The sequence below is a fragment of the Phodopus roborovskii genome, unplaced genomic scaffold, assembly GCF_943737965.1.
Source record: "Phodopus roborovskii unplaced genomic scaffold, PHOROB, whole genome shotgun sequence".
Classification (NCBI taxonomy): Eukaryota; Metazoa; Chordata; class Mammalia; order Rodentia; family Cricetidae; genus Phodopus; species Phodopus roborovskii.
In genome coordinates this window covers 23,066,840-23,188,868 of record NW_026126469.1, presented here as the reverse complement: position 1 = coordinate 23,188,868, position 122,029 = coordinate 23,066,840, and the positions used below count along the sequence as shown (strand labels likewise).

General features: G+C 44.4%; 1 protein-coding gene across 1 annotated transcript; it reads left to right on the top strand.

Moving 5' to 3' along the window:
* The first annotated feature begins 13,052 nt into the window (after positions 1-13,052).
* Positions 13,053-121,755, top strand: Arhgap31 (Rho GTPase activating protein 31). Its single transcript, XM_051191483.1, has 12 exons — positions 13,053-13,617; positions 82,914-83,016; positions 86,116-86,260; positions 96,892-96,974; positions 97,789-97,896; positions 98,498-98,640; positions 101,027-101,225; positions 103,722-103,843; positions 109,669-109,731; positions 110,986-111,534; positions 112,971-113,251; positions 115,613-121,755. The coding sequence occupies exons 1-12, from the start codon at positions 13,518-13,520 to the stop codon at positions 117,992-117,994; spliced, it is 4,278 nt and encodes a 1,425-aa protein (XP_051047440.1). The 5' UTR covers positions 13,053-13,517; the 3' UTR covers positions 117,995-121,755.
* The last annotated feature ends 274 nt before the right edge of the window (positions 121,756-122,029 follow it).

Genomic DNA, 122,029 nt, shown 5'->3' with positions numbered 1-122,029 from the left:
AAAGGGACCACCTGTGAGTGATAGCAAAGCAATGCCCCATAGAATTAGCCTCCCAAAGAGATGTTAAAAGAAAAGCTTTTAACAAATTGGCTTTAATGGACTTTGAACAGCTGGCGATCCATGAATTGGGCTTTCATCACACCAAAGGAGTATAGGGCCCTGCAGATTTTTGTTAACTTGACAAAAGCCAGATTCATCTGAAGACAGAACCTCAACTGACAGAATGCCTGTGTCAGGTTAGCCTGTGATGCCTTTCCTTCCTTAATTAATGTGGGATGGTCCAATCACTGAGGAGGATGCCAACCATAGGCAGGTGGCCCTGAACTATATGAAAAAGCAGGTGGAGCAAGCCAGTAAACAGCATTCCTCCACAGTCTTCCTTCTGCCCCTGCCTTGGGCTCCTGCCTTGACTTCCCTTTATGATGGATTGCAACTGTAAGATGAAAATAAACCCTTCCTTTCACAAGTTGCTTTGGGTCAGTGTTTTGTTACAGCAATAGGAAGCAGACTAAGGCAGAGGTTGGTGCCCATGGTGGGATTTTTGCTGTGACAGAATGTTGTTTTGGGGAGGGTCAGCAAGAATGGGAGGAAAAAAGAAAACAATAGACCAGAGGATTAGAGAAAACAGTTCTGGTCCTTTGCATTGGGCTGGAAATAGTTTGGGTTTTCATTACCAGAGTAGAAAAATGCATCGTCTACAAGACATGGGGCAGAGCACACAAAGAAGTCTTGCTTGCCTTTGCACTGGTCTGGAAATAGTGTGAGTTTCCATTACCAGAGAAGAAAAACAAAGAAGTCATGCCTGCCTTGGTAGAAAATTAACTTACCCTGAGCACTGTTCCAAACTTGCCTAACAAGACCCAAAGGAGCAAATTGTAACCAATGAATCAAGAACATTCTTAGAAATGTAAATATACTCAACATCCAACCAACAGGATAAAATTCATAATGCCTGACATCCAAAATGGTCAGATCTACAGAGAGGCAGCAAACAACCACTGTCCAGAATGATCAACTGAAGGTGATCTAGAACTGGAATTGATATTAGAATGAGCAGAGATGGGCGTTAAGACAGCTAGGTATATTCCCAACATTGGGAGCAGCAAGATGGATGTGATTTTGAAGCAAGCCTTGACTTTATAGATTATGTCTCAGGAAACAACAAGCCATGTATGGTGTCGCATGCTTAGAATATTAGAAGTTGAGAGCTAGAGACACGAGGATGTGGAGTTCAAAATAATCTAAAACTACATGGGAAAGTAGAGGTCACCCTGGTATATAAGTCCTTATCTCAAAGGGGGGAAGGATTTTTTTTTAAAGACTAACTGGACTTATAGAAAAGAAAGATAATCTGTATGACAATAACAGGTCAGAGGGGAGAATTAGAAGTATACTCTTATAAGGTTCTTTTTAAATTGTACTTTATGTGTATGAAAGTCTTGTCTGCATGTGTGTATGTGCACCACAGGCATTCGTGGTGCCTACAGAGGTCAGGAGAGGGCATTTGATTTGGAAATGAACTTACAAATGATTTTGAGCCATCTCCTGAGTGATGGGAACAGAAGCTGAGTCTTCTCAAGAGCATCAAATTCTTTTATCAACTAAACCACCCTATTGTAAGGCTACATAATATGTAGCAAAATTCCTACACTATCTGTGTATAATATTTTCAGATAGAATGTGATGGATAATAATAAAAGCTTTTGGGCAGCCACTAAAGTGACAAAATGACTACTGGTGGTTGGGTCAGGATCAAGAGTTTCCAAGTTCTTGGCCTTTTATTCAAAGAGTTGAAATCAAAGCCCACATAGATTTGCAAAAGTAGCAAAGAACACTTATTTAAAGCAAAATAATAGAAAAGATCGGAAGACACTGCATGGTTGCAGTAGCCACACAAATCAAGATACTAAAGGGCCTGTTATTGTTCGGGACTTCCTTTTCTGGAGTTCAGTAAAAGGGTGACTTTAGTTACTAAGGATATAGTGAAAGTGGTTATCTCTACTAATTGATAGATTACATTATATAATCATTTTTCTGTAGTATGTGCCCATTCCCATGATGCATCTGATTTTAATCATATGCATGCCCAAGTATGCATAGGTATAGGATGGCAAGTAGGGGAGTCTCCCCAAAAGTTCGCTTGAGGATAGGGTTTTATTTAATTGTGAATGAACCCAAAACCAGTTCCAGCCAGATCTTTCTTTACATCCTTTGTACACAGATACATTGGAAATGTATGAATAGAAACTATCTTTCAGGATCCAAGTGCAGAGAATAATGGGACTCTGGATCATGAATTCACTCTCAAGGCTTGGGACCATTGATGAAGAGGGAGCAGAAAGACTATAAGAGCCAGAAGATTGGGGGAACAAGAGCAAAACTATCTTCTAGACATGACAGGACCTCTGCATTCGTGAACCTCCAACAGTTGTAGTTATCTACACAAAGCCTACACAAGATCAAGACAGTCGACATTATAACATGGACAGGTTTCTTCATGAGCTCCCACCACTTACCAAGAAACCATTAACACTTGATGACCTCTAGGGGATGGAGAGACATTTTTACTTAAGAATGTGGCCTTGTGCACAGTTGGCCATGCCTTCATGGATAGACCCTGGAGTGTGTGGACTTCGATTGAGAGAGAGACAGAAAGAGAAGAGCAGCTAGGTGTGGTAATGCATGCCCTTAATCCCAGCACTGGGGAGGCAGAGGCAGGCAGATTTCTGTGAGTTCAAGGCCAGCTTGGTCTATATAGTGAGTTTCAGGAAAGCCAGGGCTAACATATCGAGACCCCATTTCAAAAAAAAAGGAAGAAAAAAGAGAGAGAAGGATGAAGACATTAAGTTGACAGTGAGTAGGAAGCTCAGGAGATAGATAGATAGATCCAGGGGGGCAGATCTACTATACACTGTAGAGACATATACCTACTATACAAGGTGAGACAGAAACTCTGCCTGAAAGTATACTCTAAATGTAACTATAAAGCTGGTATGGCAACAAATTAAATGGTTTTTATGGGAAAAGATAAACCACTAATATAAACCAAAATGAACACAAAGAAATGGCAAGATTGCACAGCTTGCTGTCAAGACTGAACATCTGAGTTCAATTCCTGGAACCCACATGGAAGAAGAAAAGAACTGACTTCTGCAAGTTGCCCTCTGGCTTCAACAGACATTCTGTGCCCCTTCCCTCAACACCCCACCACCCCACCCAATACAAACATATAAATGTAATTTAAAGTTTTAAAAATGAAACAGGGACTGTGGTTCAACAGCAGATTATGTGCTTAGCATGCACAAGTCCCTGGGTTCAACTGCCAGAGCAGAGGATAGGGAGATAAAGCAGGGAGAGAGGGAAGGGGAGAGGGAGAGAGGGAGGGAGGGAGGGAGGGAGGGAGGGAGGGAGGGAGGGAGGAAGAAGAGGGGGGGAGAGACCTACATACCCAGAGACACACACAAAGAAAAGAAGAAGGAAAACGAGAGGCCAGTTTTGTTTTGTTTTCAAAATCAAGCATAAAACAAAATACCTCAAAGCAAACACTATTAATAGGATAAAGGAGGTCATTTTATACCAGTAAAGGATGGGTCAGTTTTTAAGGGGAAAAAACAATCCGAAATATTAATAAACCAAATAACAGATCCTTGATGCATATGCAGAAAAAAACACAAAAGAAAAAGACCTGCAAGTTATGTGCTGAGAAATGGGCACATCCACAATTGTAGCCCGATATTAAATATTCTACTCTCAATAACTCCAAACTCTAGATCTTGGATTCCCCTCCATAAACTAAAGTAAACCTCTTCCCTTTATATGTAGGTATTCTGCATAGCAACAGAGCATTGACGTGGCCTCTGCTAATGCTAATGTGCACCTTTAATCCCAGCACTTGAGAAACAGGTGGATCTCTGTGAGTTTGAGGCCAACAAATTCCAGGTCAGTCAGAGATACATTGTGAGACCCTGTCAAAAAAGATAAAGAAGTAAACATACAATCACAACCAAAATTGAAGAGGAAAACAAAATAAGTAAGAAAATTACAGGAGGGGAACAGGAAATGGAAAGGCATCAGAAATGACTGTATTTCTCATCATTCAGAGCAGGGAGTTAGTAGACACTGAGTCAGGTTGTCCCATTAGGAAACTGTGACGTCACCATAGACATCGCAGTCACCAAGGACTGAAAACAGGCTCTCAGTGAGAAAACTTGCCCCTTCTTTAGCCAAAAAAAATATGTATTACTTTTAAAATAAACATCCTGTGTTCCACTTTATCATCTTGCGGTTGTTTAATTTTAGATTTAAGACACATGAGGAAAGTATAATGTGCCTATTTTAAAAGTTTTATGGTCTGTACATTTACGTTTTCCAGACAAAGCTCAGCCACTTCACAGCCTGTCTCCACATGATGTTGCTTTCCAAAGAAACACTAACCTACATCCAAAAATAACAGAAGTGGAATTTAAATCTCCACCTCCATGCCACAAGAACATCAAAGGGGGCTTCCCTTCATAAAGCAGGACAAAACCTCTTAAAATACCGCCTCTGACCTTCACTCAATATCTCACATGGGAACTGACTGATCACTGTCCTCCTTGTGTCCATTTCTTCCCTTACCTAAGCACACCCCATGCTGGGGAAAACAAGCAAGGGTGTGACAGTCCTTCCAAGGAAAATCTAGCTTGAAATTCCAGAAAATCTACCCCAAATGTCTGAGACCTAATCTGCTGGAATCTCGTGCAAAACTTTTCAGCTCCATAAGTGTATCCATCTCTGCGTTCACAAAAGCAAGTCCCTCCTACCACAGCAATGCTTAAGACATAAGCAATGTCTCACACACCAATGAACATTGGAACTGTCGTTTGGAATACAGCTTTTATGAAAGTGGGTGTGAGTGGAAAGGAAGGAAATGAATGTTTACTGAGTATCTGCTGTGGGACAGGCACTGCCTGTGGCGTGTCCCTCAGTGTTCTGTTCTGGCTCAGTAATTCTCAAGTGGAGCATGAAAGGTAGACATGGAGAAGTACCGAAAGTTCAAATGAACCCCCATGGAACCTAATACTCTCTACTGTATGTGCAAACACACACAGTGTAAAGCCTTCTTCTAACCTGACGGATGCACATAAACTGAGACATGAGACGCTTTTGCCAATATGATTGTGTCCAAAATTCTGCTTGAAGTTTAAGCATTAGGGATGGGAGAGAAAGTTTCATTGAAACTCTGCAGGGGAGGGTTCACACGTGTCTGTGTACACATGTGCATGTTACACTTGTATTTATAACACATACATATTCAAAGATGCCCACTAGATGGCAAACCCACATCTCAAATGCTAATGTTGCCTGGGATCCTCCTTCTGGAAGTCTGAGGAATTTTAATAACCCAAGCCCAATTCCTGAAAGACCAAAATATTGTATATAGTTTAAGACTATGGAAATAAACGTTGTGATGGTAATCTTATGGATAACTTCTAGGAATACAGGATAAACTGAAAACGTCGCCACTTCTTGAGTCTACTGTTACTCATCATCCATGTAAACTGACAGACTTAATACAGATAAATTCCCTTGGCAAAACCAAGAGAATTGGCCAAGTAAGGGTTGTGGATAGTGTTGCCATATCTAGGCTTAACTAATTGCTAAACTAAAGTAAGTTACAAGGCAAAGATAGAACTCTAAGTAGCCTCACTCCTGGGCTGAGACACTGAGCCAGGGTGCACGCCCCCTCTCACTAAGGCATGAGGGAAGGAGCTCTAAGGAAACTGTGCTACCTCCCCTGTAGCTTCCTGCCTTCTCCCCACCACCCAGGGTTAGCTGACCCTGTAGGATCTGATCTGAACTCTGATCTATAACACGCTACCCCATCCTATCTAGCTGCTCCCTCAGCACAAGTCAGATTTCCAGCCCCTTCCCCAAATCCTATATTGTCATGAACAAATCCCGGTCTCCTGCACCTGAGTGTGTTTTTAGAAAACTACCTTGCTGTCCTGAAAACAGTATCTACAAAACACTCTTACTTCTGTGCATCCACCATGCTCCTTATCTCACAGTATGACACTAGAATGAGTATTCCACAAGAGTAAAGATGTCTTCCCACCTTTGTGTCCCCCCCCCCCATCAATCCCAATGTGAGATAGACAGAAAACATTCTCCTGTGTTTGTCAGTGTTTCGTGGCTGTGACAAAATACCTGAGGAAGTCATCTTAAAGCAAGGCTTGCCCCCACCCCAATTATAAAGGCTTAAGTTAATGCTGAGCTTTCTCCATTGATTTTATGCTGTGGTGAGGCAGAAACAGCGTGGTTGAAGGGAAGGGCATGGTTAAAGTAAAGCTGCACACTTCACTGCACCCAAGTTGTTGCAGGAGAGGGGTTAAACCCTAGCAATAGGATGATTTTCAACGGCATGCCTTTATTAATCTTCAGTAGTTCTCACCACCTAATCACTCATTTAACAATGAATTTCATGGATTAATTTATTGATGAAATTAGAAACCTCTTGATCCAATAGCCTCTCAATAGTGTCACCAGCTGGGGAGAAATCTTCAACCTGTAAGCCTTTGGGAACATTTTATATATAAACCATCAGTCTGTAAATGTATTGACAGGCCAGCCCAATCAATGAATAAATGCTGAATATAAATAGATTTCATAGACTCTCAGAAATGTCAGTGTTTGGGCCCTGGGATAGAATCACCAAATTTCTAGCCTGTCATTGATGGCACATGCCTTTAATCCCAGTACTCAGGAGGCAGATTTCCGTGAGAGTTCGAGGCCAGCCTGGTCTGCAGAGGTATTTCCAGGACAGGCTCAAAAAAAAAAAAAAATCACCAAATTTCTCATGGAAGAAAGAGTAGAAGTCTATTGTAACTCCTCCAGGAGTGGGGAGGCACTGGGGAGGCACTGGGGAGGCACTGGGGAGGCACTGGGGAGGCACTGGGGAGGCACTGGGCTCTTGGGGCAACTCCACAGAGCTTCCCTTTCTCTGGTTCCCAAGCAAAAAAACTTCAGTGTCCTTGAAAATGTGATAGTTCCCTCCACTGCCATTACCTGGAGTCACTGACATCTAAAAATACTAGATGGGGATGTGTAATGTTATTATTACAAAAATGTTCCATTCTAGTATGTTTCTGTTGTTATTATCATACTGTTCCTAAAGTATAAATTGAATTTGAGAATAGGTATACATGTACAAAAAAATACACTGTGTATGAAGTTTGACACTGTAGTTTTAGGTCTTCACTGGGGTCTTGAAACATCGTTCTGTGGATAAAGAGGGACCACAGTATGTGGGGCTTCCTGCATCCCACCATCCTCTAAACCACAGGGCTCTCGCTCTACTTTTACAGCAGTCACCCCACTGCTCCTTACTGGTGTGGGTTTGTGTTCAGTTGTTTAGCTTCCCTCCAAGATGCAGCTATAGATACTGTCTGAGGGTTCCACCAGGAGAGATTCCGAAGATAACCTAGACTGTTTCCAGTTTCGTCACGAGGTTAACTTCCGGTGCAGGGCGGGGGTTAGTTCTCTTCCTTAATTATTAGATTGGTTGGGCTTCCATAATGTTTGTGTACTAGCTGTTGAAAATACAGAACACTGTAGAATTATTTTTCGAGTGTGATTTTGGTTAAACTACCCCTATACCCTACGTGTGTGTGTGTGTGTGTGTGTGTGTGTGTGTGTGTGTGTGTGTGTGTAAAATCTCCAAGAGGCATAAACAGAAACATCAGGAATATATCATCCCAACTGAAAATCTTCACAGTGGGGGGCATGGCTATACAAAAAAGGTAATGTGCATCTGTGACTATTTTACCTCTTATTTTCATACTAACTTCTGTATGCTATGTGCCCAAGGTAGGAATGAAAGCAGATCCTGGGATCTATGAGATAGTAGACATGAGCAAAGCCACTCCCAAGGTACCTACAAAAAGCACTGTCCCCTTCATGTCAGGAACTGCTCCAGAAAGGGGCTACCTTCCCCTTTTGAAAATTCCACTAGGTTCTAGCCACTTACATATAAAGTAAATTATCTGAACTTGTGTTAGAACCAAGGAAGGTATAAATAATAAATAAATAAATGAAGATTAAATAAGCTTAAGGCTTATACACCGGTTTATATGGGATGGGAAACCAGGATGTCAAGTGGGGGTGGGGGACGGACACACCAAAAACACTGGATGAGCTGCACGAAAAGTAGATTCCCTCTGTGTAAAGGAAACAAACAAACAAAGCACTCATTGTTGTACGCAGGACCCATGTAGGTACACATTAATCGTCAGGCCTTTCCAATATCTTTCTAAATTGTCATAGCAACTCTACAAGGTGTTACCACCACCCTCGTTAAGATCAGGGCCCTGAGGATCAGCAAGGTTAGAAAATTTGCCCAGCGGAGGTCCTAGGGCAAAAACTCAGCAGTGCCTGACCTAGGACCCAAGGTCCACCTCCCGCTGGCATCCTCTACCTGCAGCTGGGAGCAGCAACCTGGGCTGGAGAATTGCAGCCTCCATCAAGCAGCCCCCCTCCCCCGTTACACCTGTATTTCTCAGCAGGTCTGGGGAGGAAAGCAAGCTTGGAGAGGAAGGCTGGAATGGAAGGGGAGGAGAGTGCGGAGGAAGACTAGGGGGCGTCAAGGCCTAACAACAACTGTGTATGAGGAAAACAATTTCGTTCAAGAGGCTATTTATAGGGATGTTTTTCCTCAGCGGTCCCTGCCTCCTCGCCTTTCTTTTGTGTTAAAAGGCGCCTGGCAGATTGGTAAAGGGTTACAGGCAGTGTACAGGAAACTGTGGAACACAATGAACGGGGCGGGGACAGCTCCCCACCCACCTAAGAAAATCGCTTGCTCCAGTGTAGAAGGACCCTGGAGGGAGACAGATGGGGCTCAGAGCCCAGCTCTGATCCTTCTATAGTTCTCTTTTTCCAAGTCAGAAAAAAAAAAAAAAAAAAGGCACCGTGCCCAAAGAGTGCAGAATCCAGTGAGGGAGGAAGTAGAGGCTGAAGGAGGCAACAGAACCAAACCAGGATTACAGAAACAAGTCAAAGAGGCAAGATGGTTTTTATCCCGAGAACGCCCCCTAGTCAAAAAGTCCCGTTTGAGACGTGGAAGACACAGCAAAAGAAATTATCTCAAGCTGTAGCTACTGGGAGGGATCAGAAAACACCTCCAGACGCTCAGGACAGAGCCAGCAAGCTTCTAGGGGCCACTCTTAAAGAACAGCCCAGTCATTTTTCTCTCTGGGCCGCTGATCAAAGGCCTCAAGACAAATGGATCCAAACTCAGACTCAGAGCCTGAGGCTGGGCCCTTTGCAACTTCAGATGTGGGCTATGTAGGTTCAGATGTGGGCATAATAGCAATTCAGCAGGGACATTCTGCTTTCCTTGTGGCCTTGAAGTCTCTTCTCAGTCCTGGATTAGGAAGGAAGTGTCCTGCTGCTCTTTGGCAGCCTCAGGGGCCCATGTCGAATGGGACAAGTGAGTTTTGTGCTCACTCATGGCGTCGTCTAAAATGCTAAAGACTCATTTAATGGCAAACTGTGGATATGGGTCAAATGTCACAATGGCTTTTTGTTTTTTAACTTTCAGGGAGACAGAAAATCTCCAGATCTCTTAGATTTTTTCCTTTTTATTTTCTTTTTTTATACAAATTGATTATTTTTCCTTATTTTACATATAGATCCCAGTTCCCTCTCCCTCCCTCCCGGATTTTTTTTTTTTTAAGTGACAGTATTCAATGTAAAGATATTAGAGAGTGACTAAAATGCTGGTGAGGAAATTTTAATTTATAAACTCATCCTCCATCCTGTCAGTTTCTACCCTATCTTATCTTTTATACAGTCAAAGAATATTTCTTCCTGAAAGTTCCAGTGTGGCCCTTGATGTGCAAAGAAGTAGGTTGAGTTACTCTTACCAGTGCCCAGCTCTTAAGAACTTGGTTTGGCCTTTGACTCTACCTTCTTAAATCTAGACTTTGTGTGTAGCATATGTAACCCAATTTTTTTTTTCAACCATTTCTCTTCCCTTGCACCCTTCCTACCTAACCTCAAATTTCTTTTTCAGGTAAGAGAGCAAAGTGATGTGTGTAACTCTCATTCTGAGTGATGCAGCTTTCCAAAAGAACAAGGCAGGCAGGAGTGCAGGCAGGCAGGCAGGCAGGCAGACAGACGGACAGACATTCCATACCATATTTGAGATGGGGAGACCCTTTGAAATCCCTTCTCACTCAGCCTTAACACTGCTTATGCTTACTCTTGAAAGCCTGTTAGAAGCAGCACTGGCTTTCGTAGTTGTGGAGATGGTAGAGATGGGGGATGGACTGGTCAGGATGGAAAATTCATTCCGGTTTCCTGTTCCTTTCCTCTCAAGAAGTGGAGATCTTCACTTGTGCTTTGTTAGTGACTGGCAGTGTGGCTCTGTCAGTTTTCCTCTAACAAAGCTTGGTCCACCTCATCTGGACCTTCAGAGGCAGCCACTTGCAATGTAACATAAACGAAATACCACGCACAAGAAGTACAATGAAGGAGCCTGGGGTGCCAGCTTGCTGAAGTCTGTTTATCCTGGTCATCCTCTCCCCTTTGTTGACCTGGAATACAGAGGACTGGGTAAGACACAAACCATTGTCACAAACAGCTTCCCAGGCAGTTGATCTCACCCCACCCCCCAGACACAGTCTGAGCACCTTTAAAACAGGGACAGCTGGAGGCAGGAAGAGGAAGTAAGGAAGAAATGCATCTGGCTAGAGAACAAGTTAACATGCCAGCATCTGAGAACATGAAATTCAGATCGTGGACCAGGAGTCTTATGAGCTACCTGGGAGAGGGAGATAAATGATAAAGTTGCTGATATTAAATCTACTTTTATGGGAAAAGTGGCAAAGAAAAGGTTATAACCACAGATGATGTTAAAACCTATTGATACTGGTTGTCCAGCTTCTATTTATTAATGGTGGGCAAGATTTGGTAGCCATTAGTTCTTAGCAGGTACAGATAAGGGAGTCATAAGCAACCACAGGTCTTGTCAGTGCTGGGTCTCAGTAAGCAAAAGTGCTTTTCCAGTAAATTCATAACTTATCGCCAGATAGTTTACTTAGTCCTTCAGTGAACATTCCTACCCTATCACTGTATAACCTCGAATCCTAGGAAATCCGCAGTACAACGGAAGAACCCTTTGGGATCCAAATCTGATTACACACACACACACACACACACACACACACACACACACACCATAGTCCTATAAAAGAATCTACTTAAAGTAAGGAAGAAGAGAGGGGGGAAAATAAGACTCTGAAAGCCCTTGCTGAAGTGCCAAGCAAAGGTTACCAGTTCCACAAAGAGATGCTTCCCTAGAAATAAAAGGAGAAATAAGCCATTATATTAAGTAATCCAAACAGCTTACAGGATGCTTGGGAGTTGCTGCTGTGACTATTGGAAACAGAGTCATTGATAGATTTTGAGCAAACAGGTGTGTGAACAACAGCAGCATCTAACATGTAGGATGGGTAGGGTGGGAGGAGCTTGGACACAGCAAATGGTGGGGTGGGGATTCTAACCACTGAGGTGTATGTGATTGCTACCAAGGAGGCCTGACCCCAACTGGGAGGCACTGTGAAGGACTTGTGCTTTGGGGGGCTGGACTAGCTTGGAAGGAGAAGGGGGGGATAGCAATGAGTCAGTGGTTACTTGAAGATGTCTTATCAGGAGGACTGAGCCAGTGCTGGTGTCATTGAGAGAGATGGGAATATGGAGGTAAAGAGAGCTTGGGGACCGGGCACACACTCAAGAAGCTCCAGAGGCAGACAGGTGTAAAGGCTGGAAGATAGGTAGAGGGAGTCCAAACTACAAGATCCATCTCTAGTGGGGGCTGTCATGTCTTAGAATCCACAGTCCTTGCTAAGTGAGAACACATTTGTGGTATAACCAGAGCTTCCGTTTCATCAGAGACGACAGAAATCCACATTTCTTATGGAAAAATACCTTAATTCTTTAATGTTGGCTATTAATATTATAAAACAATAACACGTTTCCAACACACACACACACACACATCTGTAGGCCAGATTTGATAGGCTGGCTATCAAGTTATGTCCCAACATAGGAAAAGGTCCGAGTTCAAAGTTCATAAACTGTCATGATGAAACATAACTGACTTTAAAGGGAATATGTAACTAAAATATTACACATAATGCTTTTGCCAGCTTTATGAATATCTCTGCCCTTCAAGCCCATATATGGATTTGAATGTATACAGGAAGTTTAATCTAATCTTCAAATTATTAAAGCACAAGACTTTGAGTGCTCAGTGTGCGCTGAGTACACAGAAGTCAAGGGATTCCAACTAAGGGAAGGAAAAACATGCCCTCCCGAAAGCACACGCCTCAAGTTTTAAACCCACCTGGAAGACTGTTCTCTGCATGATGGCAAGATGACAGAACCCCCTTAAATCCTGGAGTCTCCCCTAAAATATCTTGCATTTAGCAAGGTTGGAGTGTGTGTGTGTGTGTGTGTGTGTGTGTGTGTGTGTGTGTGTGTGTGAACTTGAATTTGTAACTACAAATAAAACTTCCTGGGCAGCGGTACAAAGCTGCACCTCTCTAGCCCAAGGGTATCCTAACCTCAGCGTGGGAGAAGAGATGTCTGGGCTTCAGGGACCTCTCAGACCCTGGCTAGGAGAGATGGGAGTGGCCAACGAAAAGACTCTGCTGGTCAGGTTTCTGGACTCCCAGTCTTTGTTAATGTCATTTGTGTTTGCGGAGGAGAAAGGCAGGCACTGAAATAGAAAGTCTTGAGACTGGAATGACAAGGAGGACAACTTCGTGAGCATCCATCCCGTGCCCTCCCTGCAGAGCCGGGCTGGTGGCAGGAAGCGGGCGGGTGGCCACCGGTCCTCGCGAGGCCGATTTCCTCCGGGGCGGCCCTGGGCGATTTCTGAACTCGCAGACTCGCTTCGGTCGAGTACGATTTTTCCCCCAACCCGCGTGGCTCAACCCACCCACTCACTTCCTTCGACTGCACACACACACACACACACACACACACACACACACACACACACACACACACACACACTCAAGAGCTGCCAAAAATTTCCAACCTCCGCCCCCCTCCCGAGCTGACTTCCTTCCAGCGTTTCCTGAGCAGGACGATCCTGGGATTTGTAAGACAGGAAAAAAGGGACGGCGCGAGGGCGGGCGAGGGGACGGGATGCTCGCTGTTCGCGGTCCCCCAGCGGTCTGAAGGCAGAACGAGCGCGGGCCTAGGGCGGAGCACACTCACAGCTCCGGGGCGGTCCCCTCGCCGCCGCGTCCCGGCCCCAGCTCCTCGCAAGGCTCAGCGGAGAAGAGCGGGGAGACACCGAGGGAGCCCGAGTAGGGAGGTGACACCCGCCCGGGGCGGTGCACGGCCCGATCTGCGCGCCCATGCCGACCCACGGCGCCGCTCTGCTCCGGTGATCCGACCCTGAAACCCTCGTCAGCCGAGCGGAGCAGAGAGCAGAGACGGAGGGGCAGCCTCTGTGGGACTAACTCATGAAGAACAAGGGTGCCAAGCAGAAGCTGAAACGAAAGGGAGGCGCCAGTGCGTTTGGATGTGACCTGACAGAGTATCTGGAAAGTTCGGGACAGGATGGTAATGTACCCCCTCCCCCTTTTTGTTTAAGGGTTATGGATTCTCTTGGGGTGTGTTGGATGCAGTTCACGACTTAATGTCTTCCAGGCTCGTATGCTCGCTGTACTTGAAAAAAAAAAAAAAAAAAAAAAAAGTACACTATTCTTAAACACAACCCGGCCACCCGGACGTTCAGGAGCTGTGTCTGTCCGACGTGTCATAGGAGTGGTTGATGAGTGGTGGTGTGGCTGTGGCGGTAACCGGCCATCCCCAAGGCTGAACCCTGGGAGGCTCTGATCTTAAACTTTGGGTGTTGAAACGGAAAGATTGGGGTCGCGAGGGGGGGACTTGTGGAGCTGTCATCAGTAGGTTTCTCTAGAAGTGTCGGGTAGCAGGCAGTGTACTGTGGGGGCGAGGAAGGGGACCCTGGCTGGGAGAGTGGTTGCACAAATATATTTTCTGATTTCTGAGTTGATGCCAAATATATAGTACCTCTCCCGACTCTGCCCACCCCCCCCCCAGACCCTTTGCCTGCTCTTGGCTTTCAGATTAGCATTTGGCGTGTCACCAGCAAGAAGTTTGTTGTGAAAAGGTCAGAGGGCCTCAGCTTTAAAATAGTTTAGGCTGTAAAGAAAAGTCAAAGTCAGCTTGGGAAAAGAAAAGGAGGAGCCAGCAGCAGAGGCGATTTAAACATTTGTTGGGTGAGGGAGTATCAAAGCAACCTAGACTACAAGCTACAATAACGCCGCTGGACGGCAAAAGTTTTTAACACAGGAAAACCGGGGGAAATGAGCACCAAATGACTCCTTTTGTAAAGTTGACCGATTATGCACTTAGCCATGGCATAAAAATAAATAAATAATAAATAACTTCTTTGAAAGCTTCAGAGGAAGAGAAATGAGCACATTAACATGGGCCATGTATTTATTCAGAGATAGGTACAACAACAGAAAACTTGGGGCCATGTAACTGGGCACAATCATTCTGCCTCCAGGAAAACTCCGGGGCTCCCAAGCAACTTGGTTTGTCCATATCAAGCCTGCATCCCAGAAACAGTACAGTGCTTTTGTTTGACTCCCCTTTTTTGAAGACTCAGCACCCCTAGTAATTTGCAGTGGTGTGATATTCCTGTGGTGCTCGGGAGTCCAAAGTCTGCTGTGTCATTAGGACAAATGGCTCAGTATTTTAGAGCTGGGAGGAACCACTGGTTTCAAAACCACCTCTGAAATTGAGGCAAACTGAAGTCAATTCATTGAATTCTCAACGACTCTCTGGAGAGGTCGTTTTCAAATAAAAATCACTTGGACTGAGCCTTTCTGAACTTGACAGAAGCCCAAGCACACATCTTAACCACTGTGGTCTGAAATTAAGAATGAAATGTTTGTCTCCACTTGTTTTTGCTGGGGTCCTAGTGTTAACCTGTTGGTACACTGAGCATGCTCCAGGGATGCCACCTCCTGTCATGTAGGTGTTGTTCACACAAACATACACACACACAGAGGCATGCACGCAGGTACACACAGACACTCACATGCATGTGTGTGCACACGCACGCGCACGTGCACACACACACACTCACACACACACACACACACACACACACACACTGTGAGAATTGTATAAGGGGCCTGCTAGATACGCCCCATTCTTATAAAGTCATAGGTTAAGGAAGAGCCTGAAAACCCTAGGGCTCTGGGAGAGAACTTCAGAGGCGCCCTTAGGCAGCTCCTCTTTCAAACCTGTTTTTGTATTTTGGACTTCTATGTGCTTCATTTAGTAAAGGAGGAAGGAAACTGATGTTCAAAAGAAAAGATAACAGAGTGCTGGTACTCCGTGCTTTCCGTCCTGCGAAGGAGAGGGGAAGCTGGCCCAAGAGGAGTAGAGACACAAGGCTCATCTATCACAAAGGATGGAGATGATCCAGACCTCTTTCTGGCTCCTATGTGTAAATCAACATTCTCTTTTAATGATCCCCACCCCCGGATTGAAGCAAACAGCCATGGCACAGATGAGCAACCTTTCAAGACTGGACATACCTGAATAGAGCTTGGCTTTGAAAGGAAAGACAGCTGGCACTCTGGATCCCCACACTGTCACTGTATGCCGTGGAAGTCAGCCCAGCCATAAATAAGAAGCAGTTTATATAGATGATGCTAAATAGAATTTCTGCCCCAACACAGCCAAAATTCACTGCTCTCTCTCTCTCTCTCTCTCTCTCTCTCTCTCTGTGTGTGTGTGTGTGTGTGTGTGTGTGTGTACACGCGCGCGCACGTGCGCATGCATGAGAGAGAGAGAGAGCACGCACGTTATGGTAGAATTGGTAATTTTTTTTCTAAAACAATGTAGAGACATGTATTAGTTAATTGACAAGGCCTGGATTTTGACTCCGTCGAGAAAAGGCAGAGCAGGGCACTACCCTTTTGCCCATGACCTTTTAAGAGCATCTCAGAATGTTGAAGGTGGTAAATCAGAGTGACAACCAGGAACCAGGAAGCTAGGAAGGACCTTTCAAGAACCATGTTCATTGGACTTTGGGGTTAAAGGGCAGGACACTGGGTCTAGGAAGGGGAATGGGCTTCAGTTTGGGAGCAAAACGATATACAGGAAGAATGGAGACCTAAAAACAACCAAGATCCTGGGTTGCCACAGGGAGCAAAGGTACAGGCTGGAGTGGAGGACAAAGCTGGTGATGCTAGCTGAGCTTGGGCCCTCTGGATATGGGGAAGCTACAGCTGTGAAGAGAGCTCTAGGGGAGAGAGAGGTGGAGCACAAAGGATGGCTGGTTAGCTTCTTCTCTAATTCACCAAGCCTGGCCTTGATACCTCCGCTCGGACATATCACACAGGCCAGGGTGAAAAGGTGACAATTTTTTTATTCAGCCTGAAGTAAATATTACTCATGGCCAGATATCATGCTTAATCTTTGGGAAGCTGAGCTACCTTTTCTTAGAAACTCACTTGTACACATTGAATATGCAGTTCCTGCAGGCAGTCACATAGATGACACGTTCACACCCTGCTGTGACCATCCCCAGCAGCACAGAAGCCTGGCCTGGTGTGACAACTTGCAACTTCTCCCTTCAACCTCCTCTGTTGTGGATCAAAGGGGGATTTCCCAAAGGTAGCCAAGAGTTCTAACCCTGAGCTACACCCCCAGCCTTTGGCTGCTTTTCTGTCACCTGATAAGAGCACCACAGCAGGCCATAAGGTGGCTATTAAGGACCTTTTTCACTTAACCCACCAGCAAAATGACCCTGCCTCAACCTGAAGTTCTTCCCCTGGGAACTGGCTAATTCTCTCTTCCTACCTGGGCTTGCTTCCCTACTTCTGCTAACAATGTACGGAGTCTACTTTTCCCTAACACATCAGGTTATTGTTACCCACGGTACTGATGTGATTGAAGCCAAGAGACCTGGAATGTGCTCATGGTCATTTCTTATTTATCCCCAAGTATTCTGGGTCTTCTAGCAGAGCTTAGGGATGGTGGGACCAGGAGCCAGGGGACAAGTAAGAGGTGCTAGGGGGAAAACTGTTTTGTCCTCTGGGCCACACTTTAAGAGCTAAGACTTGTTTGCCTTTCTGATCTGTCATTACTCTTTTTACCTACTCCTTGGGGAAAAATGAGATCGATCTCACCTAGCACCTTAATGGCACTCAAATGATGATGACAGATTTTTTTTTAAGCACCTGGAAAGCTTTTTAAACTAGCGATGCCACTGCACATGATAGCACACACCTGTAGTTCCAGCACTTGGGAAGTTGATGCAGGTGGATCAAGAGTTTGAAGCTAGCCTGGGATATATGGTCAGATCCTCTCTTCATCTCTCAAAGGAAAAAAAAAAAAAAAAAAAAAAAAAAAGGTAATGCAAGGGCCCATCTCAGTCCAACTAAATCAAAATCTCTCCTATATGGTTTTGGTACGTGGATAGGGTAAAGAGCCTGTATACAGTGCATTGTCTGTAGGCCACATAAGTAGAATCCCCTCTGAATGTTCCATAAAAAGTGTGAAGCTTTTAGTTGCTCACGATATTTTTTTCTCATCCTTAGCAGGCTGAAAACGTAGATTTGATTTGGGAGGTGACAGATGGTTCCTAACAAATCACTGGCCAATGCAAATATAATACTGAGCTTGCTGGGAGCTTACTAGTGTTTCAAAAGATGAGGGTGAGCAGTGGGAACATCAGTTGTCGCTTCTTTTCATTTCATTTCTGAAGCTAAATAGTTCCCTCACATTGTTTATTCATTTCCTTTATTTATTAATCCAATAAACAAATCTCTATGCCAGCCATGTTTTAGATGCAGTGGGAAAGAAAGATGGGCATAGTCTCAGGGATGTGAACCAACCAACCAACCTTTTGACACCAGTTGACTTTGAGGAGGCAGTTGTAGGAGAAAATTTGAAAACTTTGGTCTCCTATTAAATAGACAAGATACTGTACAGACATAAACAGAGCAAGGTCACAGCAAAGAAGGCAAATAGTTTTCTGCTGAATGGGGGACAGGGACAGTATCCTCTGCAGCATAATCGTTGTCTGGCAAATCATTTGCACGCCTTCTCCAGCTAATTCCTCACCAAGTGGGTCGCAGCTATGCAAAGTTCTAGAGGCCTTCCCTAATCCAAGTCAGGGAACTTTGCTGGGGGCTTCCACTAAGACTGCTGGAATGTTCCTGCCTAGACTCTCAGTTTTGGTTATTCCCAGATGACTGGCCCTGAAGAGACTTGCTTCCTTCCTCTGGGCCCAGTTTCTCCTCTTGTGAGACAGAGGTAATAGATGTGAAAACACATGGGTTAATATAGGTAATGGGTAAGTCCCACATGGTAACCTGTTACTGTCAAAATAGCTTGGATTTGCCCTACCACATCCACCAAGACTGAATGAGGCTTTCATGAATTGAGGACATTCATCAACCATGCAGAGAGAATGAAAAAAGACTGCTTGCCACACTGGTGGGGAGTCCATTTGATGCAGGGCTTTCCCAGAGCTGCTGAGGAGACTGTCACTGCGCAGGCGTGGAAGAGACAAGTGTGCTTCAGTAGATCTGAAAGCAGGGTTAGGCACAAGGATCTCAAGCTAGAGGTCAGCCCGTGCTACACAGCAAGTTTTTTAAAGACCAGAGAGCCAATTACTTCTAGGCCTCTGACAACTGAAAGAGAAGCCGGGCCTAGTTGGCTAGATTGTAAAAAAGGAATAGGGACCTGAGGGGCTTGAGCAGAGAGAGGCATCCCTACCTGGGACCACCAAGAGTGAAACAGGAGAGGCAAGAGAAGGGATAAAGGCATTAAGCCCAGAGCAAACTGCCTGGCCAACCCTCAGGCCAGCTGGGACTGCTTTGTTTCTGGGTATAACAAACAACCCACACAGAGAATGGAAACAGCTACTTCCACCTACCACATGGTTCCCTTCTGCAGGCTCTTCGGATCTCTGCCAAGAGCTCCTTGACCACAGGAACACCCTTACCCTCACTTCTCCCAAGTCAACCCCTCTGGCAGCCTCCCAGATGCCTCCCAACTTCAGGAAGTCTCAGTGTCATTACCTCTAAGGAAGCCTACTCCCTCCCCATGCCAACCCCCAACCAGAGCCAGAGACCAATCTGCTAGATAGGGGAGAGCTTGTGGGTCACCCCTACAACTGGATCAGGAGACAGACAAAGAGCACATATTGGATGTGATTGTCTATTCTTTGTGGGTTTGAGGCCAGTCAGCACTGTACACCATCTGCCAGCTAGCCTGAACGTTTTCTTGTTAGGGAGGGAAACACTAAGAATTCCAGAGTTTAGTTGACCAAGACAATTCTCAAGCTGTTCCTGGGATGATTTGTTCCCAAGGATGGCCTCTCTGCAAAAAAAGCCTCCCTAGGATTCGATGCTGTGAGTGTGAGTCTGAGCAGTGGGTGGAGGAAGTGGGTGGGGCTGAAAGTTCCAAGACTCAGGCCGGGCATGGGAACCTTTAACCACCACCCACTCTGCCACTGGATATCGTGGCTAATGTTTCTGGAAGAAAGTAGTGATAAAAACCACCTAGTCAGGGCTTCCTATTGCTCATTCCCTCCAGAGTAGACTGCCCGCACTGAGCTATCCAACTCTGGCCCAAGGGTCTCAGGACCCCACTTCCTTCTTGTGGTTCCTACAGGTCAGCCTTCAAGCCAGGAACACGAAATGAGTTCTTTTCCCATATACTGTGTGCCGCACGTTTAAATCAAATGCAGCATCCCTCCTGCTTCCCCCCACTTCTCCCACTCTTCAAATTAATATTAGGAGTGCATGTGCCAACCAGTCCTCTTAAGTATTTCTCCCAAGGCTCCAACACAAAGGCCATGCTTGAGTTGAACTGATCTTGGCGCCTCTCTCTCAAAAGGCTGGCCTCAAGTTCTATGTAAGGCGGGGCCGCAGCCTGCTAGTCTCTAGGAGCCTGGCCAGCCTCCCCTGTTGAACTGCTCTTCCCTGGATGAAACCTTAGATAAAGGTTTAAATAAGGAACTCTCCTCCACTGGAAAAAGCAGACTGGCTACAGTTTGCTAGGTGGTTGGAGGGGGAGGGGAAGAGAAAGAAGGGACTAAAGGAAGGCTTATTGGAAAGAGAGAAGGAAACCAGTGTGAAGGCTGCATTCTAAACCAGACCATATCATTGCTTTTATAGTTAGCAGGAGTGACCATCAATATTGGTTTTCTTATTTTTGTGTAAGTCACTTTGTTCCCAGAAGGGAGTATTCCCAACCTCTTTAAAAATTGTTTTCACACTCACCTGTTTTACAGAGGAGAACTGAGTTCTGAGAGGTTAAATCGTTCACCAAGATTATCCAGATGGTGAAATGCAAGATTTAAACTCAGCTCTATAAGACAGCCAAGGCTTAGGCTGGAATCCTATCTCCCAGAGGAGGAGAATTCATAATTTTGTAGTTTTGTCCCTCACAAAACCTAAATAAATAAATGTCTTGTCTTTTGCTTTGCTTCCTCCCAGCCCAAATCAGAAATATTCATAACAATTGGGTACTGAGAATCACTTTGTCCTCTCTCTGCAAGCTGCTTTGTAAGCATCTTGTTGCATGTATTTGAGAACACACACACACACACACACACCTATCCAAACCCACCAGCTTTCAAGTTCCCTCAGGTCCTCTCTTGCCCATTGCAGCCACAAGCCTCTTCCTTCTGGAAATACCCATGGCCTTAGAGTCAGAGCCCCCCCCCCAGTTCCTTCTCTATTTTGCTCACTATTCTGTGATGTTCCTGGCTGTGTGTAGGCAGGTGGCAAGCTCAGCTTAGGTAGCTCATACAGATGGAGTGGGTCATGCCCATCTCTGTGAGCCTTTGGTGGGCACATGATCATTATTGGTGTCTATGTTGGATCTAGCTTCCTATCTAGGAAGTGGGTGTGGTAGCCCTTTCAGATATCTGATGATGAGAACTCTGCTCATATGCTGTATTATCAGGAATCCAAGACTCTTTTATATGGTGGGGGGAGGGGGAGAGCTTGCAGCTAGTCCCAGATAGAAAATAACCTAGGCTCTGCATGGAACATGGCAAAAAACTGTCTTTTGCCACCTCACTCCTTGGTGTGAACCAATGAAGTTTCTGAGATCAAGTCTCTGGCACTTTTTGTTCTAGTTCAAGCTTGGCTGGTACATCATGCTCTGGTACCACACCCATGTCTTGATGCTGGCCCAGAATGCCTTTGGAGGGGAGAGGGTTGAACGTTACTCATACCCCTGAAAAAAGGACGCATACCAGCTCATACTGTTACAGATGTTGGTACCCAGCTGGAAACAGCCAGCAGATAAATAAGTCAGCAACACTTGAAAAGGGCCACTTCAGAGATACATATGAATAGCTCTTTCTCTGGAGCTTTATGATTAGACTTTTTGTTTTGGTCTGCTTTCAAAAAACAGCTTTTAATGTGTGTGTACTGAGTATGGAACCCATGACTTTGCACATGCCAAGGAAGCACTGTAGCACTAACCTACACCTCCAACCTCATCCTTATGTTTTTATCAGAAACTACCTTGGTGGGACTTTGAAATTAAAGCAATAACAGCAGCAAAATTTAAAGCAACAAAGATCTAATGGAATGATAATGAACTAGACTGCACTGCAGTGATTCTCAACAAGGGTCACCTCAGACCATTGGAAAGCACAGATGTTTACAGTATGATTCATAACAGTAGCAAAATTACAGTTATGAAATAGCAACGAAAGCTATCCTATGGTTGGGGGTCACCACAACAAGAGGAAAGGCATTAAACAACCTTGGCATTAGGAAGGTTGAGAACCACTGCCCTACTGAGTTTACAAAGGTGTTCTCAGATTGGCCCTGGCCTAGAGGTGATCAAAAGACAAGAAAAGAACTTTCTACAAAGTATAAAGAAGAGTGAGGGCTACAGAGGATGTATAACTAAGGGATATGCAGCGCTGACTGACAGCCACTAGACAAAGGATTATCTGTTGCTGGGAAAGGCAGTAAAACAAAGATCATCTGACTGTAAGGGACCACAGAGAAACAGGGAGAGGGGTTGTTGGAGTCTAGAGGTGGGAAACTATGTGGCTTTGCCTGATCCTTGTGATTGGTCACAGCCTCTGCAGCCTGAGGAGATCCAAACTCTGGAAAGGCAGCTAAGAGATGTCTCCAGGGCAGGAGAGGGAATCCATTATTAGGTGAGCACACAGCAGCTGCAAGGATAAGAATGGCCCCTGGTCTGGCTGGCTGTCCCTGTGCCTGTTTCTTTCCTGGACACAGAAAAATAGGAGATTTTACAGAAAGATAAGGTTAACTGTGCAGGTCTTGGTGGTACCCATCTATAATCCTAGAACTCAGGATGCTGAACTCTATAGTGAATTTGAAAGCAGCTAGGAAGCCAGCCAGGGCTACATAGCAAGACCTCCCAAAAGAAAGAAGAAGGAGGAAAAGAAAATGATGACAACAAACAACTAAGACCCAAGAAAAATGAAGGGAGAAAGGAAAGAAAGAACACGATAGCGGAAATAAAGAAAAGAGCCCTGGGACGATAGATCTGTCAGTAAAGTGCTCGCTACACAAACCTGAGGACCCAGGTTTGATCCTCAGAACCCATCTTTAACAAAAAATAAAAGGAGGTGTGGCTACATGTGGATCCCTATGGTTTGTTGGCCAGCCAGCCTAGCCTACTTGGTGAGTTCCAGACAAGGGACAGGCCATCTCCAGACACAAGATGGACCACACCTGAAGAGTAGTAACCCCTGATGTTCTCCTCTGGCTTCTACGCAGTACTCATACACGCCCCAGCACCAACACCAGCAAGCACACACATGCTCAGAGAAAGAGGAGAAACTGCCCACCCTGATTTCGTTCCTCTTTTTTTAACTATTATAGTGTCTGTGCATGGAGTGGTCAGAGGACAACTTGTGGAAGTTGGTTCTCCCCTTCTACCATGGAATCTGCTGATCCAGTTCAGGTGGTCAGGCAACCCTTTCTCCCCATTTAAAAAATAATAATTTAAAAACTATTTTTTTGAGACATGGTCTTACTAACCCTGGCTGGCCTGAATATAAACCATGCCGGCCTCTGTCCAAGTGCCAGAATTAAAGGCATTCACCAACACACTTGGCTAATTTGGTTTCTTGAGTTTATAGCTATATGGCATAAAAGTGTTCAGCCTCAACCTCATCTGTCTCTGTTTGACAAGTGAGGACCAGCTCACACAGTTACTTGCTACTCTCACCTAACCAGGAAGTGGAAGACTCAGGACTCCAACCGTATTTGATGGAGACTCAGTTTCTCTCTATGGCTTCGTCTGCTCTGGTTCCAAATAGCCGTGGCTGGCAGTGGGCTGTGAGAGTTCCATTTTCCCGTGTGTTGCTGGACTAACCTCCAAGATAACTTATTAAAGTGGCAACAGAGTTTCCATTCCTGCTTTTTCAAAGTAGGTTCCTAATGGCAACATTGGAAGCATTGCGAGCCCCCATTACCCTAAGAAGCCCCTTCCAGCTCTTCTTAGCCATCTGTTTCCTGCATGCTGAGCATTACTGGGAAACAATGATGTCAGTTCTTCCATATAAATCGACACCTCCCTGTTGGCCCCTCCCCTTCAATGCATATTTTTGTTCCTCTTTCTGGCTTTTGTCTTTCTGTTCACTTAGAGACTCAGCCGTTTGGCATCAATTGTTGGCTTTCTTAATAAGCTTTAGCTATTTAAGTGTCAGTGTGGTCTTCAAAGTGCACATGTCTCTTTGGGTCCATATTTGGAAAATCCTTTGTTGTTTGGTTATTGGCTAGAAAGTGGGCTTGGTGTTAACGGAGAGAGGCCATTTTCCTTTCTAGAGAAAGCAGTGTTAAATGCAAGGCTCTGAAGTATGCTCAGAACCAACAATGGAGCAGCCTGAAAAGGTAGTGACCTGGGCACAGGGCCTTCAGCTTAAGGTCGGGAAAATACATCTATGACGTCGTCTGTGAACATCCTGTATTCCCCCATCTGAAGCTGGACTTCTAAATGGAGCACAGATCCCACCTCCCTTTCCTTTATGCCCTTGGAGACAATTTGGCTCCAGGATGAAAGGGATAGAGTCCCTAGGGAGAGTGTGAGTTTTGAAATATGAGTTTAAAAAATTTTCAGCCACAATGAGAAAAATATAGTTCTTTCAAGATGTAATTCAAAGATGGGGTGTGGGAGTGCATGCCTTCCATAGCAACACTTGGAAGGCAAAGGCAGGAGGATCTATCTCTGTGAGTTCAAGCTCAGTGTGGTCTACACAGTGAGTTCCAGGACAGCCAGGACTGCATAGAGTGACTCTGCCTCAAAAATAAATATTAATTAAATTCAATATTAATGTTAGCTAAAGATTGGTTAGCTACTCCTTAAATTCCCCATGTGTTTGGATCCCTTGAAAACAAAATGAACATGGAATAGATGTTTAAGGGGCTGTTTGCCCAAGTGCTAAAGCTGCAGTGGCTGCATGGGAAACACAGGGTTGCACCAGTGGGCTCAGCAAGTTGGTAGAACCCATGCTGGCTGCTCCTGCCAGGGTCTTCCTCACACGCCTGCTTTCCAGGGCTTGCTTAGATAAGCCATATCCTGATGATGCCAGTGGCTGTGGTCTGCAGTTCTTCAGATGAACTCCATCCCGGTGATGCTGGTGGCTGTGGCCTGTAGATCCAAGGTGCAGCCGCACTGAGTTGGCTGCTGGGAAAAGCAGTTAAATGAAGTCATGTGACTTGATTAGCCTCAGAATTCTTTTACTATTGCACCCAATGTCAACAGGGGGACATAAATTATTGCTTTTTCAGCCAGAAGAGGGGGAAAAAAACTTTTAAAATGTTTTATGGGAACAGAGTGTCTGGAGATGTTGAGTTTTGTTTCCAACTTTATTTTGGAGGAAATCTGTCGGTTTGCTTTCCTATGACGTCAGACTTTCTTCTGTGTCATTTTTGAGTGTGAAGGAACCAGGGCTGCCTTAGTGGATTCCCGGAGATGTGGTCAGCATGGTGTTGGGAAGTCATGCCTAGGTTCAGCCCCATCACTCAGAATGTGGCTCCAGAGCTGTGGAAGTTGAGAGCTCTGAGAACAAACGCTGCACGGTCCCACAAGTCCCTCGTGGCTGCTTCTTTTATTCTCTTAGTTACACAAAATTATTCACTTCCTATGGTTGGCTGCATTGAAAAGCCAGCTTTAGGAATCTTATCTGTTGGTATACATAGCCAGGGCTGGACCATGGCAAACTTTTCAAGTTTCACATTTCTTTAGTAATCTTCACATTTCTTCAGTAGTCTCCTAAGGAAACAAAACCCAAAATAAGGGTGTGTGTGTGTGTGTTATGGAAGTTTGTAATTACAGTGATAGCCATGCTGCTTTCATCTGGACTTCAGGAGAAGGGACAATTTCAACAGAAAGCTTGCATCCATCTTTGATGGGACAGGGGAATGCCTGGGCAGAAGGCCCTTCACGTGTGCCTGTTTCTGAAGCACCTGCATCTCTGCTGGGCTGTAGGAACAGACCCACATAGCACCGGCCAAGGAGTATGTCCTCCGCTCTTTGGAAGTTAGCAGAGTTTCACAGCAAGTGGTGTGTGTATCCCCTGTGCTTTTAAAGGGGGACTCTCATTCAAGGTGATCTAGGCAGTGACGGTTGTAAATGTTGCAGATGACAAGTGAAATTGCCAAGGGTGCTCATTGTTGTCAGCAAGTAAAACCAGCTTTAAGCATTGAGGTGGCCTTCCGGTCTGTAGGCCCTCCTGTTCATTTCCTGTTGCTGCCACAACCACTCACCACAGACTTAGCAACATAACATAAAGCTAGAGCACTACCCCCAGTACTAGAAGGCCAACACATGTCTCACCACATGCCAGGAGTGTTTTCCTTTCTAGGGAGCTGGGAAAGAATCCATGTCCTTACCTTTGCATCTTCTAGATGCTCACATTCCTTGGCTTCTGTGCCCTTCTTTAAAGCCAGTGATACTTAGCTTCCAGACCATTCTTCCAGTCACAGCTGGGAAGACCCGTGAGATTCAACCTGGCCTGTCTCTAGGACACTACCTCCACCTCCAGGTCTCAACAAAGATTCCAGAGATTAGAGGAAAAGGCATAGTACCGGCTGGACTCTTACCCAACAAGGTCTGAGATATTCACCAACCCCAACACCTGATAATCGTGTGATATTAATCCAAGTTCTCAGTTGTTAAAAAAAAAAAATACCCTTCCATGGTGAATTCCTGAAAACAAAAATCCTTGTTATAGTCTGGATCTGTGAAGAGCCAGACAGCCTACTGGATGTCATGTGTCTACCCTGTGTGCTGTACCTGTTGCCTGATAGGACTCTGATCAGTCAGAGGTGTGCGATTATGGCTTCTGTTTATGGACACTCTGCCACTTACAAGACCTTGCAGTGTTGACTCATGTGTCTCTGAAAACAACTCTGGAAGGCAGGTATTATGTTGTCATTGGCATACAATGATTGCATGCATTTATGGTGTACAATGTGACATTTGAGTACAATGAGTAACAAACGATCAGATCAGGGTAAGTGTCATGTCTGTCACCTCAAAGATCAATCAGTTCTTTGTTTTGGAAGCATTTAAAATCATTCTAGTAACTGTTTGAAATATGTAATTTATTGTCAATGATAATCACCCAACTGTACTTCATCCTAACCATCTTCACCACTGTACCCACTAACCATCCCCTCTCAAACTCACATCCTTCCCAGCCTCTGGTAAGCACAATACTTTCTACTTTTATGAAACCAACTTTTTTAGCTTTCCTCATATGAGAATAAATATTGTTTGCCTTTCTCTGCCTAACATATTTTACATTGTTCCCCAGGCATATCCCTGGTGCCCAAATGACAGGATTTGCTTCTTTTTAGTAGTGTGTGTGTGTGTGTGTGTGTGTGTGTGTGTGTGTGTGTGTGTTGAATAACACACATACATATATACACAAACATCTTATATACATGATGTTCATCTATTGATGATGCCTATCTTGACAATCTATCTTGATTATTATGAACAGTGTTTCAATAAATGTAGAACTGTAGAAATCTCTCCTGCATACCGATTTCCCTTTTCTTTGATATAAATACTGAAGTGTAACTGCTGGATCCCATGGTGATTCTATTCCCCAGTCCTCTGAGAAACTTCCACATTTTTTTCCACAATGGCTACATTAATTTTCATTCCCACCAACATTCAGAGACTTCCCCTTTCCCTATATACCCACTAGCTAGTGCTCTTTTTTTTTTTTTTTTTTTTTTTTTTGATAGTTGTCATTCTAAGTAGAGTGAGATGAGAGCTTCTGTAGCTTTGATTCACATTTCACTGATTCATGATGTTGAAAACTGTTCCATACACTTTTAGCTACTTGGATATCTTCTTTTGAGATACATGTATTCAGATTCTTTGCACTTATTTTGTTGTTGTTTGAGACGGAGTCCCATGAGGCCGTGAACTTACCGTGTGACCAAGGAGGACCTTGGACTTGGGATCCCCTTGCCTCCACCATCTGAATGCTAGCACTACAGGTGTGCATCTTCATGTGCAGTTTATTCATCGTGGGGAACTGAAGCCAAGGCCTCTCAAATGCTAGGCAAGTACTCTACCAGCTGAGCTACGTCCCCAGCCCTGGCATACATTCTAATAGGATGGTTTTACTGTTGAGTTTTTGGAGTGCCTTGTATGTTCTGGTCATTAATCCCTTTTCAAATGAGAGAGTTGCAAATATTTTCTCCTCTTGTGCAAATTGCCTGTCCCCATGTTGAAACTTCCTTTGCTAAGATGAGATTGATTTCTTTTTCCTCTTGCCTTTGGAGTCTGTGCTTTTGGGGTCCTGTCTGAGAAGTCCTTGCCCAGACTAATGTCCTGAGACATTTCCTTTGTGGTTTTCTTCTAGATGTTTCATAATTTGGAGTCTTACATTTGTCTCAATCCCTCTTGAGATGATTTATTTGTGAGGTGATTCATTTGTTATGGATGTGGTTTCATTGTTACACATTTATGTATCTACTTTTTCCAGCACAACTGATGGAAGAGACCAGCTGTATAGTCTTGGTCCCTTTGTAAAAACTTAGCTGGCTGTGAATCTCTTGGCTTGTTTCTGGAATCTTCATTCTGTCCTATTAGTTTGAGTATCTGTTTTTTTTTTTTTTTTTTTTTTTTTTTTTTTTTTTTAATGTCAAACATGCTGTTTTGGTCACTATAGCTTGGTAATATGGTTGTATATAATAATGAAAAGTAGGTATTATTAATAGCTTTACTCTTTAGGCTTTAATTATTTACTTATTTTGCAGAGATAGGGATATAACCCAAGGCCCTGAGCATGATAGGTGAGTTCCCTATCACTGAGCTATGCCAGCAGTTGTTTTTAATTATGGCAAAGTACGCATAACATAAAATGTAGCATTTTTACCATTTTAAGTATACAATTCAGCAATACTGAGCACATTCACATTCTTGCACAACTGTCACCTTGTCCATCTTCTGAATTACTTCTCCTTCCCTAACAGCGTCCTGTCCCCATTAAATGCTAACTCCCTGGTCTCCCCTCCCACAGGGCCAGAATCCCCAGTCTAGTTTCTGTCTCCAGGATATGACTCTAAGGACCACACAGGCATGGGAGGGAAGTATTTCTCCCTTTGTGGCTGGATTATTTCACTTATAATGCCACTATTTTTCGATGAGAAAAGAAAGGTTCAGATAAGCAATGTTGCTGAGACCACATAAGTGGTACTTGGCAAATCCAAGTTCTAAATGAAGCATGTCTCACTCTGTCTGACTGTATAATCCCTTCTTAACTTTGCCTTAATCAGGCAGAGGTGAGTTTCACCTGACAGATATCTAGAGGAGAGCCAACAACAGTGGAGAACTCAATGTCCTACCATTTAGGCAGCCCAGGCTCATTTCAAATGACCACTAGAACAAACTGGTACTATGAACGGTATATGAATAGTCCCAGGATTCATGTAGCTGAGGCAGGAAAACCTCAAGTTCTAAGCTATCATGAGCTATATAGTATAGCAGATTCCAGGTCAACCTGTCTGTACCATGAGACCCTGTCCAGAGGAAAGTGGTTAGACTAGACTTGGAAGGACCAGGTAGTATACTGAAAAGGAGATTCTCGAATGCCCTTAACCAGATGACTTGCCGGGTCAAGTGGCCTTGCCTAGGCCACAGGGTTCACAGAGCTTCTCTTAGAGTGACTCCGGTTCTATAATGCCTCCTAAGGGCTCCAAAGCTCTAAGGCTGTGGGTGATTTATGTCATTATCAACTGTTTTCATCTCAGCAGGAAGGGGGTCTGATCAGCTTCATTCTTCCCAACACAAACTTAGAATTAAAGAGAAGAGCTTTCTAGAGCAGAAAAGATGCCTCTGGAGGCACTTGGGTGAGAGGGGGTGAGATGTCTTAAAATCCAGCCAGGCAGAAAGCAATAGATGAAAGGACCTGGTGTGGAGAATCCAGACTCCCCACCTCTGCCTCTAGGTCCCAACATCCCTGTCCATTATAATACCAGTACAGCTCCAGCTGGCCACTTATTCCCACTCCCAAGGTTCCTGCCCTTGTATAGACCTCAACTACCTCTCACCTCCATCAGCTGTCAGAATTCCTTACGTTATTTCCTTCCTTGAGTCAAAACAAATGAGCTCCTTTGCAGACTGTGACCATTGGCTCCTCCTCTGCATTAGGCCTGTAGGCTTAGCTTCTTCCCTAGGGCTCTAAGACAGAAGAGTCTATGTCTAGCTTCTAGAAGCCATCCCTATGCATTGACTTGTGGTCCCCATCTTATCATTGGTGTTCATCCCCCACCTCTCCTCTCAAATCTGCATCTCCCACCTCTATTATAAAGACCCTATGGTCGCAATAAAACCACTTAGGTGATCCAAGCGAATTTCATCATCTCGAGATCTTTAACTTGGTCACATGTGCAAAGTCCCTTTTGCCATATAAGGTAGCAGTCACAGATTCCAGGAATAAGGATGTAGACCTCCTTGGGGGAGGGGGAGAATTACTCAACCAACCACAATCTTTTTTTTTTTTTCTCCTAGCACATATGGTCAGCTCAACGATAACAGTAACTTGGTGTTATAGGTGCAGGATGAGAAGGACATCAAATGCCACCAACATTTATGACACTCTGACCATGCATCAGCCTCTGAGTCAGAAGGAACTAAGGAATGAACAAGCATTTTCTGTCCCTAAGGGAGAATCACTATCTCATTCAAAAGACAGACTTGTCCCAAGCTGATCTTCATACACATCCCAGTAGGAAGTGGATAACATCAACGCTGACTCAGAGGAGTGGAATCCTGTAGGATGGGTGGGCTCTCTCCCTGAAGGGGAGTCTAGATTAGAGGCACGGGATCCACACCAGCATACAGGTATAGCACAATCAAGCCAGATCCACATTCTCAGGAGAGCACTAGGGAGACTTTCCTTGTGTGGGCTGTGTTTTCAGGGACAGGGACAGTACTAACTGCATGGACAACTCTTCCAGGGAGAGGAATACGATCTGGACAAACCTGTCTCCTTAGACTCAAGCGAAAAAGGACCAATCTCAAAAGACCCACCTTCAAAAGCTACCACGTCCTTCCTGTGGTTTCTGTCATTGCTGTTGAGAAAACACTGTCCCCAGTCAAGGAATGAACTTCCTTCAGTTAGAGGGAAATTGAAGTCTGGCCTGAGTGACTATAAACCAGAGTTTAAAGTTTGTCCCATTTATTTATTATAGGTTATTAGGAAATGTTTCACTCTGTCTTGTGGATGATAACCAGAAGGTTTTTTAACATTTCAAATCCAAGTTCCCTCGGAGGTGGAAAGCTATGTGACAGTTCCCTCCATCTGCTTCCTGGTCACACTTCTATTCCATTCCACCTCTTAGCCTTCCAGCAATTTTTGTCAACTCTTCACAAGCAGATGTCATGCCTACTGTCCTTTCTGATTCTGCCCCCATTTAAACGTGCCCTTCTGTGCTCCTGTTCCACTCAGATAGCTGTCCCCTCCTCAAAGCAGTGTCCTTTTCCCTTCCCTGTCTTTGACTCTTGGGAGACTTCAGAAGTGGACCTCTCAGTCCAGTGCCCCACCTCCTCCTCTAGACCCACAAGAATTAAAAGTATTTAAGCTTCGGTTTGCCAGAGGGCAGGTACTAGAAGTGTTTTTATCCTGTGTTTCTAGAAGACAGCCCAGGAGGGCCTGAAATGGGGCACCATGGTCACCCTGGCCTGCTAAGTGCCTCCCAATCTGTGTTTGCTCTAGAATCTCATTACATCTTTCCCAGAATGGCTTCCTGTGCTTCGGTCCCATCCCAGATTCCTTGTGTCTTGGTCCACAGAGTATTCAAGATTAGATGGTAGGACCTTTAAGATGTGGGCCCAGTGGCAGACCCTGAAATCAGCTGAAGGTGTTTCCCCTCAAGGTATCATGGGGTATCAAGCTCTTTGGCTTCCTGCCTCCTGGTGTGATTTGAACTCTTCCTCTCACACAAAATCCTATTATCGCATTGTAAGGACCTTGACCAAGGCCGAGTCATTGCCAGCATCATATACCCATGAAACTCCAAAACCACTTCAGATGTTTCATTGTAGCAAAAGAAAAATTAATACAGCTCCTCTGGCAACTCCTTCTGTAACTCTCTTGACTTCTGGGTGGAATGTTCTACTCTTGGTGTCTTAAGAGTTTCTATTGCTGTGATAAACACCGTCATGACCAAAAGCAACCTGGGAGGCATTGTTTCAGCTTGCATGCCCTAACCACAAGTCATCATGAAGGGAAGTTGGGGCAGGAACTCCAGGAGAACCTTGAAGCAGGAACTGGAGCAGAGACCATGGAGAAGCGCCACTCACTAGCTCTTTCAATCCCCATGTCTTTCACTTCCTGCTTTCTTATGGCACCCAGTACCACCTGCCCAGATGTGGAGCTGGGTCCTCGCACATCAATCACCAAAGTGGCTATTTTAAAAAAAACTATCAAACAATATGAGAAGAATTGGAAAATATATAAAGTTTCATCTCATAAGGCTGTCACTCTGTTAGTCAGTTACCAGTCTGGGCTGGTTTATCTACACTGGTGTTATCAAGCAGAACTTTCTGCATTATGGAAAAGTCCATATATTCTGTCTAATGTAGCAGTTACTAGCCATGTGTGACTGGTGAGCCCTGAATGGTGCAGTCCTACTGAGGGAATGAAGATTTTGTTTCTGCTCATTTAAATGCACACAGGGCAGGTGGCTCCTTGCTCTTGTGTTGTGCTGTGGCACTGATACTGTCCTTTGAGTGTATCTAAAAATACACAGAAAACCATTTTTATCGTTTCTTCACACACAAAAAAATTATAGGATGCTGTCTGGGTCAGGGTTTCTCTTGCTGCGATGAAACACCATGAGCAAAAGGCAAGCTGGAGAGGAAAGAGTTTATTTGGCTTACACTTCCATATTGCTATTCATCATCAAAAGAAGTCAGGACAGGAAGTCAAATAGGGCAGGAACCTGGAGACAGGAGTTGATGCAGAGGCTGTGGAGGGATGCTGTTTACAGGCTTGCTTCCCCTGGCTTGCTCAGCCTGCTTTCTTGGAGAACCCAAGACCAGCAGCCCAGAGATGAAACCACCCCCAATGACCTGGGCACCTCACCATCAATAACTAATTAAGAAAATACTCTATAACTGAATATTATGGAGGCATTTTCTTAATTGAGGTTCTCTCCCATCAGATGACTTTACCTTATGTCAACTTAACATAAAACTATTCAGCACAAATGCATATGTTTTGAAAGATGCTGATTTCAAATAATAGTAAATCTTGGAGAACTATTCATGTTTACAATTGAACATTCATATTATTCATTTTTACTACATGAAATTCTGCTGCACAGTTTTTTAAAATAAATCAAGTACCATCACTCCTGTTGTTGAAAACATAAAGGATTCTGAAATGTATGACAAAAAACTCTCCCTCCCCCTTAATCCCAGCATTTGAGTTGCAGAGGCAGGGGAATTTCTGAGTTAGAGGCTAACCTGCTTTACAGAATGAGTTCTAGGACACCCAGGCCTACAAATAGAAACCCTGTCTCCAAAAAACACAACAAAAAAAAAACTCTCCCTTCCATCCCTTACCATAGCCATCCTATTCCTTTCCCTCAAAGCAATGGCTGTTGGTTTATTTTTTGAAAATATTTCCATGGCTACCCTGCATATATATGCAAGCAAATATAAGTATTTTAATAATGTACTTATCTAGTTCTTTATGTATGGATCACTGTATAAGTGCCCTTAGGATACCTCTAATTGGTTAAATATAAATAAATTGATCATTTATTGAACATGTTGTATAATCCATGTGTCATTCATGTTAGTAATTAGTAATTTCTTTTAGCTTTAGCTAATCGGATATTAGTAGTTTCATTTTGCTTAGGATGAGAGTAAAATTTGCTAGCCATGTGTTTCGAATCATACTTCGAACTTGCTTTTCAGGATTTGTGAGGGATGTTATCTGATCAGTCAATGTTCTATCAGTTAGAGTCTAAGGCAAGAGGTCAAGACAGAGGCTGAGGAACAGTTAGAAGCTGTTTGACTCCCATTCCCACATAGCCATGGTATCTTGATCATACTAGCTATCTGAACTAACCTGGCACCAACCACAGGAACCCAGAGACAAAAACAGGTGGGAAGTACACTAAAGTTGAACAACTCTATCTTTGCAGAAACCACAACCAGGATATTTTAATAAAGCATCACAAAATGGTTATACACATAGATTGTTACATGGACAAAAGGAAAATGTCTAAACAGACTGTACTACCAAGCCCTTCAATGTCTTTCAATGGCTCCCTGACATGCTCAGCCCAGACACTGACTCCATCTGCACCAGACATATTAGCCCTTCTTCACTCTCAGATACCTACCTCCTCGGCAGCCTCAGTGGACACTGCCTCCTACCTGAGCACTAGTGTGAGCCACACTGGAGTCCCCATAGGTGTGCCAAGAGCTGTGTTCCTCCACCTCCAGCCTCTGTACATGCTCTTTCCTCTATGTAACACTCTCTACACCATCCTTTGCCATAACTTGGGCTTCACCAAGCCCTCTAGACACCAGCTTGGATGTCCATGATGCCTTCCTTCACTGCTCTGAGGAAGAAGCAGTGTCCTGACCATGTTTTCCCCTTCACCCCCACACTTCCCCACCGTGGCTCTCAGCACTTCCTAACACTGACTGAATATAACATGCTCCTCTCCAACCTGCCTCTACCTCATCTTACACCCTAGAGAGGACCTTGGGTCAACTCCATGATTCCAGAAACCATGTATCCTGTGTCATCATCTGATCCCCACAGAGCTTAGAGAATCGCTTAGAAATACTGTTGGACGAGTGGCTGGGGCCAGGGGAAGGCCATGCTGTGTTGGTCCTGGGTGTTGATGAGGTGAGGATGGTGGAGGTGTCTGTGTGAACAGTCTGCCCGTGTACATGGGTCTGTATGTGTCTGTGTATATCCCTGTGGAAACTGGCGGGTGTGGGGAGGGATCCACTGGTGGGACACAGGCTGAGTCTTTCTCTGCATCTGTCATCTGGTCTTAGGCTAGTGAATGATGCTTCTGAATCTCAATTTCTTTCTGGTGGCTCAGCCTGAAAACAGTACTTGGGAGGTGGAGTCAGAAAGACTGAGACTTCAAGGCCATCATGGGATATATAGTGAGACTCTATGCCCCCACCCCTGCACCATAAATAAGTAAAGTAACCGAAAAGAGGGTTGAAAGCTAGATACTAGATGCAAGACCTGGGCTTCCAAAACAAGATTCACAGCTATCCTTTTGCTCAGGTTGTACTTCCTTCTGTGCAATGAATATGATGCTCCTGAAAACATGGCCATTGCCACTGTGGAAGTTAGCAGAGTCGCTTTCCCTAATTTAACCCTGCACAGGCCTAAACTTCCCCAAGCCTTGCCAGCTGCCGCTGCCTACTGCCAGCGGCACATCTTCGAGGCCATGAAGTATAACGTCAGGTGTGTAGCCAGCGCTCCAGTGGGACCCCTTCTTACACCATGCTGGGGTTACCCTGTGCCAAGACAAACACAGACACAAGTGAATGAGAAGCTAATGTGGCATTTTTAGAGCTGAAGGGATCACAGCAAATCGCCAGCCAAGCTTCTCATTTAACTTGAGGCCAACCTGAGGCCCTGGAGGGTGAAGTCATTTGCTAGAAAAGAAGCAGCTGCTTTTTGGCTGCCTTTTGGCCAGAAATAAGAGGTCAGTGAGTTTCTCGCAAGCCCCAGGGATCTCCGGGAAACATGGCGTCAGATGGTGGTGCCTTTCAACGACAGGAAGGGATAGTTCTCAGCCTACCTCACAACTTGAGAAAAAAGTTCCTTTTTAATATAGCTAATTACAAGTATAACATATAGTTAATGGACCAGAAATATATCCAAAACCACTTTATGTGTTTTTAAAGAAAAAAAAAGAAAAAAAAATGCTTATAGACGATCTATATAGTGTAATTGGTTTTTGTTTTTACATAATACTTAAGGATAACTACATTCATATTACCAATACCTTCCTTTGGATGGATATTGCTGTCTTCTGTGTACACTGATGTGTTTGTGTGTTCTCTGAATTTTCTGTTGCTGCTGCTATACCCAGGGACATGCATAATGTTTAGAGTTTGAAAATCCAAGAAAAGTTGTTTTCATTTTATCAAAGCATACCTATTTCCTAAATTAACTCAACATAAAGATAGATGTGTAGTGTGTGTGTGTGTGTGTGTGTGTGTGTGTGTGTGTGTGTGCGCGCGCGCGCGCGTGAGCGCGCGTGCGTGCGTGTGTGTGCTTAGGGGCATACATGTTTGTATTTGTGGAGAGCAGAGAAGGACATCAGGAGTCCTCTGGTATCTCTCTCCACCTTAGTCCCTCATATGAGATGAGGCCTCATAGAGGAGCTGGAGCTGGCCATCTTTCAGCTAGGCAGGTGGCCAGCAAGCCCAGTGTCTTCCTGTCTTCACTCCCATCCCCCACTGCTGCTAATCTTGGCTGTTTGGTTGGATGCTAGATATCCAAACTCTTGCATAGCACTCTTACTCAGTGAGGCATCATCTCCCAACCCAAAATTAGTTCAGCTTTCTTTACTCTGAAATGAGTTTTGCTATTTGAAGCAATACTCCTCAGGGAAGCCCTCATCTATAAAAAGCCAAAGCCTAATTTTGAACTCCTATTTTTAAAAAAACAATTAAATTTCCATTTGACTCTACAAAGTCATGTCCCTCTGAACTTAGCTGCATTGAAAAGATCCTCTCAAGTTCTAAAGACAAGACCCTGGCCTGTGATGACTCCACAGAGGCCCAGCACCCCTTCTGCCTGTACTGAGGCCCTTCCTAAGACATCAGCCTGACCCATGGTCCCTAGAGCCATTGCCTGGGACTCCGGGTAGGGCAGCCTCAGAACTTTTGGCCTAGCATCCTCACATCCCTGATGAGAGGAGAAAAAGAGCTTTGGTTTGAGTTTGTACAGAAGCCTGACTAGCTGGCTGGTCTGGCCAGTAGCCAACTGCTGACATTAATAAGAGGCTTGCACAATACCTACAGAATGTAGGACAGATTGGATTGGATTGGATTTGTAAAAGTGAGGTCCAAGTTAATAGAAGGCTAGAGAGCCTGCCAACGTGTTGGGGTAGGAGGGACAGAAGAGTAACCCTTTGCATGTGACAAAGTACTTGCTCTGAACCTCATTTGTCCTGCAAAGTTCTGTGATATAGGTGAAGAAGATAATTATTAGACTTAGTATTCAAAGAGGACACCCATTCCCCAAGGACACGGAGCTGCCAATAACAAATCCATGTCCTTGATTCACTCTAGGATGTGAGGTCTATCTATGCAGTGTGAGCATTTAAAGCCCTTGTGGGAATCAGAAACCCTGAATTCTAGTTCCTGTGACTTTGAAGGACTCTTTCCCCAAATCTCAGCCCCTGCTTCCTTATTTGCAAAATGAGGTAATGATAGCTTGCCTCAGGAGGTCCAGGATCTGGCATGATAAAGGCACAAAAAATAAATACCCCATCTTAAAAATCTTGAGTTACTAAAAGAATATGAAACTTGAACAGTATCTTCAGTTGCTGTATGGAGGGAAATGTTTGGGGGAATAATTTTCTCCATGCAGAAATGTTATTTTAAGACTGGATAAACTTAATGCAGCTCACAGCAATCCAATACCCCCTAGCCATTTCACTAGGAAGCCAAACCTTCTATTTTCACACCCATTGCTCTGGTTACTGTAGACTCAGCTCTGAAGAGAAGTAATCAGGTTTCCAAGAAAGCGTGGAATTCTTGGCCTCCTGCCTTTAGGCTTGGCAACCCCTGACTTGCAGTGGGCTTGAGTTAGGGGCTTGGAGGGAATAGTTGCTGTGGGGCCCTATTCTAATCTTGAGAAATTGGTTTTGCCTGTTTATGTTGAGGGATATTAAGGGCAAGTAATTTTATTTCTGAGCTAAGCTGGGGCCACTAGAGGGGTCTAGAGGGAGGGCCTGGGGATCCTCATCCCACTTTGGCCAGAGAGCTCTGCTTGTCAGTGCTCTTTGTTTTAGACTTTGGAAACATATCTGAACAAGGTACGAGATGCTTTTCATCAGCCTTGGAGATCACATCATGGCTCTTTAATCACGCAAATCAGAAGCAAAACTTTTTGTGTGATGATCACGCAGCCAGCCAGCCAACTCATCTTCCAGGCCTTCCTGTTTTGCTTCGCTCACCTCTTCAGTAATTCCTTCTGGCGGGGTCTGTCAGCCTGAGGCTTATACTCTAGAACCTTTCTTCCAGACACAGAATTAATGATTTGGCAAAAAAGAAATAAGCAGAACGTAGAGCCAGTCTGTAATGTGCTAACTTGTGCTTTGTATAATCAGGAACATTTTATTTTCAATGGAAACAATAAAGAAATAAGGCAGAGTTATAGAGCTGGTGTTAAATGGCACTCTATTTTTATCATTTTAAAAATGTGTATGTGTCTGTGTGTGTGTAGGGGGGTGCTCCTAAGTGCAGGTACCCCTGGAGGTCAGAGGTGACAGATCCTCTGGAGCTGGAGCTACAGGACATTGTGAGCCACTCAACATGGGGTGCTGGGAACTGAACTCGTGTCTTCTGCAAAAGCAGTTATTGCTTAGCTACTGAGCCACTTCTGCAATCCCATACTTATACAAGTAGTTATTATTCCTTTCCTTTCCCCTTCTTGCATTTCCCCTGGCACTGAGGATATAACTGCTTTGCAATACTAGGCATATACTCTACCCACTAAGCTACACCCCGAACCCTCTCTTAATGTTCAATTTTATTTTTAGACAGATTCTAAGTTTCCCAGGCTTTCCCTGCACTCCCTCTGTAGCCTATGGTGGCTTTGAACATGTGATTCTTTGGCATCAGTCTCTGGGGTATCTGGGATTAGAAGGCTGTACCATCAGGCCCTAAGAAGATATGTGTCTTTTACGTGAACATTAGTAACACAGAATAACCTCTGTCACCAGAGCTATATGAGAGGAATGGGACGACCTAAAGAAGAACAGAGGGAAAGGAAAGGGAACAGAAAAAAAAATGGAAACTGCAAACAGGGAAGTCAAAAGTGGCTTTATAACACTAGAAATGGCCTGCAGCATGGGAGGGAATCCTGCCCCTGGTAATGAAGATTGCTGTGACACTAAGCAAGATTCTTCGCTAAACATCACTTACATTTTTTCTTTTTCATTTTATTCCTCTGTGTGGGTGTGCGCGTGTGAGCACGTGTTAGGTATTTGGGGACAGTAGTCACTGGTGTTGTCTTTGGTCTTGTTTTCATTTTTGGTTTGTTCTTTGGCAGAGTCTATGTATTCCAAGATGACTTTTAATATCTGATGGTCTTCCTGCCTTGGCCTCCAGAGTTCTGGGATTGTAGATGGCCACCACAATGTCTGGCTAGACTTCAGTCCCTTTATGTATAATATGAGGATTATGTTTGCTTGGGGAACTGGGGAAATAATTCAGATGGTAAAGTGCTTGCTGTTCAGGAATCCAAGTTCCATCCCCAACACCCCCTCACACACACACACAGGTGTGGTGCACACACTTGTAATCCCAGCACTAGGGAGGCAGAGATGAGAATCCGTGGGGCTCCTAGGCAGCTGAGCTTTCTTGGTGAATCCTCAGTGCCAGTGATAAACCCTGTCTCAAAACAAAACAAAACAAAAACAAAAACACACACACACAAAAAAAAAAACCAAGGTATATAGCTCCATAGTTGTCTTTTGGCCTCCACCTACACACTTGAACACACATGCATGTGCAGCCACCTGGTAGACCTCATAAGGATGTTTTGAGGACATCTTAAATAGTGCATAGAATGGAGTTTATAGAGTTCCCCGAGGAAGCATTGCTTCCCCATATGAAGGCCTTGCCTGCATGTTCATCACTGGTCTTTGAACAGATGGTTGGAGGGGTTAGGGTCTCTGTCTGTCTGTCTCTGTGTGTGTGTGTGTGTGTGTGTGTTTCTGCTCTGAAATGAAATCCAGCTGTTTCTACAGATTTAAATACTAAGTCTAAATGGTTTTGCAATGGATAAAAATTCAAAATCATAATATAATATCTCCATTATAACTCTAGGCATATAAAAGAATATTTCTAGAGATGATATTATTGATCAAAGGGTTGAACTCTAATATTTATTGAAAATGTCATCCAATAATTTGAATTTTTAGTTAAATGAAACTTTACTCTGAAATTGTGGATCAGCTCAATTTGCCTTGAACATGGTTATAGGCATCTAAGGAGATTTTTTTTTTTTTAACCAAATAATTCAGCTCAGCTTCTGGGAGTTGAAGAGATGGCAGTTCCTGATTTTCTTGGCTAAGAGAAATTTACAAATTGTCAGAGATTTTAACATTTAACCAAAGCTGTGATACTGATTTCTCTGGTTCAAGAAGCTCTTAATTCTTGTACACTACTGAAGAGGATATTGAAAAACACATCTCAAATTTTTGAGTTAGACATTCAAATTTCCAAACATTCAAATAAGTAGGCTCACTGGTAGATGATACAGCAATATTTCGATGAAGAATTTCTGAGGGAAAAAAAATTGAGAAATGGGGAAAACAAGTTAAACTACATTCCAGCAACAGATGGACACCCATCCCTTGCTCTCTCTAGTGACTTGATCTCCCCCCCCCCCCCCACTTTCAGGTCAGATGGTACCAAAAAAAAAAAAAAAAAAAAAAAAAGCCTTTTCAAAATAAGCACTACTGCTGGTCTGATCTGTCTTGGGGCTCATTGTTAAAAATTCTTCCCTTGTGCTGCCGCCTTTGGGCCAATACCAAACAAACTTAAACAACTGGGAAGCAGATGTTTGGCTGGAGAGAATTCCACAGCTGAACTCAAAACGTATTCCCAAACAGAATAAGACACCAACCACAGGGATTGCTCTCTGCTATGCTGTTATAAGATAAAAGCCACCCCTCCCTTTTCATCCCATATTTTCAAACAAGTGATCTTTTTAGAGATCAGAAAACTCCTTAGTCTGAAAACTCCTTAGTCTGGCTGAGTCCAAGTGTCATCATGCAAATGCTTAGGCTGGTATTCTGAGTTTTAAGCAAACCAAACAGAAATCTTTTTTGTTGTGACTGTTAAGACTATTCCTGTGACACCTTTTAAATGTTTTGATGGCAGTTGTTAAGAAAATAGCACCTCTCAGAATTTTGTTAGTTGCTGGCTATCAGGCAAGACAGTCTCCATCTTCCATCTCGGACCAGTATAGTCATATCTTACACAAAAGCAGGATTAGTATAAAGTATAGGATTTTCCTAGTTCAAACATTTCCTGGCTCCTATACCAGCACCCTTTCCTTTCAAAGGTGTGAAAACTATGGGTGGTTCCTGCTGCCCCTTGTCATCTCTTCCAGTGATTGGAAAACACTTTGAGCAAACAACTAATAAGAGAATCCAGGTTTTAGCTGCAAATTAGTGAGTCCTCCAGGTTTATCCCTAGTGAAAACAGTACAGCTTTCAGTAGAAGGAAGACAGAAAAATGATAAAGAAAAGAAGGAAGGACCTTTAGTCCCTACTCATGTGGGCACACACACACATTGCACCCGCGCGTGTGCGCACCTACACACACACACACACACACACACACACACAGAGAGAGAGAGAGAGAGAGAGAGAGAGAGAACATATTGTAAAGATAGAGAGGGGAAGGAGAGAGGTAAGGGGGGAGGAAAGGAAGACAGACTGGCTCACTCTTGGTGAGGTCACTGTGAGATGGGGAAGTCAGTAAAGGGATTTCCCTCTTAAATTACATAAAATTGTTTAAGAAATGGGGGAATCCCTCAAGCTCCTCCTCTTTCACCTAAAGAAGTATTGGAACCACCACGGGGAGTTCCTGAGAACTAAAGGAGAGCTCTATATATGGCCTGGTAAATTCTACATGCACCACCCAGAGACTCTGAGACCTCAGTCCATTCCTGCAGAAACACAAGACTTCAGCACGGTATATGCTTCATAAATCACTCACAGTATTATAGTTAGTGTTAGATTACTTGAAGGGCATTCTCTGTACTCCACGAGATCTTCACAAAAGATAAAATAGTTCTTAAATGAGGAAAATGTATTAAGTTGTGTATACTCCTGCTGCTACTCTATGAAGACATTGAGCCCTTCCTGATTCATTCTTTCCCTCCCAATAGAATAGGACTAAGTCCTAATATGGTGACCACTTGATTGGTCGGCCTTTTCTAACCTCAAATGGGCACGACCAATCATCTCATGTGAGTTGAGATAAAAATACTGGAATCATGGGCTGGGGAGCAGTTGGAAGGACAAGTATCTGATTCAGATCCCCAGCACTTCCTTAAAAAGCCAGTTGCCAGATCTTTAATCCCAACACTGGGGTGTCAGGGGTAGAAAGATCCTTGGAAACTTCTAACCAGCCAGTCTAGCCATATCATTGAGCTCCAGCTTTAGTAAGATTGCCTGTCTCCAAAATTAAGGTGGAGGGCCAGGGAGATTGTTCTGCTAGGAAGGCCAATTGCTGACAAGTCGAAAGACCTGAGTTTCAGGAGAGACCTGAGTCCTGCAAATTGACCTCTAACCTCCACCTGCAGGGCATGGAAGGAGTATGCATGTGCTCTCACACACCAGTAAATAAATGTGAAAGAAAAAAAGATAACAATGAAAGTTAGAGAGCAACTTGACATGCACCTATACCCAAGAACACATGCATACAGATGCAAATAACAGCAGCAATTCAGGTTAAGGGTGAACTCACTAAATAAAGTTAATTCATTTTGAGGTTAGAAAGTATTGATTGTTTTTGTTTTAAAAAATCTTCTTCCAATACCATCTCCTTGTTCAGCATACCCTTCCTTTCTTTATTAAGTCACTGTTGTGGTGTAGACTTTGTGATTAATGGCTCCCACCCCAGTCTCTTCTGCTCATGAATCAGCATGTTCTTGCCAATAATGAGTCAGCTGGAATCTCATCTTTCCTTTTTATGTGTTTAAATCTCAAAGATTACCCCATGCTTGGTACACTGTGACATGCCCTTCCTTTTCATATTTATACCTCAGACATATAGAAATTAACATATCCTTAATGTCCATGTACTCTTTAGAGATATTTTAAAAAATTGCTCAAAAACAAGTTCATTTTTGCCCAAGGATTAGTGAGGTCCTTTTCAGCAGTGATTTCAATTATATATAAATTTTTAAATCGTGCTTTCCTATTTTGATTAGTAATACACACTTATCCTGAATGTAGAAAGCCTGAAAAACATGTCATAGAAAGGGAAAAAGTGGTATAATTATATCATTATAGATGTAATGTGGGACAATTCTTTTTATCAGTGTTTATATGTATATGTTCTATATATTGTGTGTTATATAATAACATGTAATTTATTATTTTGAATCTGTGTTTTTTTTCTATTGTGGCCTGTCTTTTTTTTTATCAGATCATACATATAACATTAAGACCTTGTTTTTAATATATATGCCTGTTTTTTTCTCCCTGTTATTAGATATTTCACTTATAATCATCTTAATATCATAAATAAGGCCATAGTAAATAATTTGTAAGTACATGGCTCTTTTGTTATAATAGTCCTTTAAAATATATTGTCCCAAGCAAAATTACTGGATTTAAAGTTATATTACTAGTCTGGATTTTCTTGGTTATGGATGGAAGAATTCTAACAGGAGAAAAAAAGGAGGTGGTGGTCACTAACAGAGACAATCCCTTGGCATCACTGAGTCTGTGGTTAAGAAGGTGGGACCAGATACCAGAATTTTGATTTTTCCTGTCTCTACAATGTGATAATAGCATTTATTCCAGAGATAGGCAAAAATAAGAGATAAGCAGATTTAGAGTATACAAAGAACAAACGCCCCTGGCCTGGTTTTATAGTCAAGGCTTCATTAGTGGACTCGCTTTGCCTGGTAGATGAGCTTCAGGAGCAATCACACTTCCAGGCCTAGTTCCCACACTGCCCTGCTTGCGCTCAAGGGTTAGTTTTGAAAGTCTCCCTGTGCCAGGGGGCATCCAGCTTTGTCCCTACTACTGCTCAGCCAGGTCACCACACACACACACACACACACACACACACACACACACACACACACCACGACAAAGACAAAACAGTGTCTGGTGGAGAGGCAGCTGTGATAGGAGGGTCGGTCCTGGGCTGAGAGTCCCTTCCCCTACTTCTGGGTCATCAGCCACATGAGGCCCCTCAACCTGCCATGGCCCCTGCCTCCGTCATGATATCCAGGCCATGCTTCTCCCACCTGTGATGCATCTGTTCTGAGCCAGAGTGGGACTGTGTACCCCAGAGGTCCTACCCATTGCTTCACCACAATGCAGGCCTGGCAAGGCTGCACTGCAAAAATGTAGTTTTGACATAGTTGGGGGTCTTTTTGGGGGGATTTTTGTTTTGTTTTGCTTTGTTTTTCTGTTTTTACCATATCCAAGGAGAGGCAAAACCTGCCTGGTCACAGAAAGAGAGAGGATGCATCATGATTTAAGGAACTTGTTTAATGGCCTCATGGGACATTTGATGAGCTGCTGGAGGGAGGGCCAAAGGGAACCATAGGTGTAGCCTTGGGAGCTGAAGTTGGGGCCCAGGCAGTGAGCCCACCAGGTGCTTGGCCTAGAGAGGGTCCTAATAACTTCAGCATCCCCACCACATGGAGATCATCTATACCACAGAAGGTTTTCTGGCCCTCTGGGCAGGGATTCTTTTCATTGTGAAAGCGTTCATGTTCAGAGTCTGTCTCCTCCACCCTTCCTCGAATGGAAATAGCATTTCTAGTTTATGTTTGGGCTGTACACTGTTTCCACTTCTCCTTCCCTCCTGGGTCCTGGAAGAAAGTGAGACATGAGCTCATGAATCAACGAGAAGTTAGCATGAGGACTCTGCCACTGAAATTTCTCTTTTTTGGGCACCAGTAGGTGGGGTTCCTGTCATCTCCACTCAATAACCAAGGACTGAGAGCCCCTTTTGCCCACACCCTTGCATTCTGTCCTCTGTACCTGTGGGTGATCCTAGGTAAAACTACTGTTGTAGCTTGCTTTTCTGTCCTTTCAGTTTCCCCTTTTTAGAATATGCCTTCTACTTCAGCCCTGGTGCTGTCTATAAGATGCCAGACATTTTCAACTCTATTCAACCAGACATTTTAACCCGATTCAACCTCTCCTGGACTTTTGAATTATGGCTATCGAATACAGACCTACAGGCAGTCTAGGGCCATATTGTGTATTCACCTGACTATATCCTCACAATTGTAGGTTTGGGTTGCCTTCCATAAAAAGAGCAGCTCTTCATGCTAAGAATGAGTCTTCATAGCTTTTTTTTTTATCTTGAACTGTCCATTCTATTATGAAATGGTGGCCATTGCCATTATTGTTAGTTAATGTTCTTTATCAAAAAAGAAGGAGGAGGAGAAGAAAAAGAAGAAGAAGACAAAATCTAGCAATCCAATGTGGGTCCCACACATCTTTTAAACTTTTAAACACAATTTGTGGTCCCATTCACCAAGTGGTTCATATGTAGCAGAAGAACCTTTTTGTTCCTTCTCAATTCCTTGGTCTAAATCATAGATTCTTTGTTGTCTGTTTCTTTTTCTAGATAGGGTTTCTCTGTGTAGTTTTTTGTTTGTTTGTTTGTTTGTTTGTTTGTTTGTTCCTGTCCTGGAACTCACTCTGTAGACCAGGTTGGCCTGGAACTCATTCTGCAGACCAGGCTGGCCTGGAACTCAGAGACCCACCTGCTGCATTCCCTGCTGGAATCAAAGGTATGTGCCACCATTGTCCAGCTAGATCATAGATTCTCTCTCTCTCTCTCTCTCTCTCTCTCTCTCTCTCTCTCTCTCTCTCTCTCTCTCTCAGCTAATCTTTTTTGACATATTTTCTTATTTTTGATATATTTATTTTTTATTTTACATGTCGATCCCAGTTCCCTCTCCCTCCCTCCCTCCCTCCCTCCCTCCCTCTTACCCTCTCTTCCCCCTCACATGCACCCTGACCACCCTCCCCTCCCTAGATCATAGATTCGTAAAGTCAGGTTGCATAACTGAATGTGGGGGAGTGTCACAGAAACTTTGACAACAGTGAAATGTTTCTGAACACACAGCCCTCAAAAGTTAATTCAAAATCAAACATGTAATGGACCCAAGGTGTTTCTGGTAGCACTCACCAGTGTCCCACCAAGGGACTTTATTTCAACCTTGCTTCTGAATACCACATCAAACAGAACCAATGACGGCTGCCTGAAACACTCCACCTCAGAGTAAAGACTATGTTCGTTGAAGATTATAGTGCTTTTACTGTACACGGAACAGTCTTCTGCTGTTCATTACGGGAAACAAAGATCTTTAAAATATTTTGCTACTATCATCCCTCAGCATGGAAATATCGATGTATCTTTGGATACATTGTCAAAATGCTTTATTTTAAAAAAGAAAAAAATTGCTGAATTACTATTTTGGGTTTTACACAAAAATTATGAAGGAATATTTTGCTTGGATCAGGACAGAATTTTCAATAACTTCTAAAATGACCCTAAAAGATAGCTCTGCTACTCTAAACCAAGTATTTACAAGTCAGCATTCTCAACATTGACAATTATAAAATCAAATATCAGTAAAATCAGAAAAACCATTGGAGAGGCTCCGCATCAGGCAGCATCAATATTCAGCCAAGATTTGATCTTTCATGTAAAACTAAGCACACTATCTCATTAGTTTGAAATGTGCTTCCACCTTTAGTAAATGGTGAAATTACTTGTATGCCAAATAATTGTTTTTAAACGATTAAATTACCAGTCAATAGTTGATTTGTATGCCTACTTTATATACTTAGATATACCTGGAGTCAAGTAAAAATTTCTCAGGCAAAAAGGAATCTTGGGTGAAAGAAAAAACTCATGATGCCCGGGTCTAGGTTATAATAGTACAATTGTAGCTCCCCTAACTTCTGGTATAACAGCACTGCATGGTGACTATTTTATCCTGTGCCAAGGATTGAATCCAGATCCTCAAGCTTGCCAGGCAAGGGCTCTATCACTAAATTATATCCCCAGCTTTGAGAGGTAACTTTTAATAGACTACTGCTTGTAGCAAAGCAGGAATCCTGCTCTGGATAAACCAGGGTCCTTTGGTCTTTCAGTTAGCAGATCAACAGAATGGCTCACTGAAAGTGTTGTTTTCCTTAAAAGGAAAACCCGGGTGATGTGGTTAAACAGCCAGTGCTACTCCTGTTTCAGTAGAGTGAGAAATGGCATGGTGACATTTTAAATTGGGCCTCATTGGTTAATATTGAACACTCTCCTAGTGTTTGGCACTAATTTAAATCTCTTTCAGCTCATACAGTTACTTCCAATTAATAATAAGCCTGTATGGAAATCACACATATATACTTCCTCTTTGGATGCTACAATAAAATTTTGCCTAAAATTCTTGCTTCTACCTCTAGAGTTGAAGCTAGGGTGGTTTTAAAACTTGAAACAAGAGCCTTAGGACTACTGCACAAAAGTTTACCCAAATTTACATGTCTATTAATGCCCTCCTAATAAAAATAAATAACACATTCATCTATGTTCGATACTGCTCTTCCTAAGATTCTGCGTTCATAAGATGGACTGGAAAGACGGCGCCATCCCTCCTTTACGGAAAAGATATTTAAGTGACTTGCCAGAGGTCTTACCATAGGCAATGAGTCTACCTCCTGCCTCTGACCACTGCTGCTGTCCTTCATTCCATGGAGGCTTCTGAGTCCAGTCTCAGAACCTTGAGCCGGAGGAGGAAGGGTGGAGAGGAAACCAGCCTCCACTACCATATACCTTAGACGCTAACTCAGGGGAAGAATAGATGACTTGGTGGCTTTGAGTCAGGCTGTTTGACAGCCTTTGGCAAACACAGGTGGGGAGAATTAGAGGGAAATTAAAGAGGAACTACTGGACTTTCTCAGACTTTGCTTGCAAATTGGAATCACTTAGAAAGTTTTGGGGGAAAAACAACCTCGGTGCCTAGTTTCATGGAGACTGAGTAATTGGAATCTCAGAACGTAGGAGAAGGCACAGGAATTTTGAAGATTTCCCTGGGCTTTACAGGGGGCCCGTGACATTTGATGATGTGTGCAGAGCGTCTCAGACTTCAGGGTGCATGTGTGATCCCTTGCGGGCGTGTTGCAGCTGGAGTTCTGGTTCTGTAGATTGTGTGAGACCTGCTACCTCCTCCTGTCACAGAAAAAGAAACACTGGGTGTTGTGTGGTCAGGAAATGCATAACACAGAAGGACCAGTTTGGGTGGGTTTCAAAGGGTCCCTGAGATCGAATGCAGAAGTGTGGGGAGAGCACTCTAGATTAGGAGGTGTACAGGGACAATGGCTGGTCCAGCATAAACTGAGTGATCTGATCTACCCGATTTAGCACTTGGCAGTGAAGTGCCTATTGTTTGGGGTGCAGATGTGTTCTTTCCTCTTCGGGATCCTGGTGTTCAGGGGCCGGTGTTTCAGTTCTGTTTCTGATACATGGTGCACTTGGCAGGGCTTCAGAACATGGCTGCAGGTTTGCTTTGGCTACCCTCCCCCTTTTATGTTGGGGCTCGTTAAGCCTATCACCTCCTAGAGAGGCTTCTACTGTTTAAATAAGATCTCAAGGGATTTCCCCACCCCAATTAAATGGCAACATCCTCTTTCTCTTCCTTCCCTCCTCCCACACACTTCTCCCTGCTCGAGCTTTCCTTGTGAGCAAGTCACCGTCAGCTCTTTGCTTTATCTTGTGTATATTTACCTTGTCATTTTGTCATTTTCTTACTTACTGCCTGTCTCGTCCATTAAATGTAGCTCCATTCTATTGGTGCAATAGAATTTTGTAGGTGATTTTTCCTGCTTTCCCCAGTGTGTGGAACAATCTGGATGCTCTGTTCCTGTTAGTCGAATAAAAGAGAGAGAGAGAGAGAGAGAGAGAGAGAGAGAGAGAGAGAGAGAGAGGATATATATATATATATATATATATATATACATACATACACACACACACACACATATTATGGTTGGTGTCAGCACAAGCAAATTCAACATTCATGGACAAGAGAAGCCAAGAGAATCCATTTTGCAACTGTTCTGCCAAAGAGGAAATTAAGACAGGAGTTGGTCATTAGGGAGGAACATTTGAAATAGCAAGTGCATAAAAATAAATTGCTCTCCCCATGGGCTGAAGATTTGCTTTCAAATGATCTGTGTTAGAAGGCTGGTGTGTGACCAAAGTGCTTTGCTATTAAAAGTAAATTACTTCAAGAAAGTCTCATAAACCCAACAGTGATTTGTATTAGCATGTTTTAAAATATGTCTCAAATGAAGAGAAAAGGTAAAGGCCTCCAAATGCAGCAGGTTATAGTCAAATGAGACCTTAGGGAAGAGAAAGTAGAAAGGGAGAGGGCATTTCTCGTGGGGAATTAACTGATGGACTGAGGAAGGCGGGTGTTGGAAGTCCAGATGCTTGACTCTAGCTAATCAAACAACACCCATCCCTGCCTCTACTTGGACATCTCAACCCACTCCCTCACTCACATAGCTGACTGCTCACTGGTGAACAGCTCCAAATACTCACAAGACCTTTCCCTTGAACAGTTAGCAGTACCTTAGGTGGGCCCAGGGCTATTCAACCTACCTAACTGGAGGACCTCACTCTTAGGACAGCATTTCAAATTTTGAGGATCCCCTTTTCCTCTCTGCCAGTCCACCTGAGCCATAGCATGGCCTCAGGCATCCAGACTCTTCTTGAAGCCAAGTAACCTCAGTTCCCAGGTGTTTTCAGCATAGGAAAGGGTTCCACTTCCGTTTTCTGCATGGGTTTACTATCAAAGTCAGATGCCCTTTTAACATTGCAGACTGCTCTGAAATGCCAGGTTATCTGTACCTGTCTTTAACTGTGTCACCAAGAAAAGCAACCTGAATAGTGCAGGGTCTTCCACTCCCTCTTTTTAGACCCTGTATTTCTGTGGTAATGCAGCCTAAGATGTAGCAATACCTTTGTCAGCCACATCTTGTTTTAAGTATAGTGTTCTGTAACTGCTGTCACATTTCAGACAATAGTTTGTACCCTCAGAGTTGAAGAGGTGATGACAAAAATTGAATGCACATTATGTGACAATAAAAGGTACATAAAGAGTTTCAAATTGAATGCAGTATTTACTTGCGACTTTTGTACCAACGTGTAATGATGATACAAGCTTTGGAAACAGACAGCCCCAAGTGGAAAGCAATTGCTGCAGTTCTTATTTAATAAAGGAAATAATAATACCCATTCTAGGATTTCCATTAGAGGGATATGAAGCCATGTAAGCAATAACTAATATATAATAGATGGGTGATTTAAACAGGTGCTCGGAAGATAATAACCATCATTACCATCCCAAGTACATACTATTGGGCAATCACATTGTCCATGTTGGGACCTCAGGACATGATCGTATTCTTTGGGAAGGACCTAAAAACCCTACAGAAAAGCAAGTGTTAAGATGTTGGTGAGCCTAGAGTGCACAGTCCTCAGAAAATCCCAGGAACTAGACACTGGGGGCTCTGTCACACTGTTGCCATTTAGGTCATGGTGTCAGTTTCCAAGCTTGTCTTTCTGTCTTCCCCACCCCCATGAACCACATGTCAACCCAGCCTGCATAATGCCACCAGGGCTTGCCTATGTGCTGTTGCATAACCAGAATCACACACACTTGCCACACAACAGCAATGGTGTTGGCGGGGAGTTGGAAAGCCTGGATGGCTGCTGTAGTGGATCCACACCTGGTCTAGTCTCTTACCATCCCTCTCCTCTCCTTGGCCGGCCCAGAAGCCAGCTGCCCGTGGCCTCCTTCCACAAAGTCTCAGGGGGCACAAAGGCCTCTCACAGGCCTCCCACCCCCATGCAGCCGTATCCAAGGCTACCATGGGGAACTTGGGAACAGGCCTTGGCTCTCAGACAGAGGGTGCCCTGCATGCCCGTGCACAGAGCTGGCGCTCATTCCACCGTGCCATGAAAGGACAGACTGTTCTGGGACTGAACATGAGCGGATTGAGAGGCGTCCATCCACAGCGCCCTCACTGGAGCGCCATCCCAGCTTCATTGTGCAAGGCCTCCCTAGTGCTGAAGAACGGAGCAAATGAAGACCCTGTCTGGGTAAACAGGCAGACACTGACCAGTCAGGCAGGAGAAGAGAATGGGGCTGTGTCTTTGCAGGACGGCTTTTCCGCCATCATCTGTGACTCAATGAACCAGTTGGTTCATATTATCAGCTGGGGGAGGGGCGCGGGGTAGATACTTCAATTAACTGATTATTCCAACTGATCCCATAGCTCCAGCCAGTGTTGTGATGAGTGAAAAGAGCAAGCAATTTCTCAAAGGGAAGGGTTCACTCAAGGGAAGCATAGGAGATAGGATTGTTTGTTTCCCTGTGAGCTGTTTCCTATCTTTAGAGGGTCCAGAAAGCCCCAGGGTGATGAAAGATAGTATAGTCATTTTTATTCCTCATGAGTTGCTCAGCCTGCTGGCTTCAAAGGAAAGACCAAGGTCGTTACCCCATCAACTGTGAGCACCCTATGGTCTGTGTTGCAGCAGCTGGAAAATGGGTTGCAGTGAGACACCACATGCTGCCTTCTGAGAGAAGGACCAGTATGCCCGATCACCACTGACTTTGGCTGTCTTTGGGTTTGTTTTGTTGTTACTTAATGCAGATATTTACTTCCTACAATCACACAATAAACTGTCGTCAGAATCAGGGGTTCTGAGCCTAAATGTCTGCTGATGCTAAGGCACCTCACCCTCTCTCAGAACCCTAGCTTCCTTATCTGTAGAAAGATAAAGATGGAGACAGACTCCAAATACCTACACTTGTACCAAATATCTGTGCCCGGGAAGAAGAGCTTTGGGTTCTGGATGTCTTTATCTTTCACACACTTAGAAGAAGCCGTAACTAAATGGGTGTGCTGTGTGCACGTTATGGATGGCAGCTCTGTGGCCTGTGTTCCAATGTGTCTGTGGAGTGTGTGCCTTTGAAAGCATTAAAAATAATCTCAGCTGTCAAACTCTCGCCTGGTTGGGGCCCTGAAAGCTGCCATCCTTATCAATGGCTCCTTCACATCCACCCCACTGTGCATTCCGCGGGAGGTGGCGTGGTCAGTGGGAGGGTGCAGTTGTTTATAATTTTTCAGATTAAAATGTCATTGGGTGCGCCTCTGAAACTGCTGACATGTTTCAAATGTCCACTTCTGATAGTCTGCTCTTAACCAAACAAGCTAGACCACGGGGTCCTCGAACTGCCCCAGGGTCCCGGTGTTGAATAATGGAACATTGTGTCTGCCCTCTGTCACATTTCTGCAGGACTTCATGCTTGACAAGAGATAGCCGATTTACATCCATAGTTGAGTTTGTAAGAAAAAGGCAGTCAAAATTAGCCCTTGACTCTGCTCCCTTCTGTGGTATCCACCTATGTCCATGGACGGTATTCACGTCTGCCCAATTGTGCTTTGACCCTCATAAAGATGAAAGGACAAAAAATGGAAGGAGTTAATCAAATCGATACTAACTACTTAGAGGCTTTACATGAAAAAAAAAAAAAAAAACACTCCATTTTAAGCTACTTTCTTTTCACATGAAACAGTAAATAAATAGGATTGTGACTCCATGATGGGCTGGGGTAATTTGGGAGGGTATTGTGGACAACCCCTGGGAACTCATAAATATTAATTCTATACCAATGACAATTATCTGAGATTTCCGAATCTCCCAGCAATGTTCAGGGATATTCATTTGCCTTAAACAATCATTTTGAAAACTTGACATTTATAAAATATGATTTAACAGGGACCGATTTTCACATGATTGTAGAAACCAGGTTTTTATTAAGGGTTAATAGATGACAAAGACACCTCCTAGGGCAACTGACCCTGTGAAAAAATTTGGAGTCAGGAGGCTGACAGCTTCCCCCAATCACACATTGTGACAGGATGCTGGCCACCTCAGAGCAGCCTTTGCCCTTAGGGGGAGTGCCACTTGACTGAGCTAAATAGTAGTGTTACTAACACTGCTTTTCAATTTACAGAATCACAGAGAATATAACTTCACCTACTTGAAGCCCTCAAGTATTTGAAAATAGCATTTTGTAGTTAGAGTTCTCTTTTTCCAGGCTAAATTTCCCAGAGTCCTTAATCCTTCTCCACATGGGACAGTCTCTTCTTAGTAAGTTATTCTCAACCTGGGGACTGTGACCCCTTTGGGGGTTGAATGAGCCTTTCACAGGGGTCGAATATCAGATATCCTGCATATGCCATATTTATATCATGATTTGTAACAGTAGCAAAATTACAGTTATGAAGTAGCAATGGAAATAGTTTAAGATTGGGAGTCACCACCACTGCTCTGAGCAATCTGGTCTCTTCTTGATCCTTCAGTATTATATAAATCTTCAAGCAGTGGAAGGGATTTTACAAGCATTTCACACATAGCACATACATGCACACACATGCATGTTACAGACCCTGTGTTTCTATTAGTGTGGATTGGCAGTGTTAGCTGTTTTAGCCCAGCTGCTCACTCACACTGACGAGTAGCAGATGATTGCCCTGGTCTTTGTCTCTGGCTTCCTAGCAATTCTAGAAAAGAGGTCAAGGCTCTTCCATTAGGATGATGAAGACCTGCATTTACTGGTGTCCTCTTCTGTGTCACAGAAAGCAGGCACATGTTGCTTCGTTTAACCTAATGGGTCAACACAGCTGTCTCCATTTTCCACATGAGGACACAGGGGATGAGTGAGGAGGCACTTGCCTAAGGTTTTAGAGAATCAGCCAGGGCCAACTTGGAGAAAAGCCAGGCTCATCAGATTGCAGAGCTCAGGCTTATTTTTGTGCAACACTACAATGCCCTGATCAAAAGTGCTGTTTAGTCAACATATTGGAAATTCGTGACCCAAAACAACATATCCTAGTGTTCTGGTTCCAACAAGATTTTCCTTTCTTCTTCAGAAGGGGGTTCTGAATTTCCACTAATATTAAACTCCTATCGACTGGAGAGATGGTTCACTGGTAAACAGTTTGGTGTGCAAGCATGAAGACTTAAGGTCAGATCTCCAGCACCCACATATAATCTGGGTGCAGTGGCTTGAATCTGTAATGCAGTGCTGGGGAAACAGAGAATGTGGGACCCGGGCTGGAGAGATGATGTCTCAGTAGTTACACTTGTTGCTCTTGCAGAGGGCACCCACATGGTGGTTCACAACCATCCTCAACTCTAGTTCCAGGGGGGAATCTAATACTCTCTTGTGGCCTCCATGGGCACTAATGAATGCATGTGGTGCACATACATACATGTGTGCAAAGCACTCATACACATAAAATAAGTACATATGTATAGAAGGTAGGTAGCAATAGAGGAAGACATCCAGTGTTGACCTCTGACCTTCACACACATATGCATGGGTGAGACATCTGCATATATGAATACAACTGCATACACCTCCACACCCCTACACAAAATATTAACATTATTCCATGAACCTATCATCCACATGTCTACCCACCCTTTGGGTTGCTATTTGTCTTTTCTGTCTTGTATTTCCAGAAGCTGACAGGATGAGCAGCTCCCATAAACACACTACCCACAAATTAAAGAGATAATTTCTTGATGTTTGGAGTCATCCTTCTTTTCAGAAATATTAGAATTTGTTTATCATATTTACCTAGACTACATTCTTTTTAAAAGATAACGTTATTTTTCTGGGCCTCTGTCTTACAATGAATGATAACTTTAGCTTAGAAAGGACTGACACTTTGTTTGCTGCCAGTGTGGGGGCGCTGTGTAGCACCCTGTCTTTGGGATGTTTGCATATTATCCTGCACATTCTCCCTGTCTTCAGCAGAATGGGCATCTGCATTAGCAGACGAGGAAACAGGCATAGGGGAGTGAAGTGAGTTGACTGAGGATGCTCTGCCTGCTGGCCCCCTGGTCCTTGCCCTCCCATGTCATGATTCTTTAATGGAGCTTGTGAGCATTGCACTTCATGTGTGAGAAGCGATTCACTGCAGTTACTTAGTGAGAATTCTGATACTTGGATAAAACCGAAACAGCCCTCCCATTCTGTTTACAGAGTGTAGCACTGGTGTGGATAGAAGAAGCCATGCTGTGGGAGGTTCAAATGGCTCCGCCACTTGGTCTTTGCTCCTTATTAGCTCCGATAGTCTCTCCTCAGAATCACTGTTCAACCCTGGCACATGGGCACAGCATCATAGAGGGTGTACCCGGATATGTGCTAGACAATGCCTCAATCCTTTTAAAGATGAGGAAGGATGGAGCCAGGCCCCAGAGGAGTGACTGATGCCCCGAGCTAGTGAAACCGTTGCCCTCCGGGCACCTTGCAGGCCTCCCTTACTAGTGTCCCTGACAACACCTTGTCTCCTGGCTTCCCTTCACCTCCTGTTTGGCTTGCTGTCTTGGTCTCCGCTCCAGCCCCCACCCTACCATTATGGCCTGGCCTCTTGACAAGGCTTCTGCCTGACCAGAAACTGTGTGACCGCTGGTTCCTGTGGCTGCACTCCCTAGACCCTGGCTTCAGACTCTCAACAGGAACCTGGGCACTGCTTCTGGAAACATCCAAACAGTAGAAGCAGCTCTCAGCTCACTGGTGATACTCTTGTCAAAGCCTAGATTTCCCGTGATTAAGGAGCGCTGTTCTCAGATCTGTGTTGTCCCTTTGAAGTCTCAACTCTTGGGAGCTGCCAGTCACCATCTCCAGGTAGGGTGACCACATAACTTACCATCCATATTGGGGAACACTAAGAGTGGAAGGGAGTGCTCATAACAACCTCCCACAACGCTGCACATAAACAAGGACTGCCCACTGTGGGAGTGTTCCAGGTGATTCTTAGGCTCATATTTTCCAGTCAGTCAGGTTGACTTCCCACTTTAAACAACAGCAGTATCCTACAGTCAATGCAAGCTGATCTTAGACAATGGTAGGTGCTTAGTACAAGTATGCATTATTTATGTAATTCTTACAGTAATCTTTTTCTATAATGTTGCCTATATTCTACAGCAGAATCAGGGGCTCCAAGAAATTAAGTAACCTACTTGATGATTTTGATTGTTTCTAACATTAAAAAATGCAAATATTTAGAGTATTAGATGTGCCTGTTACCTGAATCTGATCACTGCCTATTACATACATGTATGGAAATGCCTCATAAATATGCAAAAACCATTGAAATGAAATAATTTCATTACATTTTAGTGTGTGTGTGTGTGTGCGCTTGTGCGCGCGCGCACACATACAGGCCATGGTGTCACAGTTAGAGGACATCTTGAAGGAGTTGGTTCTCTCCTTCCATCCTATGAGTCCCTAGCTGTTCCTCCTTTCCCACCATGTGGGTCCCAGAGATCAAACTCAAGTGTTCAGGCTTAGTGGCTAGCACCCTTACCTGCTGAGTCTTCTCAACTATCCTACAAGTATTTTTAAATAGATTTGATAAATACCCATCAAGGATCTATTACTTCCCCAACATTGAGATAACCCAAACAAGAGAAACCATATGATATAAATAAATCTTTCATTTAAAAAAAATAAAAGGTAACTTGAAGAAACATCTAATGAGTAATGGGCCTTTATTTTCCAGTCCTCCCTTTGGGCCCTGACCAGCGTGATAATCGAATCAGTAAAATTCAACCGGCCAGTGAGTGACAACAGTGACTCACACCCCCCCCCCCAAATTTAAGGCTGCTCTGCTTTAGGAGAACATTTGTATGTTGATTGTTTGGGATTTGAAATGAATTTTCCCATGGTTTAAAATAAAAAACAAAGTCTAAAGTGGTGGTTAGGCTCCAAGCCCAACTCACAGAAGTTTGTGCAGACTGTAATTTCACTGAGGTCTGCCCCCTGTGCATATTGAACTGGAACAGGAAACAGAAAGTACAGGTTTCTATCACAGTTCCTGTATTGAGAGGCTATGTGCCTTGAGACAAGTTATTTAACCTCTCTGAGCCATAGACTGTTCAATGTCAAGATCAAGTCTAGCTTCCAAAATTTTCACGACTCATAGATAATAATGTACGTTTAGGGCGGGGGGAGTTCAATTGGTAGAGTATTTACCCAGCATGCCATGGAGCCCTGAGAGTGACCCCAAGCACCACATAAAACCTGGTGTGCTGATGCATGCTTGTAAACCTAGCATTCAAGGGTTAGGGAGAGGAGAATAAGAAATTTAAAGTCATCTTCAGCCAGTCAGGGATAAACAAGGCATTGTCTCAAGAGAAAGAATAATGTGCTCATGATGGTATAGGAACTGGCCACCATTTACGATATTGCCAAAGAGAAAGTAAGGTTTCCAAGAGTGGAGACGTAGACTTCCTTAGCCCAGTGGGGTTGGGGGCAAGGGTGGATGACCAGAATAAAGCAGAGTTGGGGAACTCTAAATGTGACCTTCCTGGGTAGGGGAAGTGAGTTTGGGGAAAGAGGAACCAAGGAGGAAAAATACTTATGGAGGGATATTCATGGGCTCCAGATTCTGCAGAAGTAAGGTCTGTGGTCCAAGGCTGAGATAACTTCGGCTCATGATCTCCTTTTTGAACATGGGAGCTCTGACTGCTTTAGAACTGGTAAGAACAGCAAGGATTCCTTCCAGTGCACTGTTCCCAGGTCCTGAGCACAGAGCTCACAGGTCTAAGGCATCTAGACCCTGGGTTAAGTGCTTGCAAACAATGGTTTCCAGATCAAACAATGACAGAGACTCAATGACTCTCAACCCTCCCCCCCTTTCCAGGCAGAGGGATCACTTTTTTTTTTTTCATTCAAAAATGTCTTATAGGTCTCAAATTGGACTTTGCATGCAAGTAACTTCTTCTATCATACCATCACTAGATGAGCTGTGAAAATGATGATAGTTCAAGATGTAACAGATAGGGAGAGCCTCCCCACACACCTGAAGTAAATAATATACTCTTCACTGTAAGGAAGTTAAATATGACAGTGCAACCACCTAGGAAAAGCTCCACTTTCCATAATCGCCATGCACTCCTAATCCAACAATAACCATGCTAAAATATTCTTTATCTCCACAGTATTTTATTTGTCTCAATTCCAAGCAGCTGCACTGTTAACTATTGTTGCTTTTAAGAGAAGCCTTGTTGAGTATAATTTACACACAATATAACTCACCCACTGGGAGTGTTCAGGGCAGTGGTCTGTGGCTATACAGCCCCCAAGTGCAGGCTATTTCCGAATATTTCTACTACCCTCACAGTGACTTCATTCCTGCCTCTGTACCCACTCTCTCCATCCCTGAGTGATTAGCAATATGCTGTTTATCTCTGTAGATTTCCCTGCTCTGGGCATGTCACATGAGTGGGATTATATGGTATGTACTATTTTAGATGTGACTTCTTGCACATAGCATACTATTCTCAAAGTCCATTTGTTCTAAAGCATGTATCGGTACTTAAGTCCTTTTATAGCAAAGTTGAATTCTACTGTGTGGATATGTCAGAGGTTATTTATTCATCATCTGATAGACCATTTGATGTTTTTCTACCTTTGTGATAGATAATATTTTATATGAACATTTGGTTGGATTTTGTTTGAGTTCCGTTTTTATGGGGTTCTAGAAATCGAATCCATGGCCTTATGTGCACTAGGCAAACACTCTACCCTCTACCCTGTATGTATGTTTTTATTTCTCTTGGATGGGCATACCTAGAAATGTAGTTGCTAGCCACATGTAAAACTAGGTTAGCATATTTAGAACCCATGCATTTTAATAACATGCAGATAAAATTAGCATATTGGTATATTTTAACTAGTCCTGTAGTGAACAGGACTCTTACCATTTATTCCTTAATAAGCTTCTTATTCTCTTCAGCTGGGATTTGGAGACCCAGTTACAGTAGTCCCTGATACATATGCTCTCATTTTAACTATGCGTTCATTCATCCTGTCATGAATAGTTTGACTCCACTGCAGGTATGTGTGGTGCCTCCAATCCCTGCTTCTATATAGTATTCCCTCAAATAACAATCATGAAATTAGTCAAAATAGCACAATGATTACAAACAGAGAGGAAAAACGGGACATGAACTGGTGTGGGGCTGCTTAAAGTTTTCTTACCGAAGCCAAAACTTAGAATGATGTAACAATGCCAACTTAAACATACCATATCTTTACTCCACAAGTGCAAATTTTACTTCACACAATGAATTATTTTGCTGAATTTACATAACTTTAAAATAGAATTGGGGGCTGGTGGGATGGTTCAGCAGGTAAAGGCACTTGTCACAAAAGCCCCACAACCTGGAGTCAATCCCTGGGACCCATATAAAGGTAGATGGAGTGATACAACTCCACAAAATTGTCCTTTGGCCTCCACAGGTGAACTGTGAGAACAACACCCACCCATGCACTTCAAACACATGCACACAACAATAATGTGTTAATTTGTTAAAGTAAATTTATATTGTTAGCCAATTAGAAGTAAAAAATGAGAAAGGAATGTCAGCTATTACTGCTACTGTGAGCATGATTGCATTCCACAGAGAGAGCAGCATTACAAACAACCTGCTCTAGCTGAGCATGGTTGCACGCACACACTTGTAATCCCAGCACTTGGGAAGTAGAAGCATGGGATCAAGAGTTCAAAGCCAACCTTAGCTATGTAACAAATTCAAGAGCTGTAATGAGACCTTGTGTAAAACACAGAAGTAAACAAATGACCTGCTCTGGGTGTCAGATGTTCTGGGCTCACCACATGTATACAAACACATACAAGCCAAGCAAGTTATTTCTGAACTATTTATTTATTTATGTATTTTGCACTGAGTAAGCTTGAGTTGGAAGGCAAGAAACACACTGAAATTCCTGGCCAAGAAAGATGTAGAGTCAGAAAGAACCCAAGTTGTCAAGACTCAGAAGTAGAAGTTCTATGAACTTGAATAAGAGAGTAAAACCAGGCCCAAATCTGGAGTAGAAAGCAGCTGGGGATTCCTGAATAAGAAAGCACCCTAGTATAGAAGAGCTTGAGGTCCATAATCACTTAGCATGAGTGAAGACAATAAAAGACCACAACCCAAAGTGTGGTTGTAAGACTGGCTGAAAAGTACAGGCGTTAATTAGCCGCTATGCTGTCTTTCAGGGTGGTAGCTATAAAGGTGGAGAAGGAACAGGTTGAAAATAACTTATAAATTGAACATAAGGAGAACATCAATTTTCTCTGAAATTGACTACTTTGTTTAATAGAGGCAGGGCTCCCCTCCCCCCTTTTCATAAATAAACACAGTCTTATTCTACAATTCATGTGGAAAAAACACACAGGAAGTGAAATGGATAGAACAACCTTACACAAGAATAAAATATGAAGGCTCACTCTTCTCAGTATTAAGGCCTAGTATGTAGCTACAGTCTAAAGACAGTGCTGTATTAGCAAAGGGTAGGTAATGTGGATCAGAAAGAGCTTCCACACCAGTTCCAGCAAGCAGTTTTTACAGGCATGTGTAAGCAGTGCAATGGGGGAAGGAGACCCTCGCCAAGAAATGGCGCTAGAGAAATTGAAGACTGTGGATTAAAATGAAGTCTGATCTGGGCATGGAAGGACAAATCTATAATTTAGAACTTGGGCTGTAGAAACAGGAAGATCAGGAGTTCAAGACCTTTCTTAGATACAGAGAAAGTTTGAGGCTACACCTGGCTATATGAGACCCTGTCAGAAAACAAAACAAAAAAGAATGTATAGTCTATGCTTTATATAAAAAAAATTAGCATTAAAATGTGTGGGAAAGTGCACCTGGGTACAGGGACTTCGTGTCTGTGTGTGGATGTGCACCTGCATGCAGGTGTGTGTGTGTGTGTGTGTGTGTGTGTGTGTGTGTGTGTGTGTGTGTGCAGGTGCTGTGTGTCTGTGTGTGGCAATGTGCATCTGCAGGCAGGTGCAGGAGGAGGTCAGAAGGGGGTGTCAGATTTCCTGGAGTTGTAGTTGCAAGAGGTTGTGAGCTGAAATTGTGGGTGATGGGAAGCAACTCAGGTTCTGTGCAAGAGCAGTTTGAGTGCATGGCCTGAACTACTGAGCCGTCTCTCCAGCTTAAATATAAAGTGCTAAAGCATAAAAGCTTTACAAAAGTATGAAAGAAAATATTTGGAATCCGTGGCTAGGAAAAGAAATTCTTAGAGTTGACTCCAAAAGCGTCATCTACCAAGAGAAACACAGATAAATCGGCTTCCCTGAATATAAAATATTTTTGTTCAACAAAGGACTCTGCTAAGGGACAAAAAGATCATCTACAAAAAAAAATAAATGCAAACCATGAACCTGACAAAGGACTAGTAAATACATAGAATGTGGAAAGAAATTTTCAACCTCGGCAGAAAAGAGAGAGAGAGAGAGAGAGAGAGAGAGAGCAATCCAATTAAAGAATGGACAAGGATATGAGCAGACATTTCATTGATGAGGGTGTCCAGATGAGAAACCCAGGGACAGACATCTGCATCATCAGCCACTACAAAATAAAAATTACATCCACAATAAGACACATGTCTTATAGTATTTTTACTTTGCTTGAGCCATACACTTGTAGCACATATGTGGTGTGTCTGGTATGTAGAGATTAGTAGTTTTTCCAGTAAAAGAGCTGAAGTGATTTAAAAAAGAAAGAAAAAGCAAGGCGGGTAGTGAAAGCGAGGGGTGCTCAGCTTTTAAGAGTGTCTCTGACTCTGGTGGCCAAGCTAAAGGTAACTTATTTTCTTTTCATTTTTCCTTATACATTAAGTGCTCTAGTAGCACCCTACAACTGGAGATTCATGAGGGTCTCCTGGTGCATCTCTTCCAAAACATCCAATTCCAGAAAGGCTTAGTGACTAATTAGATATGAGTATATTTAGTGTTTGTAAAAGTTGGCACTATTTGACTCAATGAGCAGTCATGGCAGTCATATAGAATGGACAGAGCCTGGGCCACTTCTCAGCTGTGTAGGACAAGGAACCCATTTTGTTGACAGTTTTCACCTCTAAAAATGAGAATAATTATTCTTAGTGTATAGAGTGCTGTGAAGATTGCACCAAGCACCATGGTATATGATAGCCCTCCAGATGTTCATTGCTCATCATATACAGTTTCTACACAAAAGCCAAGGGTTGTGATCTCCAGAAAGAACTTAAATGAGTCATTTTGGAGAAGTTTAATTTTGTTGACCGTCTGGCCAATAATATCTAGGGTGTTCTCAAATGTATTATTCCCCCTTGCTGTTTTCACAAGACAGCTGATGTATGTCTGGGTATATATCTTGATTATAAGATCTATATAGATCTCTCCTATACTCCATTTCTTCCCTTGTTCATTTAGCTGGTAGATGGAGCTTTCCAAGTGTTTACAGGATCTTTCCTCCAATGTGTGATAAGGGAACATCAAAAGATTCCTTATAAGTACCTGGCACTTATAAGGTACCTGTAAATATTTGTCAAATGAAAAGGGAAAGTTTTGATTTATAAAAGACTATGAAATTGAGAATGAGAAAATAGATATTATATTAGTCGGGAAGCTATTTGGGATCAAAGGCAGCCAAGGAACAGGAAGGCAGGGCATATCCAAACAGTATTTGGAGAGACTGGAATCAAATAAAAATTACCTACCAAGCAACTACTATATGCTAGGCACCAAAAACAGAACAGCAGTGTTGTTGATAATTGTTAGGGGAAAGGGAAATAAGTAGCAAGGGTGTCAGAGAGTTTATCTTTGGATGGAATGAGAAATAAGGCTCTATCAGGAGAGAGAGAAACAGGTCATCTGTGGAACACGGGAAGGATGCACAGAGGACACAGCAGTCATAGTCACTTTAAGCTGCTGCTGCCGCCACCAACAATGATGATGGGGGAGGTGACAATGATGATGGTGGTGGTGACATTGATGATAAAGACAATGGTAGTGGTGATGATAATGATGATGGTAGTTGTGACGGCACTGATGTTGATGATAGCATACCTGTACATAGTGCTATGACATGCCGGGCACTCTGTTTACTCATTTAATCTGCTCGGCAGCTGTATGAGATGGTCATGTTTCCTCATTTGGCAGATGAGGACACTTAAGGCACTAAGATGTCAAGAATTTACTCAAGGTCACACAGATAGCAAGAAGAAACTATTCCCTTTCAAATGTGGTTCTAACAATGAACAAGGAGTTCCGTCTGCAGAAAACAGCATGACTCTTAACCCTTCAAGTATAGTCCTACAAACATGAGCAATGTCTTCTAATTCTTTTAATTGATAAACATTATTATTTTGAAAAACTTGCAAATAAATTTAAAAAAAATCACACACCAAAATTAACCATATCCAAAGTCTATATAGCTTAATGAACTTCTAAACAGTTAGATTAAGCAAAAAGAATAGAAAGTGCAGAGCTTCCCATTAAATTTTATACTTTTAGTGCTGAACATACTTTATGCATGTTTTCACCACCAAACTCAAAACAATCTATGACAGAATTAGAATTAGAGAAACAATTAGCTTTATGCCCTCTTTCATAACTTGTGACCATCACCTGCCTTCAGTCCTCCCTTGTCTGCTGATAGTTAGCCTTTCTCACAGTGCCTTTTGTGGGATCTCTCCACTGTGGCTGTGTACTTGCCCTGGTGGGGTGGTAGGGACACACCCATCACTGGTGTCATGAGACAACCAGAAACCTGAGTGTGATCCATCCCTGCAACTCTCCCAAGAGTACTCTCACTTTCTGTCAAGAACACTCTTGGAATGATGATCAAAACCATCCCAGACCTGATGTCACAGCTTGTAACCAACCTGGCCCTACTGCTCTTTCTCAAGATGGTGGACTTTTGCTTTTCATATTCATTGTCACACTTCTTCTAATTAGACCCTCTGTTTCACGCCCCACCAACTTGAGACTCCTCTCTCTCTCTCTGTGTCTCTGTCTCTCTCTCTCTCTCTCTCGTGTGCGTGTGCGTGTGTGTGTGTGTGTGTGTGTGTGTGTGTGTGTGTGTGTGTGTAAATCAGAATGTGCACGAACTGTTGGAGCTTTGAAAGAAGCTGTAACCAAGGCCACAGCTTCAGGGCTTTCGATTAGGAAGCTCTGCATCTTCATCCAGTCCTAGCTAAAACCAGACTGAGGTCATTCATGTGTAAATGGAAACACACCAAGAAAAAATGAATACCAAATGTACAGCAAGATCAAAGGAAGAAATAAGTTTCTCAATGGGATACTCGGGAACTGTGCAGAGACCATGGTTACTGCTGTTTCACATAAAATTGAAGGTCAGAATGTGTCTCAATAGAATCCTTAAAAAACTGAAGGACCAGCAAGAGGCTCTTGAGTTAAGAATCCCAAAAGGATGACAAAACAAAACTAAACTAGTGAGTCCTGAGTTATACAGAAAAGTGTTCCTCGTGAACATGGTAGTCAGCGAAGTAGAAGGTTAAGAGCATCACTTACGGTGCAGGAGATGCAAGCAAAACACAGTACACAAATATTGCCACAAAAGTAGCAGACATGAAGCCTCTCATCACAAACTATTCTAATAGCTATGTATGGTGGTAATACCTGCAACCCCACACTTGAGAGGCTGAGGCAGGAGGATTGATTCAAGTTCAAGGATACTCTACACACCAAAAGTATGAGCTGGCAATATGGCTCAGACGGTAAAGGTACTTGTTGTCAATCCTCATGACCTGAATTTAATCCTCAGGACCCACACAGTGGGAGGGAACAGCCAACTCCCAAAAGTTATCCTCTGACCTCTACATGCCCAACGTGCATGCGTACACATGCATACACACCCACACGCATTAATTAATTAATAATGACTTTTTAAATCAAAATATGTAGATACAATCTAGCTAATCATTCTTTTGGTAATTACTGTCAGATGAGCCTACAGAGCAAACATGCCTCCCAGGGTCTGTTTACATTCATCTGTACACTCAATCGTGCATTCATTCAAAGAATATTTACTGAATATTTAATCAGTAGCAGGGTGGATACTGGGAAAGGGTGGAATAGCAGGCTGGTTTGGAGTGGCATTGGGAGTCAGAGAGACAGCCTTGAAGACCTGCTGTACTGCTCACATATGTGTGCTATTCAGCAAGGGAGTAAAACTCACTCAGGCTTTGATATCTCATCTGTAGAATGAAGATAGTTACAGTTGACATACAGTTTACACTGTAGGCCCATCTGACAGTAATTATCAACGGAATTATTGATTAGACTGTGTGGTGTGTGTGTGTGATGTGATATGTGTGTGTGTGTGTTTGTGTGTGTGTGATGTGGTATGTGTGTGTGGTTTTGTGTGTGTGTGGTGTGTTGTGTGATGTGGTATATGTATGTGTGGTGTGTGTGTTGTTTGTATATGTGAGATGTGGTGTGTGTGTCTGTGTGTATGTCTGAGATGTACATATATGTGTGGGTATGGTATGTGTGTGTGTGATGTGATGTGATGTATGTGGTGTGTGTGTGCATGTATGAAGTATTATTTATCAGACACTTAGCCCAAGTTTAGCACATCATTAATATTTTGAAGGGGGAAAGGGGAAAGAAAGAGCTTCAAAATACTAACTCCTTCAACTTAAAGATAGCTCAGTAAATTCCTCTTCAACCTTTTTTCTAAGATAGAGGTGTCAGTCTACATATGCCTATGATCAAATACATGACTAGTAGCTAAGAAGAAACAGAAGCAAGGAGCATGCTGGGACAGGTGGAAGGCAGGGCTCCCATGGGAAGGGAAAGCCTACATGGGATGTCAAGGATGTCTTCATCCTTGCTTTCTCTTCTCCTGGAGACCAAATTGAGGATAGTTTCCCCAGTTTCACCTTCTCTGGTCAGGAGGGAGCTCATCCTAGCACCCTGAAGGCCTGCTCACTAAGCACACACATAGACAAACACACCACACACATGCACACACACACACACACACACACACACACACACACCAGTCCTTGTACCTGCCACTCTCTCATTTCTTCAGTTCTTTGGGGAAGGAGCTAAATCATTCAAGTGTCCAGTACACAGGCTTGGGGCTGGCCTGTAGGGCAAGTAAGAGCCTGTTGTAGGGCATGTAAGATGAGGCTCCCTGGGAACACTGCTTCTAGCCTGTGGGAAGCAAAGTAGAAAAGGGACATAGTTAGGAACCAGCTACCCAAACAAAATTGAACATCAGGCAAACATCAAATCATGTTTTAACAGAGGGTCCATGAAATACTGGGGCATTACTAAAACCAATGGTTACATGTTGCTTATGTGAAACTCAAACTGTGTTTTATATGGAAGCCATACTCAGAAATGGAGTGAGGAACCTCTGTGGTCTTGTGATTCTGGGACTATATGAGACACATCATCTCTTGCCAGCCCACTGGCCTGGTGTCTTATAGGCTCTCCCCATTATGACAGAATCTTCCCTGAAGCCCTTTGTGTAGCCATGAAGACCTTCCTAGTGGCAAGGAAGTTGTTCATATCATTGGGATTCTAAGACACTGTTTGGGTTTATTCTTATTATTTTTATTGAAAATAGATTCTTTTCTCATACAATATATGCTGTTTGCAGTTTCTCCTCCCTTTACTCCACTTAGTTCTTCTCCACTTCCCCTCCCTTCCAGATCCCCTTCCTTTCTGTCTCTCATTAGGAAAAAAAAAAAAAAAAGTAGGCTTCTAAGAGATGACAAATGACAACCACATGATAAAATGTAATAAGATAAAAACAAAATCCACCACATCTAGGCTGGACCAGGCAAGCCAACAGATGGACACAAGTGCCGAGAGCAGGCACAAGAATCAGAAACCCACTCAGTCCCACACTTGGGAATCCCTTAAAAACACTAAGCTGAAATCTATAATATATACACTGCCTGTGTGCTCATATGTGCCTTGCTTAGTTGACTGGGATTCTTGTCTCCTGGTGTCCTTCATCCCTCTTTGGCTCTTATACCCTTCCCACCTTCTCGTCTGGATTCCCTGAGATCTGAAGGGAGAGATTTGATGGAGACATTTTTTTAGAGTAGTGTGTTCCAAAGTCTCTGTGTGTGTGTGTGTATGTCTCTCTCTCTCTCTCTCTCTCTCTCTTTATCTCTCTCTCTCTCTCTCTCTCTCTCTCTGCATAACATCTGACTGTGGGCTAACTTACTGTTTCCCTCACAACTAACCCTTAGGTAGATTTTTATCATTAACTCCAATTTGCAAAGCAAACCAGATCTTCATAGTAAGGTGATCATACAATGTCTTTAATCCAAATGAGGGATTGGATTTTTTTTTGGGTGGGGGGAGCTATCAGAAACTGGACCTGCCCCTGCACGGTAGGAGGATGGTGCTTTACCTACAGAATACATGCCCTGGTCTCAAGTGTAGAAGGGTTAAAACCCAGACATATTGGCTCCAGGACTCATCTGCTTAACTAGAAACCAGAGAAAGATCTATGTACGTGAACTTCTTCCCACAAGACAAAGGCTCCCTGAAGGTGAGGATTGCACCCTTGCTTCTGGCTATGTGTGAGTACTCAGTCCCTACACACAGAGGAGGTCCCAAGAAGTTCTTGATGGGTGAATGAGCCTGGGAAGCCTTTGGGAAAGGGTAGGATATGATCACCACTTGTCTCATGCAGAGGACCTTGAGCAGTGACCTCTTCGCCTTGTTCTGTCCCCTTCCCAGATGCTTCAATAGCATTCACTAAGGGAGATCAGTGTGTGGTTGCAAATCACAGGACAGAACCAGTGGCTTCTTTCCTCGGGCCAGGTCATAAAAGCTGTCAGTCTTTGGACATCTCTCCCATGTGGTCACTCACCACCTACTCTCCCCAGTCCAGATCCTGTAGGTGGGAAATGGGTCACATCTCCTGGGGCCTGACCAGTCAGTCAGTCAGTCTCCTTGAGCCTCCTTTGGGCCCTGGGCCTGGGAATGCTCCATGTTTGCCACGGAGCTGATCCCCACGAATGTCCTGCAGATCTCTGCCTTCAGTCCTCAGGTTGTTTCACAGTACCTAACCTGAGGGTACTCCCTCCCAGCTGTGACCACACCCTACTACTCCCTCTCTCTGCAGGAAATTTAAGCCTGGGACAATCCATTGCAAGCCTACACCCTCTTCAAACAGGAATCACCAGATCCTTACAAAAATAAACGAACCTTCCTCTCTGCACGGCATCAGGGGCTGTTCTTTTTAGAATAGTGCATGTCTACAGAGGAGAGGCACTCTCTGGCAGAGGGTTCCCTTTCCTCTACAGAAAGACGTCATTAAATCCAGTGACTCTGGCCCACAGCTATAGAATGAACCAGGGCTTTGCCGGACATTTTTGTTCTACCCCCTTCCCCCATTTAGCTGCATACAACTGAACTAACTTGCAAGCCAGTATCTTCTAAGGTATATCTTTGAATCACAGTGTTTTCCGTGTGGAGATCAGATAAACGTGATTAATTTGATTTGACCACGAAAGGGCGTGTCTAAACTTAATCCCCCTGAATTCCATCTGCCATCAAAGTGTGTGCTAGTTTGGTCACAGAGAAGCCTACCGGGTAGTTAAGCCTTAATTCTGGAAAATTAGAGAGAAGGCAAGTCTGAAGCACTTGGCCAACTGTGCTTGTCCTTTTCAGTCTCTCTCCAGCTCCAGGCTTTGCCACTGTTGAGCTGGGTGGCCTCGGATAGGGCCCTGGACTTCCTGGGGCCTCAGCTGTATGGCTCAAAGTGCCTTCCAAGTCATAGTCTTTCAGCCTTAATACTAAATATATCTGGCAAAATTCACATCTGACAACAGCCCTGTTATCAGAAGAGTAAGAGAGCCAATGAGGAAGGGGTGGTCAGGGACCTCTCAGGGTGGGTCTCTGGATAGGTGCTAGTCTTCAGAAAAGACATTTCAAAGAGTAGGTACAATGGATGTTTTGGCTGCAAAATTTCAGGACAGAAGCCTGAAAGTCACCATCCCTCATGGTTCTAACGAACCACGGATTGCTACAAGTGTTTGCCTGGTTTTCCACGAGAGATAATGCACACACTGTCTGCTAAAGCGCAGGGGTGGTCCTTGTGCAGAAGCACACCGAGAACTAGTTAGTGATCTGGAGAGGGGAAGGGCACCGCCGTCTGCAGCGTTCACTCTTAGCCCTCAGCTCTGTCCCCTCGGGCCTCAAATCCAAGACTCAGAAGACTCAGGTTCTCGTGACTTGTACCATAAGCGAATGCTCAGAAACCTCAGCAGTGACTGGGATTGGAGTCACTTCGAAAACGGTTTCCTATGAAGTGGCAAGACTAGCCTTGGGGATGGCTCTATCAATCTGGGAAAGGTGTGAGGGGCGGTTTCCAGGGTCCTGCAAAAAGTTGAGTGTAAGTAGAGAGAGTGCAGGCAGATCTGTGTCTTAAAAAACGTGGAGTAGCAACTGGTCCACTTCTCCTTTCATGTCACATGGATGTACATACATACATATGTACATACATACATTCATACATATATACATATACATGTACATATATACATTATTCAAAGAAGACATTCATACATATATACATATACATGCACATTTATACATTATTCAAAGAAGACATTCATACATATATACATATACACGCACACTTATACATTATTCAAAGAAGATCTTTCTTCAAGGCTGTTCTGAGACTTTTCAAAGGTCTCTTCCTGAGTTTGCATTTTCTGTCAGCTCTGAGAAGACTCTTTTGTATACTGATAAGGAGACTGTCCAGGAGGCTGTCATTCCAGGATTCTGGTTCTGGACAGATTTCCCTGCCTCATTTAGACTCTTGGGAACAGTCCCTGTGGCAAGGCCCGAGTCCCGTGATAAATTGTGTGACTGTAGACACATCTCTTAAGTCACAGACACCGAAGAGGTTTTGTTACTGATGCAGAGGATGAGATTTGGTGACTCTTTTCTGATATTCATCTGTAGTCTTTTTCTAGTAATCGCTTGTAGTACTCGTACAATGATAATTTAAAGTTTGTAAATACATTTTTATTTAGTTACTTGGGGCTTGGAGGGTATGGAGGTCAGAGGACAACTTGTGGTAGTCGGTTCTCTCCTCCAGTGGTTTGGGGACTGGACATGGAACTTAGGTCATAGGGGTTGGCAGCAGGTACCTTTACCCATTAATTAAGTCAACTGGCTGACCTCCGACAATAATTTTGAAAACCTGTTAAATAAAATAAGTGTACTAAGCATCCAGTGTTTCCAATCACTGGACAAGCTTGCACACGACATAAATTGCCTGAAAAGGGTTACATGCTGCAGGAAGGTGCCCTTGTTTTCAGCAGGAAAAAGAAGTCTTGTAACAACAGGAAGCGCTGGGAGGCCTCAGTAGCAAGGCTTCCAAGCATAGCTGTTCTGGAAACAATGGCTGCCTGTGGCTCGGGAATATTGGGCAGGAAATGAAACGATGCTGGGTGGGGGTGGGAGCACTGAGGAGCTGACAGGCTGCTACCTGGCAGTTCTTCACAGGGCCTTAGTCTACTCACAAAGATGAAGTCACATTCTCTGAATGCTCCCCATCTCCCGTCGGCGAAACTGATGTTAGCAAAGCTACTGACTTGACAGGAACCCGCAGTGCCATGGATCTGGAAACCATTAAGAAGCTGCACCGCCCAGGAAACCAGAGGGCACAATAAGCAGGAGAAGGGTATGGTGACATCAGTAGAGGGCAGGACCTTAGATGAACTAAGAACCATGTACAGTTAAGTCCCTGGAGGACGCCGACTTTGGCAGAGTAAATATAGCGTTGGGGCTAATGGGAGGGCAGCCATACCAAAGCAGATACATTTAAACCTTCTGAGGCCCAAGCTCATGTTTTATTTAACAGAAAGTTCCGTTCATATGGGTGGGGTGAGTTGGAGAGTCATGAAGAATACAAAGGAGAAATAAAAACAAAACAGACAAGCAAGAATAGCTGTCCTCCTTTGTCCAGGAGGACCTGGATGTCAACCTTGATGAGCGAGGACCACACTTCAGCAGGTGGGCTGGACTCTTGGATTCTTAGCCAGCCTCTCGGCCTCTCGGCCTCTCTTCCTAGCGTCATCCAGAAAGCTGACAGATCTTGGGACATTGGAAGGGAACATGGCCCTCATTCCATCCAGAACTGGCTCCCTGCACAGATACACGTCTGAGGCTGGGAGCAACTGATGACCCAGGACCTCTGCGGGCTCATGCTGTTGTGCTGAGAGTTTCTTGTCACAGTTCAAAAAAGGGGTGAACTGCTCTCCTCAGAGATCTAAATCTGATTCCTGTGGAGCAGGAAGAGCCTGAACCTAATTCTTCATCTAAACCCTTGCTCTTATGACTACAGAAATGCCCTCCCTCCCGCCACCAATTTGTTCTTTTTTCTTATCTTCTCATCCTTGGCCTGTGTCTAGGTTTCCCGAGGATGGGGTTTTGCTTATTAAAACCTATTGAAAAGTCCAAGAACTTAGAGGCAGGCAGACTTGTCATGACATCCCAATGCTACTACTAGCTCTTTGGTCTACCATAGTCTTTGTTCCCACCTAGAAAATAAGAATCAGGGCCTGGAGAGATGACTTGATGGGTGAGTGCTTCCTAGCAAGCGTTGCTCTCCATGTAAAAATCAGGCACAGTGGCAAACACCTGTAACCCCAATACTGAGGGGCAGAACCTGTGGATCCTGGGAGATTGCTGGCATGCCAATATGGTCAGAATAGCAAACTTCAGGTTCAGTAAGAGATCCTGTCTCAGAAAATTAAGTAGAGAAATTAGAGAGACGATGAGAACACCTGGAAACCAACCTCTGTCCTCTAGATATGACCACACATGCAAATGCACCCTTGTTCTGTACTGCAGAGTAAGTCTTCCCAGAGAGCCATCAGGATAACATTCTTCTTTGTCAACAAGCTCCATGGCTTCCCCAGATCAGGTCCAATCCAAGCAGCTCTGGCTTTAAACCCACTGCCACCACCTCCTAGGATGGACACACACACACACACACACACACACACACACACACACACACACACACACAATTTTCTTTTTTTAACGAAAATGAGAATAGCAATGCCTCCTCCTCAGAGTTATGAGAATTAAATAAAACAATAACAAAGCTTGTGGTTCCAAGAGCATTTGGTCATCTCCCCAGGCCCTGACTGCCCTGGGGACATGCAAATGACAGTGGCCTGGACACATAATCAAGGGAGAACCAGGCTTCATTGACCTCCTATTTAAGGTAACTTTTTGTCTCTACATATGTGTAACCACCTTCTTTGTTCACTGCCAGGGAAGGGGTTCCATCCACAGGCTTCTAAAGAAGCTAGTAGCAGTCCAGCAAACCACACACACACACACACACACACACACACACACACACACACTGGGGGGGTGCAGAAGGAGGGAAGGAGGGGAGAACAAGAGAGGGTCTCCCAGGCTAGCTTTGAACTTGCCATGTAGACAAGGATAACCTCTTGACTCTACTTCCCAAGTGCTGGGATTTCAGGCATGAACCATCAGGCCTTGCTTAGGAAGTGTTCTACCAGATAGCTACATCCTCGGCCCCTGCAAACACAGTCTCTGGCTGGTGGCTCAGAGTGACTGTGCCCTTTCAATCAGTGAAGCTGGGGTTTTATGCATTTTAAATGATCTGTTCTTGCTCACAAATTGGGCTTGGGAATGTGCTGGGGTTTGGCAGCGCTCTATCCTTTGAACCACCCCTGGCCTGGTAGAAAGGCAGCCTGCGGTACACACTCCTTAAGAGCAAAGCCTTATTCCCAGACAGATGGTGGGACGGGTGTTTAAAAAAAAAAAAAAAAAAAAAAAAAAAAAATCTCAAATTAAACACAGCTTAGCAGCCTCCATTGTCAGCAAACAGACAGGAATCCTGGGTTTCTATGTGCAAGGTGAACTAGGCCAGCCCATGGCCCCAAGCTCATCATACTGCACACTTCTGCTCAGCACCATGCTCACACCCACCCCCTACCCCAGTGCATACACCCAGAGGCGCCCTGTGTCAGTCCTGTCCTCTCCGAGTCTGCCCCTAAAGGCAGCTGCAGATATAGCCTGGGAGCTGCCTGGATGGAAACTGATGAGAAGCCATGGGGCAAGTTCCCAAAATGGAATACTGTTATCGAGGTGGTGGTTTAGAAAGACTTACCTGGTTGTAGAGATCAAGATAGAACGCAATCTTCCCTGGCCATCGTTTAAACCCACCCCCCTATTAACCCGCACCCTTCCACCAGACTGGTCTAGGCAGCATTCCTGGGATTCGCCGCATTATTTCTCTGGTTCTCCCTCGTTTATACCATTCTCTGTTCATCATGCACCAAGTGCTTATTATGTGCCAGACAGTGGAGCAAGCGCTCTTCAGACCCACGGCGCAAATCCTGCCTCCAGTCACTCCTGTTCCAGGGTTAGAGCGCCAATGCATGGCTTCACCGCCCCACTAACCCCACCACCTTTATCCCATTTGTGTCAACACAGTCAGCACTCAGTGTGAAGATCCAGGTTCGGCGCTCTAACGTGGTCCCTCTCATACAGCTGGGGTGCTGCAGTACTGCAATTGCACTTCCTGCCCTTGACGGAAAACCGAAACCCCTGCCTGTACCCCACCACTATATGCAGTCTTGAGGGGGGGAACCCATCAGTTACAATTTTTGTGCCTGTCTAAATCCCTTAATGTGTTTTGCTGGATCTTTGCCTACTGGCCATGTTGCTCAATACCTCTAAGTTGCGCCCTTGTTTGCGTAACAGAGTGAATACCTCCCTCATAAGGTGGCTGTCCAGACTGCACAGCACACAGCTAGCTATGGATGAGAAAGAGTCACAGTATCAAGGCTAATGTGGCTAGGCTTGACTTCTGAGGGCTGGGAGATAATGAGGGGAAGACACAGTGGTCCCTGAGCTCTAGGAGCAGGCTCACGACTGGAGTCTTTCCCCAGGAGCCTGGGCAAAGCAGAGCCGGTCTTGGAGGCCTTGCCAGCAGGTTAGGCAAACACTTCTGCTTAAATGAGAGCAATCGCCTCATGGGATCACTGGAAAGCACTTCCACAAACATTACGTTGCCTCACTGATCTCGGGAACCCCTCCAGCTTCTTTTAATTCATCTTGCTCTTCAAATCCACAGTTTTAGAAATCACTGCTCCTTCAGAAAACTCAGAAAAGCAAGTCATTTATTCTCCACCATCTAGACTTTAAATTCTAGAGGCAATCACTGTTAACATTCCAGTGGTATCCCCACCCCCACCCCTTACCCTGCCATTTATATATAAAACAAGGTAGATTTTTCCCCCCTTTGGTTGGTTGGTTGGTTGGTTGGTTGGTTGGTTGGTTGGTTGGTTGGTTTGGGGTTTTGTTATTGTTGTTAATTGGTGACCTCTTGCCTCCAGCTGAATTACAGGGGTGTACCACCACACCCACTTCTGGAAGTATTTTTCATTTTTTAAAAGCCACTTGTATTCTTTTGTAACCTTTTCAAAGACGCTTTAAGCAGTTATTCAAAGACGCTTTAAGCAGTTATTGAGTAGAGATGTTTAACACCTGGATCAATCTGTGGCAGTGGAATTTTTGTCACTTTGGCAGCCAAGGATAAGGGACCGCTCTTCTGTCCTCCCCAGGCAGTACGGCTAACAGGTTCTGTCCTGAAGAGAAGCCTTGGTAGGCCTGGGGCTTTCTCTGTTCTGCTTGGCACTCCAGTGATGTCATAGAAAAGGCATGGCCCGTGGCATCAGACAGAGCTAGAGTTGGAGCTGTGCGATATGGGGCAACTTGCTTAGCCTCTCTTGAATCAACTTGCAGGTTTCACACAGAGATGAACTTCATCTGTTTGCTGGGCTGGCTGTGCTTTGTAGAATAGAAAATGCTGCACGGCAAACAAATGAAAGGCCCCCTAAAGCAGTGCCTGACTTGTGAAGTGTTGCCCTTCCTGAAAGTGCCTCATCTCAATGGAGCACAGTTAGAAATGCGGACAGCAGAAAGACAGATAGGACCTTGCCCTTGGACAGAGCAGGCTCACAATAGACGTTTTAACTGTATTTATGAAATAACGTAAAGGCAATGTATTCTAAAGGAATGTGTTTCCCCAATTCCTTTTCCTAATGGTGACTGAATTTATGACTTCCTTTCTATCCTTCCACATGTATTAATTCATGTGCAAGTGAATGCACGTTTTTTTTCTTTCATCTCTAAAGTAAACAGATGTTAGCATATCATCACCATGTAATAAAACATTTTCTTTTTATCTTTGTTTAGTGATATATCTCAAAAACCACTCCATCAGTACATGAATATTTTGGTAGCCTTTTTAATGATTATACGATATTCTACAATCCGAATGTCCCATTTTTTATGTTAATGATTTTTTTCTTTTCCTTTTATTTTATTTGCCATGACTGTCAAAACTCTTCCTTCCAAATGTTTGCCAACACAGTCTGTAATAAAACCACAAATCTCTGCCAACCCCAGAACTGAAAATGTATGTGTGTGTGTGTGTGTATGAAAAAGTTGTACATAATATAGAAGTATAATTTGAAGTTGAGCTGAGCTTGGATGGTTCTGGGGAGCCCATCAAGTCAGAAGGCACTAGAGAGATAGGCTCATGCTGGAAGCCCTGTCTGAAGAAGGCATCAGAGCCAAGCTGGGCAGGTGGAGGAGTTCCCGTGAAGAAGAGATAATAGGCCAAGGCAGGGGTGTGCCCTCCACAAAGTCCAGCATGTGGGAAGCAGCCATTTCACAGAAGCTGGAACCCTGCATTCCTGGCCTGGATCTCACTATGGAGCCCTGCCTCAGCCTCCTGAGTAACAGACTCAAAAGCATGAGCCTCCACACCCAGTTTGTACTCTAGTTGTTTAGGAGTTCTTCATTAGCTTCCTAAGACAGGTTCCAAAAAAGTCTTGAATGGAATACTAACTTAGATCCCAAAGGACAATCGACCTCTGCATCGGTGTGCCCTGATCTGTGACAAGCAGCAGTTTGCATTGTTGGCAACATTATTTCCTGTACATGTGATAGCAGAGGACCAAAGCATATAAGCAACATACATACATCAGAGATAAATCATCTTACTGATACCAAAAACACAAACAACAAAAGAAAAAAAAAAACTAGATTAATTGGAAATTTAAATTTCATCTAAATTTAAAACTTCTCTGCTTGAAAGAATACCTCAAATATGTACAAGTATTGGCAATAACAAATTAGGTTTTAAATTTTTATATAATTAAATATGTCTTTGTATGCTAGTTTAAAACATAAATTTTATCTATTTGTCTACTTATGTAGTTATTTTTGAGACATGGCCTTTCTCTATAGCCCTGGTTGCCCTGGAATTCTTTATGTAGACCAGGTTGGCCTTGTACACAGAGATCTGCCTGCCTCAGCCTTCCCAATGCTGGAATTAAAGACATATACCACTATCTTAGAAAGATATTAATTTTAAAATGAAATTAACCAAGTTTTTAAAACTTAAGTCCCTCAGTACTTATGAAGTCATAGATCTTGCAGGAGAAGCTACAACCATTACTTTACAAAGCCATCAAAATTCCTAACTACTATCTAAACATCTGTCCTTACATCCACAGATAAGTACAGTCTTCACCTCTCCTCAAGGAAGCTTCTCTTTGAAACAGAGACCACTATAGAAAACCACAATCAATCATAGTACAGAGCTGTGGCAAAACACTCCCACACCTAAGGCTGAGGGAACATTGTGGATGAGAGAGGTCAAAGTTTATAAAAGGCAGAAAGGATCGGGGAGTATGCAGTTGAAACTCTATTTCCCTGTAATGTTAGAAGCTATAGCCATATATGGCTGCCTAAACATGAATTGAACAAGGACAACACCAATAGACATGACAAAGTGAATGAAGGGAAGGCCATGTGGCTTCAACCCTAACCAAAGAACTACAGGCAAGTAAGGAAAGCTGGAGTGGGAGAAATGGGCTTCTCTAGGGAAGAGCACACCAATCGGCTATCCAACTGTCAGCCCTTAAAACATATGTATGAGTAGCATTATACAGACTGAGCAGGTCATATTTAGGAATATAAAGGCCACAAATTTGAAAAAGAACAAGGAAGGGTATGTGGGAGGGTCTAGAAGAAGGGAAGGGGACAATGATGTAATTATTATTTCAAAAATTTGAAATATATTTAAGTGAAAAGACAGCCCACCACTTAGAAGAAAGCATTTGCCAAAAGCAGATGTGATAATAGTCTCGCATCCAGAATATTTCAGAAACCATTATAACTGCACAGAAAGACAAGCCATTCAACTAAAAGTTGGGTTGTAAGAGAGTCTCTAGAGAAGATATACAAATGGCCAATCACCCCCAGAAAAAGATGCTAAGTATCATTAGTCATCAGAAAAATGCAAATCAAAACCACAGTAAATACCAGCACATCCCAGGAGGATGGCCATAAGGAATGATAGGCAATAGCAAGTGTTGACAAGGGTGTGGAGTGATTGGAATCCTCCTAGACTGGCCCAGTGGGGGCTGTTTGGAAGAACAGTTTGGCAGTTTCCCAAGAGTGAAATGCAGAGTTACCCTCCTATTCCTGGATCTATAGCCAAAAAAAATTTTTTTAAAAATCTTTCTGTCCACACATTAAAAAAAAAAATGTACATGGAGGAATCTTCTCCATTCATATTAGTCAAAGAGTGGAAGAAGCTGAATTTTCCACCAACTGGGGAATAGATCAGCAAAATGAAGAATTTGGGTAGAATAATACTCAGCCACGGAACAAAGGTCAACACATGCTGCCATGCAAACGGAGCTTGAGAATGTTATACTAGATGGAAAATAAGTTCATCAGGGGACTACACATTGTAAAATTCCATTTTTATAAAATGTCCAAGACAGGGAAACCCAAGAAAGCTGGCTCCAGGGAGGGCGAATGGGTAGTAACTAATAATCAATCTGGAGTTTCTTGGGGGGAGGGGCGTTAATGAAATGTTCTACAAGAAGACAGTGTGATGGCTTCCTAAGTTGTAAAGTGTGCTTTCAAGAAACCCACTTAATTTGACCATTTAAAAGATGACTTTTATGTAGTTGAGTTATATCTCAAATTTTTTACATTAATTTATTTTATTATTAGTCATCAAAAATGCAAATCAAAACCACAATAAATACCAGTGTGTCCCCAGGAGGATGTCCATAAGAAAAGATAGACCACAGTGTTAACAAGGGTGTGGTGTGATCAGGACCCTCCTATACTGGGGGCTCTTAAGCCCCTATTTCTTAGAAATTTTATGTGTGGAATCATGCATGACATACGTAAGAATTTGGATGGACTGACTGGGATATAACCCCAGGCTAGTCCCTTCTTGCCATGCTGATTTGTTCTTTTAACATATTTGTAGGGGGAAAGGGCCTATAGGTACCCCAGCAGGTAGGATAGAGCTCAGAGAGCAGTTTTCAATACCATGCAATAGCTGAGATTATGGACCTTAGCAGCAAGCACTGCTACCTGCTGAGCTAACTCTCTGATCCAATCTCAGTGTAGCCCAGGCTGGCCTCATACTCCTGTAGCTGAGGTTGACTTTGAACTTCTTCCTGCCTCCTCTTCCCAAGTACTACGATTACAGTTATAGGCCACACCCCAAGAAAAAAAGTTTTGTAAAGAAAGTTTTTTGTTCCTCTAAGACCAGACTAAAATCACATATTTTAATTTCTTCATCATAAAAGTAGAAAGCAGTCAATTTTTTTTTGAAAAGGCAGAAAATATACTGTATTTTGTTATCCAAATACCACAAGTTTATACATCTTTAATTTTCCACATTAGGCCAAGAGGAGGAGAAGAGGCAACAAAATGAAGATTGGAGAGATGAGGGGGACAGGGAGCCTCACAGAGGCCATGAGGGGGACAAAGACAGTGTGTGTGGCTTAGGGGGACAGGGAACCTGTGGAAGAGCAAGGGCTGATGGAAGATTCTGGGGAGAAAGCTCTAAGGAAGTTCTGAGTGATGGACAAAATGTGGAGGATTTAAACCCTTGTCCACATCTCTTGGAAATGGCACAGAGAATGCTCTGTCGTCGCAGTGGCTGGCCCCTCCCGCTCACAGTGATGTCAAAAGATTTCTTCCCTGTAAGGCTGTCTACCCCCTGCTCTCCTGCCCCTCAAGCTTCTTTATTCTTCACTAACAGTCGGCACCGGAACTTTCCTATGGTCTCAAACAGTACAGGAGCCCTTTGCCTGCCCTGCCTACCTCAGGGTACTCCCCTGTAATCTCCTTTTGCAAATTTATTTTCATTCTTTGAAGTTGTTGCTTTTGTTTTCTTTTAAAGATTTATTTATTTTCATTTTATGTGTACAAGTGATTGTGTTTGTGTGTGTGTGTGTGTGTGTGACATGCATTCTTAGTGCCCACAGAGGTCAGGAGTGTTAGATCTCCTGGAATTGGAGTTATGAATGGTTGTGAATTGCCATGAGGATGCTGGGAATTGAACCCCAGTCCTCTGCAATAGTAGTAAATGTTTTAAGTGCTAAGACATCTTTCTAGCCCCTATTTCTTGGAGTTTTATATGGGTGGAATCATGTCATATCAACTTGAATGGACTGGCTTCTGCCACCTGTCCTCGTGTCTTTGAGATAAAACCCTAGGTTTGTCACTTGCTGCTACACTGAATTTCATGAGTGTGTGTGTGTGTGTGTGTGTGTGTGTTTGAACATATACATGTGCATACACACACACATATACATACATACATGCATGCATGCATGCATGCAAATAGTTTTATTTAGGTATAATCCCTATACTTTACTTGAAGGTCAGGAACACAGAACCCAGAGAGGTATGACATCTGACCAAAAAGAGATAAGAACAGGGAGGGTCTTGGCTGTGCCCATAAAGCACAAAGGCAATTTAATGTGCTCTGAAAGAATGTGGCTTCAAGGACCCCACAGTGACCAAAGAGAACTGTGCTTGCTTCCATCAAGCCCAGACCCTAGGAAACTGAGGCTATTCACAGAGTCATGACGTCTGGAGCGGCCCTTTCTTCTCTAAACCCTTGGAGGAGTCAGGGATGGCCGAGATTTTCAGCGTCGTTCATCAGTACAAGAGTGTGTTTTCATTGTGCCTGGAGACAAGGGACCCTATGATGCTACATAAATAGGACAGGTGGAAGGCTTTCTCTTCTGGCAGAAGCCTTTTGAGGAAAGCCTTTGTGCTGATTAGAAGTTAGCCTTCAAGATTGCTGATCCAAGAAAAACAAAAGCAAACCAGAAAAGGGAGTTGGATAAAAGTGTCTGTGAAACAACTCAGAGATGAAAACACAGTATCCCAGCCAGCAACTGTGTGAACCTGTGTGGGAGAGACTCAAAGTTCTTTGGGTCCGAGACAGATCTCACAGGCCAAACCCTGTGACTCCGACCTCCACAGTCACTCCTCCCGTGTTGACAAGGGAGGCTTTCTATCCATCTGCTGACACTCAGCTCACTTCTATCAGCATTCTACCCTCATCAGAATCCTAAATTGCCCTTGACCTAGGAACTCTGGAAACAACAGTCTAAGGAGTCCTGGGACATGGAGACCAGACTCTTACTGAAGTGTTTTGGTGTGCATATGCATGCCATATTTGTGAGGGTGCCTACAGAGACCAAAAGAAGGTGTCAGATTCCCTGGAGCTGGAGCTTCCGGTGGTTGTGAGCCATTTGATGTGGGTGCTGGGAAGCAAACTGGGGTCCTCTGGAAAAGGAGTAAGTTACAGTGATTACTAAGCCATCTCTTGGTGGCCCCAGAAACACCATTCCCCAGTGCCACCTCCCTTTAAACCCTCACTGCCCCAAGTGTCCCTGCTGATTGGCAGCAGCATTGTCACCTCAAAACTTGTTCATAAAGCAAAGTCCTTGGCACTCCCTCCACCCACCTTCTTACTGAACTGGAATATGCATGTTGACAAGATCCCCTTGGTGTGTATATACATCCGCATTTCACAAGCTAGCTAGGCCAATGAATGGCTTTTGAGCTGTGGTGGCTAAGGGACATGCTGGGGGACACACTTGGCTGCCCTAAGTGGGGAAATGGAGTGACTCCTTTCCCACTGCTGAAAGTAATGGAGAGATGCACCTTCCCACCAGCTCCAAGGTGGGAATCCAGGACAGCTGACACATTTGGGACTGGGGCTGTGCCTCTTTCTGGGGGGGGGGAGTCATAGTAGAACCCCCTCTCACATAGAGCTTTGAACAAGGGCTTTTTCTATACTTCCCCATCTCTAAAGTATGTGATACCACTGTTGGTGATGGTGCATGCTGGGAGAATTTGCTGAAGGAGACGGGAGGCAGGAGGATCACAAATTTTGAAGCCAGTCTGAACTACATATTTAAGAATAAATGAATGAACAAATAATAAAATAAGCAATGCCTTTGTGCCTCACAGAGTCACCTAAGGGCACAGAGACCACCCAGAAGCAGCAGTACTCTCAAGTAGGACCAGCAGCCATTCCAAGGAGTAGAGATGAGTTTTGACAGCACATTTGGATGAGAGGAGCTAAACTTTGTTGTCACCAAGAAAATACAAACTATAAATGCATGTCCTACATAAGCCACAAACAGAAATAACAGCTGTCATTGCAGAATGCTTCTGATGTCCAGGCTAAATGGATCATTTCAGTCCTAGCATTCTGGTAATGTCACTGATGCCTTCATTAAATATTCTAATCCCAGGCCACAAAGGCAGTTTGGCATCTCAGTCTGCATTCTCAGCCATATGCCACATGTGACAAGTTACAGAAGAGCTTTGAGTGGTGTTGGAAGAGTCTGCTATTGCTTACACAACAGAAATTTCGTGTGTGTGTGTGTGTGTGTGTGTGTGTGTGTGTGTGTGTATGTTGAAATGTTTTAACATTGGCATATTTTGTATTTCCCTCATTAGAGTGAGACACACAGACTTAGCAAATTTCCTATGTAATAAAGCAGATCCAACTGCACCTTTTCTGCTAAGAGATGAGAGAAGGATCTGGGGGCCTGGCTTGCTCCCACACCTCACCCACGCCCTCTATTCACTCACAGGAAGTGGATCCACCTCTGTGGTCTCTGGCCTCTGATATTTACAATCCAAAATCCACTCCCTGACCTCCTTGTACCTGGGTTAACTGGAAGGTTCTCCCCAGTTCCCGTCTTTCAGGATAAGCTATGGGCAAAATAGGGATGTGTTGTTGAAGGGAGAGGCCCTGGTATGTATTAGCCTTTGAGGGATGGGCAGGATATTTTTAAGAATGATGAACTTAAGTGCCTAATTTACAATGATTTCAAAGCAGCAAGAAAAAGGAAATGCTTCTAAGACATTGTAATAGAGAATTTGGTGGTTTAAAGTTGTATTGTAGTGATAGAGTTCTTGTCTAGCATCCAAGCAGCCCTGGATTAGATCCTCCAGCACCCAGTAACAATGACACGGTTGAAACAAAATACCTTCTGTCTAGATAGAGTGTTGGATTCAACCATTTAGTATCTACCTAGACAAAGGTTCAATCTCAGCCAGATGTGGTGGTGTTTGCCTAATCCCAGTACTTGGGAAGCTTGGTGAGTTCAAGGTTAACCTGGCTTTATATCAAAGCCCTGTCTCAAAATGAGGAAGACCCAGTCCAGTATGGGCTTGCATTTAGGAATAAGCTTGTGCAATAAGCATGAATGAATTGGCATTAGTTCAATCCAAGAAAGGATTGGGGGGTGTGTTGGGAGTGGCATAGCTACTAACCAATCCTTAGTTCACAGAGAACCTGTGTCACCCTTAGGTATCTAAGAACCACAAACACTTTAGTCTGAGGCTTGTACTATCCCACACCAAATCACTATTCATCGCACTCTCGCAAGGGGACATCAGGCAGACTTGGCAAGGGACCCAAAAAGCAAATGACTGTTGTGCAACTAAAAGACATGTGTCATTCTGTCACTCTGACTATGGTCTTTCAAGGTCAACCCAGGAGAGAATAACACAACCATTCTCTACCCCAGAGCCCTGCATCTGGAAGGATGGGAATGCAAGAGGATATTAGAGCCTTTTATAGATGAGCCATTTAAATGAATGACTGGAAGGAAGGATTGGGGTTCGCCCCTTTCAAAGGAGGGCATGCATCAGTTACTCACAGATGTAAAAATATATATTCTTAAAAGACATATGAAGTTGGGGTATTTGTTTGAATGTATGTTTGTTTGAAACAGTGTCTCAAAGCCCAGGCCACCCTCAAACTTACTATGCAACTGACAATGGCCTTGAACTCTCCAGTGTTCAGATTACAGATATGCATCACTACACCTACCAGGCCTCAACACATGAGTATTTAAAACTTTATTAAACCTCTAAGGAGCATTGCCTACCACTCATAAGCAATTGCTACAGCTTGTACCACCACTGAGTCCCTTCCTATTTCTCTTTGAACTTACCTGGATTGTAAGGGGACAATCTTTACAGGACAGATATACATCTAATACTTAACTGTTCTTCTCTTCTTGTACATAGTTCCATATGTGCTGAAGAGCTGTGCCGAATTTATAGAGACTCATGGCATTGTGGATGGAATCTACCGTCTCTCAGGCGTCACCTCAAACATCCAGCGGCTAAGGTAAGCCCAAAGATGAGCCCAGAATTCTCCAGTGAGCCTGTCCCTGTTGTGTCCCCGATGGCACTTGTTGGGAGTCCCAGAAAACAGAAAGGTGGCCTGTGTGAGGCTCAGATGCCTGGCAGTTCTAACCCTAATCAGGAGGCTCCCAGTCTGGTGGAATGCTTTCCAACGAAAACGTCTTTTTCTTTGTCTTGGGTAGGGTTTACACTTCTCTGATGGATTGGGTTTACCTCACGTGATCTAAATTACAAGTTAGAAAACGTGTTTTGTTTTTTTTTTTTCTAAAGCCCAGTTAGACTGGGGCCCCTCACACAGTATTCAGAATTCTAAGCCCTTAGGGGGATTTTCTTTGGATACACTCTTGATATTTCAGATGGTTGAGAAATTAGAAGTCTGCATAATTGTACAATTCTCTAATCGATGCTGACATTCTTAAGTTACTCGGGGCCAGTGATGTGGCTCCACAAGTAAAGATGCTTGCCAGGCAAGCCCAATGATCTGAGTTCAATCCCTGGAGCCTACGTAAGCCACAAAGTTGCCCTCTGACCCCCATATGCAATCAATGGCAAGTGTGCCTTCCACCTCCCCCATACACCAGTAATTTTTTTCAATGGATGATGTGTAAAAAAACTTTAAATTAAAAAAAAATGTGTATATAGAATATATGAAATATATTGAAATATGTGTCCTGTGATTAATATGACAGCTTATTATTTTGCTTATTATTTATAATGGCAAAAGAATATTTAGTGGTTTTTAAAATATAATTATTATATGTTTGCTAATTATAAATATCAATTTTAAAATAATGGGAATATACATTTAAGCATTTTTTGAGACATTATTCTTAGCCCAGACTGGCATGGAATTCAGGACAATTCTGCTTCTGTAGAACACTCTTATTGCAAAGTCAGCATGTAACTTATGATATATTATGCAGATTACATATTATATAATTCCAGTTTTGTCTATTTGGTCCTTCGTCTCAAAATACCACTTATAATTAAATTATAGAAAAAAACCACTTTTATGGATGTTAAAAATAATTGGTTTATTACAAATATAGATTTTTTTTTTAAATGTTGTGGTACTGGGATGAAACCTAGGCACATGCTAGCCAAGTGCTCTAATACTATGCTATACCCCAACCCTATTTTGCTTTTGTGAATCTGTGTATACGTAATTTAATTTACAGTGTGCTTCTTGTTATTGTTGTTGTCAGGATTTTGCCTTGTTTTGTTTTGAGGCGGGGTGTCACTTTGTAGACTAGGCTGGCCTTAAACTCACAGGGACCCACCCACCTGCCTCACAAGAGCTAGGGTTAAAGGTGTGTGCCGCTATCTCAGCTGTTTGGGTGTCTTCTTTGCTTTTTAAGACAGGGTCTCACTCTACCTCAGACTAGCTTTGAACTCACAATTCTCTTTCCTCATCCTCCCAAGCCCTGGGAGTGTGCCACCATACGTGGCATGAGTGTGCCATGCCTTAGAATTCTATTGGCAGCATTTTTCGTCTCTTGCTGGGGATCAGCACTGAGCCCTGTGCCTGCCCGTCACACATGCACATGTGTTCACAGACTCATGCATGGGACAGCTCTTCTCAAGGCCCATGAGTTACCTTGAGGTTCCTACAGTACCGGAGAGTTCCCACTCATCTTTGAAGAAACAACCAGAACAGATGTAGGCCATGGGCTGATTTGAAAATGCTGATCCTCAGAATTTATCTGTTTTACTGACCAAGGAAGACACTTAGAAGCCTGCCTTCTATACTAAAACCATATTGCAGTTTACAAGTATGTATTGTTTGAGGCAGGGCATTCATGTAACATTGTAAGGAAGCATTTTCTGATTTGACACCAAGCCTAAACTAGGTCTGGTGGCACAGGCCTGTGACCCCCCCCCAACACTCAGGAGGCTGAAGAAGGATGTGAGTTCAAGACCAACCTGGCCTACACAGTGATTCTCTATTTCAAAAAATGGAGCAAAAGAAAATTAAATAAAAGGAAAGAAAGAAAACAGCACAGAAGCCTAACCTGGAGCAAGAATACCTTGGTATTCCTGGCATCTGACTATGAACTGCTTAGGATAGTCCCGCACTCGGGTGACATGCAGGAGTCACCACTAAGCAACCTAGAAAGTTCCACTGAGCATCAGAGAAGTGGTTGAATTAAGTCCTCGAGCCTTGGGTTTGAGTATCCAGAGAAGCAAGTTTGTGACATGACTGAGGGGATGGGTGATAAGACATCACAGCCTCCCCACCCTGGGCAGCCCTACCTCCCAGTTTGGGGTCTCAATGGTGAAAGAAAGGAAGGAAGGAAGGAAAGAAGGAAGGAAGGAAAGAGGGAGGAAAGAAAGAAGGAAGGAAGGAAGGAGAGAGGGAGGGAGGGAAGGAAGGAAGGAAGGAAAGAAGGAAGGAAGGAGGGAGGGAGGGAGGGAAGAAAGGAAGAAAGGAGGGAGGGAGGGAGGGAGGAAGGAAGGAAAGAAGGAAGGAAGGAGGGAAGGAGGGAGGGAGGGAGGAAGGAAAGAAAGAATGAAGGAAGGAGGGAAGGAAGGAAGAAAAGAAGGAAGGAAGGAAGGAAAGAAGGAAGGAAGGGAGGGAGGGAAGGAAGGAGGGAGGGAGGGAGGAAGGGAGGAAGGAAAGAAGGAAGGAAGGAGGGAGGGAGGGAGGGAGGGAGGAAGGAAGGAAGGAAAGAAGGAAGGAAGGAGGGAGGGAGGGAGGAAGGGAGGGAGGGAGGGAAGGAAGGAAGGATTTGATTTTGAGGAATGTTTTAGGAAAACTGAAATCTCATTGGTCTCTTTTGGCAAACTTGTCATACCCTCCATACCCTCCCAGTGCCCATGACCAAGGCACAGATAGAGTGTCATGGGGACGTCTGTTCTCAAGTGAGTTTTCTGACTTCGAGTCATAGCTGACTTCCAAGCAAGCTTCAGCCTCCAGAAACGTTGTCTCTCCAATGGTCTCCTGGTGCCCAGAGTAGAATGGAGGTCAAGAGTACAGGCAGATCAGCAGTGTAGACTCTTTTTACCCCCGTGCTTCGGAGCAGCTGCCGACATGGAGCACATGTTCCCTGGGATTGTTATGTCTCCGTCTGTGTTGTTTCAGGCAAGAGTTCGGCTCAGATCAATGTCCAGACCTGACAAGGGAAGTGTACCTCCAAGACATCCACTGTGTGGGCTCCCTGTGCAAGCTCTACTTCAGGGAGCTGCCCAACCCCCTCCTGACCTACGAGCTCTATGAGAAATTCACGGTGAGTGTTTGCATTTTCACTGTGGTTAGCCGCTGGGATGCATGGACCGGCCAAGGGCAGTTTCAACACTGAAATAACAATAATAAAACTCACCAGCTGGTTGGCATTATCTTAGCATCGTGGTGGGAGTAAGATGGCGAGGGAAGGAGAGCAGTGGGACTGTTGGCTAACTGTTTCTTAGGTTTTCAGAATGAAGCTGCTTGTTTTAAGAGCTGGGTTAAATTAGGTCTTTGTTTATTCAACTGAATGTGCCTTGTTGTCCAGGGAGGAAACGGAGAACCAAAGAAGTAAAGTGGCTGGCCCAAGGTCACACAACAGAGGCAGGGCAGGGATCCGAGCCCCCAACCCACCCCCAGTGTTTGCTATACACCGTGATGGTTCATTTTCAAAGAGCATTCCTTCTGTGTTCGGTTGGGGGCTAGGGAGAGAGACCACTGGGTAGAAACTCCCAAACATCAAAAGATAGGTCAGGAAGCTGAGAAGAGAAAGGAAACAGAAAAGCACCTGGACCAGGGGGAGAGAGGACGGGATAGGCCAGTGGGCTGCTCATCCAAGAGCAGAATATCAGCACTCAAGCTTCACGGCCCCCAAATGGGGCACCCATGGGTGAGCAGAAAAGAGAATAGGGCCCCAAACACATGCATAAAGCAAACATTAAAGCTAGGCTTGACAGGGTAGCCAGGCACAGGGAGACAAAGCCTAAACGGTTTTTCTCTGGTTCTGATGCAAGCTCGTGATGGTTGTGCGTGTGTATAAGTGAGCATAAGTGTAGGTACAGGCTAGGACTCTGGAGTGTAGAGCCAGAAGGAGGTGTGCAGGAAGTGGAGAGGGGGTGGCAACAAGACACATGTGACATGAATGTAGAAAGAGGCTTTGGTGGGTGGAAGGGGACAAGAGGGGCTCAGGCAGAGAGCAAAGAAGGAGATGGGACAGGGCAAGAACAGATTTTGTTTGACAGTGTTGTAATGAAAACTAATACCAAGCATGCTAATTACAGTTTTTAATACATAAAAACAACTAAAACCAGGCTTAAGACAACTGCCTACATAAGTAGATTTATAGAATAGGGTGGTGGCTTGATGGAAAAGCGAAAGGAGAGAGGGATGGGGATTGCTAAAGTAACTCACCACAAAAGTCAGTCTGGAAGGAATGAATACAGATCAGAGAGGTGCGGGGAGGTGTGATGTGCCTTACTCACCCCTGCAGGGCCAGTGGACAGCTGGAGGACAGGGGTCAGGAGACCACTAGCTCCAATTAGCATCATAGATAGCAAAGAACCTGATCTGGGCACTAGTGATGTGACAGGACATTTCTCAATATCCTGCAATAAATTTTTGACCATGTGAAGCGTTCCTTCATTCAAAATCACAGAGGAATAAATGAATAATTAGTTTTTTGGGGGGGATAGATTTTTTTTTTTGAGACAGGGTTTCTCTGTGTAAACCTGGCTGTCCTAGAACTTGTTTTGTAGGCCATGCTGGCCTCAAAATCACAAAAATCCACCTGCTTCTGCTCCCCAAGTGCTAGAATTAAAGGCATGTACCGCCACTCCCCGGCATGAATAATTATTCTTAAGAGTTGGGCTTGGAACCTTACAATGGATTTAAGTGTTTTCACTGATATAGGAACAAGGTCACGGCGATAGTTGAAAAGTAGGAAAAAACCAAGATGTATAAATGTATATTAAGAAAGGCTTGGGGGGGAGGGCTGGAGAGGTGGTTCAATCATTAAAAACCACCTGTAATTACAGTTCCAGAAGGCTCCACACCCTCTGGCCTCCTTGGGTGCCTGGCACACATGTGATGCACATGAACTCGTAAAGACACAATTACATACGTATAAGTGAATCTTAAAAGAAAGGCAGGCCTGAGATGGTGAAGGGATTCAACTGCCCACCCTAACAACCCAAACTCAAGTTCAGTCCCTGAGACCAACATGGTAGAGGGAGAGAAAAGACTCCCACAGTTTGTCCCGTGCACCTGTACTCTCTCTCTCTCTCTCTCTCTCTCTCTATCTATCTATCTATCTATCTATCTATCTATCTATCTGTGTGGTGTGAAGACTTACATGCTAGCAAAAGCCACATACACATAAAATAAAACGTATTGCATATTTATTGCATATCTATTCTTAGGCAGGGCAGGCTAGTGTACTGTAACCTCAACACTGAGAGATGAAGGCAAAGGATTGAGAATTCAGGACCAGCTGCAGCCATATGTCAACTGAGATGCCAGTCAGCTACATGAGTCTCTGTTAAAAATGCACCAATTGGGCCAGGCAGTGGTGGTACACACCTTTAATCCCAGCATTAGAAAGGCAGAGACAAGCATATCTCTGTGAGTTCAAGGCCAGTCTAGTCTACAGAGCAAGTTCCGGGATAGGCTCCAAAGCTATAGAGAAACCCTATCTCGAAAACCAAATCAAAAAAAAAAAAAAAAAAACATATATACCGTTCAGGCTGGAGAGATGGCTCAGAGGTTAAGAGTACTGCTGCTCCTCCAAAAGTCCTGAATTCAATTCTCAGCAACCACATGGTGGCTCACAACCATCCAAAATGGGATCTGATGCCCTCTTCTATCATGCTGGCATATGAACAAATAGACTACTCATATGCATAAATAAATATTTTAAAATATTCTATTCTTAATAAATGACAGAGATTAATATTCCTTAATTATAGACAACTACTGCTTATTAATAAAAAAGAGCAAAAGACTTCCAACAAACAATTCAGAGAAACATAATTATGTAAAAACTACTAGAAAGATGCATTTGCATGTCTTTTGTTTTGTTTTGTTTTTTTGAGACAGGGTTTCTCTGTGTAACAGCTTAAGCTGTCCTGGAACTTGTTTGTAGACCAGGCTAGCCTCACAGAGATCTGCCTGTCTCTGCCTCCCAAGTGCTGGAATTAAAGGCATGCGTTTTAATATATGTGTACATGTGTGCACCTGCGTGAGTGCCTGTGCACCACACACATGTGGGTGTCCATGAAGGCACTGGACCCCTGGAACTGGAGTTGCAGATGGTTCTGAGTTTTATGTGAATGTTGGGAACCAAACCTGAGTTCTCTACAAAACCAGTATGTGCTCTTACCTGATGATGCCACTTAAACATAAATTTAAATATTACATTTCTACTGGAAATATAAATTAGGTGGGTCTCCTAGAAAGTCATTTGAAATTATATCAAGGTTCTAAACACATTTTTAGTTCAGTCACTCTAAGGCCTAATTTTTGGGTAACAATTAGAAATTAACCCAAATAATTGGTATACAACTATATTCATTGTGGTATTATATATTGCATCCCAATTTTGGAGAATAGCTATATCTCTACTACCAAAGACAAACAAATGGCAAATCTATTGTTTCAATGCTGTGTAGACAGGAAAAGACACATTTCTGAAGAGTGTTTACTGAAGAAATTAATAGGAAGAAGGCAGTCTGTGTTAGTACATAGGAAGGCAAGCCCATGCTCATATTTGGGCTGGAGGGCAGGGAGGTAGGGGGAGAGGTGGGACCTTCCCTTCTGCTTCTTGAGTAAGTAGGTTGATGGTGATTCCTTCTAAGTAGAACTAAATGAAAAGCAATTTTTTCTGCAGCTTTTTAAGTTATTGGTCTCCATGACTACTGTAATGAATTACCACAAACCGACTGTCCTAGTTTTATTTCCTGTTACTATGACAATAATGCCCAGACAAAACCAGTCTAGAGCTAGAGAGATGGGTCAGAGGTTAAGAGCACACATTGCCCTCTCATCCCAAGGACCTGAGTTCAATTCCTAACATCCACATGACCACTCAGTCTTTTAACAGTAGTTCTAGGGGTTTCTGATGCCCTCTTCTGGCTTCCTTGGACACTGCATGCAAGTGGCACAAAAATACATGCATGCAAAATACCCATGCGCATAAAATAATAAAATAAACATTTAAAAAAAACTACCTTAGGGTTACAGGACAGCCAGAGCTGTTAAGCAGAGAAACCCTGTCTTGAACACCCCCCCCCAAAAAAAAAGCAACCTTAGGGACTTTTGGTAGACAAGCAAAGGTGCCTGCCACCACACCACATCTGAGTTTAATCCTCAGAACTCATTGGTGTAAGGAGAAAGCTGACCCCTACGGATTGTCCTCTGACCATGGTCACATGCACCCATGGTACATCTCACATTCCGGAATGGTCTACCCTGCTCAATAAGAAAACCCTTCTGTGCCAGGCATAGGGGCATATGCCTTTAATCCCAGTACTTTGGAGGCAGAGGCAGAGGCAGGCAGATCTCACTGGATTTGATGCCAGCTTGATCTACAGAGTCAGTTCTAGCCCAACCAGTAGCAAGTCCCTATTTGGAGGGTAGGCGGATGGAAGGAAGGAGAGGATGAGGGAGGGGGAGAGGGAGGGAGGAGGGGGGAAAGAAGGAAGGAAGGGAAGGAAGGAAGGAAGGAAGGAAGGAAGGAAGGAAGGAAGGAAGGAAGGAGAAATTCCTAGAGATGTGTCACAGGATGACTTGATCTAGACTGTCCCCTCAGTGACAAGCTCTTGTCCCAGGTGACCCAGGCTGTATCCGTTGTTGACTATAAAAACCAACCATGACACTAACTTACTCTGTCACACCTTTGCAAGCCAAGAGTTGAAAACAGTGACATGAAGGTGACTTTCAGGTTCCCTGCTCCCTCCAGAGGCCCTGGGGGAAAGGCATTCCAATAGCTGCTGACATTTATGGGCTTTGGGGCACATCCCTCAATCTTGGCTCCAGGGTCACATGGAGTTCTCTTCTGGCCATCCCTGTCATGTAAGGACAGCCATAAACTGCATCAGCTCCCTACTCGAGGTCCTCAATTTAATCACAGCTGCAAAGACCACCACCCTGTTTTTCTCAAATAAGGTAACATTTCCATGTTCCAGGACACAGGACCTGGTATCTTTGGAGGCAATTAATTCACTATGCCTTAGGAAAAAAAAAAAAAATGCAACATTCATTTTAGGAATAATTCAGATTTTCTTCTCATTAATCCAGTTAAAATTATTAAACTCAAATGAAAGTTGCTAATTCAGAGGAAATAGTGGTTTAATTATTTATTGCATTTGTATTAAGATCATCTTGGGGGGCTGCATGCGCCTGTGTCTGTAATGCAGAAGAGTCTTGGGTGTTGCTCCCCCCTCTCTCTGCCTCTCTTCCCCCTCCCCTCCCCCCCTTACTCCCTTGAGGCAGTCTCACTGAACCTAAAGCTCAGCATTAGGGCCAGGTGCACTAGCCAGGGGCGCCAGGGACACACCACCGCCACCAGTCTCCATCCTGCAGGTGTGGGCTTATAGGCCTGTGGGCCGTTTCCTTACATGGGATCTGAGAATCACAGCCAGTGCTCCGGGCCATCCCCACGCCCCCTTGAAGTCATGTCTTTATGTACCAGTCTCATTTGTTGAATTAAAAATCTACCTAAGGACAGGATCATATTTGCTTTACCCATTATTGTGTGTCTTCCTTCGAGCTATAGGAAAATACTGGAATGGTTACTCAGCAAATGTTTGCTCACAAGTTTGTTGACTCCAGTAAGTCACCCAAAACATAGCTTGAAGCTAATTAGAAACTCACAATGGCAAGTGGGTTATGAGCTCAAGATGGTTATAGAGAGGGGAGGAGTTGGAAGGCAACTGTCTTGGCTTGCCAAGGACCTTGTTAAAACTGAAAAGCCCCTGGGAGTGGAGAGGTGGTTCAGCAGTTATGAGCGAGCGAGGAAGTGCTGGGCTTTCAGAGGACCTGTGTTAGGCAGCCCAAGACCACTTAACTCCAACTGCAGGGGATCCAATATCTCTGGCTTTTGTGGGCACTTGCACTCATGTGCACATGCACGTGCACACACAAATACATACATCACACATAATGAAAAATAAAATAGGGAGGTGGAGGAATGGCTCAGCAGTTCAGAGCACTTACTTGAGTGTGGTTCCTGGCACCAGAGTTACAACCACTAGTTGCAGGAGATTCCATGTCCCATGCCCCGCCCACGTGGGCCTGTGCTCATACACATACACACACACACACACACACACACACACACACACACACACACACACACACCCCAAGTGATCTTTTAAAGCATTTAAAAAAAAAAAAAAAAACAAAGCTGGGCGCTGGTGGTGCATGCCTCTAATCCCAGCACTCGGGAGGCAGAGGCAGGTGGATCTCTGTGAGTTCTAGGCCAGCCTGGTCTACAGTGCAGGTTCCAGGACAGGCTCCAAAGCTACATAGAGTAACCCTGTCTCGAAAAACCAAAAATGAAAAAAAAAAAAAAAAAAAAAAGAAGAAGAAGAAGAAAGAAAGACCCTCATCTGTAGAAACCTTTAACCTTGGGGAACCAAACTGATTGGCCACCCTGCCAGGGGTTGATCCTAGCAAAACAGTGCTCATCATAATGGAGAGTGCTCCTAGGTGACACTGTCCTCAAGTGTAGCCCACATGTCTGCTATTTTGAAGCATAAAGCAAAATATTGACTCATTCGTTTATCCCATTCAATAGCTGTTTGTTAGGACCTTCTACAGGCAGCTGGGAGGCATAGTTCTGGAGCCTGGAGATTTAATGGTGAAAGAAACAGATGCAAGCCTTATTTGCTGAAAGTTCTATTTAAATGAGAGAGAGTGAGTGAGAGAGAGAGAGAGAGAGAAATGATAAACTCTTGTAATACACAGATGTTTCATACGAGCTGTTAATGAACACTAAGGAAAAATAGCTCATGGCTGGAGAGACATAAATGGACAGGGACTGCTATTTTAGGGTCACCAGCATTCTCTCCATGAGGCAGAATCTGAACAGATAGGGATAGAGTGAAGGAACAGATTATACCAGTATCTGGTGAAGTGGGTGACAACAAGAAACAGCAGGTCCAAAGGCTTTTGGGGGTGGGGAGATGCTGAGCTTAGGAGACCCTGTAGAGACCCAGTGTCTGGCATGGAACGAGCCAGGTGGCCATGATAGGAGAAGGGGGAGAGGAGTCCCAGGGGGACTTGATCACCCGGTATAGATGACGTCCATAGATGTAACAAGGGCACATTCACAAGGACTATCTGGAAGCCACTCAGTAATTATCCCCCAGAGACTGAAGGTCTGTAGTACCAAGGAAAATTAACCTTTTTCTATCATTTCTTCTGATCATTACTTTTTAAAAGCTAGTTATGGTGTCAAATAACTTATAATCATTTTTAAATAATTGATAAAACTTAAAATTGTAGCCAGGGGGGTCTATGGCTCGGCAGGTATATGCATACTGTCCTCTGGCTTGCATACACACACACACACACACACACACACACACATTAATTTCCTAATTGCCCCCAGGGTGCTGTTAGAAAAAAGCCCCTCTGGCTCATTTGTGTTGGGACACCCTGGTAATGACAGCTGTCTGTGCAGGAAGACCTGAGCTGTAGGGTGGAAGTGGCTTCTGAGAAACAGAAACCTAGAAAAAGGACTCACCACCAGGATGAGAGCCTTTGCCTGGCTCCTCGGAGGTCAGGAAGATGGTGATCTGGAGAGTGATGGAAAGAACACGTAGTGGCAGGCTCATCTCAGATCTTTGAAACTGAAACATTTGCCAAATTGGCCAGCTTTCTCTTCCAGGTTACACACAGAGAAACACACACACACACACACACACACACACACACACACACACACACACACGAGTGGGTAAAACTTCAGCTCTTCTCCCCAACAATAGGATCTGCTGTCTCAGTTGGGGAACACAAACCCAAAGTGAATTTGCAGCAGGCAGATCTCCTCCTAGAGAAAAATGAGGATTTAAGGCAAGCTGGGTGTCACCCTCCCAATAATACCAGCTCAGGGGAGGTTGAAGCAGGAAGATTGAGAGTTCAAAGCTTGGCTTACACAGATAGACCCTGTCTGGTTAAGTAATTAAATGGAAAGAAAAAGAAAGTGAGTTTCTGTGTTGGATGGTGTGTGCAGTGGGGAGAGACTGTGAACATGGAAATAAAAGATTCGAACTGGGCCCAGCAAACATTAGGGGTTAACCTGCCCCTTCAATTTACACAGTGGTTCTCAACCTTCCTAAGGCTGTGACCCTTTAGTACAGTTCCTCATGCTGTGGTGACCCCCAACCATAAAGTTATTTTCATTGCAACTCCATAACTGTAATTTTGCTAGTTATGAATCATAATGTAAATGCCTGTGTTTTCCGATGCTCTTAGTGACCTCTATGAAAGGGTCAACCCTCCCACACACAGGGTCATGACCTACAGGTTGGGAAACACTAGATTAAGAGAATACCAATGGCTAATTGCTCCCTAAAATGGTGAAGGAACTTTCCATGAGGGCTGCTATCTCCACCTGCACTTTTAGTCCCTAAATTCATCTTTCAGTTTTCCATTGCTGTTATTGGCAAATGCCCCAACATTTGGCTCTAGGCAGCTTTTATAAAGAGAGGAATGGCATGAAGCCCTTTAGACCTTAGCCCCGGCTATGCAGAGACAGTTGTGCAGTCTCCTGAACTCTCCCTGTGGGTTGTTCCATAGAAACCAAACCATGAAAATCCATGCTGTATTCTGCAGCCCTCAATGTCTGGAGGGCTTGCCTTCCCTTCCCCTGGGAGCTTCTCCCTGCCTGCTGGGAGTGTGGTCCCTGAGATTCTGTTTTCTAATGCTCCATGAAGGAGAAGGCAGGGGTAGGGCTCTGTCATAGAGGCCTCACGTGCCCCTGCCCCTGGGTGCTGTATATATCACAAAGAAGAGAGGGAAGATGTACTAGTGCTGGCTGGCTGTGTTCACAGCAGGCACACACAGAAGTGTGCCTATGACACTCCAACCACATTTCCCTCTTCTCAGGAAAAGATAACTCAAATTTTCCACACTGAGGTGTCTGGCTGCCTTTTAAAATAGTGGGTGTATATAAAGATAGATACAGAGAGAGTTTTACTCCCATTGATGATAGCTGGGGAGATAGCTCCGTGGGTAAGAGCACTTGATGAGGACCTGAGTGCTGGTCCTCATCACCCATGTAACCTGGACGAAGTCATGGGCACTTGTGGGGTGGTGCAGGAGGCGTCAGGATCTCTGGGGCTAACTATAAAGCTCCAGGCTCAGCAAGAGACCCTGTTTCAAGGGAATAAGGCAGAGATGGAGACAAGAAGACAAGAGACATACTTCTCTAGCTGATGTCCATGTGTGCACAGAATTAAAATGGCATCATGAAACCCATCTCGTTTGTTTGTTTGTTTGTTTGTTTGTTTGTTTGTTTGTTTTGAGTCAGGGTTTCTCTGTGGCTTTGGAGGCTGTCCTGGAACTAGCTCTTGTAGGCCAGGCAGGTCTTGAACTCACATACAAATAATAATAAATATAATAATTTTTGAAACAGGATCTTGATGTGTTATTAAGGAGGCCCTTGAATTCATGGCCTTCCTGCTTCACCCTCCTGGGAAGCTTCAGTACCACCAAATCGTACAGTGCAATACAAGGAACTCTGTTTGTTTGATTATTTGTTTTGTTGGGCTGGCAGAGCCTTGTGCATGCTAAGCAAATGTTCTCCCACTAAGCTACAGCCAGCACTCCAGAATCCCTGTGCAAGCCGGAAATGCCAGCTAACAAATAAATGTGGGTGAACAGTGTACAGAGCCCACAGATTCCAATCTTCATTTTTGCTTCTATTGCAGCCACTGCCAGATTATCAAGGTAAATGCAAGAGCAGGAGGCAGCTAGTCACACTGCACTGAGTCAGGAACCAGCAAGGATGCTTGAGCTCAGTTTTATGTCTCCTTTGTATCTAGGACACCTATGGAATGACACTGTACATGTTTATGGTGTGTCTCCTCCCTTCGATTAACCTTATCTAGATAGTCCTTGGCAAACAAGCCAAAGACTTGTCTCATCGGTGATTTTAGATCCTGTCAAATCGGCCATAAATTTTAATCATTGCACACAGTCAGAATCCAAGATAGGAAAAAGGCTGGAACTGAAGAATCTTCAGGGATGCTAGTGTCACACAGAAGCCTCAAGCTAGTGAGAGATGGACATGAGCCAGGCTGTCATCACGTTGTCTTTGTGGTGTTCCTGCCTCCCCTGCAAGGCCCTGGACTGATGAGAACAAAATGCCCACACAGGATATAAGCAGATAGCAAATCAGGGCAAGGCCACCAGATCCTGGGGACAAAACTCTTATCCCTGATAAGGAAGGCACGTCTTCTCTGCTTCTTGGCAGCCAAAACAGGCAGCAACTGAGGATTGGAAGTCACAGAATGTTCATAGGCTAGGTGACAAGTAAGTAGCTGTTAACAACCACAAGGGCTGGGTAGGCTTATGTCCCTGTGACATGGCTGTCTAACACTGTCTCTCTGAATGTGAGTTTCTACGACCCTCTACCATGCAAGACACTTTTAGATCTTACACATTCTTTCCCGGACACCAAACAACATGTGAGGGCACACATCTGTGTGCATACAAGGTGAAACAGCTGGCTCAGTGAAGCTCAGAAAGGGCACTTGGCTGGCTGCTGACAAGAATGCTTCTGGGGTGGGATGGGATGTGCAGGCACACAGCTGTGAGGCTGGAGGACCTGAGTCCTGAAGAAGACCAGCGTGTGCAGGAAGGGCGCTGGCCCCTGGGTGCTCACTGGGTACTTCATGTTTTTCTCCACAGGAAGCAGTGTCTCATTGCCCGGAAGAAGGCCAGCTGGCCCGAATCCAGAATGTTATCCAGGAGCTTCCCCCGCCCCATTATAGGTAAGAAAGTAACACTCAGATTCAGTGTGGTAAAACATCAAGGAGATGAGGATGAGCAGGTGTTCCTTCAACCAGGGACATTGGCAGCCAAGGGCAACCTGTCTCCATTTACAGGGCACTCAACAGAGTCCCGAAGGAAGTCAACCCTGTCACATAGACCATCCTCATGGTGACATCCTTGGTTCATAACCAGAATAATACTATAAACAAACCTTTGGTATCCAAGATGGCCTTAAAGCTAAGCTGCAGGTGACTCTGACTCTGGAGCATTATTATCTGCTGGCTCCTTAAAGTTAGCCCTGATATCGTCCCCAGGTACTAACTTTCCCAGTGTACCTACATCTGCCCTCCTTTCAAAGGGTTTATGTGGTGTTAAAATTGTGGTCAACAAATATTTGTCTGTGAAAGGAGTCTGTAACAAGAACCAAGTTCATCTGTAGCTACAGGGTTGTCCTCTAAGAAAAGAGATGAGAACCTCTTTGAGGAGTGTCCCAGAGTAGAAAAGAAGCAAGTTGTTCACTAACAGCTCAGGGTGTGTGGTCTACGAATCCCTGTCACTGTCTATGGATCTGCTCCAGAGGCTTCAGGTGACATCTGACAACACTGACACCTGTCCCCATCCTGAGTCAGTGACCCCGCAGTCAAGAGAGCTACTTTCATGAATCTTGATCTCTTCCCACTATTCCTTCAAAACTCATAATATAGGGTGTCTTAAACCCCAACTTGGATGTGACCTTCAAGTGACAGATATCACATGGGTACTGTGACATTTCTTACTTTACCCAAAATCCAACCAACAAATGAACCATTTCAGGACCTTGGAATACCTGATTCGACACCTGGCCCACATCGCCTCATTCAGCAGCAAGACCAACATGCACGCCAGGAACCTGGCCCTGGTGTGGGCCCCAAACCTCCTCAGGTAACTACTACCCCATGGGCTCAGATCAGCCCACACTACTCTAAGTAGAAACAAAGCCTGGCTGCTTCACAGTTAAAGCCCCAGAAGAAAAACCTATGGCTCAGGGATCTTTCTGTAGCACATATGAATTAAATGTGCCTTTAAAAACTTAAGCTCTTGGCCTGCCTGCTTGGAAACTCTGGTTCCAAAGGCTCTTTTTGGCTATAATCCCAATGTGGCTAAAGTTATGGGTCTGTATGTTACCAATTCTTGAAAATGCCTTTTTTTTTTTTTTTTTTTGGTCTCTGGGACTCATTGGCTCTTGGCTTTGCTGAGGTCACTGATGCCTGTAACTTCAATCAGCTGCTTCATGGGACAGCTGGATAAAGGTGGAAGGGAGTCCCAGGAAACAAAAAGAAGTCAGCCCTGTTCATTTATGAACAGTGTTTATAGTCTTGTAATGTAGACCATGTGACAGTGATCTCTATTCAGTGGGTTGGGAGACTCTCTCTAATCTGTCACGAAAGGTTAAAACATGTGGCCTGGACAAAAAGCCCACCACCCATGCTTGCTGCCTCCTATTATAAGGCAGAGTCATTCTGGGTGTGTTTCTTCCATGCAGGTGTAAAAAAATCGAAGCCACTATATACAATGGAGACGCAGCCTTTCTGGCAGTCCGGGTCCAGCAGGTGGTGATTGAATTCATACTGAACCACGCCGATCAAATCTTCAACAGTGGTGCTCAAGGGCCTCTGCAGCAGGATGGTAATGGTTCTCCCAGGGAATATGCCCCACACACCTAACCTCCCTTATTGCGCTAATCCCAGAGCCCCCAAATAAGTGAGTATGAAAGTGGAGGCAGGAAAAGCTGGCACTCCAGATCAGGCTTGGCTAATAGAGAGTTCAAGGCCAGTCTGCACTGTTCTATGAGGCTGTCTCAAACAAATACTAATAAGTGAGGGTGGGCTTGGCTTTCGTTCTGATTGAATATTGTATTGCGTGCCGGATGCTGTGTGTTGTTATCTGTGATGACTCACTGTTATAGTGCTGCAGTTACTGGTTGCCATGATGGTGTTAGATATGTACCTGTATGATACGGCAATGGTTGCATTTGCATGTGGATTTAGCAGGTCTCTGGTCAGGTGCATACATGGCCTCTCCCTGGAACGTAGTGTGGTGATAGAATGGGGACAATGTTCTCTTTCTAGTGAATTCTTTACTGTTTAAAGGTATGGGCAACATTCTTCTCCTTTGTGGCTTTCACCATGTGTAAAAGAGCCTTATGCCTTCGCCTTGAAGTCATAAGTGAGCAGAGGCCGTGTCCATGCTCATATGTAGATTTGGAACGCATTCTCTATGCAACCATTTCTCAAGTACTTTATCCTCTCCTGTATCAGGCACGAAGCATTCAAAAACATGGGTGTTGATGTCCTGCTAATAATGGTATAATGAACCCTCGGAGTGAACTAATCTATGCTGTTTGAACTTCTATGAGCTTCATTGATATATTTTAAAAAATCAGGAATCCTAGTCAATCAAAATTGTCTCAGCGACCATTTGTCACAAGATGATGGGCTTGTGGGGACCAGATTACTGTGCTTCATCTCTAGTCTTCCTGGTCTAAACAGTCTAGAATGTGGCTTTTTTTTTAATGCACTTCTAAGATGTCCCCCTGTGAGATCAATGCTGTTCATGAGAGTCCACACGGGGAGGGTATCCTCATGTGCTTTCTATTGCTGTGATAAACACGGTGACCATGGCAGCTTGGGGAGGAGAGGGTTAATTTCATCCTAAGACACACTATCCTTCATCAAGGGAAGTCAGGGCAGGAATGCAAGGCAGGAACCTGGAGGCAGGAGCTGAAGCAGAGACCATGGGGGTGGGGGTGTGCTGCTTACTGGCTTGCACCCCAAGGCTGTCCCAGCTTGCCTTTTTATACTCAAAACTGCCTAGGGGTGGCACCATCCACAATGGGCTGGGCCCTCCCAGGCCAATCATTAATCAAGAAAGTGCCCCAGATACCAGATACCAGTAGCTCTTTCACATACATTTATGATAATCAAAAATGTCTTCAGAGGGTGCCGGAGAGGTTGCTCAGTGGTTAGCAGCACTTGCTGCTCTTCCAAAGGACTGGAGTTGGTGTCCAGCAGCCCACAACTGCCTGTAACTCCAGCTCTGGCCTCTGAGTCCATACACTCCCACAGACACCTACATATAAACAACTTTTAATCAAGAAGAAGAAGAGAACATCTGCCAAGCCAGGCATGGTGGCTCACACCTGTAGTCATAGCCCTGGAGAGGTGGGTGCAGAAGGATCACGAGTTCAAAGTCAGCTTTGGTTACACAGCAAAATCAAGGCCAGTCTGGGTCACATAAGATCCTATCTCAAGAAAAAACAAAGTAAAATAAAGTGTCTCCAGATGTTGCCAGATGCCTTTGGGTAGAGTGAGGGGAGGGCTTGTAAAAATGCCTCGAGTTAAGAACCGTTGGCAAAGAAGGGAGAACCTTGTACATCGGCCATGCCTTGGTCTCTTCTACCCTAAAAGGAACACCCCAGAGGAGGAACCACTGGCTATAATATAAACACTCCAAGACAAGCAAGAGCTGAAGAAAGAGCCACCTCTCTCGGGGAATATATATACGATATATAAATGATCTGTCTGTCTAGAAACAGATGCCTAGGGAAAGTAGACTCCAGACATCCATGGCCTTAGACAATGTGTTCCTCAGCTGTGGGGGGAGGGGCAGCCACCTACTCCACCTCAGTCAAGCCACGTCCCTCACTGACCAAAGCACTTAGCAGAGTTTTCAGAATTAAAGACCCATGGCTGTACATCACAGTAATGCTCAGTAAACATTTGTGTGTGAATGAATGAGTCTATGAACAGACACTCCATGGGAAGAAAGTACAGAAAGCAGTTACCTCCAGATGCCCTTCTTTGCCCTCCACCTGTGCTGAGCAGGAAAGCTGACAGTTTCCTGTGTACAATCTCTGCCCTAGACTCCCCTGTGCCAAAGAAAGGCTGCCATTGGCATGCAGGCCCATCAAGGAGTTCAAGTGGAAGGCTATAGAGGAGATATCTGACTAGGCCTGGAGTTCAGACCTGCTCCCAAGCTGAACTCTGTTTTGGTTTGTTTGCTTTGTTTACAGAAGGCCGTATCATCACAAAGAGCCTGACGCTGCCAGCCCTGTCCTTGCCCATGAAGTTGGTAAGCCTGGAGGAGGCTCAGGCCCGAAGCCTGGCGACAAACCACCCTGCTCGAAAGGAAAGACGAGAGAACAGCCTGCCTGAGATCGTCCCTCCCATGGGCACCCTCTTCCACACAGTCCTTGAGTTACCAGACAGCAAGTAATTGGCCTTCTTACGGAATTCTGAAGGATTTGTGGGTGGAGGGGGACGAAGGAGGTGAGGCGTCCAGTCTCAGGGCCGTGAGTGATAGCAGTACGAGTTGGAGTGAAGCCCAGGTGGGGTACAAAGGGATGTTCTAGAAGAGAAGGGGGCTAGTGATGCCTTCACCCACTGTCCCTGAGTTAGCGTAAACTCTGGTCTCCTGCCAAAGACCCAGAGACCAGAGGCACCAAGTGAGTCATGAGTCTCTTCTACCATAGAGCAGACAAAACAGGCCTGGAGTTTACAGCAGTGTGTTGCCAGAGTAAGTACTTGCCTGCCTCCCCGTGACCTACATGGTAGCACTGGAAAGGCATAGGGATGAGCCTACGACAGAGTACAGGTTGACAGATGAGGCCACTCTAGTCAGGGAGTTCTTGGCAGCAGCACTTGGGGATGGCATTTCTGACTTCCTTGCTTCTTCTCAACCTGCCAGAGAACACCCTCCCCCACTTTCTGAGCCTGTCTAGATGCACTCTTGGATGTGTTCCTGCAGACATGTGTGGCAGGTGTGCAGGTGTGTGCAGGCCTGGGAACAGCTTGTACCTCAGACACTGCCTCCCGTTTTTATTTTTTATTTATTTATTTATTTATTTATTTTTCCTTTTGTGAAACATGGTCCATCACTGGCCTGGGGCTCGTGGAGTAGGCTAGTCTGGCTAGTTCATGAGTCCAAAAGATTCACCTGTCTTTGCCTTCCAGGCACTGAGATTATAAGCATGTACCCCCATATTCAGCTTTTTGACTTGGGATTTCAGATCCAACTCAGGTCTTCACACTAAGTGGCAAGCACTTTATTGAGTGAGCCATTTCCCTGATTTCAAAACAAATCATCATTGGTACCCATAAGGCATCTTCTTTCCTTGTTTCTCTGCCTACTCATTGTACCCCGCCATGGAAGGAGGCAGTGATTGGAGCCAGAGCTGTATACTGGCAGCAGGCAGTCGGGTGAATGCACCTTTTTATTAGCCAGTGTCATCCTTTCTGTTTCATGAGCCAGTTCCTTCCCCAAGATAGCAACCTGATTAGAGAAGACACAATCTGCCACCCTGGGTAACTAGAGGAAATTTGTACTGTAGGAATGACATACCTCAACTTTGCTGGGAAAACACTGGATCCTAGAGAGGACAGATTGTACCCCCCTTAGAACTAAGTGCGCAGCACCTTTCTAAATCAATACAGAATAAGACCCCCTCCCGGGGGTGAGGAAGGGGGGCTCAGAGGGACCATCTCCTGCATTTTCTCTACTTTTAGCCACAGTGCCATACCAGCCTAATATATGCTGCTCTATACTATACACCTCAAGGCTAAGTGCTCAGGCATCAAGCCAAGTCAGAGAGAAACCAACAAGTATGCAAACTCGTCTCTGACCGATCCTGAATACCTACTAAAGCAGAGACCCAGTGCTTGGTGGAGAGCCCTGTAAAGAAAGGGTTCCTTGTGAGAACCCCAAGTTCTGCTCTTCCCTCCAGCTTGGTGGACCTGAAGCAGGACTTGCCTCTGTGGTGACCCTTGGTGGTACCAGGTTCACAGGGGCCAGCCCAGTGCTGTGTTACCTACCCACATCCCCATCCCCAAGTAGCCTGGTAGGAGGCTGAGCAGGATGTACACTGACCTTTGTGCAGTTCTTTACAAAGACCACTGACCCAAGCTGGCAAGCCACAGTTTCTCCCCCTCCCCCCAGCAGCATCAGAACACATTCTTCTTCTGGCCTACTTTGTCGTCCCTTCATTTTGAGTTGTCAGCCCTCACCTCACCTGTGCATATCCTAGCCATATGGCCACCAGGCAGAAAGCACAGGACTGGGATCTATGGTCCTAATTGTTTATGTTGCTTGCTTGCTTGCTTGCTTGCTTGCTTGCTTGCTTGCTTGCTTGCTTGCTTGCTTGCTTGCTTGCTTGCTTGCTTGCTTGAGACAGGGTCTCTGTACATAGCCCTGGCTGTCCTGAAACTCACCCTGTAGACCAGGCTGTCCTTGAGCTCACAGAAATCCACCTGCCTCTGCTTTCCTAGTGCTGGGATCAAAGGTGTGTGTCACCACCTCTGGCTTCTTTGCTCCTCCCTACCAGATTTCAGAACTGTGTGTTTGCTTGTGATCCCTGAGTATCCCACTGACTGCTGCCTTTGTTTGCCTCCCATCCCTGCCTTTGATTGACAGCAGACTTTGTCCGAAGAGAAGGGTCTTTGCCCTTTGCCTTAACTTGTTTGAACACCCAGACAGGTTAAAGTCAGGTGCAACTTGGATTTTACAGGGAAATTTCTAGAACTATCAAAGCCATCCATGACTGAGACTATAATTGTAGTGTTCCCTCTCGATTTGCAACCACCGCCCCATGAGAGATTGAGGCAGAAATGATCATGAGCTCAAGCCAGTTTGGGCTACTGAAGACTCTGTCTCAAAACAACTCTGCCTTGAAATGACAAGTTCAACTCACCTGTATGGCTTGGTTATTTTAGGAGAAAGCTTTCCAGTAAATCAAAGTGGAAATCAATATTTAACCTGGGGCGTTCTGGATCAGACTCGAAATCTAAGCTGAGCAGAAATGGGAGTGTGTTCGTGAGAGGACAGAGGCTCTCAGGTGAGGATCATGGCTTCCGACACACCTGTTATTCTTAGTCGGGTTTCATACTTGATCACTTCACATTAACTAGTTTTAAAAAAGTTGAGATTCACTATGTTTTTTTTAAGTTGATTATGAATCAAGTATTCATGAAATCCCCTAATGCTATCATCACAACTGTAAAACCATTGTCAAAACAAAAAAGATAATGTTAATACAATACTATTAACTGGTTGATATAGCTCAGGAATCAGACTTAACCAATTGTTCCACTAATGTATGTTTTCTATTCCAAGTCCAAACCTGGGATTCATACTTCGTTTGGTTGTCATACATCCTTAGTCTTCTCTGAAGTAGAATCATTCTTTAGTTTCTCTCAACATGATGCTTTGGAAGAACACCAGCCCTTATTTTGTAGAATTGTTCCTCCATGTGGGTGTGTTTGAGGTTTTCTCGAAGTTAGATTCAAGTTATGAAATTTTTCAGACAATCTACAAAGGCTGTACTCTGCCTGCCTCTGGGTCATGCCAAGAGGTACATGATGCCAATGCTTTATTGTTTGTAGAGTTGTTTGGGTAACTTGGTTAAAGTTCTTTGTGTTGTGTATTTCAGCAGTACTGGTTAGATCTTGCCTACAACAGTTATTTCAGAATTTTCCCAAATAGCCATTGTTTATTAGTTGGAATTCTGCTATAAAAGATCTGTCGCCCTCGGTGTTGTGATCTTTAAATGGGTTGCTTCCCCATTGGGTTTATTTCTGAGCAAAGAAAAGAAACTGATGAAGGGAGGAATTGAAGGAACTACTACATAGTACAGAATCTAGTCAACCCTTCCTGAGTGTTGTGTCAGAGAAGGCCAAGGAAAACATCTACACTGATGTAGTACAAAGTGTGGATGCAGAAATACGAGAGTCAAATCTTTTCTGGATTCCGGTTTGTTTTTTTGTTTGTTTGTTTTCTTTTAAAAAAAAGCTACAAAGACAATTTTAATGACCAACAGTAAACTGTGAGTAAGCATTAGCTACTAGGTGATTTTGAAGAATTATTACATTTTAGAGTGTGTTAATGGTTCTTAGGAGGTGTATGCTCTAGTTGTACATAATGTGAAATGTCAAATAGCAAGACTCACTTTCAAATGATTTAGAAAGATCAAATACAAAGAATGATGCTAATAACCAACCATTGAAACTAAATGGTAGATTTAGAAGTCTAACTTTTATGAATGCTTGAAATATTCAGTAAGCATTGGGAAGAAATGAACTCCTATAGGGAAAATGAGAGGTAATCTCTAACTTCTTTATTCAGACAGTGATAATTCCAAGACAAAGGACAGAACATAGAATATTAGAAGCCTAAGTCCTGTTTACCTGCTGCATGGACATATGGTGGACAGCAGTCTTAGTGATTTCTACTATAAGAATAAATTTAGTCAGTGACAGAACTGACATTCCAATAGAGAGACGGCTTGGGGGACCTAACAATGGCTGAGTCTCCATTTTATCCTGCCTTCCTCAGCTGTTCTGTCCCCTTTGTGTCACCACCATCCTAGACTGGCGTCCTTGGCTGTGCTAATTTCTGTGTCGTTTCTGGTGGCTTGTTCATCAGGTCTCATCAAATGTCCTGCCTTGAGTCTTGCCTGGTCTCAGTAGCTTTTACTGGATCACAAGACCAGTTCCTGGGACTGATTAACCTGGATTCTGAACCAATCCCTGGTGTGAGGAATGGAAATTAAACCTCAGATGTACAAGAGCTCTGTAAAAAGGTCAAAGGGAACGGGATTCTGGGTAGACATCAGTAACAGTTGTGTGGTAAACACACCTTTCACCAAGTGCAAAACTATTCTAAATCTAAGTGACAAGAACAGAGTGTCACGGCATTCTGAACTGATACAAATAAGAAATTAGGATACTCCATGGACGGTGTTGGGGGAAAAGCAGCTACCAGACAGGAAACTCCTAGTCTTTGATAAGAAATTGCCTAAGCTCATCAAAGAGATGATTTGTTATGAAATGGAAGAGGCCAGAAATAAAAAGACAAAAGCCAAGAAAACAAAACGAACAAAGACGAAATAAATGATGGGCTGTGATCTTGAAGTAGGAAGAGTTCTACTATCCCCAGGTGATTTTTCAGAAGGCACAGATCCACAGTGCCACACCAAATGGTGGTTGATTTTGTGGTGTGTCATGTGCTCAGCAGGGTAGTATCCCGAAGTCACCCAGAGAGCTGTTCACAGCCACAACAGTTTCTCCTTGAGAGGTCTGTGGCAAGGGCTGAGTCTCAGTGATTTTTGAAAAACTCCCTAAGTAGTTCTACCATTCAGCCAGGGTTGAAAACCACTGGGTTAAGCTCTTAGAACCAACTGATTGGAAATGAAGCCAAGCCAGCTGAACCTTGGTGGGATGTAGGAGTAAAATGACATCGGTAAATGTCAATACAAGGGGGTCCTTGAGCGTTGCTAGAGTGACTATTGCTAGAGTGGCTGCTTTAGCCAGGACAGCATGTACAGCTAATGGACAAAATTCATTTGCAGAATCTGCACTCAAGGACAGGCCACAGCAGTCTATAATGTAATCTTCCAGTGTGGTCTCTGTTTGTGGCACAGAGGTTTGCAATACTTTTGTATGTGAATATGAAAGGGGGAAATCAGTGGATTCACATATGGAAACAATATGGTAAAATTCCCATGACAGAGGGTATTTAAATACTTTGTATGCATATGTGGAGTATGTTCCAGTGTGCATACATGTGTGTACAAATACATGTGCCCACAAATTTGGAGGCTAGAGGTTAATGCCAGGTGTGTCTTCCTCTATTGCTATTTGCCATGTTATGTTATGTCATGACGTGGTCTCTAACTGATCGACTTTGGCTAGACTGGATGACAAGAACCCCCCCCAACACACACACACACACACACACACACACACACACACACACACACCTGTCTCTACTCCCAATCACTGGATTACAAACACATGGTGTTAGTCTTGGCTTTTGTGTGGATGCTGGGGATCCAAACTCAGGTCTTCATGTTGCAGAGCCAGCACTTTCCCAAGCTCCCTAAGGACATCTTAAAAATTGATCAACCATGAGTAGTATTGGGAGTTTATTGGGTTGGCAGTAGAGAGCGAGACATGTTCAAGCATATTTTAAAAACTGAACAGATAAGAAAACATTAAAAAAAAGAGAGAGAGAGAGATTGTGACTGAACACAGATGCATAAACTTGGAAGCAAATTCCAGACGCTGGTTTCAATATTTAAATTTTGTTTTATATCAAAATAAACTCCTTTACCTTTGAGTGAAGGAATCATCAAAAGGCACCAAGGCCACAAAGGTTACCAGATGCCTGGGGGTGGGGTGACAGCTGAAGACAAAGCTCAGTAGAGTTCTTATCTGGGATGCAGGAGGCCCAAGGTCCAGGCCTTCAGCACTGCACAAACTTGGCATGGTAGTTCATGCTGTGATCTCAGTGCTCAGGAGGTAGAGGCAGAGTCAGGATCTTAAGGTCATCCTCAGCTGTAGAGTGAGTTCAAAGACAGCATGGTTTATATATGATCCAATTAAAAAGGGGGAGGCTAGTGGGTGGACCTCCAGGAAGCCAGATCAACACCTCCGGCAAAAATACCCTTTAAGTATAGGCATGAGCCAACAGATCCAAACTAAGCTTTTGTTACTGTGGAGAGGGTGCCTTGGAATGCTTGGATAGATGGAGGGGGCTGACTCGGGGTTACTTCATGATTACCTGGTCCTGGCCCTTTAAGGTCAACACATGGAAACCAGAGTCTAGAGACAGAGAGATAGAGGAAACAAAGGCAAAGCGTGTCTCAGAGTACACAGACCGAGGGACGCCAGCCAGGCAGCTTTAGGATGATAAATCAGTTTATGATCCTGCACAAACAAGCGCTCTCGAGGGGTAAAAATCTTGGCATGCTGTTGAAAGTGAGAAGGTTGAAGGCATTTGAGAGCTTGAGTGAAGCAGAGGCCTGTCCTCCCATGTGGCCAAGTCAGAAAATCCCCAACCTGGGGAGGCCAACTGTCTACATCAGAACCTCTTAGAAGAGGAGAGTTTGGATTCAGGGGAGAAAGCGGGGGAGGGATGCAGAGAGGGTTAGAAAGAGGAATAAAAACAGGCATGAGTTATTGCCCAATTTGAGTTAGTGCCAACTCCAACTGCTTCTTGTGGAACAGCCTCCGTTGTCTCCTGTGGTGAGCACTACTGATCATAACAGTCATAAGCAGTATGTTTTGTTTTGTTTTGTAAAACAGATTCCCACCATGTACCCCTAGCTGGTGTGGAACTCACTGTGTGTTATTTTTAATTGAGTATTTATTCTTGTTAGAACAACACAATTTCTTTATATTCATTCCTCATTTAGTCTCAACAACTCTGGTATCTTTTATACATGAAAAAGGTATGATCTGCTGGGCACGGTGCTGAAGGCCTTTAATTCCAGCACTGGGGAGGCAGAGGCAGGTGGATCTCTGTGAGTTTGAGGCCAGAGGTGACTCCAATGGGATCTGTGTAAATCCAGAGTTAATTTAATGACAGTTAGTCCTGCACTCCTTACCTTCCAGGTTCTTGTCTTCCTCTAGCAAGCTTGACCTGGAAGGAATATCAGCCCTAATCCTGTTTCCTTTGCTGTAAGAGAATCCCTGAGGCTGGGTAACTTATGAGGAATAGTAGTTAAAAGTTCTACAGGTTAGGAAGTCTAACAGCATGGCCATGCTGGCATCTTCTTGACTTCTGATGACTTGGATGTGGTGGAAAAAGAATGGAGACACAGAAATGTGGACCAGAGAAGGGACAGACTCTTGCAGCCACTATCCCACTCCATTAAGCCATTAAGCCATGTGTGAGGTCTCTGCCCCCATAACCCAACACCCCCCCCCCAATTCTGATGTACTGAAGAGCTAAGTTTCCAACCTATGAACATTTTGGGATCAAACTCCTACCACAGTGCCTGTTCCTGTGCTGGTGATGGGTTCTTGACTCATTTAAACCAGTAACTTCCCCAAGCCCCATCTATGGTAACTTTCAGTGATGCATAACATACACCAGGTGCATTGTCTGTGTTCAAAGAGATGCCAGTGTGGTAGGGATCTGGTCATTGGGGAGGTTTGTGGGTGAGGAACAACCAGTCTACAAATTCCATGGAGCATACATAGCCTCTGGGGAAAGCTGATGGAAACACTCTAGACCTTTTCTCTTGATATACCAGATCCCTGATGTGCTAGATATGGTTGCAGGCAACAATCATGCCAGACAAGAGAAGTTTCCAGGTTCCTTAGAGTCTACCCCATGAGTTCATCTGGAGTACATTTTTAAAAATATTTTTATCATTTGATGTGTATGGATGTTTGTCTGAATGTATGTCTCTGCACTATGTTCATGCATTGTCCTGGGATGTCAGAAGAGGGCGTCAGATCCCTTAGGACTGGAGGTATAGACAGTTGGCAGATGACATATGGGTGCTGGAAACCAAACCCAGGTCCTCTGAAAGAGCAGAGCTCTTAACCACTAAGCCATTGCTCCAACTCCTTGAGCACTTTTTATGCAATTATACTGGATTCAGGACTTCTCATCTGACAAATTACAATTTACCTTTGTTTGTAAGGTATTAATAAAACCAATCTGTGCCCTCTTGTCAAAAGGTCAGTCCTCATTAGGAAAGTATGGAGATGTAGAATGGATGGGAGGCAATTTTGTAAGGAGATAATATGTTATAGCTACTTGAAAATTTCCTGAAAATTTTTCTCATATGCTTATAGCCTGACCTATTGTGTTCAATGTTTCTGCTTGATATGCATTCATCAGGGGTATTTTTTTTCCTCTTATCTTTAGTGGAAAAGGCTACTATCCGACCAGCTAAAAGCATGGACTCGTTGTGTTCAGTGCCTGTGGAAGGTGAGTGTCTTAAGTTATTATTCTACTGCTGTGAAGAGACACCATGGTCAAGGCAACTGAAAAAGGAAAGCATTTAATTGAGGGCTTGCTTACATTAATTGCTTACAGTTCCAGATAGTCAGTATCATCATGGCAGGGAGCATAATGACATGCAGGCAGATGTGGTGCTGGAAAAATAGCCAAGAGCTTTAACTCCTGATTCGCAGGCAGCAGGCAGAGAGAGAGAGAGAGACGGGGGGGGGGGGGGCTTTTGAAACCTCAAAGCCCACCCCACTTATGTACTTCCCTCATCAAGGCCACACCTGCTAACCCTTCCTAATCAGTCCACCAGCTAGGGACTAAGCATGCAAATATATGAGTCTACATCGGGCATCCTCTTTCAAATCACCACAGTGAGGTTCTACCATTAGTGCCCAGCCACTCACCTGCAGTTCTGTTTATACTGGACCACTTAGCCCCAAACCACTCCCTGGCTCTTCTCAAATAAGACCTAGAACCTTCCTTTCTCCAGCTTTCCTCTAGCTGCAGAGACCACAGGGACTTTTCACTCAAAATTAGACCACATTAAAGGTCAGCAAGCTAAAACTAAGACAGAGGGAACCAAGACAGAAAGAGCCAAACACTGCTTTATTCCCTGTGATTATGTGTCTTGAATTTGTGAGTTTCCTGGCCGTGAGTTTCACACAGCTTCCGTCATCATTTTGAACTGTTGGCTTGTTCGTGCCAGTAAACACTGATGTTCTAGGGTCTTCATTGCTGTGATTAAACACCAGGAAAAAAGCAACCTGGGGAGAAAGGGATGTATATCTTACAACTTTCTCAGAGACGTCAAGACAGGAACTGAAGTAGAGGCCACAGAGGGATGCTGCTTACTGGCTTGCTCAACCTGCTTTCTTATACAACCCAGGATCACCCGTGCAGGGACGGCACCATCCATAGTGAATTGGTCTATCCCACATCAATCACTAAACTATGAAAATGTCCCACAGGCTTGCCTCTAGGCAATGTAATGGAGATATTTTTCTCAATATAAGAGTCACTTTCCCAAATGTGTCTAGGTTTGTGTCAAGCTGACAAAAACCAATCCACTGTAGTTGATTGAGTATTCGCTGCTAGCAGTCCAGGCCTTGGTGGACGAATTGCTCGAATCTCTTCCACTTTTTGTTTAACAACCATCAGGCCCAGGAAAGTGCATTTCCAGGCGTAGTCTGTGCATATCCGGGATGCTAACCACTGCTTGATCTTCTTCACCAGGGAAAGAAAGCAAAGGAAATTTCAATCGTACAGTCACCACTGGTGGATTTTTCATTCCAGCCACAAAAATGCACACGAGCAGCGCTGGCAGTTCCTGTGATCTCAGCAAGGAGAGTGAATGGGGTCAGGAGGGGATGCCTGCTGGGGCTGAGGGGGGCTGTGAGGTGAGCGGTCAGATCCGGCCCCTGCCTGAGCAGCTGAAGGTGTTCCGCCCCATCGGGGACCCTGAAAGTGAACAGTCCGCCCCGAAGCTTCTGGGGATGTTCTACACCTCCAGCGACAGTCCTGGCAAATCCGTCTTCACCAGCAGCTTGTTCCAGATGGAGCCTTCACCGCGCCACCAGCGAAAGGCGCTCAACATCTCGGAGCCCTTCGCAGTGTCCGTGCCACTCCGCGTATCCGCGGTCATCAGCACAAACAGCACTCCGTGCAGAACACCCCCCAAAGAGCTGCAGTCTCTCTCCAGCCTAGAAGAGTTCTCTTTCCAAGGTTCAGAAAGCGGAGGATGGCCAGAAGAGGAGAAGTCCCTGGGAGCTGAGTCTTTTCCAGGTAAAATAAGAGCAGGAGGGTCTCCCTCCATTGCAAAATAGAACACCAGGTTTGAACCGGCTTAATAGGATTTGCTGGACAGTGTGGTGAGGTTATTGGGATGGTGGGCTCTAGGGCCAGAAGGGCTATTGCAGACCCATGCTCTGCCATGGATTTTCACCGAGTTTTCTTAATGTAAAAATGCTGATGTTGATAACTATACCTTCCTTGTAAGTTTGTGTGAACATTTGCTTAACACATGCAAAGATCTCAGAGCAGTGTCCAGTATGTAAGTACTCAGCAAATGTTACTACTTTATTACCATACATGGTGAGAACTCAGGAGAAAAAAGTCATGGGATGCTGAGCTAAAGAGCTGGAATTGATGGACTGGTATTTCTGGGTGTATTTTCTATTCATCCATCCCTCCTAATTTCTATGTTATATCTACAAAGAATAGGGCTAGCAGACCCAGCCATGGGAAAGTACTTCCTTAGGTGTGATCACAGCAATCACAGAGTAAATCTGAGGGTTCTCACACACCAAGGCTGATACTCTCGGAACTGTATCCATGGTGAAGGGAGTTTTGTTGTTGATCCAGGTTTCTTCCCTTGTTGCCAGGCAGGTGGTCTCCAACAAAGAATCCCATTGTCTCAGCCTCCCTAATGCTTGGTACAGGCATGAGCCACTTAGAAAGGATTCTTTTGACCAATGGTCCTAAAATGGTATAGGGAGAACCTCAACAGAAAGGTTTGCTTGCTAACAGTCAAACCAACAGAATGTTCTCTTTCAACCGACATTGATGCATTTCAGTACCTCCTGTGTTGCTGGGCATAATCTAACTGTGCTACGTGTATAATCTCACTTCTCAAGACCAACCCTCTGAGGTATGGGTAATTATTATTTGATAACCTCCATTTGCTTGTAGAGGAATAATTTCCCCTAAAGTTCACAACAAGCAAGTGTGTTGGGGGGGGGGGGGGAGAGACCAAAACATTGCAATTGCAATTCCTAGCACATTAATCTCAAACCTGAACCTGAGTGTGTCAGCCAATATTTGTTGGTGTTGCTTGGCATGACAGCAACACAGTGTTCAGAACCAAGACCGCCATGAAGTTGTGCAATGCAACATGGGAGGGCACTACGAGAAACATCTAAGATTCACTGTCCATTTCATTTTGAATTCATTCTGGCTGCTGTCTATTCCGACACATTTCACTCATACCATGCAGTTACTGCACATTCAGTTACATGACCTCATATTCTGGCACAACCTACAGTTTATACAGTTGGAGGACCACGGTTTCAAGGTCATTTGAGATAATCTGGAATGTATGAGACCCTCTCTCAATAGCTCACTGTGAAGCAGGGCTAGGTGGTGGGACAGAGATGGGAGGGTGCTGCAAGTGCCTTCCTGAAAAGAACGCTTTGTACTGATCCCTCACATCCTCACCGCAGCTTCTGCGGCTAAGACGGCAGCTCCCGAGGACTCCATGCCAGAACCTGAAGCTCTGGCGACAGCGGAATGTAGCCAAGGCCCTCCCCTGGACCCAGGTACCCAAGTGGAGAGGAAACCCTTGGAAATATCCCTGGGATCTCAAGGGATCTCAAGGGCACCAGAGAAGAGGCCGAATGCAGAGACGGTGGTGAAAGAGAGCCTGGGGACTGGGCAGCTGAAGACAACCACTCCACAAGATAGCCTCAAGGCCAGGACCGAAGCAACGCTTCTCCATGACATGGTAAGGTGGACTTTGCCTCTTCCGGCCACAAATGATACGGTTTAAAGCAAATTGTTAAGGGATGTTAAGGGTTTCTGCAAGAAAGACTTATTTCATAAATTTACTTTTTTAAGTTTTTACTTTGTATGTGTGATTACAGCCGCATGTGTGCCACAGGATGTGGAGTTAGAGGACAACTTTGGGGAGTCCGTTCTTGCCTTATTTGTTAAGGCAGTGCCTCTTTTGTATTGCCTCTGCTGCACTATGGACTGCAGGCTGACCAGCCCACCAAGCTTGCAAGCAGTTTCCCTCTTGCTACCTCTTATCTCACCACAGGAGTGCTAGGATTTCAGATGAGCCCCACCATATCATTAAGCTTTTTATGTGGCCTCCTGGGATCAGGCTCAGGTCGTCAGGTTTTCAAGGCTAGCACTTCAATCCACAGAGCCATCTTCCTAGTGTGTGTGCGTGCGTGCGTGTGTGTGTGTGTGTGTGTGTGTGTGTGTGTGTGTGTGTGTGTATCTTTACAAGTCTCACTTATCAGGCAGGAATGCTGGCATACACCTATGAACCCATTACTTGGGAGATGGGAACTGAAGGACCGTGGTTTCAAGGTCATTCGGGATAATCTGGGATGTATGAGACCCCATCTCAAAACAAACAACACAAAAACAAAACTCACTTCTCAGCCTGTGGTTTCTCTGCAGCAGGCTTCTGGGAGGTCCAGGAGAAACCATTCAGCTCAGATTTCCAAGGCAGACACAACTCTGTTTCTGACCCATAAACCACTGACATATTCTTAAAATGTAATGACACTCAAGCCTAGAAGCATCACAATGCCAGCTCCTTATATCCAAGTCCCAGGCATGATGACCATTCATGAACCCCATTCTCTTTTCTCAGTCAGCTTGGTGTTTGTCCGGGCTGTCTATAAAACCTGAGAGGTTTCAAGGTTTCAGTCCGTGTTTGAAGAGAAGTTCAAATCCAACACCAAACCTTATCCATTCTTTAGGGGTAGAGTTTTCCCTGGGTGTTTTTATGGGATGTCTTTACATAAGTGTGAGGAGTTTTTCTGGGGACACCCAAGGAGAAGTCTTGCATTTGTAAGAACTTTGACCAGAGGCATGCGCTGAGAGATAAAGGAAGCCTACAGCATTTTAACTGGCTTCCAGAAGACACCAAGAGGACCATGTGCAGGGAGTTAGGACAAAGCTGAGGTGACATGGTAGCCTCAGGAGGGCTGAGAAAGGGTTCCCATGAAGCTTGTTTCTTTTGAGGTTGAAGTCTTATGAGGAGAGCCCCAATACAAACGACAGTACTTTGAGGAAGATGACATTTGTGCTGTGAGAACTAGGGTAACTTCATTAGCAAGTAAAAGCATCATCGGGTCATTCCTTCACTGAGCACTTGTGCTAAATCCCCACTGGGTGCTAAGTACTCTACTCTCCTGAGCAGTAGGGTCACTACAGTGGCCAAGACTGTCACCACTGTCCTTGCAAGCCTCACAGGGAAAAGTCAGTATCCAGGGTGGAGAGGTGAGGAAACATGACAGGGTTTCTTGGTAACAGATCCATGAATGTAAACGCTGAGCAAAGTAAGGAAACGAGAAAAAGGCTAGTTGGACAAAACAGAACTGTTCACACAGGAATGCAGTGAAGTAAAATTCAATTGCTTTGGCCTAGTAATACTGGAGAGCTTAAAGAAATAAAAGGGAGAATGGGGGCTAGAAGTGTAGCACATGTAACTTCATGTGTGAGATCCTAGATTTAACCATGAGTCCTCTACAACTAGAGCCCGGAAAGAGATGAGAGGTCAGCAACACATCAGACTTTCCCAGAAAGACACACCTCCACTATTGTGTGTGTGTGTGTGTGTGTGTGCGTGTGTGTGTGTGTGTGTGTGTGTGTGTGTGTGTGTGTGTGTGAGAGAGAGAGAGAGAGAGAGAGAGAGAGAGACCCTGAGATGCTTCTCCTTACAACAGAATTGCATCTTGAGACAAGAAAGGCTGGGGACATAGCTCAGTGGCTGAGCACTTGCTGGGTATACAACGCCATGTGCTAATAAACTGGCTGAGAAAAGGAGGTCAGCAATAGATCATGTTCTGCTGTAGAGAGGATTGGATTTCCATTCTGGTCTACTGAATGATGTGGGTCAACGAGCCTAGTAGTTGCTAATATCTCCTAGGGTGTTGAAAAGGTTACACAGGAGACACCTATGGTTACTACTGGGGCTGCCTCCTTCATTGGCCAGAGTACAGCATCACTCCATTCCCTCCCGCTCACTGGACACTTGGCAGATATCGGTACCCAGAGTTCTGGGCTCAGAAGTAACCAGCTTCTTCTTCTTCTTCTTTTTTTTTTTTTTTTTTTTTTTTTTTTTTAGGATGAAGATGACCTAGGTCACACTCTGATCTGGCCTGAGATTCAACAGGAACTGAAAATCATTGAGTCGGAGGAGGAGCTCTCGTCATTGCCACCCCCTGCTCAGAAGACAAGCCCAATCACTGAGTTAGGTCCAGCACCATTTCCCTTCCCAGAGGCATCTGGGAGCTCGCCCTGTAGCTCTACACCTCTGCAGGTGTGTACCAGGGACTCAGCCAATCAGAGCACACAGGGGGCTGCCATTCTTGCCAATAGAGGGAATCTGGAGCCTGTCTGCAGCCTCCCTGAGTCAGAGTCTAAGCAGGGACTCAGCCCAGACCCAGCCAGTCTAGCGCCTCTGCAGATACTTTTGTTTGAGAAGGTGTCTTCTCCAGCTAGGATAGATATGGGAGGCCCAAGAAATCTCTCCCCTCCACTTCCTCCTGCTCCTCCACCTCCAACTCCTCTGGAGGAGGAGCCTCGAGTCTTGCTGTCAAAAGAAGGAGGCCCTGACAGGGAAGATGCATCCATGGATTCCAGGACAGATCCCTACACAGAGCAGCCAAACCCCCAAGTTAACCCTAGCCCCCACCAGAGAGAAGAGGCCATTACAAGCCCCAATGAGAAGCAAAATGCAAAGCCTGCTGCTCCTGAGAGCAAAGGCTCTGGTCTCCCAAGCCCAGCAAAGGAGGCTGAAGTTGCCCCACAAGAAGAGGGGGATCCCCCTCATGCAACACAAGAGCCTTCAGACTGCGACGAAGATGACACTGTGACAGACACTGCTCAGCATGGCCTGGAGATGGTAGAACCCTGGGAGGAGCCCCAGTGGGTGACCAGTCCCCTTCATTCTCCCACCCTGAAAGACGTGCAGGAGTCCCAGGTGCAGTGCCCCCAGGGCCACCGATTGGAGAGGAGACTTTGCCACAGGCCCAGCCTTCGCCAGAGCCATTCTCTGGACAGCAAAAGCAGCGGTAAGAGCCACTGGACTCTTGAGATTCACTTCTCCAGCAGTTGTGCTAATCTTGAAACAGAGAGGAATTATGAGCCTCTGCAGCCCCCGGCAGCCAGGGACAAGAGTGCTGGATGGGAGGGAAAGGCCCTGAAAGCCTTCAGAGAGTTCTCTGGCCTGAAAGGGTTAGAGGTTCTTCCCAGCCAGAAGGGACAACCTGCTACACCACCCAAACCAGTAGAAACCAACTTCATCAGTCTGGCAGAAGGAAAGGAGCAGGGACCACAGCTGGAACTCAGCAACCCTCAGATGAAACACAATGATGTTCCCGGGCCAGAAGGCAGCGTGGAGAGTTCGCCTAGGGCTCAAGACAGCACCTCACCTGGGGAGAACACCCTAAAGTCACAGCCTACGAGCACTGAGTGTGGACCCTCAAAAGGGAAACACAGGCCTTCTTCCCTCAACTTGGACTCTGCCACACCCATCGCTGACCTCTTCCGACTTGAGAATGGGGCTTCGTTTAGTTCACCTGGAATAGAGCTCTCTGAACTAAGAAACATGAAGGTCACCTGGACGACCTCCTCTCCCTGTAAAGTAGCCCCCTGGGGCTCCCAGGACACCCAGGACCTGGACATTGTTGCCCATGCTCTGACAGGCCGCCGGAACTCAGCTCCGGTGAGCGTGTCAGCTGTGAGAACCTCCTTCATGGTCAAAATGTGTCAAGCCAAGGCTGTCCCTGTCATCCCACCCAAGATTCAGTACACACAGATCCCACAGCCCCTGCCCTCTCAGAGCACAGGGGAAGGTGGAATTCCGTCTCCAGAGAGGAACCGTGAACCTGGTTCAGCCACGGAGAGCCCTCAGAAACCCACCAAAGATGATCCTCCCTCTTCCCTGGAAAGCACAGAGGAAGAGCAACCAAAGCAAGAGGCAGGAGCCTTTGCATCCCAGAGGAAGGGCAGCACCACATCCTGCACGTGTGAGGGGTCCCTCTGCTCTCCGGAACCAGGGGCATCCAGTCTGCTCTCCACACAGGACGCAACCGTGCCTTGCAGAAAGCGCACATCAGAGACAGAGCCATCAGGAGACAACCTTCTTTCTTCAAAACTGGAGCGAGCATCTGAGGGTCCTAAGCCTTTCCACAGGTCAAGGCCAGGAAGACCTCAGAGCCTAATCTTATTCCCCATCATGGACCACCTACCCTCCTCATCCACAATGATAGATTCCAAGGTCCTGCTGTCCCCTATCAGAAGCCCCACTCAGACAGTTTCCCCCGGCCTTCTCTGTGGGGATTTGGCAGATAACACATGGGTCACACCAGAAGGGGTTACGCTTAGGAATAAAATGACCATCCCCAAGAATGGCCAAAGACTAGAGACTTCAACAAGCTGTTTTTACCAGCCACAGCGGAGATCGGTGATTCTGGATGGAAGAAGTGGGAGGCAAATAGAATGAGAGCAGTTGCCCTGCTGGTGTCCGCAAAAATGTCAGGTTCATCTGGTAGTCTAGGGCCGACTGGCCATTTTCCAAGCACAAGTTAGCTGACTGGGGCTTACTTTGGCCTCTGACCACCACCTCTCCCCTACTTGTCCCATCTCTCCCTCTGTTTTTGACCATGCGTGAGTTCATTTGCCAGAAGAGTAGTCAAGGCAAGGAATAAAAGGTGAGATTTAATAAGTCCACAGGAGCAAGTTGGGAAGGTTAGGCGAGGGAAGAGGACGGAATGCTTGCCTACAATGGAAATTGGGGCTCGTCTGTAAGTCACATTATTCCTCCGTTACCATTACCTATTACTGTCAGGAGCTGGCTGTGTTAGTATCCCTTGAAAGAAAGGAAAATCCTTTGCCCGAGTCAGAAAAATCTTCCTGTTTCGATAGAAGGCTTCTTCGTGCTTTTTGCTATTGTCTTTATAGCATGTGTTCTTTTACAACAATTTTCTAATTAGCTCTGTAAAAGTGTATTCCCCCTCCCTGCCCCAAAATAGAAGCAGATCTGAAAATGCAAACTAACATGCACTTAAGCTATCCAGGTGGGGGAACTTCCTGGGGTTGCTGCAAACCTGTCTGAGGTGATCCATGAACCACGTAGAAAATCAGAATCAGTACTCCAGAGCAAAGCCCCAGATAGGCACCACCCACGAACAATTCCTGGCGCTGGCCTTATTGTGACCCAACCTTCCACTGTGCTGAGCTCTGATTAACAAATCCATCAGCTAGGCAGACTGAGGACTGTGCTAGGACTGGGAAGTCATATAGGTATGCAGGAGAATTGTGTTGCGCTTCCTTAAACGTACCAGAATCCAAGTGTCGTTACATGTCCTAGAGAAAGGCCTCACAGGAAGGCACAACTTCATTATAGACCTGATGTGTCTAAGTTGGTCAGGTATTAGGGAGAAACATTCTAGAAACTCTCCATCACTAGGCTGTCTGGGCCTAGTGGGACAGAAGAGGAGGCAGGGAGGAGCCCCGGCAGAGTGGCTTCCCTTCTTCTCTCACCATTACTCAAAGGCAGATTTAAGAAACTCTCTGTGTCCTAAGTCCCCCTATCCACTGTCCACCTAAGCCCTGATTTGCTCTTTGACATTGTCTAGACACAAGCAGATGCTGGAAGACTTCTGTGCTTCCCTTCAAAGGCTTAATGGGGAACTTCAGACTCCAGCCTGGCTGTTCTGTCCAGAGCTCAACCATCCACAAGTTTCTCAAAAGACTAGCAGTACCTCTGGGCTCACTCCACAGTCAGAGTCAGCCCTGGACTGAGTAGGGGCTAAGCTGAAGTCAACTCCAATGGGGATGTGGAAGCAGATGCACTATCCCAGATTTCAAGCCCTCCTCTCCCTCCCTGGTTAACCTTAAGGATTTGAAATCCTGACCTATTCCTTTTAAGCCAGAGCCTGGGACAAGGAAAACTAGTAAGTTAACTAATGGGAATGAGCCCATGTGAGGTAGCAAGGAAAGCAGGTAATAGGTCTTCAGTCCTTGCTCTCCCATTGGATGAGGAAAACATTGAACCAATAGCCACTGAGATGTCAACCCACGAGAAGTCTTGGGACACAGCATTTCCCCCTAGTCACAAAAGGTGAAGAAATATGGTGTGAAGAGATGAGCAAGGCTGGGAAGATTTGAAAAGTGCACTCATGCCCTATCAAGCTTCCTGCCAGCTTCAGGGTGCTTACAGTGTGTTTTGATAATGACTTGTTCTGGTGAGAATGTGAGACAAAAAGAGCCAAGTACTGAGTTTTCTTAGCCAGCAGGACTTGGAGGCTTTACCATCTCGGTGTCCTGCTTCTCAAGTGTGGTCCCCTTTTTGATGGTCTTAGAGCCTATCAACTGTCACACACATATTCATAAATGTTATGGGCTGGATGAGCCTGGCATTGAAATTGTTCCTCAAGATGCTCTGGGGTCACTCACCATTTGACCACCAGCTGGGGCTCTCATATGGGACTCCTGAGAATGGCCAGGTAGGAATCAGACTGCTTGCTCCCATCCAGGTTCTAGGAAAGTACAGCTGTTGTCAGGACCTGCTGATGTCCCAAAAAGAGCAGGAGAGTCATTCCAGAGCAACTACCAGTCTTCAGCATGGGATAGCTCATTTTAAAGATGGAAGTTCAAGCAAAATGCATACATGTACCCTTTTTGGCATATTATTGTTGCTTAAGACAATAATCCATATTTATTTACAAAATAGTCCTCCCAGGACTTTCTTCCCCTTTTTGGCCAAAATGGAGTGGAGAAAGAGCATTTAATTTTTATTTTCTAGTTTTAGAATATGAAAAGATCTGGCCAAGACATCATTATGAAAAATACTATTAACTTAATCCATGCCTTGAAATTCAAAGTAATGCCCAAGTTAAAATTCTGGCTTTTCGGGACACTAAGAATGACAATGTCAGCATTGTACTCATCAAGTACTTATCAAATGCTTGGTAACAAGGCACTAGTTACCTTAGCACTCCTAACACTGTTGAGGAGTCTAATAAGTAAACAGGGAGGAATGCTGGCCAATCAAACAGCCTGAAACAACTGGGAGCAAGGTGCAGACCACCCTTAGACACCAAGAAAAGGCAGGAAGAGCAACTAGCACCTTTCAGTAGGAATGCTAACAGTATTCAAATGACCTACTAATTTTAAATAATCTAATTAAGCAAAATTGCAAATCCAATAAAATATGTCAGTGAGACACTTGGGTGTTGAGAACTTTGTTCTTAAAGGTCAAAGTGAAAATGAGTATTTCTGATAGTTTTCATGATCCTCATTGTTTGTAAGGTCTAACTGTTGGATGTCTTCTCATAAACCAAGTAGGACCAAGCTCCACACACCTTAAGAAAGGATTCGAGAGACTTCGATCATCAAAAAAATGAGTTCATTTCTGTTGTTGATAAAGTCACAGATAGGTCCAAGACAAACTGTTAACTTCATGTAGTGTTCAGCACACAACAATCACATTTGGCTGAAATTGGGTGGGTAGGTCATTTGTCTACCAAGCCTTGTGTTCCTACCTTAAGAAGCCCTGAAGAATATAAGATTTGTCTAGGATTGGGATGGAAGAAGTTTCCAGTAAGCCAACTCCTGCTTACATGGATTAGGACTATCTTCTATCATAGCTGGCCCATTTGATGACAACATGCATCGTGGGATTTGCTGGCCAAGATTTCAGGCATTTCAAGGAGGAAGGCCAGGTCAAAATGTGTAATGACAAAGAAGGTGTCCTCCTTTCCTAGCCAATCAGAGGTGGAAGAGGGAGTAAATGCACCTTTCTAGGCAAGAGGAGAAAGATGGCAAAGGGTGATTGGCTGAGACCAGCACCAGTCCAGGCAGAATAAAATGATTGGCATACAGATTACTTAGCTTGAGGTACATGAGCATTGCAGAGATTGGTTTTCAATGTGGTCAAAAAAAGAGGTAACTAATGTAAGAAGCTATGAATCCAGTCATGTGCATCACTGGATGAACCCCAATGCTTTGAAATGATGTAATGCTATTGTACTTTCTGGCTTATAATTCTGCAAAGTAAAGCACTTTTTTTCAAAGAACCCTATTGGCAGCCATATGATTGATTGCAAGCTGTTTTTGAACTCTACAAATGTTTCCAAAGATATAATCAAAATGTTTTCTATTCATGAAAAAATATATTAAACATACCCATAGAGAAATTTAAGTGTAATTAAGATATTGTTATGTTTTAAAATGTACTCTAATAAATCATATAAAATTTAATTCTTGGGATGGAACTATTGGTTAAAGGAGGACATGGGGGTTACCGAAATCAACACACAAACATAAGTCATAAGACATCAGTCACTGTGCTAGCTTGTTCTGTAGGACATCATTTTGTTGTTGTTGTTACTTCAAGATCAGATTTTACAAATCTTCCACAAATTTTGGTTTTTCAGGGTTTGCTGGAAAGATGGTTCAGCAGTTGAGCAGTCTGTGCTTCCAAAGCACCTAGGTGGATTCCTAGCACTCAATTGGTGGCACACAGCCTTCTGTA

Excerpts from the sequence above, each read along its gene's own strand:
- Arhgap31 (XM_051191483.1), top strand. The coding sequence starts at position 13,518 with ATGAAGAACAAGGGTGCCAAGCAGAAGCTGAAACGAAAGGGAGGCGCC. Across the intron at positions 97,897-98,497 it reads TGGGCCCCAAACCTCCTCAG|GTGTAAAAAAATCGAAGCCA; the intron begins GTAACTACTACC and ends TCTTCCATGCAG. Across the intron at positions 98,641-101,026 it reads AGGGCCTCTGCAGCAGGATG|AAGGCCGTATCATCACAAAG; the intron begins GTAATGGTTCTC and ends CTTTGTTTACAG.